At 45.5% G+C, this 144,179-nt stretch overlaps 3 protein-coding genes across 3 annotated transcripts; 2 read left to right on the forward strand and 1 right to left on the reverse strand.

Annotated features, from left to right (window-relative positions):
• Positions 1–3,256: 3,256 nt before the first annotated feature.
• LOC124015289 (high mobility group-T protein-like) lies at positions 3,257–12,959 on the reverse strand. The gene is made up of 5 exons (XM_046330432.1): positions 12,833–12,959; positions 9,744–9,898; positions 9,125–9,270; positions 8,609–8,783; positions 3,257–3,561 (listed from the first exon to the last, which is right to left on the reverse strand). Exons 2-5 carry the CDS (start codon positions 9,888–9,890, stop codon positions 3,418–3,420), a joined length of 612 nt encoding a protein of 203 aa, XP_046186388.1. The 5' UTR covers positions 9,891–9,898; positions 12,833–12,959; the 3' UTR covers positions 3,257–3,417.
• A 4,116-nt stretch (positions 12,960–17,075) lies between these two features.
• Positions 17,076–39,200, forward strand: uspl1 (ubiquitin specific peptidase like 1). Its single transcript, XM_046330555.1, is given in 10 exon segments — positions 17,076–17,217; positions 17,567–17,722; positions 18,554–18,676; positions 20,218–22,204; positions 22,506–22,616; positions 24,509–24,644; positions 31,999–32,124; positions 33,334–33,494; positions 34,507–34,871; positions 34,911–39,200. Coding segments are annotated over 9 exon segments (5,544 nt in total). The 5' UTR covers positions 17,076–17,217; positions 17,567–17,671; the 3' UTR covers positions 37,395–39,200.
• A 5,007-nt stretch (positions 39,201–44,207) lies between these two features.
• On the forward strand, positions 44,208–66,593 carry LOC123995209 (arachidonate 5-lipoxygenase-activating protein-like). Its single transcript, XM_046298637.1, has 5 exons — positions 44,208–44,366; positions 46,384–46,465; positions 64,876–64,946; positions 65,616–65,697; positions 66,367–66,593. Exons 1-5 carry the CDS (start codon positions 44,297–44,299, stop codon positions 66,527–66,529), a joined length of 468 nt encoding a protein of 155 aa, XP_046154593.1. The 5' UTR covers positions 44,208–44,296; the 3' UTR covers positions 66,530–66,593.
• The last annotated feature ends 77,586 nt before the right edge of the window (positions 66,594–144,179 follow it).

Below are 144,179 nucleotides of genomic sequence, written 5' to 3' on the forward strand. Positions count from 1 at the left end.
ATTCCGTGTCATCATCATCGTAACCATTAATGAATATGCATTATAAACTGGAATTGGTTGTCAATAGGAGACTTTTGTTAACGAAGCAGCTGAGATGATTTTCCTGCGACCTCACAGGTGAACACGTTGATTCACCAGTGATTGTCTCCCAAGTACAGAATAACAATTGACAGTTGCTAAATGACTTAAATTTAAATGAGGCACCCCAGGCTAAATGACATAGATTCAACAGACATGGCCAGCTGGTAGACCATTGATTCACCATGCTGGTCATTTATGAACATTTGAACATCTTGGCCATGTTCTGTTATAATCTGGCACAGCCAGAGAGGACTGGCCACCCCACATAGGCTGGCCTACCCGGCACAGTCCCAGAAGAGGACTGGCCACCCCACATAGCCTGGTTCCTCTCTACCCGGCACAGCCAGAAGAGGACTGGCCACCCCACATAGCCTGGTTCCTCTCTACCCGGCACAGCCAGAAGAGGACTGGCCACCCCACATAGCCTGGTTCCTCTCTACCCGGCACAGCCAGAAGAGGACTGGCCACCCCATAGTAGCCTGTTCCTCAGCACCTTGCACAGCCAGAAGAGGACTGGCCACCCCACATAGCCTGGTTCCTTCTCCCGGCACAGCCAGAAGAGGACTGGCCACCCCACTAGCCTGGTTCCTAACGGCACAGCCAGAAGAGGACTGGCCACCCCACTAGCCTGGTTCCTCTCTACCCGGCACAGCCAGAAGAGGACTGGCCACCCCACATAGCCTGGTTCATCATAAACTGCACAGCCAGAAGAGGACTGCCAATAGCCTGGTTCTTTTCTACCCGGCACAGCCAGAAGAGGACTGGCCACCCCACATAGCCTGGTTCCTCTCTACCCGGCACAGCCAGAAGAGGACTGGCCACCCCACATAGCCTGGTTCCTCTCTCCCGGCACAGCCAGAAGAGGACTGGCCACCCCACATAGCCTGGTTCCTCTTACCCGGCACAGCCAGAAGAGGACTGGCCACCCCACATAGCCTGGTTCCCTCAGGCACAGCCAGAAGAGGACTGGCCACCCCACAGACCTGGCCTCTCTACCCGGCACAGCCAGAAGAGGACTGGCCACCCCCATAGCCTGGTTCCTCTCTACCCGGCACAGCCAGAAGAGGACTGGCCACCCCCATGCCTGGTTAATCTCCACCCGGCACAGCCAGAAGAGGACTGGCCACCCCTCATAGCCTGGTTCCTCTCTAGGCACAGCCAGAAGAGGACTAAGCCTGGTTCTCCACCCGGCACAGCCAGAAGAGGACTGGCCACCCCACATAGCCTGGTTCCTCTCTACCCGGCACAGCCAGAAGAGGACTGGCCACCCCACATAGCCTGGTTCCTCTCTACCCGGCACAGCCAGAAGAGGACTGGCCACCCCACATAGCCTGGTTCCTCTCTACCCGGCACAGCCAGAAGAGGACTGGCCACCCCACATAGCCTGGTTCCTCTCTACCCGGCACAGCCAGAAGAGGACTGGCCACCCCACATAGCCTGGTTCCTCTCTACCCAGCACAGCCAGAAGAGGACTTTAGCCTGGTTCCTCCTACCCGGCACAGCCAGAAGAGGACTGGCCACCCCACATAGCCTGGTTCCTCTCTAGGTTTCTTCCTACATTTAACATTTACATTTAAGTCATTTAGCAGACGCTCTTATCCAGAGCGACTTACAAATTGGTGCATTCACCTTATGACATCCTTCGGGTCCTTCTGTAGCTCAGTTGGTAGAGCATGGCGCTTGTAACGCCAGGGTAGTGGGTTCGATCCCCGGGACCACCAATACGTAGAATGTATGCACACATGACTGTAAGTCGCTTTGGATAAAAGCGTCTGTTAAATGGCATATATACATATATATATACATATATACATATATATATACATCCAGTGGAACAGTCACTTTACAATAGTGCATCTAAATCTTAAAGGGGGGGGGGGATACTTATCCTATCCTAGGTATTCCTTAAAGAGGTTTCTGGCCTTTCTAGGGAGTTTTTCCTAGCCACCGTGCTTCTACACCTGCATTGCTTGGTGTTTGGGGTTTTAGGCTGGGTTTCTGTACAGCACTTTGAGATATCAGCTGATGTACGAAGGGCTATATAAATAAAATTTGATTTGATTTTGATATAGCTGCATTGGTTACAACCGTTTCACAATTAAAAACATCTGAATGACACAATCAAAGTCTAGAATAGAGTAAATCCGTAGACTGACATGATCGACTAGATCAGTTTCCCAAACTCGGTTTTGTTTTTTTTGTCCTAGAACTACACCGCTGATCAAGCCTTTGATTATTTTGAATCAGCTGTGTAGTTCTAATAACAAAAGGTGTACCGGGGGGGGGGGGGGGGGTTTGGCCCGGGACAGAGATTATCTGCGTAACCAAGAGATTCTAAACACACAAGAAAGAAACCAGTCTATAAAAAAAAAAAAAAAAAAAGTTTATTGACAGAAGCAATTCAGAATCTCAAAAATTTATTATTAATATTTCCTCTTTTTTTGTTGTTGTTTTTTTGCAATGACAGTGGTATTCAAATAGTCCATTAAAATATCTTTACGATAATACGGCATTTAAAAACAAGAAACCAAACGCACCCTTTGGCCCTTTGGAAACAGAAGAACGACTAAGACCCTACATTACAACTAGGTAATGTGCTGCTGTGCACTGCTAGCTAAGGCAAATAGACCCATCGGTTTCCAATACATTTTTTTAATTGATTTTTTTTTTACAAACCGCTTTAAACTGTAACAAAGGAGGGGGGGGGCGTCCACAAATTGCACCCTATTCCCTATATAGTGATCTACTTTTGACCTGAACCCTATTAGGTCTTTGTCAAAAGTAGTGCACGAAATAAGGAATAGGATTCCATTTTTGGACGCAAAGAGACTGGGACACAGACAGACACAGGTGACACTGTTGTAGTGTTAAAACTATACACAAAAAGAAGAGACAACAACCTGTACAGCTGCAAAACAATAATAATAAAAACAGCGTTTACGCTTTTGGAGGGAGAGAGGAGAGGGGAGGGGGGGGGTTTGAGAGAGGAGAGGGGAGGGGGGGTTTGAGAGAGAGGAGGGGGGTTGAGAGAGGAGGGGGAGGGGGTTTGAGAGGAGGAGGGGGTTTGAGAGAGGAGGAGGGGAGGGGGGTTTGAGGAGGGGGGGGTGTTTTTGAGGGGAGCGGAGGAGGGGGGAGGAGAGGGGGTGTTTTTGAGAGCGGAGGAGGAGGGGGGGGGTTGAGAGAGGAGGGGGGGGGGTGTTTTTGAGAGAGGAGGGGTGTTTTAGTTTTTGTGTAACTTTTTCAAGTAATGTTTTTTCTTTTGTTCTGAGTAAGTGATGTGTGAAGGGTTAAATGCTTTATAAACAAGAAATGATAAGCTCTAACAACAACGCGGATCTACTCGTCATCGTCGTCGTCGTCGTCATCATCGTCGTCGTCGTCGTCATCATCGTCATCGTCGTCGTCGTCCTTGGTTGGGGCAGCGACCTTCACTGGCATGCTGACCGGCACCTTGCCCTTGTTGCGATAGGCAGTGATGTCCTGAGAACGGGGAAGTGGACGAGAGTAGTGGTTCAGTTCATTGCTACAAGCAACCACTTGGACTTGAGGTTCCTCTCTAGGTTTCGTCACCAAATGTGACTCGCAACATGGAAGTAAACATACAACAACTGCATCTGCTAATGACCACTTGGACTATGCATGACTAGTGATAATTGTTAGACTATGCATGACTAGTGATAATAACATGAATTGTTAGACTATGCATGACTGTCACGAATATTACCGAAGGTGACCCCCTTCTTGTTCGGGTGGCGCTCGGCGGTCGTCGTCGCCGGTCTACTAGCTATCGCCGATCCGTTGTTCTGTGTTCGTTTAGTTTTGTCTAATTGGTAGCACCTGTTTCTAGTTTGGTTGTTAGGATAGGTTATATATAGTCTGTTCAGCCCGCTTCTGTTTCGTGCGGGCTTGTTCTCCTGTTTCCTTGTTTGAGTGTATTTTTGTTGGCATTTTGGGTTTCACGCTGTCCGTTTATATTTCTGTTCATTTGTGTTTCCACTTTTGTACATGTTATGTTTCCGGGACATTAAAGCGTGTTGTTTTTCCCACATCCTTTGCTCTCTGCGCCTGACTCCACACCTCTTCACTCATTTACTCTTAACAGAAGCCCGCACCTCACTATGGAGTCAGCAGGAGCAGCGACCACTCCTCTTCCCACTATGGAGGAGCGAGTTCAACATCACACGTCCATCCTCCATCGCCTAGGATCAGCAATGGAACAGATGATGGAGAGGATGGATCGTTGGGAGAGGAATGGTTTCCCTACTCCCCCACCGACCCTCCCACCAGCAACTCTACCATCTCCCCCATCTGGATCCGGTTCCAGCGCTCTGCACATGACGCCTCCGAGGAATTACGATGGAGCAGCGACGGGGTGCCAGGGATTCCTGCTGCAATTAGACCTCTACCTGGCCACCGTTCGGCCGGCCCCCTCGGAGGAGGAGAGAGTAGGGGTCCTCATCACCTGCCTGACCGGTAGAGCCCTGGAGTGGGCTAATGCGGTCTGGAACGGGCCCGACTCGGCGAAGGACAACTACCCGGAGTTCATCCGCCGTTTCAGGGCCGTGTTCGATCACCCTCCAGAGGGTCGAGCGGCGGGTGAGAGATTGTTCCATCTTAGACAGGGGACGAGGAGCGCGCAGGACTTCGCGCTGGAGTTCCGGACCTTGGCTGCGGGAGCAGGGTGGAACGACAGGGCCCTGATAGACCATTACAGGTGTAGCCTGAGAGAGGACGTCCGTAGGGAGCTGGCCTGTCGGGATACTACACTTGGCCTGGATGGACTGATAGACCTGTCGATCCGGTTGGACCATCTGCTAGCTGCTCGTGGACGTTCTGAAAGGGTCCTGTCAGTTCTACCTCCTGATCCTCCTGCGCCTATCCCGATGGAGCTAGGAGGTACCGCGTCAAGGGAGATCGGAGGAGGAAGCTCCTCCTGTACCAGTTGTGGCCGGAGAGGGCACACGTCTGGTCGGTGCTGGAGGAATTCATCTGGGAATCATGAGGGCAGGCAGAACACTCATCGGTCACCCCAGGTGAGTAAGCACCACACTCTCCCAGAGTTTCCTGTTGGTCACATGTTCCTATTAATTTGTTTCCTTAATTAAAGAATGCTCCAGCTATATGTCAATCCTTCGTGGATGAAATACTCAGAGACCTGCACGGACAGGGTGTAGTGGTGTATATTGACGATATTTTGATCTACTCCGCTACACGCACTGCGCATGTATCTCTTGTGCGCAAAGTTCTTAGACGACTGCTGGAGCATGACCTGTATGTGAAGGCGGTGAAATGTGAGTTTTCCAAACAATCAGTTTCCTTCCTGGGTTATCGTATTTCCAGCTCTGGTTTGGTAATGGAGGGTGACCGCGTAATTGGCCGACTCCGACCACGGTAAAGGAGGTGCAGCGGTTCTTGGGATTTGCCAATTACTACCGGAGGTTTATCCGGGGTTTTGGTCAGGTAGCTGCCCCTATTACCTCACTGCTGAAGGGGGGGCCGGTGCGTTTACAGTGGTCAGCAGAGGCGAACGGAGCTTTTCATAAGTTGAAGGCGATGTTTACTAAGGCGCCGGTGTTGGCACATCCGGACCCTTCTTTGGCGTTTATAGTAGAGGTGGACGCATCCGAAGCTGGGGTTGGAGCGGTGCTCTCACAGCGTTCGGGTGTGCCACCGAAGCTCCGCCCCTGTGCCTTTTTTTCGAAGAAACTCGGGCCAGCGGAGCGGAATTATGATGTGGGGGATAGGGAGTTGTTGGCTATGGTTAAGGCCCTGAAGGTGTGGAGACACTGGCTTGAGGGGGCTAAGCACCCTTTCCTTATCTGGACTGACCATCGTAACCTGGAGTATATCCGATCAGCTAGGAGACTGAATCCTCGTCAGGCAAGGTGGTCCATGTTTTTCACCAGATTTCGTTTCACTGTCTCATATAGACCAGGTTCCCTCAACACTAAGGCTGACGCGCTGTCAAGACTCTATGACACTGAGGACAGGTCCATCGATCCTACTCCCATCATTCCGGCAGCTAAGCTGGTGGCACCGGTAGTATGGGATGTGGACGCGGACATCGAGCGGGCGCTAAGGGGGGAACCTGCGCCTCCACAGTGTCCGGAGGGTCGTAGGTACGTGCCGCTGGCTGTCCGTGATCAATTGATTCGATGGGCTCATTGTCTACCCTCGTCGGGTCACCCAGGTATTTATAGGACAGTGAGAGGTCTTGAGAGGAAGTACTGGTGGCCCACTTTGAGGAGGGATGTGCGATTCTATGTTTCCTCCTGTTCAGTGTGCGCCCAGAGTAAGGCTCCTAGACACCTGCCAAGAGGTAAATTACAACCTCTTCCCGTTCCACAACGGCCGTGGACCCATCTTTCGGTGGATTTTCTTACTGACCTCCCCCCCTCTCAGGGTAACACTACTATCCTGGTCGTTGTGGATCGGTTCTCTAAGTCCTGCCGTCTTATCCCATCGCCCGGTCTCCCTACGGCCCTACAGACTGCGGAAGCTCTTTTCACCCATGTCTTCCGGCACTACGGGGTGCCCGAGGATATAGTTTCTGATCGGGGCCCCCAATTTATCTCCCGTGTTTGGAGGGCATTTATGGAACGTCTGGGGGTCTCGGTCAGCCTGACCTCAGGGTATCACCCGGAGAGTAATGGTCAGGTGGAGAGAGTTAACCAGGAGGTGGGTAGGTTTCTGCGGTCGTATTGCCAGGACCGGCCAGGGGAGTGGGCGAGATATATTCCCTGGGCAGAAATAGCCCAGAATTCACTAAGCCACTCCTCTACCAACATGTCACCATTTGAGTGCGTGTTGGGGTACCAGCCGGTCCTGGCACCGTGGCATCAGAGCCAGACTGAGGCTCCTGCGGTGGAGGAGTGGGTACAGCGCTCTAAGGAGACCTGGAGGGCGGTCCAAGAGTCATTACGCCAAGCGAGTATAAGGCAGAAGAAGAGCGCTGACCGTCACCGCAGTGAGGCCTCCGTGTTTTCACCTGGGGACAGGGTCTGGCTCTCGACCCGAAACCTGCCTCTCCGCTTGCCCTGCCAGAAGCTGGGTCCGCAGTGTATAGGGCCATTTAAAGTCCTGAGGAGAATAAATGAGGTTTGTTATCGATTATTACTTCCTTCGTATTATCGTATTAACCCCTCATTTCATGTGTCTCTTCTCAGGCCGGTGGTAGCTGGTCCCATGCAGGAAAATGAGGTACCGGAGGTTCCTCCGCCCCCTCTGGACTTCGAGGGGTCCCCGGCGTACAAGATACGAGCTATTCTGGACTCGAGACGCCGGGTGAGAGGCTTGCAGTACCTCGTTGACTGGGAGGGGTACGATCCGGAGGAGAGGTGCTGGGTTCCGGTGAGGGATATTCTAGACCCATCTATGTTGAGTGAATTCCATCGCCTCCGTCCGGATCGCCCAGCGCCTCGGCCTCCGGGTCGTCCCCGAGGCCGGCGTCGGCGCACTGCGGGAGCTGCACGTCAGGAGGGGGGTACTGTCACAAATATTACCGAAGGTGACTCCCCTTCTTGTTCGGGTGGCGCTCGGCGGTCGTCGTCGCCGGTCTACTAGCTATCGCCGATACGTTGTTCTGTGTTCGTTTAGTTTTGTCTAATTGGTAGCACCTGTTTCTAGTTTGGTTGTTAGGATAAGGTTATATATAGTCTGTTCAGCCCGCTTCTGTTTCGTGCGGGCTTGTTCTCCTGTTTCCTTGTTTGAGTGTATTTTTGTTGGCATTTGGGTTTCACGCTGTCCGTTTATATTTTGTTCATTTGTGTTTCTATTTTGTACATGTTATGTTTCCAGGACATTAAAGCGTGTTGTTTTTCCCACATCCTTTGCTCTCTGCGCCTGACTCCACACCTCTTCACTCATTTACTCGTAAAAATTGTTAGACTATGGATGACTAGTGATAATAACTTGAATTGTTAGACGATGCATGACTAGTGATAATAACTTGAATTGTTGATGCATGACTAGTGTTGAATTGTTTGCATGACTAGTGACATTGTTAACGATGCATGACTAGTGATAATTTTTCATGACCACATGCATGACTAGTGATAATCTTGAATTGTTCGATGCATGACCTTGAATTGTTGACGATGCCACACCTAGTGATAATCTTGAATTGTTAGACGATGCATGACTAGTGATAATCATTTATGCATGACTAGTGATAATAACTTGAATTGTTAGACGATGCATGACTAGTGATAATTGTTAGACTATGCATGACTAGTGATAATAACTTGAATTGTTAGACGATGCATGACTAGTGATAATAACTTGAATTGTTAGACGATGCATGACTAGTGATAATTGTTAGACGATGCATGACTAGTGATAATAACTTGAATTGTTAGACGATGCATGACTAGTGATAATATGACTAGTGATAATCTTGAATTGTTAGACGATGCATGACTAGTGATAATAACTTCAATTGTCAGACTATGCATGACTGAGAGAACATCCCAACTAACAGCGAACAGAGATCTAAATAAACCGATCAAAAGGGGTGATGTTTGTTTACCTTCTCGTACTTCTCCTTCAGCTTCGCAGCCTTCTTCTCATAGGGCACCTTGTCTTCCGCTGTTAGGTTGTTCCACTTCTCTCCCAGCTTCTTGGCCACGTCACCGATAGACAGGCCAGGGGTCTCCCCCTTCACCTGGGGTCGGAAATCAGCGCAGAAGATGAAGAAAGCAGACCTGGAGGGTGAAGAAGAAGAACAGGAGAGAGGAAACAGAAGGGTCACTGGTTTTTTGTTTGGTTGTCAATTAATGAATCAATTAATTAATCAATTAATCGATTGTTTGTTGGGAAACACTGATGATTTATTTGAGCTGCTTTAAATGCAGTACTTGTGTTATTCAAATGTAGCGTTATTGTTCATTATTTTATAGTAGTAATTGTCTCATAACTTACTTAAGGCACGTTTTAACCGATTCAGCCGGACATCCGGAGTTGAATCTCTGCACATTATCAATGAATTATGAGTTTTGGAAAGTGGGGGGGGGGTGATTGTCTTTTACTGTCAGGCAGTACTCACGATGGTCTCTTGGGGGCATTGGGGTCCTTAAACCTCTTCTTCTTCTCTCCCTTTGGAGGAATGTAGCTCCTCATCTCCCTCTCATAACGCACCTTGTCCAGCTTGGCCAGATCCTCAAACTTCCCCTTCTCCTTGGCAGACATGGTCTGAGGGAAGCAGAAGGTGTGATCAGATGTCAACAGAGAGTGTGTGTGTGTGTGTGTGTGTGTGTGTGTGTGTGTGTGTGTGTGTGTGTGTGTGTGTGTGTGTGTGTGTGTGTGTGTGTGTGTGCGCGCGTGCGTGCGTGCGTGTGTGTGTGTGTGTTAGGTGCTACACAGTGGTAGAGGAACAGAACGTAAACAAAGAGGTGGCAGATTAGTATGGAACAACTTAGCTGTGACACAGTTCATTTAGTTCATACAAACTATCTCGTACCAGACAACTATCACGGGATTACGAGTGGTACAGGACAGTGTCCACTAAACGGTTCTGCATCCCAAAATGGCACTACCTTTGGCACACTATTCCAATTTAGTGCACTACTTTCAACCAGGGCCCATAGGGTGCTGATCAAAAAGTAGTGCACTATGTAGGGAACGGGGTGCCAGTCAGTCACAGCTGAGATGTGTTCCATACTTACCTTCCATCTCTCAGAGCACTTCTTGGAGAACTCGGAGAAGTTGACGGAAGCTTCCGGGTGTTTCTTCTTGTGCTCCTCTCGACAGGTCTGGACAAAGTAGGCATAGGAGGACATCTTTCCCCTTGGCTTGGTTGGATCTTTCCCCATCTCAATATCTAAAATGGATGAGAGAGAAGGTGTTAGAAGTTATCAAAATGGCAAATAAAAGTAAAAACAACAAAAACACAAGTCACATTTTATTCAGTATTTTCTGACCCCCCCCTCCCCCTAAAAAACACAAGTCACATTTTATTCAGTATTTTCTGACCCCCTCCCCTAAAAAACACAAGTCACATTTTATTCAGTATTTTCTGACCCCCCTCCCCCTAAAAACACAAGTCACGTTTTATTCAGTATTTTCTGACCACCCCCCTAAAAAACACAAGTCACATTTTATTCAGTATTTTCTGACCCCCCCAAAAAAAAAACAATCACAATCTACTGCCATATAATGCTTTCATGCAGTGATTGGAGATCTTTGTTTTCTGTAATGACCTATCAGATTGTGCGGTATTGGCTACAGGTGGCGGATGATCGAGCTAATAGTTGATTGGTAGACATGTTCTCCCAATCTCAGCCATGGAACTCTGCAGCAGCTCTTCCAACGTGAGTTCAGATATTTTTGTCCCAACTGGTTAATTTGGAAGGTCATCCTGATCTGGTAAGAGTCTGTGTGGTTCCACAAAACCTTCCACTTCTTAATGATTGGCCTTGACTGTACTTAATGTATAGGACATGTTCTTATAACTTACCCCTAGTCTATTATCGATCTACAACTTTATACCTGAACTCGTCTGAAAGCTCTTTGTTCTTCATGATTGAAGCTCTGGTTGAAATTCACGACATGACGGAAGGCCCTCACAGAGACAGGTGTATATTGCATTACAGGTGGAAACCCCCTTTTTCAAGATGTTACAAATATTTGTTGCATCTGAGTTATTAGATTTGCTTTGACAAAAGGGCTGAAAACATATTTAATATTATTTGACAATTTTTTTATTTTGATAATTTATTTTTCTATCATTTGGATTCCCCCTTGCCCTATCAGGCTGGACTCAATAGACTGTTTCCTGCCCTGACTTACTCTTGGCATCAGAACTGTAAACGCAGCTCTGTGCGAATAAACACGTCCGGTGTTCTGTGTGTTTGATAGAAAATAAGTTTGTGGAAACAAACCCTTGTCTGTAGGAACGTTTACGGACTGTCACGCGGAATGTGCCCTTTGCTGAAAACACAGTCGTTACCTTTTCTGGTCAAATCATGCGAAATGTTAAAAAAATAAATAAATAAAAATAGACGCTATTTTCATGCATTTTATACAGTGTTACGTTAGTCACCTCATATTTGTGAGTTGTTTCGTTTTTAATGCAGAATGGCTGTCATTTGATCATTGGAGTTTTAGCTACAGAAAGTTAGAAGTTCTCATTCTACAAGGGGGATAAATCCTTTAAACTTTGTGAAGTTCGGACACATTTGACATTTTTCACTAATTTCACGAACTAAATCGGAAAGAAAATGATAAATACATAAAAATACCAGGTTTCTGATTAATTCGTGTATAATGTTACTAGTGCATTTAGCTAACTCTATAGAAATATATTCCTTAGAAAAAAAAAAAACGAAAAATCTAGGAAAAAAAAAACCTAAAACTACAAAATAAAGTCAAAATATGTTTCAATTTCGATTCAGCAACATTTGAAAAAAAAGATAAAAATGTGGAGAAAAAAAAATCTCGTGAAATTCCCTAATTAATATTGCTGGTATGGCTTCATGTCTGTGTTGTAAGCAAAGCAATGCGTTTCTATCTGTCGAGTGAAGTAGTAATGGCGCATAAGGTTTCTCGTTGAAGGAAAAAGGAGGTCAACAAACGACGCCAATAGTTCTTCTTCCATTTTGTGAGAAAGCCTTCTTCATGAAAGAAAGTGGCCCTGAAATGTCTCCACCCGCATTCCCGATCGCATTTTCAATCGAAAAATATGTTGACAAAGCCCGTCAGCTTGACCATGTTTTTCCCCGGTAGATTCCTATTGCAATAGCCGTGGTGTATAGTGATTACACTGGGTCTGTGCTATGTCTATGTGCGGGCTGTGTAGAGTCCTATGAGCTCGGAATGGCCGCTTGTGTCTTCAATCCACTAACATGGATATTCTCCTTCTCTTTGTGTCAATGCACAGCCATTGCATGCAAGTAGAGGGCAGAGCGACCGCGGGGTACCCACCTCTTTTCAATCTGCGATTTCAACTCTTTCCTTTCCACAGAAAAATACAAAAAGACTGTCGTTGGAATAAGGAGAGATGGGCCTTTCATTTTCATTTTTTATATTTTACAGTTAGACACATGGTTGGTGATAAATCACGGTTTGAAAAAGTTGGAAGTGAACTGCGATTGTATGGCTGGCTCCGCAGTTACTGTCTGCCTTGTTTCCTATGCGAGTACAGTCAGCCATTACAGTAAAGCGCAGATTATTTCTCACCCTATTATGAGGCAATTTGTGGAAGAAAAAATAAAAAATAAACGAACAGTTACAGTTTTCAGAGCAAATTTCTTTCTCTCAATGTTTTCTATATTTTCATTGTCACTCTTCCCATGGTTTCCATCTTCATATGACAGGCATCACAGCCTCGCAATACACTGCAATGGGCACAAGTCTCATGTTTGTGCGCTACCTTTGCTAGCCAGCTGTCCACTGAACATTACTGATTTTTAACTCGGTAAATACACCGCATTTTATAATAACACTGCAACAATTACCTGATATTAATTTATAAAATACATTTTTTTTTTTAAAATGTAGATTAGATTTTAGTTTTCGCCTTTTTTCAACCAGCGGCTAAATACTGTGTGCTTCGCTGGCAATTTTCTTGGTAGTTTTTGACCGGTTTCTTCGAATAAAAAATAAAAAAATCACATTTTTTTTTTTGTTGCAAACCTAACATGGTCAATACATTTCAAAGAAAATGTCTAAATTATCTTGTCATTTTTTTTTCATCCTTTACCCGACACTTCTCATATATATTTTTCTCTCCCTGTATCGTGTGAGATATACTTACCAAAGGCTGCCGCTTGGATCACAAATGCACTGCAATGGCTGTAATGTGGAACAACCAGAACGAATGCGATACGCAGTGTCTTGTCGCTTCTCTAACATCACGCTCTCTCTCTCTCCTCCCTTCCCATTGGCTACCGCCAAGTTTTGTGCCAGTCTGATAGGATATCATTTTTCCATTGTCCTAATATCAGACGATGCGCCATTGGCTACCTTTTGTGAAACGTCACGGGAGTTGTGAAATGGCGCGGTGATACGAACATTTTGTTTGTTGTTGCTGGTGCTGAGCTTCCTGGATGTTTGTAGAGTGGTTTGCCCATAAGCATTGAGTTTCTGTGCGTTGAACACAGTGAAACGCAAATGAATGGGACAACTGCGGAGCGTTTTGGTGAGCCACAGCGTGTTAAAGTGAACGGGAACAAGGTGTTGGTGGGAAGTTCCCACCCCACCGCCAATGATCAATTGCAACCATTGACTATTTACACCATCCTATGTTAATTAACTGTATTAGCAAATTAGGACTTTGTTAATAGAATATATTAGGATGGTGGGTTTTAAATAGGAATAATAGAAAAGTGTTTGAAGGGACCTCTTGGTAGGATGATACAGTATATCATGTAGAAGGAATTTTAGATAATTGTGGCGTTTGTAATGAACCAATGAATGACATGATACAGTATACACCATCAATGCAGATGTATCAATGACAGTGTATCGAGGCAGTATTAAGCAACGAGGTTCTTCTTTTCGAAAGAAGACGGCGTTTATTATGTTATTAGTGATTGTTTAGGAGAAATACAAGATTATTTAACAAATGTTCATTACACGGTATAATCTAATGCACGTTGATAGCAGAGGGAGGGTCTATAATGAGGTTTAATGAAAACCGTAGCCAATATAACTAAAAGTAGACAAGCAATTTTAAGACCATTTATTTTTCTATTCTATCTGTCCTCACTATAGTCCTCATTGCCACAAACGGAACAATCCGCTTTATGTGCGGTCCTCTGGCGATATGGAGCAGTGTTGACGCGCTTTTATCGGCTACAGTTCTGACTCGAACCGTTACTTTATACCGTTATTTTTATGCTTTTGTAACTGTACGTTTTTGTTGGAATGTTTTATTTATATATATATTTTTTTATTTCACCTTTATTTAACCAGGTAGGCTAGGTGAGAACAAGTTCTCATTTGCAACTGCGACCTGGCCAAGATAAAGCATAGCAGTGTGAACAGACAGCAACACAGAGTTACACATGGAGTAAACAATAAACAAGTCAATAACAGTAGAACAAATAAATATTCTATATACATTGTGTGCAAAAGGCACGAGGAGGTAGGCAATAAATAGGCCATAGGAGTGAATGATTACAATTTAGCAGATTATGTAGCTAAAGGCTCAACCTTTTGGATACATGCATTAGGATTACAAGCAAGTGCATCGCTGGAGACCTGCTAGAAAAACGTTGATGTCAACGCGCTGACACGTGGACGTATGTTCCAATTCTCACATGCGCCAGCGCTCCTAGGAATAGGCCCATAAGGTTCCACAGGCCCATAAGGGCGCATTCAATTCACACGTATAAGGTCAATCCGTGCATTGATTGAAGCATAACGTAAAAGTTCAATAAAAACAATTATATGTCATTATGAAATATAATATTATTTAGATTTTGACAAATTTTGACAGATATGATTTGACCTTTGTAGATAGCGCTATATTCCACGCCCTTTATACACCCTTTATATATGTGTATCACAGTGAATGATGGTTTTCTCATTCCTTAGTCCCTCAAGCTCAAATTCATCATCATCATCATCATCATCATCATCATCATCATCATCATCATCATACCAGTAACCTAAGACCTCAGCCCCATTTTGCCATGAGGCTGAGAGAAAGTTGTGCCGTTTTAAAGCTAATTTCTAGTCATTAAAATAATAATAATAATGGTTTATGGGTGATGGTGATAATAATGCTTTCCTTCCACAGTCTGATATTAATTTGCTGTTTTTTTTTAGCAAACCTTTGTCTACAATCAATCAATCAAAGTATCAGTAAGGAATCTTGCTTTATATCCCCCAGGGCCTGTTTGCAGACTATTTTGCGTGCAGTTATGTCAAACATCTCCATTGTCTTGGGAGGTAGGTTTGGTTACCCTCTCCATTGTCTTGGGATGTAGGTTTGGTTACCCTCTCCATTGTCTTGGGATGTAGGTTTGGTTACCCTCTCCATTGTCTTGGGATGTAGGTTTGGTTACCCTCTCCATTGTCTTGGGATGTAGGTTTGGTTACCCTCTCCATTGTCTTGGGATGTAGGTTTGGTTACCCTCTCCATTGTCTTGGGATGTAGGTTTGGTTACCCTCTCCATTGTCTTGGGATGTAGGTTTGGTTACCCTCTCCATTGTCTTGGGAGGTAGGTTTGGTACCCTTAGACATACAGAGCAGTTAAAGGAAGACACTGATTGTGGCATCTATCAGATTTTGCCATAGGAATACATTCTAGCACAGTGCTATAAAAAATAAAGGGGAAGCAATGGATGATACTTAACATTTGAAAAGGGACATGTCACAGTCACATCTTTGAAACAAAGAGAAATTGTCAATGGAGCCGGCCCTCATAGACACTGATCTACGATTAGTGTTGCAATTCCACCTCTCACATTTACGATCAGGATTCAGGGAGCAGAAACAGATCCCAGATCTGTGCCTAAGGGCACCTTTTATCCAGAGCCCCATTTGTCTCTGTCTAGCTATTAAACTGTCATCCGTCCCATGTGGGAGTAGTAGCAGTAGTACCTGCAGCATGATGACAGAAAGTCACACAGCCTGTCCATGAAGCACAAGGAGAGGAAAGGAAAGGAAAGGAAAGGAGAGGAGAGGAGAGGAGAGGAGAGGAGTGGAGAGGAGAGGAGAGGAGAGGAGAGGAGAGGAGAGGAGAGGAGAGGAGAGGAGAGGAGAGGAGAGGAGAGGAGAGGAGAGGAGAGGAGAGGAGAGGAGAGGAGAGGAGAGGAGAGGAGAGGAGAAACAGAGAGGAGAAACAGAGAGGAGAAACAGAGAGGAGAAACAGAGAGGAGGGTGGGGTAGGGAAGAGGAGAGAGGAGGAAAGGACAGGAGGGGAGAGAAGGAGAGGATGAGAAGAGAGGAGGGTGAGGGGAGAGGAGAGGAGAGAAGGGTGGGGTAGGAGAGAGAAGGAGAGGATGAGAAGAGAGGAGAGGAGGGTGAGGGGAGAGTTCATCACCAATGTATCTATGCATTCTAATGAGGCCTCTCTGGGAAAAAAATATGCAAATTAATTTGTCATCAGAATAAAAAAATAGAGGACAGCAGTGGTGCATACAGGAGGGGCTGGAAGAAGGGGTGTCTGAGTGTGTGTGTGTGTGTGTGTGTGTTTATGTGTACGTGCATGTGTGTGTGTTCGGGTGGTGGGGGGGTATGGGGAAAAGGGAAATAGGGAAAGGGGGGAGAGAGGCACCACAGAGGAAACAAGGGGAGAGGTATGGGGGTACAGCCAGGGAAAAGAAGGAAAGGGGTGGGAGGTATAAACGAGAGACAGTAGAAGGGGATGTGGGGGGAGGAGAGACAGGAGCACTGAGCTATAAATGAAGGGGGCATTGTTTTTCAGATAATGGGTACCTCACCGCCCCGCCTTCTCGCCTCAGTACCCCGAAACCCCCCGTACCCCAAAGAATCCCCATACCCCCTCTTCGTTTAATGTTTCTCCTCTTGTAAATTCAAATCAGAAAGCGCCACTTAAAAATGTGGATAACAAAGGATGAAATATTCACATTTTACTCTATTTTACATTAGTCTTGTTTTTATTTATTTTGTTTTTTTACAGTTCCCTCCTGTAGAATAGTAATACAACACCTATTCACATTATGAATAAGCATAATATCTTATATTATCATCAAATGTATTCAATTGATTAGATTTCATTATTATTATTATTATTAAATACAAAGCCCTCATCACACCAGTCAGGTCAGTGGTACTCTAGGTTATATTACCGGCTAGCTAGCAAAACATATCCTTTTTCAGCCTTCACAGTGTCTGTGTGTCGCAGATACCCGAATCTGCTGTTCGTTCTCGATTTGAATCGCATTGTACCAAGTCTAGACAATAAGGTGTAATACGTGTATCTGACCAGTGGGGGGCGCCAGTGTTTTACAACAACGGCTTTGTCTCCTCGTTCGAAAAAGGGAGGAAGGGGGGAAGGTAAACTTTGCTGCACAAAACCGGCGTCAAGCCCTCAACCGGAAACAAGGACGTTTCGACCACGATACAGGGACGCGAATGGGGAAAAGCGACACACCGCCGGCACGAGTTGATGAATTAACGTGATTTACCGTCGTCTCTAAATTGAATAGAGTATGCTCTTTAGCGAGGTAGGTACAAAAATAATAGAGAGGTTTGAGGTCCAGCAGCGTATTCTCGACGTACTCGGTAGCTGGCTAAGGTTAGCTTGCATTGCTAATAAGCTAGCGAATCACCACCACCTTACATTAGCAAGCTAGCTAACGTTGGTATTTTTATATATATTTTTTTTTCGGTGTTACGAATTTCATACGGTATCACAGTAGTAATTGGATCCATGTATAATCATATAAACTGTATTTTTTTTTTTGACGTTATTATTAACAATTGTGGACGTACCAAGCCGTTAGCGTGCGATACAAATGTAATGTCAACGTTTTGCTACGTTAACTTTACCAATGTGCTGTTGTTCCCCTGTAGCCCTTCATGCGGAGGAGGTGAGCCTGGTTGGTCACAGGGATGTGGTAATGTATAGTGACTAGCGCTGGACACAACAACAACAAGGAACAGCAGGATTTGCCTGTGATGAGTTGCGAAGGCACTGGTTTGGGCCCACTTGCAGGGTATTGGGAAAAAGTCAGTCGAACTCATTTTGTCTTCCTCTCCTCTACACCTTTGCTGTCACTTGTGCAAAGCTATTTTGGATTTAAGGATTTATATTGGGTATAATCTCCTTATTGTATCCAAATCGAAATCCAACAAAATAATATACTCAATGGAAATTGGAAATCTTTGCTTTTTAAAAGGCGAAACGTTTGTGTGGATGTTTTCTTGAGGCTTTACATCAATTGATATGCAGTCTGGTACATTGCACATAATGCATGTCCCTGTGAACTCCGACTAAAATCACTGAACTTCATTATGATTGGACTGGACTCTTGTAATATTCGGCTCTGATACTTTGATACTCGCTCTACCAAACTCAATGATCCAGTGTACTATATGACATTGTATTCGATACACTTAAACAGGGGTGGGATACTCCAGTCCTCCAGGGCCTGATTGGTGGTGTTACACTCTTTCTCCATCCCTAGTAAACACAGATGATTAATCACATTGTAATTCTAAACTGAAGATCAGGATTAGGTGATTATTGGAGTCAGGTGTGTTAGCAAGGGGGATGGGGGGGTAAAACTGACACCCAACAGGCCCTCGAGGACTGGAATTACCCACCCCTGCACTAAAGCACTGAATTATATTTAGAAAGATATCCAATGATATTCCATGTTTACTCAATGATACTGTGACACGCAGCGGTGCTCAACTGTTCTCAACTACGCTGTACGATGCTCTGCGACGTGTTACGGTGTGTTGTCTCCTAGGCGACAAAGCTGCCCTCCCTTCTCCTGATATCGATCAGGTTATTAACATGTTCTTTGTTGTCATAATGATTGGTCCCTCCTGCAGATCCAGGAGCGCTCAGCCTCGTTGGAGACCTGTCCGTGGTGTGCTGCTAAAGGGCAGACTCGGGCTCTGCGTTCCTATAGGATCAGCATCCAGGAGGCCATCAGCCTCTGCACTGACCCACAGGTAGGCGACCGCGAACACAATCAGCACGACATCGACAAAAACAGTGGGGTATTTCACAAAGCAAGGCCAATGAGTGAGGATCAAAGACACACGTTTTAATGGTTTGTCTGAAACAAGATGCCCGTTTTAGTAGTTTGTCTGAAACAAGATGCCCGTTTTAGTAGTTTGTCTGAAACAAGATGCCCGTTTTAGTAGTTTGTCTGAAACAAGATGCCCGTTTTAGTAGTTTGTCTGAAACAAGATGCCCGTTTTAGTAGTTTGTCTGAAACAAGATGCCCGTTTTAGTAGTTTGTCTGAAACAAGATGCCCGTTTTAGTAGTTTGTCTGAAACAAGATGCCCGTTTTAGTAGTTTGTCTGAAACAAGATGCCCGTTTTAGTAGTTTCCTGTAAAAACATTGTTTCAGTGTCTGGGTTGGCTTTGCTGTCTTGCGTAGTGGCAGTATTACGAGGGTCTTAAGGCATGGGTGAATTCTGTTACTGTTGGTAGTAAATACAGTCGGACACTTTGCTAACGTGGCCTTTCACTGTCCTCCTGCTAACGTGTCCTTTCACTGTCCTCCTGCTAACGTGGCCTTTCACTGTCCTCCTGCTAACGTGGCCTTTCACTGTCCTCCTGCTAACGTGGCCTTTCACTGTCCTCCTGCTAACGTGGCCTTTCACTGTCCTCCTGCTAACGTGGCCTTTCACTGTCCTCCTGCTAACGTGGCCTTTCACTGTCCTCCTGCTAACGTGGCCTTTCCTCCTGCTAACGTGGCCTTTCACTGTCCTCCTGCTAACGTGGCCTTTCACTGTCCTCCTGCTAACGTGGCCTTTCACTGTCCTCCTGCTAACGTGGCCTTTCACTGTCCTGCTAACGTGGCCTTTCACTGTCCGGCTAACGTGGCCTTTCACTGTCCTCCTGCTAACGTGGCCTTTCACTGTCCTCCTGCTAACGTGGCCTTTCACTGTCCTCCTGCTAACGTGGCCTTTCACTGTCCTCCTGCTAACGTGGCCTTTCACTGTCCTCCTGCTAACGTGGCCTTTCACTGTCCTCCTGCTAACGTGGCCTTTCACTGTCCTCCTGCTAACGTGGCCTTTCACTGTGGCCTTTCACTGTCCTCCTGCTAACGTGGCCTTTCACTGTCCTCCTGCTAACGTGGCCTTTCACTGTCCTCCTGCTAACGTGGCCTTTCACTGTCCTCCTGCTAACGTGGCCTTTCACTGTCCTCCTGCTAACGTGGCCTTTCACTGTCCTGCTAACGTGGCCTTTCACTGTCCGGCTAACGTGTCCTTTCACTGTCCTCCTGCTAACGTGGCCTTTCACTGTCCTCCTGCTAACGTGGCCTTTCACCGTGCTACGTTATAGAGAGTGGATGTTGTCCTTGGCCTCACCTTGACAGAGTGAATACAAATTCTAGGTTGAAGAAGTTGCCCGTTTTATAATCATTTATTTGTTTGTTGCCAGGCCTTAAATAACAATTTTGTTCTTAATTGGCGAGCCTGTTTTTAAATAAACCGAGCCATCTAAATAACCTCTACCCTCTGACCCCTCCCCCCACAGTGCCTGTTTCCCCTGGTCTCCCGGCCTTTGGAAGATGTCCTGGCCAGCCTCGTACCCCCTCTACCCCAAACGCAGACGGGGAGGAAGAGGAAGAGTGGGTTGGAAAACGGAGACTCTGTATCTTCCCCCAAAAGCGCACGATCGGAGGAGGCCGTGTCACAGAATGAGAGTCGCCCAGTCGTGAGGATCCCCAGTTCCGAACTCAACGGGGAAGACGGCTTTCATAAGACGAAGCACACAACACCAGTACAGAAGGAGAGAATCGGCCAATCAGAACCCACAGACATGGAGCTGGTGGATAAAACCCTCAACTATCCACTTCCTGAGAGGGGAGGGGCCAATGGATACCACAAGGATTCTGATTGGCCGATACCAGAGGAAATGGACCAGAATGTCCTAGATGAGGGAGAAGATGGTGTCTTTCTCCCGGAGGAGGTTACACCGACTTTAGACAAGGGGTTGCCTCTCCCAGAGAAGACTGTACCTACGTCACAACTGGCACTGTCTTTTGTAGACGCTGAGCCTGCACCAAAGGAGGTTATCTGTCCCTTAGTCGAGGATGTTTCTGCCCTAGAGAAGATTTTACCTCCTGTACACTTGGCTGTTTCTGCTCCACAGAAAGTTTTGGCTCCACGGGTAACTGTCCCTAATTTACAGGACACAGTCTGTCTCCTAAAGGCTCTACCTGTCCCAGGGGAGGCTGTCTCTCTGTTAGAGGAGGCTTTACCTGTCCCAGGGGAGGCTGTCTCTCTGCTAGAGGAGGCTCTACCTGTCCCAGGGGAGGCTGTCTCTCTGCTAGAGGATGCTCTACCTGTCCCAGGGGAGGCTGTCTCTCTGCTAGGGGAGGCTGTCTCTCTGCTAGAGGAGGCTCTACCTGTCCCAGGGGAGGCTGTCTCTCTGCTAGAGGAGGCTCTACCTGTCCCAGGGGAGGCTGTCTCTCTGCTAGAGGATGCTCTACCTGTCCCAGGGGAGGCTGTCTCTCTGCTAGGGGAGGCTGTCTTTCTGCTAGAGGAGGCTCTACCTGTCTCAGGGGAGGCTGTCTCTCTGCTAGAGGAGGCTCTACCTGTCCCAGGGGAGGCTGTCTCTCTGCTAGAGGAGGCTCTACCTGTCCCAGGGGAGGCTGTCTCTCTGCTAGAGGATGCTCTACCTGTCCCAGGGGAGGCTGTCTCTCTGCTAGAGGAGGCTCTACCTGTCCCAGGGGAGGCTGTCTCTCTGCTAGAGGATGCTCTACCTGTCCCAGGGGAGGCTGTCCTGGTCTTGCAGGAGGCTCTAACTGTCTTAGAAGAGGCTTCACCTGGAATAAAGGAGGGGCTAAGTGTCTTACAGAAAGAGGAGGAAGAATTGGTTCTAATCGCCTTGGAGGAGGAGGAAGAAGTCACTGCACCTGTGGCCTTGGATGCTGTGTCTATACCTGCCATGATTGAGGTTGTCCCTGCTTTAGAGAAAGATGAGGAGGATCTGCCTGTCTTTGACGAGGAAGAGAAGATACAGGATGAAGAGCGCCCCCCGCAGGGGGTCTGTAGACCCTGCAGTGTGGACCTCAGTCAGAGCAAAGTGCATGATGGTCAGGAAGATGACGATCCTATCAGAGCTAGAAGAAGAGCTCAGAAACTAAGCGACGAGGACGAGGAACAGGAAGTAAGCGTCAAAGAGGAAGTGGAAGTCCTGACACCGGCGCCGAAAAAGAGAAGGGGCCGGCCAAGGAAGACTCCTCTTATTAAATACACGCAGGAAGTGTTGCCCGACTTTGACCCGGGACTGATCTCGACGGGGGAGTTGGTCCCAGTTCCCGGACCTCACCTGTTCTGGAAGAATGAGCACAGTCTGGGTTGGCTGGACACCTTGCTGGTAGCGCTGGTCCACTGTCGCACTCTGAGGGACAGACGACCCATCAAGAGGCCCGCTGTAGGTCAACCGGTCTGGGATCTGTGTGAGAGGTACGACCGAGCCTGTAGTCTCAGCACAGCCTACCAACACACTGGCGCAGGTGGGTGGACATGTCTATTTACTAAAGTTGATTTTGTATTGATGTACCTCATTGGCAGCTAAGAGCTGAATATCTATTTGAAATGGGACAGGATGTATTCGTCCACTCTCTTGCTCTTATCCAATACAGATGCCGTCAACAGGATCTCCTGTGTAATCCTCTCTCTTTTCCTATTGGACGGCATTGTCCACTTTCCAGAGAAGAAGAAAACAAGTGTTTTTTGTTGTTGTGTTTTTGTTGGTCCTACATGAATGTTTACTCCTGATGTGAGTCCTTCTCCCCGTCTCTCACCTCTCTCCAGATGGTGTCGTCCGAGTGCCCTCCGCCGTGGCACAGAGGGTCCAGACTGAGATGCAGGCCATTAGGATGGCCATCTTTAAACTGCTGGAGCCTCTGCTGAAATGTAAACTGGGTAAGGATCTGCGTGCATACGTTTTTTAAGAAATGGTTGGTGTCCCATTTACACCAGAGATCTGTATATAATGACAAGATGCTCGTCTCCTTCACTCCTCTGTCCTGTGCACCTTCTCATTTACACCAGAGATCTGTATATAATGACAAGATGCTCGTCTCCTTCACTCCTCTGTCCTGTGCACCTTCTCATTTACACCAGAGATCTGTATATAATGACAGAGATCTGCACCTTCTCATTTACACCAGAGATCTGTATATAATGACAAGATGCACATCTCCGCTCTAACAACGGTAGATGTTCTTGGTTGTTGCTTATTTATAAAACCCTCTTAGGCCTCACTCCCCTCTATCTGAGATATCTACTGCAGCCCTCATCCTCCACATACAACACCCGTTCAGCCAGTCACATTCTGTTAAAGGTCCCCAAAGCACACACATCCCTGGGTCGCTCCTCTTTTCAGTTCTCTGCAGCTAACGACTGGAACGAGCTGCAACGAAACACTCAAACTGGACAGTTTAATCTCCATCTCTTCATTCAAAGACTCAATCATGGACACTCTTACTGACAGTTGTGGTTTCTTTGTGTGATGTATTGTTGTCTCTACCTTCTTGACCTTTGTGCTGTTGACTTTGTCCAATAATGTTTATACAAGGTTTTTGTGTTGCTACCATGTTGTCATGTGCTGCTACCATGTTGTTGTCATGTGTTGCTACCATGTTGTCATGTGTTGCTACCATGTTGTTGTCATGTGTTGCTACCATGTTGTCATGTGTTGCTACCATGTTGTTGTCATGTGTTGCTACCATGTTGTCATGTGTTGCTGCCGTGTTGTTGTCGTGTTGCTGTCGTGTTGCTGCCGTGTTGTTGTCGTGTTGTTGTCATGTGTTGCTGCCGTGTTGTTGTCATGTGTTGCTGCCGTGTTGTTGTCATGTGTTGCTGCCGTGTTGTTGTCATGTGTTGTTGTCATGTGTTGTTGTCATGTGTTGTTGTCATGTGTTGCTACCATGTGTTGCTGCCATGTGTTGCTGCCGTGTTGCTGCCATGTGTTGGTACCATGTTGTGTTGTTGTGTGTGACGTTAACTTCAGTGTGTTGTATTGAGTAGAGGTGTGAAGATCAGGGGTTTGTGTAGCACATGTGCAGAGCCTATAGAAATCGGGAACAGGCAACCTGTAGAGGAGGGCCTGATATCGTTAGTCAAATGTTGGTATCGTGCTACTTGGCCTGATATCGTTAGTCAAATGTTGGTATTGTGACACTTGGCCTGATATCGTTAGTACAATGTTGGTACTGTGACACTTGGCCTGATATCGTTAGTAAAATGTTGGTACCGTGACACTTGGCCTGATATCGTTAGTAAAATGTTGGTACCGTGACACTTGGCCTGATATCGTTCGTAAAATGTTGGTACCGTGACACTTGGCCTGATATCGTTAGTAAAATGTTGGTACCGTGACACTTGGCCTGATATCGTTAGTAAAATGTTGGTACCGTGACACTTGGCCTGATATCGTTAGTAAAATGTTGGTACCGTGACACTTGGCCTGATATCGTTAGTAAAATGTTGGTACCGTGACACTTGGCCTGATATCGTTCGTAAAATGTTGGTACCGTGACACTTGGCCTGATATCGTTCGTAAAATGTTGGTACCGTGACAACCCCACTCTGTTTTTCTTTCAGTTATCGCAGATTTTTTGTTGTTGTCGTGTTTCCCAGAAAATTGTCCCTTTTTTTCTTTTGGTCCCTCAGTCAGCATCCCCCTCCCTCCCCCCCGATCTGAACCTCTTCTAGGAGATACCTCTCAACCATGTCCTACCTTCATGACTAACACACCCTGACCTCACCCTGACCTCACCCTGACCCCTGCTGTGTTGTGTGCTCTCCGGCAGGTCAGAATGAGAGGCTGGTTTTTGTCCTGCCTCTCCTCCTCGGGGCTGACTCCTGGGCCGACCGTCTCTTCCAGCATGAGTATGACTGGCAGTTTCAGTGTAACTCATCAACTTGCCAGCACGCCACCAAAACCAAGTAAGAGCCGTTGATAGGGGACTGTTTTCTGGACCGAGATTAAACCTAAATACTGTACTCGATACCATCTACTGCATCCTTATGTAATACATGTATCACTAGCCACTTTAACTATGCCACTTTGTTTACATACTCATCTCATATGTATATACTGTACTCTATACCATCTACTGCATCTTGTTTACATACCCTACATTACTCATCTCATATGTATATACTGTACTCGATACCATCTACTGCATCTTGCCTATGCTGCTCTGTACCATCACTCATTCATATATCTTTATGTACATATTCTTTATCTCTTTACACTTGTGTCTATAAGGTAGTAGTTTTGGAATTGTTAGCTAGATTACTTGTTGGTTATTACTGCATTGTCAGAACTAGAAGCACAAGCATTTCGCTACACTCACATTAACATCTGCTAACCATGTGTATGTGACCAATAACATCTGCTAACCATGTGTATGTGACAAATAAATTTGATTTGATTTGACCTAGTCTTGGACTAGAGAAGCACTTTCAATGCTGAATATATCAGATGTTATTGGTCACATGGTGAGCAGATGTTAATGGTCACATGGTTAGCAGATGTTAATGGTCACATGGTTAGCAGATGTTATTGGTCACATGGTTAGCAGATGTTATTGGTCACATGGTTAGCAGATGTTAATGGTCACATGGTTAGCAGATGTTAATGGTCACGTGGTTAGCAGATGTTAATGGTCACGTGGTTAGCAGATGTTATTGGTTAGCAGATGTTATTGGTTAGCAGATGTTATTGGTTAGCAGATGTTATTGGTTAGCAGATGTTATTGGTTAGCAGATGTTATTGGTCACATGGTTAGCAGATGTTATTGGTCACATGGTTAGCAGATGTTAATGGTCACGTGGTTAGCAGATGTTAATGGTCACGTGGTTAGCAGATGTTAATGGTCACGTGGTTAGCAGATGTTATTGGTTAGCAGATGTTATTGGTTAGCAGATGTTATTGGTTAGCAGATGTTATGGTTGGTTAGCAGATGTTAATGGTTGGTTAGCAGATGTTATTGGTTAGCAGATGTTATTGGTCACATGGTTAGCAGATGTTAATGGTTAGCAGATGTTATTGGTTAGCAGATGTTATTGGTCACATGGTTAGCAGATGTTAATGGTTAGCAGATGTTAATGGTTAGCAGATGTTAATGGTTAGCAGATGTTAATGGTTAGCAGATGTTAATGGTCACATGGTTAGCAGATGTTAATGGTTAGCACATGTTATTGGTTAGCAGATGTTAATGGTTAGCAGATGTTATTGGTTAGCAGATGTTATTGGTTAGCAGATGTTATTGGTCACGTGGTTAGCAGATGTTAATGGTCACATGGTTAGCAGATGTTAATGGTTAGCAGATGTTAATGGTTAGCAGATGTTAATGGTTAGCAGATGTTATTGGTTAGCAGATGTTATTGGTTAGCAGATGTTATTGGTCACGTGGTTAGCAGATGTTAATGGTCACATGGTTAGCAGATGTTATGGTTGGTTAGCAGATGTTAATGGTCAGCAGATGTTATTGGTCACGTGGTTAGCAGATGTTAATGGTCACATGGTTAGCAGATGTTATTGGTCACATGGTTAGCAGATGTTAATGGTCACGTGGTTAGCAGATGTTAATGGTCACGTGGTTAGCAGATGTTAATGGTCACGTGGTTAGCAGATGTTATTGGTCACGTGGTTAGCAGATGTTAATGGTCACGTGGTTAGCAGATGTTAATGGTCACGTGGTTAGCAGATGTTAATGGTCACGTGGTTAGCAGATGTTAATGGTCACGTGGTTAGCAGATGTTAATGGTCACGTGGTTAGCAGATGTTAATGGTCACGTACACATGGTCAGCAGATGTTAATGGTCACGTGGTTAGCAGATGTTAATGGTCAGTCAGACACTGACCGACTCAACGGGGGGGGGGGGGGGGGGGGGGTGTTAGTGGTGCTGTCAGCTGTTTGTTCACCCTGCAACCACCCAACTATATAGTGAAAACCTGAGGCCCTCACCTGACCCCCAACCCACTAATATAGAAAATACACTGTAGGTTACAGTCTGACGACAGACCACAAATGAAATAGCCTATTTCGTTTCTGATATTTCGGTAGGCTATTACGTTTCTGCTATTTCGGTAGGCTGTTACGTTTCTGCTATTTCGGTAGGCTATTTCGTTTCTGCTATTTCGGTAGGCTATTACGTTTCTGATATTTCGGTAGGCTATTTCGTTTCTGATATTTAGGTAGGCTATTACGTTTCTGATATTTAGGTAGGCTATTACGTTTCTGATATTTAGGTAGGCGATTACGTTTCTGATATTTAGGTAGGCGATTACGTTTCTGATATTTCGGTAGGCGATTACGTTTCTGATATTTCGGTAGGCTGTTACGTTTCTGATATTTCGGTAGGCGATTACGTTTCTGATATTTCGGCAGGCGATTACGTTTCTGATATTTCGGTAGGCGATTACGTTTCTGATATTTCGGTAGGCGATTACGTTTCTGATATTTCGGTAGGCTATGTCGAGAGCTTGGGACTGTACCGTTCTATCTGCGTTTTTGTGAAGATGTATTTATTGACCTGGCCTCCTCCTGGTTTCTACAGTGTATTCAGAAAGTATTCACACCTCTTGACTTTTCCCACATTTTGCGTTAAATCCTTACTCTAAAATTGATTTAATTAAATAAATATCCTAATCAATCTACACACAATACCCTATAATGACAAAGCAAAACATGTTTTTATAAATTTGCAAAAATGTCTAAAAACATATCTCATTTACATAAGTATTCAGACCCTTTACTCAGTACGTTGTTGAAGCATCTTTGGCAGCGATTACAGTCTCAAGTCTTCTTGGGTACACCTGTATTTGGGGAGTTTCTCCCATTCCTCTCTGCAGATCCTCTCAAGCTCTGTCAGGTTGGATGGGGAGCGTCGCTGCACAGCTATTTTCAGGTCCCTCCAGAGATGTTAGATCGGGTTCAAGTCCGGGCTCTGGCTGAGCCACTCAAGGACATTCAGAGACTTGTCCCGAAGCCACTCCTGCGTTGTCTTTGCTGCGTGCTTAAGGTTGTTGTCTTGTTGGAAGGTGAACCTTCGCCCCGGTCTGAGGTCCTGAGCAGGTTTTCATCAAGGCTATCTCTGTATTTTGCTCTGTTCATCTTTCCCTCGATCCTGACTAGTCTCCCAATCCCTGCTGCTGAAAAACATCCCCACAGCATGATGCTGCCACCACCATGCTTCACCGTAGGGATGGTGCCAGGTTTCCTCCAGGCGTGACGCTTGGCATTCAGGACAAAGAGTTCCATCTTGGTTTCATCAGTCCAGAGAATCTCGTTTCTCATGGTCTGAGAGTCCTTTAGGTGCCTTTTGGCAAATCTCCAAGTGGGCTGTCATGTGCCTTTTACTGAGGAGTGGCTTCCGTCTGGTCACTCTACCATAAAGGCCTGATTGGTGGAGTGCTGCAGAGATGGTTGTCCTTCTGGAAGGTTCTCCCATCTCCACAGAGGAACTTTATAGCTCTGTCAGAGTGACCATCGGGTTCTTGGTCAACTCCCTGACCAAGGCCCTTCTCCCCTGATTGCTCAGTTTGGCCGGGCGGCCAGCTCTAGGAAGAGTCTTGGTGGTTCCAAACTTTTTACATTTAAGAATGATGGAGGCGACTGTGTTCTTGTGGACCTTCAATGCTGCAGAAATGTTTTGGTACCCTTCCCCAAATCTCTACTGACAATTTTTGTTTGACCTCATGGCTTGGTTTTTGCTTTGACATGCACTGTTAACTGTGGGATCTTAAATATACAGGTGTGTGCCTTTCTAAATCATGTCCAATTAATTGAATTTACCACAATTGGACTCCAATCAAGTTGTAGAAACATCTCATGGATGATCAATGGAAACAGGATGCACCTGAGCTCAGTTTCGAGTCTAGTCTGAATATTTATGTAAGTAAGTTAAGATATATATATTTTTTTATACATTTGCAAAAAAAAAACATTTAAATACATGTAGATTGATGAGGGAAAACATGTATTTAATAAATTGTAGAATAAGTATTGTTACAAAATGTGGGAAAAGGTCAAGGGGTCTGAATACTTTTCAAATGCACTGTATACTACTCTAAATACCCCAATTCATGTTTAGTTCAAAAGAATAAAAGATTTAAAAAAAAATACACAATTTTAAACCAATATGGGTTTGAAAATTTAAAGACAATTTCAAATCTTCAAAAAAGATGATAGACAGTTGACTCATTGGATACATGCAGCGTCTATTCTGTTATTACACGTTGCCCTAGATGACTAAATCAACCCTTGCTCACCAGAATGTCATTAATCGATAGAATAAATTATTCAATCTAGTTGACATCAAAAGTTTGCTGTCATTTCTAATTCTTTCGTAGAGCCAAGACATTTAGGCACCGGGGAGAAAATGCAACCCCCAAAAAAAAAGACTGGAAAGATGCTCAGTTTGACTGGTTGTAAGGAAATAGAGATAGAGTAAATAGAGAGAACATTTAGGCACCGGGGAGAAAATGCAATTAACCCTCCCCCTCCAAAAAACAGGAAAGATGTTCAGTTTGACTGGTTGTAAGGACATAGAAACTGTAAAAATGACCCAACATGTTTCTGATAAGATTTCAGTTCGTCTTGGTTGCATATTTTATGTTGCTGTTATGATGCTGATAAAGACAGTACCTTTACAGACGGTCCCTAACTGTGGTTGAAATACTATCAGCTGTTATGATGCTGATAAAGACAGTACCTTTACAGACGGTCCCTAACTGTGGTTGAAATAATATCAGCTGTTATGATGCTGATAAAGACAGCACCTTTACAGACGGTCCCTAACTGTGGTTGAAATACTCTCAGCTGTCATGATGCTGATAAAGACAGTACCTTTACAGACGGTCCCTAACTGTGGTTGAAATAATATCAGCTGTTATGATTCTGATAAAGACAGCACTTTTACAGACGGTCCCTAACTGTGGTTGAAATACTCTCAGCTGTCATGATGCTGATAAAGACAGCACCTCTACAGATGGTATTGAAATGCCATTCACAATCTCAAGATGCTGAAAGAAAGAAATTATATTTCTTCTGTTCCTGAGTCGAAATGTCATCTCCATTTGGTGTATCATTTTACTGTAGTAATTAATTCTGCAGGAGTCAATATTAACCACGTCAACAAATCAACGTAGCCGGAATGTAGCCGTAGTGTAGCCGTAGTGTAGCCGTAGTGTAGCGGAATGTAGCCACAACGTAGCCGTAGCGTAGCCGGAATGTAGCCACAACGTAGCCGTAGCGTAGCCGGAATGTAGCCACAACGTAGCCGTAGCGTAGCCGGAATGTAGCCACAACGTAGCCGTAGCGTAGCCGGAATGTAGCCACAACGTAGCCGTAGCGTAGCCGGAATGTAGCCACAACGTAGCCGTAGCGTAGCCGGAATGTAGCCATAACGTAGCCGTAGTGTAGCTGTAGCGTAGCCGTAGTGTAGCCGTAGCGTAGCCGGAGTGTAGCTGTAGCGTAGCCGGAATGTAGCCGTAGCGTAGCCGTAGCGTAGCCGGAATGTAGCCGTAGCGTAGCCGTAGCGTAGCTGGAATGTAGCCGGAATGTAGCCGTAGCGTAGCCGGAATGTAGCCGTAGCGTAGCCATAACGTAGCCGTAGCGTAGCCGGAATGTAGCCGTAGCGTAGCCGGAATGTAGCCGTAGCGTAGCCGGAATGTAGCCGTAGCGTAGCCGGAATGTAGCCGTAGCGTAGCCATAACGTAGCCGTAGCGTAGCCGGAATGTAGCCGTAGCGTAGCCGGAATGTAGCCGTAGCGTCGCCGGGATGTAGCCGTAGCGTAGCCGGGATGTAGCCGTAGCGTCGCCGGAACGTAGCCGTAGCGTCGCCGGAACGTAGCCGTAGCGTCGCCGGAACGTAGCCGTAGCGTCGCCGGCACTGCTATCATCCTCTTTAACCACATCAACAAATCTTTTCCCAAACGTTACTTTTCCTCCCTTCTCTTTATTTTCAACTCTCCATTTTGCAGCTTGTCTCTAACAGAATTAAATGCTGACATTGTCTTTTTTCCCACCATGGATCAACGGTAACCTTTTCTGCCCGTTCCTGATTGGGCGATTGGCGTGTCGGCTATTTGGTGCAGTTAGACCCTAAAGCTTAGATTCACTCACTGACGCCAGATAATGAAAGATAAACCTCAATGTAGCCTCTCGATATAAAAATGCACAATAATTATATTTTAAGGAATTGTTTTCACTTTTCTTTATTATTTATTCAACCCGTCGGCTCTTCATCCACACAGTATTTAATCACCCTGAACCCTCTTCATCCACACAGTATTTAATCACCCTGAACCCTCTTCATCCACACAGTATTTAATCACCCTGAACCCTCTTCATCCACACAGTATTTAATCACCCTGAACCCTCTTCATCCACACAGTATTTAATCACCCTGAACCCTCTTCATCCACACAGTATTTAATCACCCTGAACCCTCTTCATCCACACAGTATTTAATCACCCTGAACCCTCTTCATCCACACAGTATTTAATCACCCTGAACCCTCTTCATCCACACAGTATTTAATCACCCTGAACCCTCTTCATCCACACAGTATTTAATCACCCTGAACCCTCTTCATCCACACAGTATTTAATCACCCTGAACCCTCTTCATCCACACAGTATTTAATCATCCTGAACCCTCTTCATCCACACAGTATTTAATCACCCTGAACCCTCTTCATCCACACAGTATGTAATCACCCTGAACCCTCTTCATCCACACAGTATGTAATCACCCTGAACCCTCTTCATCCACACAGTATGTAATCACCCTGAACCCTCTTCATCCACACAGTATTTAATCACCCTGAACCCTCTTCATCCACACAGTATTTAATCACCCTGAACCCTCTTCATCCACACAGTATTTAATCACCCTGAACCCTCTTCATCCACACAGTATTTAATCACCCTGAACCCTCTTCATCCACACAGTTTAATCACCCTGAACCCTCTTCATCCACACAGTATTTAATCACCCTGAACCCTCTTCATCCACACAGTATTTAATCACCCTGAACCCTCTTCATCCACACAGTATTTAATCACCCTGAACCCTCTTCATCCACACAGTATTTAATCACCCTGAACCCTCTTCATCCACACAGTATTTAATCACCCTGAACCCTCTTCATCCACACAGTATTTAATCACCCTGAACCCTCTTCATCCACACAGTATTTAATCACCCTGAACCCTCTTCACACACACAGGGAGTCATTATTCAGATGAAGAAACACAAACTATGAAATGTGTTTTTCTTTTCAGATGTAACAAGACCCTCACCACTTTCACCAATGTGGTTTCTGATTGGCACCCTCTCAATGCTGCCAACCAATCACGTTGCAGCAAGTGTAATAAGATGAAGCAAGCCAGGATGTTGGTGCTGGAGAGGTGAGGCCGTGACCTTTAACCTTTTCATACCTGGTGTGGATCTCAACCAGGGATTGGGGGTCAATTTCCGTTTTCAATCCAGGAAGTAAATTAAATTAAAATGTATATTTCCAATTTGAAAAGTCCTCATAGAAAAACAATGCGGAACTTTGAATTCAGTGGAGTAGAATTACATTGTCTCTGTTCTCTCTCTGTGTCTATTGTCTCTGGTCAGTGGAGGAGAATTACATTGTCTCTGTTCTCTCTCTGTCTATTGTCTCTGGTCAGTGGAGGAGAATTACATTGTCTCTGTTCTCTCTCTGTGTCTATTGTCTCTGGTCAGTGGAGGAGAATTACATTGTCTCTCTTCTCTCTCTGTCTATTGTCTCTCTTCTCTCTCTGTCTATTGTCTCTCTTCTCTCTCTGTGCCTATTGTCTCTCTTCTCTCTCTGTGTCTATTGTCTCTGGTCAGTCTCTGTGTCTATTGTCTCTCTTCTCTCTCTGTCTATTGTCTCTCTTCTCTCTCTGTCTATTGTCTCTCTTCTCTCTCTGTGTCTATTGTCTCTCTTCTCTCTCTGTGTCTATTGTCTCTGTTCTCTCTCTGTGTCTATTGTCTCTCTTCTCTCTCTGTGTCTATTGTCTCTGTTCTCTCTCTGTGTCTATTGTCTCTCTTCTCTCTCTGTGTCTATTGGCTCTCTTCTCTCTCTGTGTCTATTGGCTCTCTTCTCTCTCTGTGTCTATTGTCTCTCTTCTCTCTCTGTGTCTATTGTCTCTTCTCTCTCTGTGCCTATTGTCTCTGTTCTCTCTGTCTATTGTCTCTCTTCTCTCTCTCTGTCTATTGTCTCTGTTCTCTCTCTCTGTCTATTGTCTCCGCTCTCTGGGCCTATTGTCTCTGTTCTCTCTCTGTCTATTGTCTCTGTTCTCTCTCTCTGTCTATTGTCTCTGTTCTCTCTGTCTATTGTCTCTTCTCTCTCTGTGTCTATTGTCTCTGTTCTCTCTGTCTATTGTCTCTTCTCTCTCTGTCTATTGTCTCTGTTCTCTCTGTCTATTGTCTCTCTTCTCTCTCTGTCTATTGTCTCTCTTCTCTCTCTGTCTATTGTCTCCGCTCTCTGTGCCTATTGTCTCTCTGTTCCTTTACCTATTTATCCAGTTAGTGCACATGGAGGAGGAGAGGAGAAGAGTGTTGTCTCTCCTTCTGTTTCCCAACATTTCCTGTGTCGTTTCTTCCAGGCTGTCTCCTGTGTTTGTGCTACACTTTGCGGAAGGTCTCCCTGACAACGACCTCAGCGCGTACTCCTTCACCTTCCAGCAGCAGAGGTACTCCGTCACCACCGTCCTGCAGTACGACCAGCCGCTCAACCACTTGGTCAGCTGGATACGCATAGCTGACGGTCCGTTTGTATTTAATTTATTACATTTAATTTATTACATTTAATTTATTACATTTAATTTCTGTTTCAACTCAATTCAGGTATAACTTTAACTTGTCCCCTCGGCGATTCCTTACTTATTGTCGTCGTTGTTGTTGTTGTTATTTACTGGTCACTGAGTGAATTTGTGTTATTTTTATTATTTTTTAATATTTTATTTTATATTATTTACTTTCATTGTCAATGGATAGAAATAAATCTAGATTTTTAGAACTGAAAAGTGAGTCCGTCCCATAATGTGTCTCGTTTATAAAGTGCCAATCGGTAGGACTCTTTACGTTGTGTTGGCAGCTCGGGGCGGCAGGTCAGAGTGTTGGACTAGAAACCGGAAGGTTGCGAGTTCAAACCCCCGAGCTGACAAGGTACAAATCTGTCGTTCTGCCCCTGAACAAGGCAGTTAACCCACTGTTCCCAGGCACGTCTAGGAAAAATTGAAAATAAGGAAATATGGTTCGGGTAGAGATTATAACATGACCAAGATGTTCTTGCCTGGTTAAATAAGGCAGAACAGTTGAAACTGGAGCAGCAGCACAGTCAGGTGGATAAATCAAATCCTCCGAGAGAGAGAAAGAAAGAGAGAATATATATTTTTTAACTCTATAAAGGCAGAACATGGACAGGTGGAGCAGCAGTCCTCATGTCAGGAAATAGGGCCCAGGCCTTGAATAATGGTTCTATTTATTTATCACAGGAGAAGTACTCCAGATTCAGCACCTTGCAGCCTGGAGGCTGAGACTGAAGAATGAGGAAGGATATAACTGACTTGCCTGGTTAAATAAAGGTAAAATAAATAAATATATATATTTTTTAACTCTATAAAAGACATGGACAGCGCACCAGAAATACCGTGAATAATCTATTTATTTATCACAAGGATTCAGCACCTTCCTGCTACTGAAGAATGAGAAGGGAGCATGTTACCCATTCCTCTGTGACTAGTAACTGTGTATAAAACCCTTCTCTCTTCCAACAGGAAGTTGGTTAGAGTTGGACGACCTGAAGCATCCTGTCTGTGTCTCGCACACCCAGCTGGCTGTCCCGCCTAGAGAGATCCATGTTGTCTTCTGGGAGTTGGAGACGGACCGACCGGACAGCCCACAGACACCCACACGCTCTTCTCCTCCCGAAAACCTGACGAGCACTTCCTTGATACAGAAAGAACCTCACCTGGCCAAGACCTTTGCCGTTAACGAATCTCTAGACCTTTCTCAGGCGGTGTCTGACGACGTTGTCATGGACGCCACCATAACGTCTGATTACGTAGATAACAATATGGACAATATGGACGCCACCATAACGGCTGATAACATAGATAACAATATGGACAATATGGACAACATGGACACCACCATAACGGCTGATTACATAGATAACAATATGGACAATATGGACACCACCATAACGGCTGATTACATAGATAACAATATGAACAATATGGACAATATGGACAATATGGACACCACATTAACGAATAACGTAGACTCTCCCATCATCGTCGGTTCCACCTCCATGCTTGCTGATGTACCATTCCAGTCCTGGTCTCACGACCTCTCTTCTCACGACCTCGCTCTCCCCCTCCCTCTCAATGACACGGCCGTTGTCGAGGCGCTGACTGTGTCTGACGACATGGACACCACGGTAACAGCCGGCGACCCGTCCATGGGTTCTGCCACGCTGCTCGACACCTTCGAAGGCCTCTCCCACGATGACGTCGTCACCCTGACGCTCGTAGAGGTCAAAATGGACTCTGAGAGCGGACCGTTGCACGACGTCACCCCGGCTCCCAAACAAAATGGAAGAGACGTCTGCTTTCTCTCGGCTCCTAGATCTGAGACCCCACCACTTGCCCATGAAACACCCACTGAATCTGAAACGCCCTCTGAAACAGACGATGAAGACCTCGTCGAAAGGCCAACGTCCCCCGAAATGGCCAGTGAGTTTCTCCCTGACAGCAGTGACGTTCCGTCTGAGACCGACTCTGAAGGACTCACTCCTAGTCCTCCCAGGATCAGGAGAAGCAGCAATAGACCTAAAATGGCGTCCAACGCTCCAGTTGCTGCTGCAGCTAAGGTGGTCACAACACCAACCACACCGATGGCACTTTCTGGAAGCTGTGGTGAAATAATCCTGCCCTCCGTTGTATCTGGTCCCTCTCCCTCTCCCCTGCCCCACCCCAATACCCCCAACCCTCTGCAGAGCATGCCTGGTCTCCCTCCCTCTCCCCCGCCCCACCCCAATACCCCCAACTCTCTGCAGAGCATGCCTGGTCTCCCTCCCTCTCCCCTGCCCCACCCCAATACCCCCAACTCTCTGCAGAGCATGCCTGGTCTCCCTCCCTCTCCCCAGCCCCACCCCAATACCCCCAACTCTCTGCAGAGCATGCCTGGTCTCCCTCCCTCTCCCCTGCCCCACCCCAATACCCCCAACTCTCTGCAGAGCATGCCTGGTCTCCCTCCCTCTCCCCCGCCCCACCCCAATACCCCCAACTCTCTGCAGAGCATGCCTGGTCTCCCTCCCTCTCCCCGCCCCACCCCAATACCCCCAACTCTCTGCAGAGCATGCCTGGTCTCCCTCCCTCTCCCCTGCCCCACCCCAATACCCCCAACTCTCTGCAGAGCATGCCTGGTCTCCCTCCCTCTCCCCTGCCCCACCCCAATACCCCCAACTCTCTGCAGAGCATGCCTGGTCTCCCTCCCTCTCCCCTGCCCCACCCCAATACCCCCAACTCTCTGCATAGCATGCCTGGTCTCCCTCCGCCACCGCACCCCAACTCCCACTGGTCGTACCTGCTCAACCGCCACCCCACCACCACCCCCACTCCCTCCGGCACTCAGAGACAACCCAGTCAGTTGAACCACTCGACACCCAACCGGTTCCAGCAGCTTTCACAGAGCCGACAGACCCCCAAGATGGCTCCCCCAACCCAGACACCAGGCTGAAGAAGCCTCCTCCTCCCCCAACCCAGACACCAGGCTGAAGAAGCCTCCTCCCCCCCCCAAAGCCAGACTCAGTAAGGAGGACAACGAGGCCCTGCCGGTGAAGGCTGCCGAGATGTACGGAGGGTTCAGGAGCAGGAACGTAAATACAAACATAAACAAGACTTCACCTCCAACCCAGCTCCTCTCTCAAAGAATTGACCCTCAAAATGGTGTCTGGAAGACACCAAGTCAGCCTGCCGCCCTCGCCTCGCGAAAACCCCCTATCGATAACACTGCTGCAGCGTATCCTATCATGACCTCACTTCCTTCTTCTCCGGGAGTCACGGAGCTCCATAAAATCTCTTCCTCCAGGAATCAAGGCCCCGGTGGCCAGGTCTCGAAGGTTCCGGCCGGCCTAAGTGAGACAGAAGCCCTCAGGTACAAGCTGCTGAAGAAGCTGAAAGCCAAGAAGAAGAAACTGGAGAAGCTGAATCAGAAGTTGGGTTTCCAGGCGGCTGCAGTAGGACAGGAAGTGACCCACGGACCAGACTGCGCCGACCTTCGCTCCCCCTCTGCTGTTAGCTCCAGTACCTCCGCCTACGACAGCCCCGCCTACGATGAGTTCTTCGCCGACCTTCTGTCGCCCGCGACGACTGCGAGCAATCTATCACCGGACAGCACGGCCTTCCTGGATATACTCGCCACCAATGGGCAAGAAGGGGGAGGGAACTTGGCGTGTGGGGGGAATGCGATTGGTGGAGCCTCACAGGTGATGACCACTGCGACCTTACAACCGGCCAATCACGGTGTAGTAATGCCACTGCCTGGTCTAGATGGGCCAATCATGACCTCTGGTGAGAACTTCCTGGAGGAGTTCATATCGGGGTCGGCCAATCAGCAGATGGAGACGGAAGCACTCAGTGCTTTCGACCTGTTCTTTTAGGCTACGTTAACCACAGGTCTAGGATCTGCTTCGTTAACCACAGGTCTAGGATCTGCTTCGTTAACCACAGGTCTAGGATCTGCTTCGTTAACCACAGGTCTAGGATCTGCTTCGTTAACCACAGGTCTAGGATCTGCTTCGTTAACCACAGGTCTAGGATCTGCTTCGTTAACCACAGGTCTAGGATCTGCTTCGTTAACCACAGGTCTAGGATCTGCTTCGTTAACCACAGGTCTGGGATCTGCTTCGTTAACCGCAGGTCTGGGATCTGCTTCGTTAACCGCAGGTCTGGGATCTGCTTCGTTAACCGCAGGTCTGGGATCTGCTTCGTTAACCGCAGGTCTGGGATCTGCTTCGTTAACCGCAGGTCTGGGATCTGCTTCGTTAACCACAGGTCTGGGATCTGCTTCGTTAACCACAGGTCTGGGATCTGCTTCGTTAACCACAGGTCTGGGATCTGCTTCGTTAACCACAGGTCTGGGATCTGCTTCGTTAACCACAGGTCTGGGATCTGCTTCGTTAACCACAGGTCTGGGATCTGCTTCGTTAACCACAGGTCTGGGATCTGCTTCGTTAACCACAGGTCTGGGATCTGTTTCGTTAACCACAGGTCTGGGATCTGCTTCGTTAACCACAGGTCTGGGATCTGCTTCGTTAACCACAGGTCTGGGATCTGTTTCGTTAACCACAGGTCTGGGATCTGCTTCGTTAACCACAGGTCTGGGATCTGCAATCTGCTTACCAAACCCCTGAGCTTAAACATCAAAGCTTAGCTCAGATCAGTGGAGACATCTCGTTCAATGAAAAATATTCTCATGTCTATATTCTCGTTGACTAGATCACTATATAGGAAGTAAGAGTTGCCAGTGTAGACGTGGACAGTTGCTAGGAGAAACGACATGCCACTACACCTTTCAGTCGTGTGTGTGTGTGTGTGTGTGTGTGTGTGTGTGTGTGTGTGTGTGTGTGTGTGTGTGTGTGTGTGTGTGTGTGTGTGTGTGTGTGTGTGTGTGTGTGTGTGTGTGTGTGTGTGTGTGTGTGTGTGTGTGTGCGCATCAGTGGGTTGTTCTGTTATTGGTAGCATGTGTCACACAGTGGAATCTTAACAGCCATTTAAAATAAACACTCCCATATCATTCATGTGTTTACTACTTTCCAAAAGAATGTTGAATACGGTTTAACGTTGATACTCATTCAAGCTTTGTCCTAAATGCCACCTTATTCCCTATATAGTGCACTATATTTTGACCAGGTCCTCAAGTAAAAAAATATAAAAAATAGACAGATTGAGGCTTTTAAAGGAATGTGAAATATAGAGCTTGTTTCAGGGTAAGGTAAGGTTCTGTAAGGTTAATAGTTGTTTCAGGGTAAGGTTCTGTAAGGTTAATAGTTGTTTCAGGGTAAGGTAAGGTTCTGTAAGGTTAATAGTTGTTTCAGGGTAAGGTAAGGTTCTGTAAGGTTAATAGTTGTTTCAGGGTAAGGTTCTGTAAGGTTAATAGGCGAGTGATCTGATCCTGCTTCGGAATGTTCTGGAGGAATCATGTTTTGCTTTAGTTTGCCTTTTTATTATTTTATTTACATTTTGTCTGAATCTACTTAAAATCCTGAAACTAGGATAAAAAAAGCCTGACAAATAGGATAAAAAAATCTGGGTTCGTGTTTTAGAGGTGGTTGGAACTCTGATCTTGTCCATCGGTTGTTTTTGAATGTAATTTTTGTAATACAAAAAGTGACTGTTGTAAAATGTTGTACAGGATTGAATACTGTATATAATTCTAATAAAATCAAATGTTTTCTTTAAACGGAGGCCTTGTCTGAGGCGGTATCTAATCTTTGAGTCTGCTTGATGTATTTTTACACCCCCTGGACAGGATCATTGATGGTCTAAAGGCCTTTTCCCCTTTTTTTGTATGGTAGCAAGTGGAAAAGAATATACTGTGAATTCTAATAGCCAATCAATCAGGATACAAAATGCTCAGTGTCACATGACATACTGTCAGTCTACAGGAAATCAAGTCTGGTGGGGATTTGTGAGAATCAACGAGCCTGGTTCCATTCTGTTGCCTGATGGCACAAACCGACTGTAGCTTTTTGTAGTTGTGGTCTATATTACTGGGTGATAAAAATTGGTAATTAGTTCAACTACCACTTATTCTGATAATAAAATGAAGTTAAGAGTAGCGTAACTTTAATTTACCAGGTCCGGCTGTTCGACGGTACTATGACGCCACCTAGTGGAGAACATGCGAAAGAGCATATCCATTTTCCCCATGCTCGGCTTTTCACTGATGCTACGAAAATCATTTATCAGTTGGCGGGATCAATGTTTCATTTAATCGTAGGACATATTCTCATAATGTAACAGTCAGTACGAGCTAGACTGATTTATTTAATATCCACTTGACTATCTTGTATTTTTCGCGCAGAATACTCGTCGCCAATTGGAACGTGATGGATGCACGCGCCATTGTAGAAATATCTAAGCAAATGCAACTCCGTGCTAAACCGTCACTACAGACCCAGGTTCGACCCCGGGTTGTAATCACAACCGACCGACTGTGATCGGGAGTTCCATTAGGCGGCGCACAATTGGCCCAGCGTCGTCTGGGTTTAGGGGAGGGTTTGTCCGTAGTAGGCCGTTATTGTAAAATAAGATTTAGTTAACTGACTTGCCTAGTTTAATAAATATAAAATAAATGCTTTCAATATTCAGAAGTAAAAACAATAACAAAACACTCATTCCCATACCGGGAGTCGAACCCGGGCCGCCTGGGTGAAAACCAGGAATCCTAACCGCTAGACCATATGGGATGCTGCTGTAGTTCCTCGATACAGCAGTGTTGTAATGTTTCCAGAAGAGAAAGGGGAGTTGATAGGCCTACCTACCACACACACCAGTCCCTTAAAAGCCGATTTGTGCTTGATCCTACAATGCGAGCAGGGCGCTTTGTATGGAGGGTGTGGAGTAAATTGCGCCTCTGGAGGCTTGCTGAGGCCAAATCAAGCGCTGTACCACATCACCGTGCATCTCCCAAATGTTGTACCAATGCGCAGGTCTCCCCATAGCCAGAGAAGAGAGAGGCCCAACTCGGAGGAAAATCTGTTTCCCTCCAGCAGGTGGCGGTCTTTTCATTGTTTCAGTACACTCACAAATACGTTTTTATATTGAGGCCATGGCTTATTTGCTATGAGGTTTATTTGATCGAATAGAAGTTTCGAAATGCTTAATTAAGTTGTTGCGAGTGTACTGGTATAAGTAGGACACGTGACGTTCCGACAACTTTGAGAGAAAAAAAAATAATATCGCAGTTGTCTCGAGCTTTCATAGTCATGACATGAGGCGAGTAGCATAGCGTCTCTCTCCATTGAATGCAGTATGAATGCCCTGGTCTCTGCAGAGACCACATCACAGTAAATGCTGTACAACCAATACATATGACGGATTGATTATGAATCTACTACGAAATTACTGCAGTAAAAAAAACGGTGTTTTCAGGACATTGTATTATATATATATATATATATATTGGAATGACCAGACTAGATCATAAAGGAACAATTGTCCAGACAGAGGGTTGAGTTACGAATTGACAGTTAATTACCCCAACTTTACACAGGCTACTGTTTGGCCGTTGCCCACGCCGTTGCCCACGCCAAATAAATGGCCAAGCGTGACCTTCTCTTGTGAAGGCCAGATGTAAGTGAGAGAACCATGGCTAAACCTGGTCTTAACTTCCAATGCCCCACCCCCTCCACGCCACTCCGCCAACCACCAGGATGCCCGGCATCAGAATATTCCAGGCATTCCCGTGATTGGCAGATAGCAGGTTGATTGGCATGTCGGACCCCGCAAACACTATATATATATGTATATATATCTTTACCATTAACTCTTCATTGTTTGAAAAGGACCAATAAGTTGGCCAAAGCATTTCACTGTTATTCAACACCAGCTGTTTCTGAAGTCTATGACAAACAGAAATGAGTTCTACTGTACTCTGTCTGTCTGAGTTCTACTGTACTCTGTCTGTCTGAGTTCTACTGTACTCTGTCTGTCTGAGTTCTACTGTACTCTGTCTGAATGAGTTCTACTGTACACTGTCTGTCTGAGTTCTACTGTACTCTGTCTGTCTGAGTTCTACTGTACTCTGTCTGTCTGAGTTCTACTGTACTCTGTCTGAATGAGTTCTACTGTACACTGTCTGAATGAGTTCTACTGTACTCTGTCTGAATGAGTTCTGCTGTACTCTGTCTGTCTGAGTTCTACTGTACTCTGTCTGTCTGAGTTCTACTGTACTCTGTCTGAGTTCTACTGTACTCTGTCTGAGTTCTACTGTACTCTGTCTGAGTTCTACTGTACTCTGTCTGAGTTCTACTGTACTCTGTCTGTCTGAGTTCTACTGTATTCTGTCTGTCTGAGTTCTACTGTACTCTGTCTGTCTGAGTTCTACTGTACTCTGTCTGTCTGAGTTCTACTGTACTCTGTCTGTCTGAGTTCTACTGTACTCTGTCTGAGTTCTACTGTACTCTGTCTGAGTTCTACTGTACTCTGTCTGAGTTCTACTGTACTCTGTCTGTCTGAGTTCTACTGTACTCTGTCTGTCTGAGTTCTACTGTACTCTGTCTGAGTTCTACTGTACTCTGTCTGAGTTCTACTGTACTCTGTCTGAATGAGTTCTACTGTACTCTGTCTGAATGAGTTCTACTGTACTCTGTCTGAATGAGTTCTACTGTACTCTGTCTGAATGAGTTCTACTGTACTCTGTCTGTCTGAGTTCTACTGTACTCTGTCTGTCTGAGTTCTACTGTACTCTGTCTGTCTGAGTTCTACTGTACTCTGTCTGTCTGAGTTCTACTGTACTCTGTCTGTCTGAGTTCTACTGTACTCTGTCTGAGTTCTACTGTACTCTGTCTGAGTTCTACTGTACTCTGTCTGAGTTCTACTGTACTCTGTCTGAGTTCTACTGTACTCTGTCTGAGTTCTACTGTACTCTGTCTGAATGAGTTCTACTGTACTCTGTCTGTCTGAGTTCTACTGTACTCTGTCTGTCTGAGTTCTACTGTACTCTGTCTGTCTGAGTTCTACTGTACTCTGTCTGTCTGAGTTCTACTGTACTCTGTCTGAATGAGTTCTACTGTACTCTGTCTGTCTGAGTTCTACTGTACTCTGTCTGTCTGAGTTCTACTGTACTCTGTCTGTCTGAGTTCTACTGTACTCTGTCTGTCTGAGTTCTACTGTACTCTGTCTGAGTTCTACTGTACTCTGTCTGAGTTCTACTGTACTCTGTCTGTCTGAGTTCTACTGTACTCTGTCTGTCTGAGTTCTACTGTACTCTGTCTGTCTGATTTCTACTGTACTCTGTCTGTCTGATTTCTACTGTACTCTGTCTGAGTTCTACTGTACTCTGTCTGAGTTCTACTGTACTCTGTCTGAGTTCTACTGTACTCTGTCTGAGTTCTACTGTACTCTGTCTGAATGAGTTCTACTGTACTCTGTATGAGTTCTACTGTACTCTGTATGAGTTCTACTGTACTCTGTCTGAGTTCTACTGTACTCTGTCTGAGTTCTACTGTACTCTGTCTGAGTTCTACTGTACTCTGTCTGAATGAGTTCTACTGTACTCTGTCTGTCTGAGTTCTACTGTACTCTGTCTGTCTGAGTTCTACTGTACTCTGTCTGAATGAGTTCTACTGTACTCTGTCTGAATGAGTTCTACTGTACTCTGTCTGAATGAGTTCTACTGTACTCTGTCTGAATGAGTTCTACTGTACTCTGTCTGAATGAGTTCTACTGTACTCTGTCTGAATGAGTTCTACTGTACTCTGTCTGACTGAGTTCTACTGTACTCTGTCTGAATGAGTTCTACTGTACTCTGTCTGAATGAGTTCTACTGTACTCTGTCTGTCTGAGTTCTACTGTACTCTGTCTGTCTGAGTTCTACTGTACTCTGTCTGTCTGAGTTCTACTGTACTCTGTCTGTCTGAGTTCTACTGTACTCTGTCTGTCTGAGTTCTACTGTACTCTGTCTGTCTGAGTTCTACTGTACTCTGTCTGTCTGAGTTCTACTGTACTCTGTCTGAATGAGTTCTACTGTACTCTGTCTGTCTGTGTTCTACTGTACTCTGTCTGAGTTCTACTGTACTCTGTCTGTCTGAGTTCTACTGTACTCTGTCTGAGTTCTACTGTACTCTGTCTGAATGAGTTCTACTGTACTCTGTCTGAATGAGTTCTACTGTACTCTGTCTGAATGAGTTCTACTGTACTCTGTCTGAATGAGTTCTACTGTACTCTGTCTGAGTTCTACTGTACTCTGTCTGAGTTCTACTGTACTCTGTCTGAATGAGTTCTACTGTACTCTGTCTGAGTTCTACTGTACTCTGTCTGTCTGAGTTCTACTGTACTCTGTCTGTCTGAGTTCTACTGTACTCTGTCTGTCTGAGTTCTACTGTACTCTGTCTGAGTTCTACTGTACTCTGTCTGAATGAGTTCTACTGTACTCTGTCTGAGTTCTACTGTACTCTGTCTGTCTGAGTTCTACTGTACTCTGTCTGTCTGAGTTCTACTGTACTCTGCCTGTCTGAGTTCTACTGTACTCTGTCTGACTGCAAACCTTTTCATAGTGGGTGAGGCAAGAATTTCTGAGTGTATTTCCATAAACCAAATAGAAGAAACAAACAGACTGTGTAACAGGAAGTACATGGCAGAGAGAGAGAGAGAGAGAGAGAGAGAGAGAGAGAGAGAGAGAGAGAGAGAGAGAGAGAGAGAGAGAGAGAGAGAGAGAGAGAGAGAGAGAGAGAGAGAGAGATGCTATAACTGTTGTATCCTCGTCCGTCCTTATATTCAAACATCCTGTCCTCCCTCTCGCTCCATCTCTCCCTCCGTCATCTCTCCATTCTGAGTCATGCTGTCCGTAGTGGTAGAACACATCTTCCTCCTGGTCCTCGTCACCCTCATCAGTGTCCTGCAGAATGGTGAGAGAATTAATCAACTTTATATAATTTCAAATATATATATATATTTTTTTATGACAGTTTTTATTGTATTTCAGCTAGGAGGTGCCATTGACATAAATAATATACACTATATATACAAAAGAATGTCGACACCCCTTCAAATTAGTGGATTCGGCTATTTCAGCCACAGCTTTTGCTGACAGGTGTATAAAATTGAGCACACAGCCATGCAATCTCCACAGACAAATATTGGCAGTAGAATGGCCCTTACTGAAGAGCTCAGTGACTTTCAACGTGGCACTGTCATAGGATGCCACCTTTCCAACAAGTTAGTTTGTCAAATTTCTGCCCTGGCCAACTGTGAGTGTTGTTTTTGTGAAGTGGAAACGTCTAGGAGCAACAACGAAAAGGTAGGCCACACAAGCTCACAGAACGGGACCGCAGAATGCTGAAGTGCATAGCATGTTAAATTCATCTGTCCTCGGTTGCAACACTTATCGATCGTCTGTCCTCGGTTGCAACACTTATCAATCGTCTGTCCTCGGTTGCAACACTTATCGATCGTCTGTCCTCGGTTGCAACACTCACTGATCGTCTGTCCTCGGTTGCAACACTTATCGATCGTCTGTCTTCGGTTGCAACACTCATTGATCATCTGTCCTCGGTTGCAACACTCACTGATCATCTGTCCTCGGTTGCAACACTCACTGATCGTCTGTCCTCGGTTGCAACACTCATTGATCGTCTGTCCTCGGTTGCAACACTCACTGATCGTCTGTCCTCGGTTGCAACACTCACTGATCATCTGTCCTCGGTTGCAACACTTATCGATCGTCTGTCCTCGGTTGCAACACTCATTGATCATCTGTCCTCGGTTGCAACACTCACTGATCGTCTGTCCTCGGTTGCAACACTCATTGATCGTCTGTCCTCGGTTGCAACACTCATTGATCGTCTGTCCTCGGTTGCAACACTCATTGATCGTCTGTCCTCGGTTGCAACACTCATTGATCGTCTGTCCTCGGTTGCAACACTCACTTATCGTCTGTCCTCGGTTGCAACACTCACTTATCGTCTGTCCTCGGTTGCAACACTCACTGATCGTCTGTCCTCGGTTGCAACACTCACTGATCGTCTGTCCTCGGTTGCAACACTCATTGATCGTCTGTCCTCAGTTGCAACACTCACTACCGATGGAAACAACATTTGCGCAATAACTGTTCGTCGGGAGCTTCATGAAATGTGTTTCCGTGGCCGAGCAGCCGCACACAAGCCTAAGATCACCATGCGCAGTGCCAAGCTTCAGCTGGAGTGGTGTAAAGCTCAACCCCATTGGACTCTGGAGCAGTGGAAACGTGTTCTATGGGATAATGAATCACGCTTCACCATCTGGCAGTTCGACGGACGAATCTGGGTTTGGCAGATGCCAGGAGAATGCTACCTGCCCCAATGCATTGTGACAACTGTGAATGTTGATGAGGGGGAATGATGTTCTGGGGCTGTTTTTCATGGTTCAGGCCCCTTAGTTCCAGTGAAGGGAAATCTTAACGCTACAATGACATTCTAGACCATTCTGTGCTTCCAATTTGGTGGCAACAGTTTGGGGAAGGCCCTTTCCTGTTTCAGCAGGACACAACTGTGGTGTAGCTGCAGTACCAAAATTATCATCGTTAAATCAACTTTATTTATCAATTACAACATATATTTTATTTGAACCAGTAAGTCTCATTGAGATTAGATACCTTTATAAATATAGACGTGAGGAGGACTTATTGTAAAGTAGCCAGCTACTGTGTGTGATTTAGAATAACAGTCGATAGGAGTGGTGACATGTTCTCCGTCTTTTTATACTGTAAAGTGTATTCATCGTGGAACTTTTCAGATGATGCTTTCAGTTGAATAATATGGCTTGCTGTATATCACTTGATAATCAACGATGTTTCTTTGTTTCTCTGATCGATGATGAAATATACATTTCTGACCGTTGGTGTTTTAATTATTTATTTATTTATTTAATCTGTCGTGTGATTTCCAGCTTTCTTTGCAACGAAGGTAGAGAGGGAGGGTAAAGAGCACCACGCCAACACTTCTGCTTTTGAGAGAGTGTCCTGCGCCAAGTAAGTGACTTTCTATCACATACACCATGCATGCGCACACTTCAACTGTTCAATGTACACAACCTGGTCTGAGATCATTTCGGATTATTCTGTACTTTCAAATCCGAGACACTCCATTTTTAGTATTATATGCACAACGATAGTTTTTCCCTGTGTATTTTCAATATGAACCAAGTCATATCAAAGAGGTCGAGGTCTGCCCGCGCGCACACTCAGCTTTTCATAAACCACCCGCAACCGTAGGAACCGGTCCCGAACCCGACCACAGTCACGCAACGTTATTTTAGGCATATGTGACACAGCTCACTTGCTAGTCATGGTCGCAGGCAATTTGGCACCATTTAGGGCACATTTAGGTTAAATTACCAGAGATTCTCATGTGGCCGATTATATTTGACTATCTGTATTACTGGGCTATGTCAGCCAATAGGCTAGATGTAGTTTGATGTATTCTCTTACGTTTTATGGGCTACCTTTTAGGAGTTGGACGGATTTCAAACAGATACAAGTATGGGTGATCAATATTTATTTCTAGGCAATGTAGTAAACTATAACCTAATCTTATTTAGGAAGTACGTTTCCTTTGAAAGATAACTGTCCCGTGCTTCTCCTTCCATTGATCAACTCTAATTACACGTGCACCTGATCTATTTTTCAAGTTTGATATTGAACCTGTATTTAACTAGGTAAGTCAGTTAAAAAACAAATTCTTATTTACAATGATGGCCTATCGGGGAACAGTTGGTTAACTTATCTACCAGGTATGGACACTGAGATTCAAGCAGCAAGAATGATGACAGTGGACACTTGCATTTTCTCTTGAGCTATGTTCTGCAAATAGGATGTAGCCTACCTTTCAGGACAATTAGCATATAGGATATAGCCAACCTTTCAGGAGGACAATTAGCATATAGGATATAGCCAAATTTTCAGGAGGACAATTAGCATATAGGATATAGCCAACCTTTCAGGAGACAATTAGCATATAGGACATAGCCAACCTTTCAGGACAATTAGCATATAGGATATAGCCAACCTTTCAGGAGACAATTAGCATATAGGATATAGCCAACCTTTCAGGAGGATGATAGCATATAGCCTACATTTTATGAAGACAATTAGCATATAGCCTACCTTAGGAGGACGATTAGCATATAGCCTACCTTTTAGGAGGACGATTAGCATATCGGATATAGCCTGCCTTTTAGAAAGGCGAATAGCATATAGGATATATCCTAACTTAGGAGGACGATTAGCATGCAGGATATGGCCTACCTTTTGGGAGGACGAATAGCATATAGGATGTAGCCTACCTTTTAGGAGGACAATTAGCATATAGGATATATCCTTCCTTAGGAGGACGATTAGCATATAGCTTACCTTTTAGGAGGACGATTAGCTAATTGGATATAGCTTACCTTCTAGGAGGACGATTAGCTAATTGGATATAGCTAACCTTTTAGGAGGACGATTAGCATATAGCCAACCTTTTAGGAGGACGATTAGCTAATTGGATATAGCTAACCTTTTAGGAGGACGATTAGCATATAGCTTACCTTTTAGGAGGACGATTAGCTAATTGGATATAGCCAACCTTTTAGGAGGACGATTAGCATATAGCCTACCTTTTAGGAGGACGATTAGCATATAGCTTACCTTTTAGGAGGACGATTAGCATATAGCTTACCTTTTATTAGGACGATTAGCATATAACTTACCTTTTAGGGGACGATTAGCATATAGCTTACCTTTTAGGAGGACAATTAGCATATAGCTTACCTTTAAGGAGGACGATTAACATATAGGATATAGCCTACCTTTTAGGAGGACGATTAGCATATAGGATATATCCTACCTTAGGAGGACGATTAGCATATAACTTACCTTTTAGGGGACGATTAGCATATAGCTTACCTTTTAGGAGGACAATTAGCATATAGCTTACCTTTTAGGAGGACGATTAGCATGCAGGATAAAGCCTACCTTTTAGGAGGATGATTAGCATATAGGATACAGCTAACCTTATAGGAGGTCGATTAGCATATAGGATATAGCTTACCGTAATCGTAAAATGGGTAATCGATATTGAATGAAAACACTTGCTCACCATGGTAGCCTATCCACTCATTGCACCTTTTTATTTTCAACACAAAAACATGCTGGGTAGTTTGGTTGACCCTACTGCTGGGTTGTTTGGTTGACCCTACTGCTGGGTAGTTTGGTTGACTCTACTGCTGGGTAGTTTGGTTGACTCTACTGCTGGGTAGTTTGGTTGACCCTACTGCTGGGTTGTTTGGTTGACTCTACTGCTGGGTAGTTTGGTTGACCCTACTGCTGGGTTGTTTGGTTGACCCTACTGCTGGGTTGTTTGGTTGACCCTACTGCTGGGTTGTTTGGTTGACTCTACTGCTGGGTAGTTTGGTTGACCCTACTGCTGGGTTGTTTGGTTGACTCTACTGCTGGGTTGTTTGGTTGACCCTACTGCTGGGTTGTTTGGTTGACTCTACTGCTGGGTTGTTTGGTTGACTCTACTGCTGGGTAGTTTGGTTGACCCTACTGCTGGGTTGTTTGGTTGACCCTACTGCTGGGTTGTTTGGTTGACCCTACTGCTGGGTTGTTTGGTTGACTCTACTGCTGGGTAGTTTGGTTGACTCTACTGCTGGGTAGTTTGGTTGACTCTACTGCTGGGTTGTTTGGTTGACCCTACTGCTGGGTTGTTTGGTTGACCCTACTGCTGGGTTGTTTGGTTGACCCTACTGCTGGGTTGTTTGGTTGACTCTACTGCTGGGTTGTTTGGTTGACTCTACTGCTGGGTTGTTTGGTTGACTCTACTGCTGGGTAGTTTGGTTGACCCTACTGCTGGGTAGTTTGGTTGACCCTACTGCTGGGTAGTTTGGTTGACTCTACTGCTGGGTAGTTTGGTTGACTCTACTGCTGGGTAGTTTGGTTGACTCTACTGCTGGGTAGTTTGGTTGACTCTACTGCTGGGTTGTTTGGTTGACTCTACTGCTGGGTAGTTTGGTTGACCCTACTGCTGGGTTGTTTGGTTGACCCTACTGCTGGGTTGTTTGGTTGACCCTACTGCTGGGTTGTTTGGTTGACCCTACTGCTGGGTTGTTTGGTTGACTCTACTGCTGGGTAGTTTGGTTGACTCTACTGCTGGGTAGTTTGGTTGACTCTACTGCTGGGTAGTTTGGTTGACTCTACTGGGTAGTTTGGTTGACTCTACTGCTGGGTAGTTTGGTTGACCCTACTGCTGGGTTGTTTGGTTGACCCTACTGCTGGGTTGTTTGGTTGACCCTACTGCTGGGTTGTTTGGTTGACCCTACTGCTGGGTTGTTTGGTTGACTCTACTGCTGGGTAGTTTGGTTGACCCTACTGCTGGGTTGTTTGGTTGACCCTACTGCTGGGTTGTTTGGTTGACCCTACTGCTGGGTAGTTTGGTTGACTCTACTGCTGGGTAGTTTGGTTGACCCTACTGCTGGGTAGTTTGGTTGACCCTACTGCTGGGTAGTTTGGTTGACTCTACTGCTGGGTAGTTTGGTTGACTCTACAGCTGGGTAGTTTGGTTGACTCTACTGCTGGGTAGTTTGGTTGACTCTACTGCTGGGTAGTTTGGTTGACTCTACTGCTGGGTAGTTTGGTTGACTCTACTGCTGGGTTGTTTGGTTGACTCTACTGCTGGGTAGTTTGGTTGACTCTACTGCTGGGTAGTTTGGTTGACTCTACTGCTGGGTTGTTTGGTTGACTCTACTGCTGGGTAGTTTGGTTGACTCTACTGCTGGGTTGTTTGGTTGACTCTACTGCTGGGTAGTTTGGTTGATTCTACTGCTGGGTAGTTTGGTTGACTCTACTGCTGGGTAGTTTGGTTGACTCTACTGCTGGGTTGTTTGGTTGACTCTACTGGGTTGTTTGGTTGACTCTACTGCTGGGTAGTTTGGTTGACTCTACTGCTGGGTTGTTTGGTTGACTCTACTGGGTTGTTTGGTTGACTCTACTGCTGGGTAGTTTGGTTGACTCTACTGCTGGGTTGTTTGGTTGACTCTACTGCTGGGTAGTTTGGTTGACTCTACTGCTGGGTAGTTTGGTTGACTCTACTGCTGGGTAGTTTGGTTGACTCTACTGCTGGGTAGTTTGGTTGACTCTACTGCTGGGTAGTTTGGTTGACTCTACTGGGTAGTTTGGTTGACTCTACTGCTGGGTTGTTTGGTTGACTCTACTGGGTAGTTTGGTTGACTCTACTGCTGGGTAGTTTGGTTGACTCTACTGGGTAGTTTGGTTGACTCTACTGCTGGGTTGTTTGGTTGACTCTACTGGGTTGTTTGGTTGACTCTACTGGGTTGTTTGGTTGACTCTACTGCTGGGTAGTTTGGTTAACTCTACTGGGTAGTTTGGTTGACTCTATTGCTGGGTAGTTTGGTTGACTCTACTGCTGGGTTGTTTGGTTGACTCTACTACTGGGTTGTTTGGTTGACTCTACTGCTGGGTTGTTTGGTTGACTCTACTGCTGGGTAGTTTGGTTGACTCTACTGCTGGGTAGTTTGGTTGACTCTACTGCTGGGTAGTTTGGTTGACTCTACTGCTGGGTAGTTTGGTTGACTCTACTGCTGGGTAGTTTGGTTGACTCTACTGCTGGGTAGTTTGGTTGAGTCTACTGCTGGGTAGTTTGGTTGACTCTACTGCTGGGTAGTTTGGTTGACTCTACTGCTGGGTAGTTTGGTTGACTCTACTGCTGGGTAGTTTGGTTGACTCTACTGCTGGGTAGTTTGGTTGACTCTACTGCTGGGTAGTTTGGTTGACTCTACTGGGTAGTTTGGTTGACTCTACTGCTGGGTTGTTTGGTTGACTCTACTGCTGGGTTGTTTGGTTGACTCTACTGCTGGGTAGTTTGGTTGACTCTACTGCTGGGTAGTTTGGTTGACTCTACTGCTGGGTTGTTTGGTTGACTCTACTGCTGGGTAGTTTGGTTGACTCTACTGCTGGGTTGTTTGGTTGACTCTACTGCTGGGTAGTTTGGTTGACTCTACTGGGTTGTTTGGTTGACTCTACTGGGTTGTTTGGTTGACTCTACTGGGTTGTTTGGTTGACTCTACTGCTGGGTAGTTTGGTTGACTCTACTGCTGGGTAGTTTGGTTGACTCTACTGGGTAGTTTGGTTGACTCTACTGCTGGGTTGTTTGGTTGACTCTACTGGGTTGTTTGGTTGACTCTACTGCTGGGTAGTTTGGTTGACTCTACTGGGTAGTTTGGTTGACTCTATTGCTGGGTAGTTTGGTTGACTCTACTGCTGGGTTGTTTGGTTGACTCTACTACTGGGTTGTTTGGTTGACTCTACTGCTGGGTAGTTTGGTTGACTCTACTGCTGGGTAGTTTGGTTGACTCTACTGCTGGGTAGTTTGGTTGACTCTACTGCTGGGTAGTTTGGTTGACTCTACTGCTGGGTAGTTTGGTTGACTCTACTGCTGGGTTGTTTGGTTGACTCTACTGCTGGGTTGTTTGGTTGACTCTACTGCTGGGTTGTTTGGTTGACTCTACTGCTGGGTTGTTTGGTTGACTCTACTGCTGGGTTGTTTGGTTGACTCTACTGCTGGGTAGTTTGGTTGACTCTACTACTGGGTTGTTTGGTTGACTCTACTGCTGGGTAGTTTGGTTGACTCTACTGCTGGGTTGTTTGGTTGACTCTACTACTGGGTTGTTTGGTTGACTCTACTGGGTTGTTTGGTTGATCCTACTGCTGGGTTTTTGGTTGACTCTACTGGGTTGTTTGGTTGACTCTACTACTGGGTTGTTTGGTTGACTCTACTGGGTAGTTTGGTTGACTCTACTGTGTAGTTTGGTTGACTCTACTTCTGGGTTGTTTGGTTGACTCTACTGGGTAGTTTGGTTTTATTGGGTTGTTTGGTTGACTCTACTGCTGGGTTGTTTGGTTGACTCTACTGGGTTGTTTGGTTGACTTTGTTGTTGACTCTACTGGGTTGTTTGGTTGTGGGTAGTTTGGTTGACTCTACTGCTGGGTTGTTTGGTTGACTGGGTTGTTTGGTTGACTCTACTGACTGGGTTGTTTGGTTGACTCTACTGCTGGGTTGTTTGGTTGACTCTACTGCTGGGTTGTTTGGTTGACTCTACTGGGTTGTTTGGTTGACTCTACTGCTGGGTTGTTTGGTTGACTCTACTGGGTTGTTTGGTTGACTCTACTGCTGGGTTGTTTGGTTGACTCTACTGGGTTGTTTGGTTGACTCTACTGGGTAGTTTGGTTGACTCTACTGCTGGGTTGTTTGGTTGACTCTTGGGTTGTTTGGTTGACTCTACTGCTGGGTTGTTTGGTTGACTCTACTGGGTTGTTTGGTTGACTCTACTACTGGGTTGTTTGGTTGACTCTACTAGTTTGGTTGACTCTACTGGTTTAGTTTGGTTGACTCTACTGCTGGGTTGTTTGGTTGACTCTACTGGGTTGTTTGGTTGACTCTGCTGGGTTGTTTGGTTGACTCTACTACTGGGTTGTTTGGTTGACTCTACTGGGTAGTTTGGTTGACTCTACTGGGTAGTTTGGTTGACTCTACTGCTGGGTTGTTTGGTTGACTCTACTGGGTTGTTTGGTTGACTCTACTACTGGGTTGTTTGGTTGACTCTACTGGGTAGTTTGGTTGACTCTACTGGGTAGTTTGGTTGACTCTACTTCTGGGTAGTTTGGTTGACTCTACTACTGGGTTGTTTGGTTGACTCTACTGGGTTGTTTGGTTGATCCTACTGCTGGGTTTTTTGGTTGACTCTACTGGGTTGTTTGGTTGACTCTACTACTGGGTTGTTTGGTTGACTCTACTGGGTAGTTTGGTTGACTCTACTGGGTAGTTTGGTTGACTCTACTTCTGGGTTGTTTGGTTGACTCTACTGGGTTGTTTGGTTGCTGGGTAGTTTGCTTGACTCTACTGCTGGGTAGTTTGGTTGACTCTACTGCTGGGTTGTTTGGTTGACTCTACTGCTGGGTAGTTTGGTTGACTCTACTGCTGGGTTGTTTGGTTGACTCTACTGCTGGGTTGTTTGGTTGACTCTACTGCTGGGTTGTTTGGTTGACTCTACTGGGTTGTTTGGTTGACTCTACTGGGTTGTTTGGTTGACTCTACTGGGTTGTTTGGTTGACTCTATTGGGTTGTTTGGTTGACTCTACTGCTGGGTTGTTTGGTTGACTCTACTGGGTTGTTTGGTTGACTCGTTGTTTGGTTGACTCTACTGGGTTGTTTGGTTGACTCTACTGGGTAGTTTGGTTGACTCTACTGCTGGGTTGTTTGGTTGACTCTACTGGGTTGTTTGGTTGACTCTACTACTGGGTTGTTTGGTTGACTCTACTGCTGGGTTGTTTGGTTGACTCTACTGCTGGGTAGTTTGGTTGACTCTACTACTGGGTAGTTTGGTTGACTCTACTGCTGGGTTGTTTGGTTGACTCTACTGGGTTGTTTGGTTGACTCTACTGCTGGGTTGTTTGGTTGACTCTACTGGGTTGTTTGGTTGACTCTACTGGGTAGTTTGGTTGACTCTACTGCTGGGTTGTTTGGTTGACTCTACTGGGTTGTTTGGTTGACACTACTGCTGGGTTGTTTGGTTGACTCTACTGGGTTGTTTGGTTGACTCTACCGCTGGGTAGTTTGCTTGACTCTACTGCTGGGTAGTTTGGTTGACTCTACTGCTGGGTTGTTTGGTTGACTCTACTGCTGGGTTGTTTGGTTGACTCTACTGCTGGGTTGTTTGGTTGACTCTACTGCTGGGTTGTTTGGTTGACTCTACTGCTGGGTTGTTTGGTTGACTCTACTGCTGGGTTGTTTGGTTGACTCTACTGCTGGGTAGTTTGGTTGACTCTACTGGGTAGTTTGGTTGACTCTACTGCTGGGTTGTTTGGTTGACTCTACTGGGTTGTTTGGTTGACTCTACTACTGGGTTGTTTGGTTGACTCTACTGGGTAGTTTGGTTGACTCTACTGGGTAGTTTGGTTGACTCTACTGGGTAGTTTGGTTGACTCTACTGCTGGGTTGTTTGGTTGACTCTACTGGGTTGTTTGGTTGACTCTACTACTGGGTTGTTTGGTTGACTCTACTGCTGGGTTGTTTGGTTGACTCTACTGCTGGGTTGTTTGGTTGACTCTACTACTGGGTAGTTTGGTTGACTCTACTGCTGGGTTGTTTGGTTGACTCTACTGCTGGGTTGTTTGGTTGACTCTACTGGGTTGTTTGGTTGACTCTACTGCTGGGTTGTTTGGTTGACTCTACTGCTGGGTAGTTTGGTTGACTCTACTGCTGGGTAGTTTGGTTGACTCTACTGCTGGGTAGTTTGGTTGACTCTACTGCTGGGTAGTTTGGTTGACTCTACTGCTGGGTAGTTTGGTTGACTCTACTGCTGGGTTGTTTGGTTGACTCTACTGCTGGGTTGTTTGGTTGACTCTACTGCTGGGTTGTTTGGTTGACTCTACTGCTGGGTTGTTTGGTTGACTCTACTGCTGGGTTGTTTGGTTGACTCTACTGCTGGGTAGTTTGGTTGACTCTACTACTGGGTTGTTTGGTTGACTCTACTGCTGGGTAGTTTGGTTGACTCTACTGCTGGGTTGTTTGGTTGACTCTACTACTGGGTTGTTTGGTTGACTCTACTGGGTTGTTTGGTTGATCCTACTGCTGGGTTTTTTGGTTGACTCTACTGGGTTGTTTGGTTGACTCTACTACTGGGTTGTTTGGTTGACTCTACTGGGTAGTTTGGTTGACTCTACTGTGTAGTTTGGTTGACTCTACTTCTGGGTTGTTTGGTTGACTCTACTGGGTAGTTTGGTTGACTCTATTGGGTTGTTTGGTTGACTCTACTGCTGGGTTGTTTGGTTGACTCTACTGGGTTGTTTGGTTGACTCTACTGGGTTGTTTGGTTGACTCTACTGGGTTGTTTGGTTGACTCTACTGGGTTGTTTGGTTGACTCTACTGGGTAGTTTGGTTGACTCTACTGCTGGGTTGTTTGGTTGACTCTACTGGGTTGTTTGGTTGACTCTACTACTGGGTTGTTTGGTTGACTCTACTGCTGGGTTGTTTGGTTGACTCTACTGCTGGGTAGTTTGGTTGACTCTACTACTGGGTAGTTTGGTTGACTCTACTGCTGGGTTGTTTGGTTGACTCTACTGGGTTGTTTGGTTGACTCTACTGCTGGGTTGTTTGGTTGACTCTACTGGGTTGTTTGGTTGACTCTACTGGGTAGTTTGGTTGACTCTACTGCTGGGTTGTTTGGTTGACTCTACTGGGTTGTTTGGTTGACACTACTGCTGGGTTGTTTGGTTGACTCTACTGGGTTGTTTGGTTGACTCTACTACTGGGTTGTTTGGTTGACTCTACTGGGTAGTTTGGTTGACTCTACTGGGTAGTTTGGTTGACTCTACTGGGTAGTTTGGTTGACTCTACTGCTGGGTTGTTTGGTTGACTCTACTGGGTTGTTTGGTTGACTCTACTGCTGGGTTGTTTGGTTGACTCTACTACTGGGTTGTTTGGTTGACTCTACTGGGTAGTTTGGTTGACTCTACTGGGTAGTTTGGTTGACTCTACTGCTGGGTTGTTTGGTTGACTCTACTGGGTTGTTTGGTTGACTCTACTACTGGGTAGTTTGGTTGACTCTACTGGGTAGTTTGGTTGACTCTACTGGGTAGTTTGGTTGACTCTACTTCTGGGTAGTTTGGTTGACTCTACTACTGGGTTGTTTGGTTGACTCTACTGGGTTGTTTGGTTGATCCTACTGCTGGGTTTTTTGGTTGACTCTACTGGGTTGTTTGGTTGACTCTACTACTGGGTTGTTTGGTTGACTCTACTGGGTAGTTTGGTTGACTCTACTGGGTAGTTTGGTTGACTCTACTTCTGGGTTGTTTGGTTGACTCTACTGGGTTGTTTGGTTGACTCTACCGCTGGGTAGTTTGCTTGACTCTACTGCTGGGTAGTTTGGTTGACTCTACTGCTGGGTTGTTTGGTTGACTCTACTGCTGGGTAGTTTGGTTGACTCTACTGCTGGGTTGTTTGGTTGACTCTACTGCTGGGTTGTTTGGTTGACTCTACTGCTGGGTTGTTTGGTTGACTCTACTGGGTTGTTTGGTTGACTCTACTGGGTTGTTTGGTTGACTCTACTGGGTTGTTTGGTTGACTCTATTGGGTTGTTTGGTTGACTCTACTGCTGGGTTGTTTGGTTGACTCTACTGGGTTGTTTGGTTGACTCTACTGGGTTGTTTGGTTGACTCTACTGGGTAGTTTGGTTGACTCTACTGCTGGGTTGTTTGGTTGACTCTACTGGGTTGTTTGGTTGACTCTACTACTGGGTTGTTTGGTTGACTCTACTGCTGGGTTGTTTGGTTGACTCTACTGCTGGGTAGTTTGGTTGACTCTACTACTGGGTAGTTTGGTTGACTCTACTGCTGGGTTGTTTGGTTGACTCTACTGGGTTGTTTGGTTGACTCTACTGCTGGGTTGTTTGGTTGACTCTACTGGGTTGTTTGGTTGACTCTACTGGGTAGTTTGGTTGACTCTACTGCTGGGTTGTTTGGTTGACTCTACTGGGTTGTTTGGTTGACACTACTGCTGGGTTGTTTGGTTGACTCTACTGGGTTGTTTGGTTGACTCTACCGCTGGGTAGTTTGCTTGACTCTACTGCTGGGTAGTTTGGTTGACTCTACTGCTGGGTTGTTTGGTTGACTCTACTGCTGGGTTGTTTGGTTGACTCTACTGCTGGGTTGTTTGGTTGACTCTACTGCTGGGTTGTTTGGTTGACTCTACTGCTGGGTTGTTTGGTTGACTCTACTGCTGGGTTGTTTGGTTGACTCTACTGCTGGGTAGTTTGGTTGACTCTACTGGGTAGTTTGGTTGACTCTACTGCTGGGTTGTTTGGTTGACTCTACTGGGTTGTTTGGTTGACTCTACTACTGGGTTGTTTGGTTGACTCTACTGGGTTGTTTGGTTGACTCTACTGGGTAGTTTGGTTGACTCTACTGGGTAGTTTGGTTGACTCTACTGCTGGGTTGTTTGGTTGACTCTACTGGGTTGTTTGGTTGACTCTCTGGGTTGTTTGGTTACTGGGTTGTTTGGTTGACTCTACTGCTGGGTTGTTTGGTTGACTCTACTGCTGGGTTGTTTGGTTGACTCTACTACTGGGTAGTTTGGTTGACTCTACTGCTGGGTTGTTTGGTTGACTCTACTGCTGGGTTGTTTGGTTGACTCTACTGGGTTGTTTGGTTGACTCTACTGCTGGGTTGTTTGGTTGACTCTACTGGGTTGTTTGGTTGACTCTACTGCTGGGTTGTTTGGTTGACTCTACTGGGTTGTTTGGTTGACACTACTGCTGGGTTGTTTGGTTGACTCTACTGGGTTGTTTGGTTGACTCTACTGGGTTGTTTGGTTGACTCTACTACTGGGTTGTTTGGTTGACTCTACTGGGTAGTTTGGTTGACTCTACTGGGTAGTTTGGTTGACTCTACTGCTGGGTTGTTTGGTTGACTCTACTGCTGGGTTGTTTGGTTGACTCTACTGCTGGGTTGTTTGGTTGACTCTACTACTGGGTTGTTTGGTTGACTCTACTACTGGGTAGTTTGGTTGACTCTACTGGGTAGTTTGGTTGACTCTACTGCTGAGTTGTTTGGTTGACTCTACTGGGTTGTTTGGTTGACTCTACTACTGGGTTGTTTGGTTGACTCTACTGGGTAGTTTGGTTGACTCTACTGGGTAGTTTGGTTGACTCTACTGCTGGGTTGTTTGGTTGACTCTACTGGGTAGTTTGGTTGACTCTACTGCTGGGTTGTTTGGTTGACTCTACTGCTGGGTTGTTTGGTTGACTCTACTACTGGGTTGTTTGGTTGACTCTACTGGGTAGTTTGGTTGACTCTACTGGGTAGTTTGGTTGACTCTACTGCTGGGTTGTTTGGTTGACTCTACTGCTGGGTTGTTTGGTTGACTCTACTGGGTAGTTTGGTTGACTCTACTGCTGGGTTATTGGTGCTGGGTTATGGATGCTGGGTTATTGGTGCTGAGTTACTGGTGCTGGGTTATTGGTGCTGAGTTACTGGTGCTGGGTTATTGGTGCTGGGTTATTGATGCTGGGTTACTGGTGCTGGGTTATCGGTGCTGAGTTACTGGTGCTGGGTTATCGGTGTTGGGTTATTGGTGCTGGGTTATTGATGCTGGGTTACTGGTGCTGGGTTATCGGTGCTGGGTTATCGGTGCTGGGTTATTGGTGCTGGGTTATTGGTGCTGAGTTACTGGTGCTGGGTTACTGGTGCTGGGTTATGGGTGTTGGGTTATCGGTGCTGAGTTACTGGTGCTGGGTTATCGGTGCTGGGTTATCGGTGCTGGGTTATCGGTGCTGAGTTACTGGTGCTGAGTTATCGGTGCTGGGTTATCGGTGCTGGGTTATTGGTGCTGGGTTACTGGTGCTGAGTTACTGGTGCTGGGTTACTGGTGCTGGTTATTGGTGCTGGTTTATCGGTGCTGGGTTATCGATGCTGGGTTATTGATGCTGGATGCTGGTTTATTGATGCTGGGTTACTGAGATAATGACCCAGCAGGTCAGATCAGAAGACTGGAGGCGTAGTTTAGCAGGGGCGTGGCTTTCAGATAGTTATTTTTAACCACCCATGAGAGTAAATGCCATTCCTGTTCATCTGTTCTGTTGCATAGTTATCACGTTAAGGTTGAACGTTTACATTTTTGCAGCTTCAATGAAAGTTACAGAAGTGTACGAGTTCCCTAAATGTAAATCCAATTAATAGGATGCAACAAGGTGGTATACTTTATTATAATAAATAATCTTAATATTATAGAATAATGTGCTTAAGAAATACAGAAAAGTGTAAATGCAGTATGCAAACTTTATATGATGAATAGGGATGACATTTACGCTCATGGGTGGCCATTAAGATCTATCCAACAGGTCCCAGACGTGCTCAATGGGATTGAGATCCGGGCTCTTCGCTGACCATGGCAGAACACTGACATTCCTGTCTTGCAGGGAAATCACGCACAGAACGAGCAGTATGGCTGGTGGCATTGTCATGCTGGAGGGTTCATGTCAGGATGAGCCTGCAGGAAGGGTACCACATGAGGGAGGAGGATGTTTTCCCTGTAACGCACAGCGTTGCGATTGCCTGCAATGACGACAAGCTCAGTCTGATGATGCTGTGACTCACCGCCCCAGACCAGGACGAACCCTCCACCTCCAAATCGATCCCACTCCAGATTACAGGATGTAACGCTCATTCCTTTGACGATAAACGTGAATCCGACCATCACCCCTGGTGAGACAAAACCGCAACTCGTCAGTGAAGAGCACTTTTCGCCAGTCCTGTCTGGGCCAGCGACGGTGGGTTTGTGCCCATAGGCGAGGCGACGTTGTTGCCGGTGATGTCTGGTGAGGATCTGCCTTACAACAGGCCTACAAGCCCTCAGTCCAGCCTCTCTCAGCCTATTGCGGACAGTCTGAGCACTGATGGAGAGATTGTGCGTTCCTGGTGTAACTCGGATAGTTGTTGTTGCCATCCTGTACCTGTCCCGCATGTATGATGTTCGGATGTACCGATCCTGTGCAGTTGTTGTTACACGTGGTCTGCCACTGAGAGGACAATCAGCTGTCTGTCCTGTCTCCCTGTAGCGCTGTCTTAGGCGTCTCACAGTACAGACATTGCAATTTATTGCCCTGGCCACATCTGCATCCACATGCCTCCTTGCAGCATGCCTAAGGCACGTTCACGCAGATGAGCAGGGACCCTGGGCTTCTTTCTTTTGGTGTTATTCAGAGTCAGTAGAAAGGCCTCTTTAGTATACTAAGTTTTCATAACGGTGACCTTAATTGCCTACCGTTTGTAAGCTGTTAGTGTCTTAACGACCGTTCCACAGGTGCATGTTCATTAATTGTTTATGGTTCATTGAACAAGCATGGTGAACAGTGTTATAACCCTTTACAATGAAAATCTGTGAAGTTATTTGGATTTTTTACGAATTATCTTTGAATGACAGGTTCCTGAAAAAGAGCCGTTTTTATTTTTACTAGGTGCACTTGATCTCCCAAACCCAACTATCAGAGGAGAAGTAGTCCGCTTCACTTGAAGCAGCGAATTCTGAGAGTTTTATGAAAAAATGCAACAACTATGTGTTTTTAACACAATAGGTAAAGCTAACGCATACAAAGCATTTCCAAATGATCTGCGGAACAATTTCCAAAGTTCTCTGTCTTCTCTGACTGGGCCGCAATGATCTCTGTCGAGACCCGCAGTACATACCTTCTACAAGGAGGTATCATTGTAGCGATGTGTAATAACTGCTCCCACTAGTCATTATTTCCCTGCTTCTTTACAGCTTATTACATTTACATAAACGCTACTACCCCCATGTACCAAGCTATAACCTGATACTAGACAAGCCTTAACCTGATACTAGACAAGCCTTAACCTGATACTAGACAAGCCTTAACCTGATACTAGACAAGCCTTAACCTGATACTAGACAAGCCGTAACCTGATACTAGACAAGCCGTAACCTGATACTAGACAAGCCGTAACCTGATACTAGACAAGCCGTAACCTGATACTAGACAAGCCGTAACCTGATACTAGACAAGCCTTAACCTGATACTAGACAAGCCTTAACCTGATACTAGACAAGCCTTAACCTGATACTAGACAAGCCTTAACCTGATACTAGACAAGCCGTAACCTGATACTAGACAAGCCGTAACCTGATACTAGACAAGCCGTAATCTGATAAGACAAGCCATAACCTGATAAGACAAGCCGTAACCTGATAAGACAAGCCGTAACCTGATACGAGACAAGCCGTAACCTGATACTAGACAAGCCGTAACCTGATACTAGACAAGCTATAACCTGATACTAGACAAGCCGTAACCTGATAATAGACAAGCTATAACCTGATACTAGACAAGCTGTAACCTGATACTAGACAAGCCGTAACCTGATACTAGACAAGCCGTAACCTGATACTAGACAAGCCGTAACCTGATACTAGACAAGCCTTAACCTGATACTAGACAAGCCGTAACCTGATACTAGACAAGCCTTAACCTGATACTAGACAAGCCGTAACCTGATACTAGACAAGCCGTAACCTGATACTAGACAAGCCTTAACCTGATACTAGACAAGCCGTAACCTGATACTAGACAAGCCGTAACCTGATACTAGACAAGCTATAACCTGATACTAGACAAGCCTTAACCTGATACTAGACAAGCCGTAACCTGATACTAGACAAGCCGTAACCTGATACTAGACAAGCTGTAACCTGATACTAGACAAGCCGTAACCTGATACTAGACAAGCCTTAACCTGATACTAGACAAGCCGTAACCTGATACTAGACAAGTAACCTGTAACCTGATACTAGACAAGCCGTAACCTGATACTAGACAAGCCGTAACCTGATACTAGACAAGCCATAACCTGATACTAGACAAGCCGTAACCTGATACTAGACAAGCCGTAACCTGATACTAGACAAGCCGTAACCTGATACTAGACAAGCCGTAACCTGATACTAGACAAGCCGTAACCTGATACTAGACAAGCCGTAACCTGATACTAGACAAGCCTTAACCTGATACTAGACAAGCCGTAACCTGATACTAGACAAGCCGTAACCTGATACTAGACAAGCCGTAACCTGATACTAGACAAGCCGTAACCTGATACTAGACAAGCCGTAACCTGATACTAGACAAGCTGTAACCTGATACTAGACAAGCCGCAACCTGATACTAGACAAGCCGTAACCTGATAATAGACAAGCCATAATCTGATAAGACAAGCCATAACCTGATAAGACAAGCCATAACCTGATAAGACAAGCCGTAACCTGATACTAGACAAGCCGCAACCTGATACTAGACAAGCCGTAACCTGATAATAGACAAGCCATAACCTGATACTAGACAAGCCGTAACCTGATACTAGACAAGCCGTAACCTGATACTAGACAAGCTGTAACTTGATACTAGACAAGCCGTAACCTGATACTAGACAAGCCATAACCTGATAAGACAAGCCATAACCTGATACGAGACAAGCCGTAACCTGATAAGACAAGCTAAGACAAGTAACCTGATACTAGACAAGCCGTAACCTGATACTAGACAAGCCATAACCTGATAAGACAAGCCATAACCTGATACGAGACAAGAAATAACCTGATAAGACAATCGATAACCTGATAAGACAAGCCGTAACCTGATAAGACAAGCCATAACCTGATAAGACAATCCATAACCTGATACTAGACAAGCCATGACCTGATAACAGACAAGCTATAACCTGACAATAAAGACAACGATTACTGTGTGGAACGAACTGCCCTGGGGCTGTAGGAGAGATGAAGAAACAGAGGGTAAACTCAGAAATGTTGCTTGAGTTTGTTAGTAGGAGGCCATCGTTATTGCACTGATGTACTTCTTGTATTAAGCAAGGAAGCAGTGGACCAACATCCTGTCTCTGCTCTGTGGGGAGGACTCATTTAAGATGGTTTTGTTAGCATCATAAATCATACATATGTGAACACACACACACACACACACACACACACACACACACACACACACACACACACACACACACACACACACACACACACACACACACACACACACACACACACACACACACACACACACACACACACACACACACACACACACACACACACACACACACACACAAAGTACATTAGCACCATGTTGCTTTCAGTGTAAGGGTCTTAGATGTCCCCAGTCTCTGCATCCTTGTCTATTGGGACATGTCCCCAGTCTCTACAGTCTATTGGGACACGTCCCCAGTCTCTACAGCCTATTGGGACACGTCCCCAGTCTCTACAGCCTATTGGGACACATCCCCAGTCTCTGCATCCTATTGGGACACGTCCCCAGTCTCTGCAGTATATTGGGACACGTCCCCAGTCTCTACATCCTATTGGGACACGTTCCCAGTCTCTACAGCCTATTGGGACATGTCCCCAGTCTCTACAGCCTATTGGGACACGTCCCCAGTCTCTACAGCCTATTGGGACATGTCCCCAGTCTCTACAGCCTATTGGGACACGTCCCCAGTCTCTACAGCCTAATGGGACACGTCCCCAGTCTCTACAGCCTATTGGGACACGTCCCCAGTCTCTACAGCCTATTGGGACACGTCCCCAGTCTCTACAGCCTATTGGGACATGTCCCCAGTCTCTACAGCCTATTGGGACACGTCCCCAGTCTCTACAGCCTATTGGGACATGTCCCCAGTCTCTGCATCCTATTGGGACACGTTCCCAGTCTCTACAGCCTATTGGAACACGTCCCCAGTCTCTACAGCCTATTGGGACACGTCCCCAGTCTCTTCAACTTCCCAAGATGCATCAGTAGTGGAACATTCCCTTATGCAGTTGTCCACATTACAGCAAAAAAGTTTCGCAACCGGAAAATGTTTTTGCGACACAAACAAGAGTTTCTTAATGGACAAGTACAGGCAGTCCCTCTTCGTTGGAGGCAGTCCCTCTTCGTTGGAGGCAGTCCCTCTTCGTTGGAGGCAGTCCCTCTTCGTTGGAGGCAGTCCCTCTTCGTTGGAGGCAGTCCCTCTTCGTTGGAGGCAGTCGCTCTTCGTTGGAGGCAGTTTTCATCCGTTAGGTGTCTAGTGAATACAACTGAGTTTGCTGTGTGTCACATAGAAATTATTATTATTATTTATTTATTTTTGGGAGGGGGGGGGCTGTTTTTCTACTACAACACCCGTCCCTCCCTTCACCCCTCCGACCCAGTGAGACGGGAGGGGGGGGGGGTGGTATTCTGTCAGTCCTTGCGTCCAAATTTCATCATTGTTCCACAACACTGCACGTACCACACACCACAGACTAATGTGAAACGGCTCTCTTGTAGTAACAAAAAAGGGCTTCACCCCAGTGCCTCAGTCTGAGGGTTGACTCATGTTATTTTCAGCATCGTTTGTTTTTTACATCAATAACTAAAAAGGGGTGAATCCTGTAACTTCCCCTATTCACTAAGCGAATAGTAAACGTACGTTGTTTAGGATCCGCCCCCTCAGCTGTTACCAGTCCAGTTACTAGAATTGTGGTTTTCTTTTACTTGACTTCTTTATGTGGGGCGGCAGCGTAGCCTAGTGGTTAGAGCGTTGGACTAGTAACCGGAAGGTTGAGAGTTCAAACCCCCGAGCTGACAAGGTACAAATCTGTCGTTAACCCACTGTTCCCAGGCCGTCATTGAAAATAAGAATATGTTCTTAACTGACTTGCCTGGTTAAATAAAGGTAAAATAAAAAAATAAAATTAGGTTTCATTGGGAAGGACAACATCGCTGTGAGAATGATTTCCTAATGTGATTCTCCTGTTTCTATGTGTGTTAACCCCCCACCCACCAAGTCGTAACTGCATGGATTCATACCCTACCTTCCTGGCTGTATTGTGGTGTGCTGGACTGTGTCTCAACCAAGGTAAATGACTAACAAATCAAATCAAATGTATTTATAAAGCCCTTCTTACATCAGCTGATATCTCAAAGTGCTGTACAGAAACCCAGCCTGACACACACACACACAATAGTGGTAACATTGACAGTATGTTTCTCTTTTGTGATCTAGTATGATTCCCTAACTAACTATATTGTGATCTAGTATGATTCCCTAACTAACTCTATTGTGATCTCTTATGATTCCCTAACTAACTCTATTGTGATCTAGTATGATTCCCTAACTAACTCTATTGTGATCTAGTATGATTCCCTAACTAACTCTATTGTGATCTAGTATGATTCCCTAACTAACTCTAGCTGTGATCTAGTATGATTCCCTAACTAACTCTATTGTGATCTAGTATGATTCCCTAACTAACTCTATTGTGATCTGTAACTAATCTATTGTGATCTAGTATGATTCCCTAACTAACTCTGATCTAGTATGATTCCCTAACTAACTCTATTGTGATCTAGTATGATTCCCTAACTAATCTATTGTGATCTAGTATGATTCCCTAACTAACTCTATTGTGATCTAGTATGATTCCCTAACTAACTCTATTGTGATCTAGTATGATTCCCTAACTAACTCTATTGTGATCTAGTATGATTACCTAACTAACTCTAACTGTGATCTTGGTGTGTTCAGCTCCTGCTGCCTTCGCAGGGCTCGTCTACCTGGTGGCCAGACAGAAGTACTTTATTGGGTATATGGGGCAGACATCTCAGAGGTGAGAGTGTGTGTGTGTGTGTGTGTGTGTACCTGTGTATGTGTGTACCTGTGTATGTGTGTACCTGTGTATGTGTGTACCTGTGTGTGTGTGTACCTGTGTGTGTGTACCTGTGTGTGGGTGTGTGTGTGTGTACCTGTGTATGTGTGTACCTGTGTGTGTGTACCTGTGTGTGTGTACCTGTGGTTGTGTGTGTACCTGTGTGTGTGTGTGTGTGTGTGTGTACCTGTGTATGTGTGTGGGTGTGTGTGTGTGTACCTGTGTATGTGTGTACCTGTGTATGTGTGTACCTGTGTGTGTGTGTACCTGTGTATGTGTGTACCTGTGTATGTGTGTACCTGTGTGTGTGTGTACCTGTGTGTGTGTACCTGTGTGTGGGTGTGTGTGTGTGTACCTGTGTATGTGTGTACCTGTGTGTGTGTGTGTACCTGTGTGTGTGTGTGTACCTGTGTATGTGTGTACCTGTGTGTGTGTACCTGTGTGTGTGTGTGTACCTGTGTATGTGTGTACCTGTGTATGTGTGTACCTGTGTGTGTGTGTACCTGTGTGTGTACCTGTGTGTGTGTGTGTGTGTGTGTGCGTGTGCGTGTGCGTGTGCGTGTGCGTGTGCGCGTGCGCGTGCGTGTGTGTGTGTAACTGACTGACTGTATTGTATGTTCTGTCTGACAGCACTCCAGGGTACGTGTTTGGGAAACGTGTCCTGTCCTTCCTGTTCCTGATGTGCATTGTGGGTATCTTCAACCTCCTGCTGGTGCGTTACTTCGGCAATGACTTTAAAGACACCGTGGAGACCATCACCACCGCAGCCTCCGCTCTACTCCTCATTCCCTGAACACGTGTGTCTGTGTGTGTCTGTGTGTGTGTGTGTCTGTGTGTGTGTGTGTGTGTGTGTGTGTGTGTGTGTGTGTGTGTGTGTGTGTGTGTGTGTGTGTGTGTGTGTGTGTGTGTGTGTGTGTGTGTGTGTGTGTGTGTGTGTGTGTGTGTGTGTGTGTGTGTGTGTGTGTCTGTGTGTGTGTCTGTGTGTGTGTCTGTCTGTGTGTGTGAGATGTACTATGGCAGTGACTATAAAGTCTATGTCCAGTTCTTAGTGCCGTGCATCATGGGTAATCAGTATGTGAGATGGTTGATTCAATGTGGTGAAAATGGCCTCTTCTGTGCTCAATAATTTCACATTTTATTTTTTCGAATAAAGAAAAGAAAATACTTTTTTTTTTGAGTCTGGAAATAAAAAACAACAACAATACAAATAACACTACAGAGACTCCAATTTAGTGATGAAAGACAACACATCATCCCACTGAATGTCCTATGGACCGTTCCTACAGTCAGTCTACACCAGGGCCGTCCAACTCGTTCCATGGAGTGTCTGCAGACAACCAGGTGAAGGGAGTTCCTTACTAATTACTGACCTTGATTCATCAATCAGGTACGAGGGAGGAGAGAGAACCCTGAGACACTCGGCACTCTGTGAAATTACTTTAACATATGTGGTCTAAAGTGACTCCTCTAAAGACCATATAGTCAATCAATCATTTAAATGTATTTAAATGTCCCTCTTACATCAGCTGATGTCTCAAAGTGCTGTACAGAAACCCAGCCTAAAACCCCAAACAGCAAGCAATGCAGGTGTAAAAGCACGGTGGCTAGGAAAAACTCCCTAGAAAGGCCAAAACTTAGGTAGAAACCTAGAGAGGAACCAGGCTATGAGGGGTGGCCAGTCCTCTTCTGGCTGTGCCGGGTGGAGATTATAAACCTAGAGAGGAACCAGGCTATGAGGGGTGGCCAGTCCTCTTCTGGCTGTGCTGGGTAGAGAGGAACCAGGCTATGAGGGGTGGCCAGTCCTCTTCTGGCTGTGCTGGGTAGAGAGGAACCAGGCTATGAGGGGTGGCCAGTCCTCTTCTGGCTGTCCCGGGTGGAGAGGAACCAGGCTATGAGGGTTGGCCAGTCCTCTTCTGGCTGTCCCGGGTGGAGAGGAACCAGGCTATGAGGGGTGGCCAGTCCTCTTCTGGCTGTACCGGGTAGAGAGGAACCAGGCCCTGAGGGGTGACCACTCCTCTTCTGGCTGTGCTGGGTGGAGAGGAACCAGGCTATGAGGGGTGGCCAGTCCTCTTCTGGCTGTCCCGGGTGGAGAGGAACCAGGCTCTGAGGGGTGGCCAGTCCTCTTCTGGCTGTGCTGGGTAGAGAGGAACCAGGCTATGAGGGGTGGCCAGTCCTCTTCTGGCTGTGCCGGGTGGAGAAATAACATTTATGTGCATTTACTTCTATACTGAACGAAAATATAAAAGACAACAATTTAAAATAATTTACTGAGTTACTGAGTCATATGAGGAAATCAGTGAATTTAAATGAATTCATTAGGTCCTAATCTATGTATTTCACATGACTGGGAATACAGATATGCATCTGTTGGTCAATGTGCCTCCCAATGGGCAACAGGATCTCATAACGCTATTTTTGTGCATTCAAATTAACCATTGATAAAATACGAATTGTGTTGGTTGTCCGTAGCTTATGCCAGCCCATACCATAATCCCGCCAACCACCATGGGCCCCTCTGTTCGCACAAAACGAAATGGCGCCGGCAGAGAAGGCTGCCTCGCTTCTAGCTCTTAACTTCTTAAAGCAACTTATTGTAATTCTTCCAAAGACACTTCCACAGCATCTGAGTATGAATGCTGATCTAGGATCAGGTCTCCCCCCCCCCCCGCTTTGTCTATATAATCAAATTCATTATGATCTAAAAGGCAAAACTGATCCTAGTTCAGCACTCCTACTCTGAGACACTTTGTGAATTCGGTCGGGCCCATGTCCTAGTGCACTTGTATGCTTTTCCAGTCTGCTGATACAACAGCATCTCCAAGTGGTTGAATGTTGTATATCAGGCAGCAGAGCTCCCAGCATTTAAACCGAGAGGGGTCGCTGTCCCCTGAAACATGGACCAAGATCTATCCACTTCAACTGAGAGGGGTCGCTGTCCCCTGAAACATGGACCAAGATCTATCCACTTCAACTGAGAGGGGTCGCTGTCCCCTGAAACATGGACCAAGATCTATCCACTTCAACTGAGAGGGGTCGCTGTCCCCTGAAACATGGACCAAGATCTATCCACTTCAACTGAGAGGGGTCGCTGTCCCCTGTCCCATGAAACATGGACCAAGATCTATCCACTTCAACTGAGAGGGGTCGCTGTCCCCTGAAACATGGACCAAGATCTATCCACTTCAACTGAGAGGGGTCGCTGTCCCCTGTCCCCTGAAACATGGACCAAGATCTATCCACTTCAACTGAGAGGGGTCGCTGTCCCCTGAAACATGGACCAAGATCTATCCACTTCAACTGAGAGGGGTCGCTGTCCCCTGAAACATGGACCAAGATCTATCCACTTCAACTGAGAGGGGTCGCTGTCCCCTGTCCCATGAAACATGGACCAAGATATATCCACTTCAACTGAGAGGGGTCGCTGTCCCCTGAAACATGGACCAAGATCTATCCACTTCAACTGAGAGGGGTCGCTGTCCCCTGTCCCCTGAAACATGGACCAAGATCTATCCACTTCAACTGAGAGGGGTCGCTGTCCCCTGAAACATGGACCAAGATCTATCCACTTCAACTGAGAGGGGTCGCTGTCCCCTGAAACATGGACCAAGATCTATCCACTTCAACTGAGAGGGGTCGCTGTCCCCTGTCCCCTGAAACATGGACCAAGATCTATCCACTTCAACTGAGAGGGGTCGCTGTCCCCTGAAACATGGACCAAGATCTATCCACTTCAACTGAGAGGGGTCGCTGTCCCCTGTCCCATGAAACATGGACCAAGATATATCCACTTCAACTGAGAGGGGTCGCTGTCCCCTGAAACATGGACCAAGGTCCCGTCTTCTTGCCCCTTAAATATTGTCATTTTTGATGAGGACTCATCGTCTACCATGGTAGGTGATCTACAAGGGTGGGGTTCTTTTTTTACATTAAAACATAAGAAAGTATATATATCTCAATACTCTTATTAGATATATATTATTTTGTAACAGACAAATTACAAACAGACAAACTCATGGTAACTCTGTAGCTCTCACCGGCCACAGAGGAGATAGTCCTGTCCAACCCTCTCTCCATCTCTCATGATCAGAGGGTTACCGGTATCAATGGCCACCACATACCGCTGGGGGAGGGAGAGAGAGAGGGGGGGTATGACAGAGAGAGGAAGGGAGAGAGGAAGAGGGAGAGAGAGCAAGAGAGAGGGGGGATGACAGAGAGGAAGAGGGAGGGAGAGCAAGAGAGAGGGGGGATGACAGAGAGGAAGAGGGAGAGAGAGCAAGAGAGAGGGGGATGACAGGGAGAGGGGGATGACAGAGAGGAAGAGGGAGAGAGAGCAAGAGAGAGGGGGATGACAGAGAGAGGGAGGGAGAGGGGGGGATGACAGAGGGAGGGAGGGAGAGGGGGGGAGAGAGAGGGGTTGAGGAGAGAGTCAGTCACTCTGCACTGTCTGTATTAGTGTTAGTCTGTATTAGTATTAGTCTGTATTAGTATTAGTCTGAATTAGTATTAGTCTAATATTAGTATTAGTCTGTATTAGTATTAGTCTGTATTAGTCTAGTATCAGTATTGGTCTGTATTAGTATTAGTCTGTATTAGTGTTAGTCTGTATTAGTCTAATATTAGTATTAGTCTCAATTAGTATTAGTCTGTATTAGTATTAGTCTGTATTAGTCTAGTATTAGTATTGGTCTGTATTAGTATTAGTCTGTATTAGTATTGTATTAGTATTAGTCTGTATTAGTATTGTATTAGTATTAGTCTGTATTAGTATTAGTCTGTATTAGTGTTAGTCTGTATTAGTATTAGTGTGTATTAGTATTAGTGTGTATTAGTATTAGTCTGTATTAGTATTAGTCTGTATTAGTATTAGTCTGTATTAGTGTTAGTCTGTATTAGTGTTAGTCTGTATTAGTATTAGTCTGTATTAGTGTTAGTCTGTATTAGTATTGTATTAGTATTAGTCTGTATTAGTATTAGTCTGTATTAGTATTAGTCTGTATTAGTATTAGTCTGTATTAGTGTTAGTCTGTATTAGTGTTAGTCTGTATTAGTATTAGTCTGTATTAGTGTTAGTCTGTATTAGTATTAGTGTGTATTAGTATTAGTCTGTATTAGTATTGTATTAGTATTAGTCTGTATTAGTGTTAGTCTGTATTAGTCTAATATTAGTATTAGTCTGAATTAGTATTAGTCTGTATTAGTATTAGTCTGTATTAGTCTAGTATCAGTATTGGTCTGTATTAGTATTAGTCTGTATTAGTATTAGTCTGTATTAGTGTTAGTCTGTATTAGTATTAGTCTGTATTAGTATTAGTGTGTATTAGTATTAGTCTGTATTAGTATTGTATTAGTATTAGTCTGTATTAGTATTAGTCTGTATTAGTGTTAGTCTGTATTAGTATTAGTCTGTATTAGTATTAGTCTGTATTAGTGTTAGTCTGTATTAGTATTAGTCTGTATTAGTGTTAGTCTGTATTAGTCTAGTATCAGTATTGGTCTGTATTAGTATTAGTCTGTATTAGTGTTAGTGTGTATTAGTATTAGTGTGTATTAGTATTAGTCTGTATTAGTATTAGTCTGTATTAGTATTAGTCTGTATTAGTATTAGTCTGTATTAGTGTTAGTCTGTATTAGTGTTAGTCTGTATTAGTGTTAGTCTGTATTAGTGTTAGTCTGTATTAGTATTGTATTAGTATTAGTCTGTATTAGTATTAGTCTGTATTAGTGTTAGTCTGTATTAGTGTTAGTCTGTATTAGTATTAGTCTGTATTAGTGTTAGTCTGTATTAGTATTAATCTATATTAGTATTTGTCTGTATTAGTATTGTATTAGTATTAGTCTATATTAGTATTAGTCTGTATTAGTATTAGTCTGTATTAGTATTAGTCTGTATTAGTATTAGTCTGTATTAGTATTAGTCTGTATTAGTCTAGTATCAGTATTGGTCTGTATTAGTGTTAGTCTGTATTAGTATTAGTCTGTATTAGTATTAGTCTGTATTAGTATTAGTCTGTATTAGTATTAGTCTGTATTAGTGTTAGTCTGTATTAGTGTTAGTCTGTATTAGTATTAGTCTGTATTAGTGTTAGTCTGTATTAGTATTAATCTATATTAGTATTTGTCTGTATTAGTATTGTATTAGTATTAGTCTATATTAGTATTAGTCTGTATTAGTATTAGTCTGTATTAGTGTTAGTCTGTATTAGTCTTGTATTAGTCTGAATTAGTATTAGTATTAGTCTGTATTAGTATTGGTCTGTATCAGTATTGGTCTGTATTAGTATTAGTCTGTATTAGTCTTGTATTAGTCTGAATTAGTATTAGTATTAGTCTGTATTAGTATTGGTCTGTATCAGTATTAGTCTGTATTAGTGTTAGTCTGTATTAGTGTTAGTCTGTATTAGTCTGTATTAGTATTAGTCTGTATTCGTATTAGTCTGTATTAGTATTAGTCTGTATTAGTCTTGTATTAGTCTGAATTAGTATTAGTATTAGTCTGTATTAGTGTTAGTCTGTATTAGTGTTAGTCTGTATTAGTATTAGTCTGTATTAGTCTTGTATTAGTCTGAATTAGTATTAGTATTAGTCTGTATTAGTGTTAGTCTGTATTAGTATTAGTCTGTATTCGTCTGTATTAGTGTTAGTCTGTATTAGTATTAGTCTAGTATCAGTATTGGTCTGTATTAGTATTAGTCTGTATTAGTATTAGTCTGTATTAGTATTAGTCTGTATTAGTGTTAGTCTGTATTAGTATTAGTCTGTATTAGTATTAGTCTAGTATTAGTCTGTATTAGTATTAGTCTGTATTAGTATTAGTCTGTATTAGTATTGTATTAGTATTAGTCTGTATTATTATTAGTCTGTATTAGTATTAGTCTGTATTAGTGTTAGTCTGTATTAGTATTAGTGTGTATTAGTATTAGTCTGTATTAGTGTTAGTCTGTATTAGTATTAGTCTGTATTAGTATTAGTCTGTATTAGTATTAGTCTGTATTAGTATTAGTCTGTATTAGTATTAGTCTGTATTAGTATTAGTCTGTATTAGTATTAGTCTGTATTAGTATTAGTCTAGTATTAGTATTAGTCTGTATTAGTCTGTATTAGTCTGTATTAGTATTAGTCTAGTATCAGTATTAGTCTGTATTAGTCTGTATTATTATTAGTCTGTATTAGTATTAGTCTAGTATCAGTATTAGTCTGTATTAGTCTGGTATTATTATTAGTCTGTATTAGTATTAGTCTAGTATCAGTTTTAGTCTGTATTAGTCTGGTATTATTATTAGTCTGTATTAGTCTGTATTAGTCTAGTATTATTATTAGTCTGTATTAGTCTGTATTAGTCTGGTATTATTATTAGTCTGTATTAGTATTAGTCTAGTATCAGTATTAGTCTAGTATTAGTCTGGTATTATTATTAGTCTGTATTAGTATTAGTCTGTATTAGTATTAGTCTAGTATCAGTATTAGTCTGTATTAGTCTGGTATTATTATTAGTCTGTATTAGTCTGTATTAGTCTAGTATCAGTATTTGTCTGTATTAGTCTGGTATTAGTCTTATTAGTCTGTATTAGTATTTGTCTAGTATTAGTAAATCAAATCAAATGTTATTTGTCACATACACATGGTTAGCAGATGTTATTTGTCACATAGTCAGATGTTATTTGTCACATATTAGCAGATGTTATTTGTCACATAAATGGTTCAGATGTTAAATCAAATGTTATTTGTCACATACACATGGTTAGCAGATGTTATTTTAATGTTAGCAGATGTTATTTGTCACATACACATGGTTAGCAGATGTTAATGTTAGTGTAGTTGAATGCTTGTGCTTCTAGTTCCGACCATGCATGTCACGCCTTGGTCTTAGTATTTTGTGTTTTCTTTATTTATTTGGTCAGGCCAGGGTGTGACATGGGTTATTGTGGTGTGTTTTTTGTCTTGGGGTTTTGTGGGGTGTTTAATTAGTCTATGGCTGCCTGAGGCGGTTCTCAATCAGAGTCAGGTGACTTATCGTTGTCTCTGATTGGGAGCCATATTTAGGCAGCCATATTCTGTGAGTGTTTTCGTGGGTGATTGTTCCTGTCTCTGTGTAGTTGTTTTCACCAGACAGGCTGTATAGGTTTTCACGTTCCGTTTGTTGTTTTATATATTTATATAGTGTTTTCATGTATCGTTCTATTTCATTAAAGAACATGAGTAACCACCACGCAGCATTTTGGTCCGCTTCTCCTTCAACAGACGAACGCCGTTACAGTGCAGTAATATCCAACGAGTAATCTAACCTAACAATTTCGCAAACAAGTGTAATGGATTGTATAAGAATATGTACATAAGGATATATGAATGAGTGATGGTACAGAGCAGCATACAGTAGATGGTATCGAGTACAGTATATACATATGAGATGAGGAATGTAGGGTATGTAAACATTATATAAAGTGGCATTGTTTAAAGTGACTAGTGATACATGTATTACATCAATTTTTCCATTATTAAAGTGGCTGGAGTTGAGTCAGTGTGTTGGCAGCAGTCACTCAATGTTAGTGGTGGCTGTTTAACAGTCTGATGGCCTTGAGATAGAAGCTGTTTTTCAGTCTCTCGGTCCCAGCTTTGATACACATGTACTGACCTCGCCTTCTGGATAATAGCGGGGTGAACAGGCAGTGGCTCGGGTGGTTGTTGTCCTTGATGATCTTTATGGCCTTCCTATGACATCGGGTGGTGTAGGTGTCCTGAAGGGCAGGTAGTTTGCCCCCGGTGATGCGTTGTGCAGACCTCACTACCCTCTGGAGAGCCTTACGGTTGTGGGTGGAGCAGTTGCCGAACCAGGCGGTGATACAGCCCGACAGGATGCTCTCGATTGTGCATCTGTAAAAGTTTGTGAGTGTTTTTGGTGACAAGCCAAATTTCCTCAGCCTCCTGAGGTTGAAGAGGCGCTGCTGCGCCTTCTTCACGACGCTGTCTGTGTGGGTGGACCATTTCAGTTTGTCCGTGATGTGTACACAGAGGAACTTAAAACTTTCCACCTTCTCCACTACTGTCCCATCGATGTGGATAGGGGGCTGCTCCCTCTGCTGTTTCCTGAAGTCCACGATCATCTCCTTTGTTTTGTTGATATTGAGTTTGAGGTTATTTTCCTGACACCACACTCCGAGGGCCCTCACCTCCTCCCTGTAGGCCGTCTCGTCGTTGTTGGTAATCAAGCCTACCACTGTAGTGTCGTCTGCAAACTTGATGATTGAGTTGGAGGCGTGCATGGTCACGCAGTCATGGGTGAACAGGGAGTACAGGAGAGGGCTGAGAACGCACCCTTGTGGGGCCCCAGTGTTGAGGATCAGCGGGGTGAAGATGTTGTTACCTTCCCTCACCACCTGGGGGCGGCCCGTCAGAAAGTCCAGGATACAGTTGCACAGGCCGGGGTCTGAGGACTGGCTTCCATCTAGCCACTACCATAAAGGCCTGATTGGTAGAGTGCTGCAGTGATGGCTGTCCTTCTGGAAGGTTCTCCCATCTCCACAGAGGAACTCTATCTCTGTCAGATTGACCATCGGGTTCTTGGTCACCTCCCTAACCAAGACCCTTCTACCCTGATTACTCAGTTTGACCGGGCGGCCAGCTCGAGGAAGAGTCTTCGTGGTTCCAAACTTCTTCCATTTAAGAATGATGGAGGCCATTGTGTTCTTGTGGACCTTCAACGCTACAGACAGTTTCTGGTAACCCTTCCCCAGATCTGTGCCTCGACACAATCCTGTCTCGGAGCTCTACAGACAATTCCTTCGACCTCATGGCTTGGTATTTGCACTGACATGCACTGTCCACTGTGGGACCTTATATAGACAGGTGTGTACCTTTCCAAATCATGTCCAATCAATTGAATTTACCACAGGTGGACTCGAATCAAGTTGTAGAAACCTCTCAAGGATGATTAATGGAAACAGGTTGCGCCTGAGCTCAATTTTGAGTCTCATAGCAAAGGGTCTGAATACTTATGTCAATGTTTTTTTTAAAATAAATTTGCAGCCCTTTCTGAAAACCTGTTTTCACTTTGTCATTATGGGGTATTGTGTATAGATTACTGAGGATAAAAAAATAAAAAATAAATAATCATTTCAGAATAAGGCTGTAACAAAAACAGTGTGGGAAAAAGTCAAAGGGTCTGAATTATTTATGAAGGCACTGTACTAAATAATATACGTGTAAAATTAGTTGTGATTTAGAATGGACCATTATCGTGTTCCTGTCTAGGGGCAGAGAAAGAAAAAATTCATCTAAGGACTTTTCCTCGTGCTTCATTTTCATGTCAGCCAGGTAGATATACTCAGCCAGGTAGATATACTCATATCTACCTGGGGCTGGCCGTATCCCACAGCCAGGTAGATATACTCAGCCAGGTAGATATACTCAGCCAGGTAGATATACTCAGCCAGGTAGATATACTCATATCTACCTGGGGCTGGCCGTATCCCACAGCCAGGTAGATATACTCAGCCAGGTAGATATACTCAGCCAGGTAGATATACTCAGCCAGGTAGATATACTCAGCCAGGTAGATATACTCAGCCAGAACAGGTGTGGGAAGACTAAATGATGATTAGGGGAATAGGAACAGCTGGGAGCAGTGTAGCGAGAGAGTGATAACCCCCCACTCCACCGGCGCCTCCTGCCATATACTCAGCCAGGTAGATATACTCATATCTACCTGGGGCTGGCCGTATCCCACAGCCAGGTAGGATATACTCCTGCTGTAGAGATATGCAATGAGCTTAATATTAAGAAGGCTTTTCCTCGTGCTTCATTTTCATGTCAGCCAGGTAGATATGCAATGAGCTTAATATTAAGAAGGATGTTCCTCGTGCTTCATTTTCATGTCAGCCAGGTAGATATACTCCTGCTGTAGAGATATGCAATGAGCTTAATATTAAGAAGGCTGTTATATAAATATAGTAGGCCTAGACTATAGAAAGCTGATCCTCCACTTTTTAATAGAGGCCATCGTAACTCTGTTGTCTCGTGCAATTGCATAGTATATATAAATGTTGCGCAACATGAGATCTCATGAAGTCCTTGATTAGATTTTCCATTAGATGTTCTATTGATGTCAGAGTGATTAAAGGGACAATAGAGTGCTGAGTACCAGGCAGTTAGCAAGTTTGGTAGGTTACTAGAAATGAGCAAAACCTAAAAAAGCGCTGCAACTCGACACGTGACCTTGGAACGGGCCAATCACTGACAGCTTGGACCTTAGCGGAATCCATCTGAATGCCTTCAGCGGAACCGAGAAAATCGGAGGAGACATGAAAGAAAAGTAACGGAGGAGACTGAAAGAGCACTTCTCGAATTAACTAATGCCTGAAAAACAGGCGCATTGAGACCAAACGGCAGAACCCGGTACTCAAAATCTGAACGGAGATGACCATCAGCAGCATCAGAGCTTAGAGAAACATAATTACAGTGACAAAACAGTCACATGGAATTTGACTGCCATCACGACTGTGTAGCTCAGTTGGTAGACTGTGTAGCTCAGTTGGTAGAGCATGGCGCTTGTAACGCCAGGGTAGTGGGTTCGATCCCCGGGACCACCCATACGTAGAATGTATGCACGCATGACTGTAAGTCGCTTTGGATAAAAGCGTCTGCTAAATGGCATATATTATTATTATTATTATTACGACTCATGACCGTCGGTGTGGCGGTAATACGGTCACCGTAACACCTCTATCCCTGAGGCAGCAGCGGGCAGTGAGACGGGGGCGGTTCTCCCTGGACGAGGACATTCTACAAACGTTGGACGGGGACGTACGGACATCCCCCGGAATGGGTCCCCTAGCTGCAGAACCAACACCAGTTTTCATATGTGGCCACTCAACAGCCCCGTCACGTTCCACCAACACGTTCCACCGTTCCACGTTGCCCGGAGTAGCAAGGTGGGTTATTAACCCTAGGTTCTGGAGGCTCGGCAGGCCAGGAAGTAACAGGTGGCACGAGACGAAGACTCTGGAACTGTCCAGAGAGGTCGGAAGCGGCCAGGCTCTCCACGGCATGGCCAGGCTCAGCATGGCTCCACGGCATGGTCTGAGCAGCAGACAATTCTCGGTGGATCCTTCTGTCATGCAGGTGAATGCCGAGCATGGCTCCAGAATAAACTTTTGCAAAACAAAAGCATAATATCTAAAGACGAGAAACAGACTGGAGACTTGATCGACGTTCCTGCCCTCAGCCCCTCTGGTTTCGCTACTGTCAGCCTCTCAGCCCCGCCGACGTCCATTCTCCTCTGGCTGACCGTATCCCACTCTGGGGCTGACCGTATCCCACTCTGAGGCTGACCGTATCCCACTCTGGGGCTAGCCGTATCCCACTCTGGGGCTGACCGTATCCCACTCTGGGGCTGGCCGTATCCCACTCTGGGGCTGACCGTATCCCACTCTGGGGCTGGCCGTATCCCACTCTGGGGCTGACTCTATCCCACTCTGGGGCTGGCCGTATCCCACTCTGGGCCTGACCGTATCCCACTCTGGGGCTGGCCGTATCCCACTCTGGGGCTGACCGTATCCCACTCTGGCCGTATCCCACTCTGGGCCTGACCGTATCCCACTCTGGGGCTGGCCGTATCCCACTCTGGGCCTGACCGTATCCCACTCTGAGGCTGACCGTATCCCACTCTGGGGCTGGCCGTATCCCACTCTGGGGCTGACCGTATCCCACTCTGGGGCTGACCGTATCCCACTCTGAGGCTGACCGTATCCCACTCTGGGGCTGGCCGTATCCCACTGTGGGGCTGGCTGGGGGGTGTTGCCTCCCACCCAAGGAGACGGGTCATGGGTCTTGTGTGACAACTGTTGGAAGTGGTTCCACTGTGTGGGGTGGAGTATTAATTTGTATATAATTAAAGTAAGTTTATTTTTATATATTTATGTCACGTTCTGACCATAGTTCTTTTGTGTTTTCTTTGTTTTAGTGTTGGTCAGGATGTGAGCTGAGTGGGCATTCTATGTTGTGTGTCTAGTTTTCCCATTTCTATGTTTGGCCTGATATGGTTCTCAATCAGAGGCAGGTGTTAGTCATTGTATCTGATTGGGAACCATATTTAGCCTGTTTTGTGTTGGGTGGTTGTTTCCTGTCTTCTGTCTTGCTGTCTGTGCACCAGATAGGACTGTTTCGGTTTTTCACATTTGTTGTTTTGGTATTTTGTAGTGTTCACCTTTATGGTCTTTATTAAACATGTTGAACTCTAACCACACTGCACTTTGGTCTTTTTATATAATTAAAGTTAGTTTATTTTTATTTAATTAAATTTTGTTTATTTTTATTTAATTAGATTTTGTTTATTTTTATTTAATTAAATTTTGTTTATTTTTATTTAATTAAATTTTGTTTATTTTTATTTAATTAGATTTTGTTTATTTTTATTTAATTAAATTTTGTTTATTTTTATTTTAATTTAATTTTTAAATTTTTGTTTATTTTTATTTTTATTTAATTAGATTTTGTTTATTTTTATTTAATTACATTGGTTTTTTTATTTAATTAAATTTTGTTTATTTTTATTTAATTAAATTTTGTTTATTTTTATTTAATTACATTTTGTTTATTTTTATTTAATTAAAGTTAGTTTATTTAATGCAAGTTATATTTGTTATTTAATACATATTATACATATTATTTTTCAACCAAAAATACTGTGTGTCTTAATTCTGTGTAAGGATAAGGTCATTGTTGAAGTGTAAATGTTTATTGGAATAAGCAACAGTAAAATGCCCCCAGTACTCTCATTATTGTTGTTGATATAATAACTATTACTAATAATCAAAGATTGCTTTATAAATATAATCAAGGCTTTCAGGAAACAAACACGGGACCTTTTTGCTTGTTATACTGCTTTTATGGTCTTGTCTTTGAGAATAGTGCCCAAATAAATATCCACAGGGTGGCGACATTCTCTAAATAATGAGAATTTTGGTCACTATTCTTCATTGTTGATCACTGGAAAGGACCCTACTATGCCAGCGGACATTTTACAAACAATCAGGTAATGTAGTTAATGCAAACACAAATACACACGTTTTCAGAACCCCTGTTTGCACGTTAATCGTTATTTTACTATTACTTATTATTATTTATGATTTATTTTGTTTTATTGGAAACACATATGGTTTATTCCGTTTGAAAATATTCGTCTTCACCAGTGGTGCCGGTGGAGGGCTGGCAGGCCATCCGAAAGAGACAAAGCAAGGAAATGTGTAAACAATTAGCTTATCACGTTTGGTCAGGGTTTGAGAGGACACAGGGTAAGCCATCCTCACACAAGAGATACGCTCATATTAGCATCTATTTTATATTGAACAAAAAATATAGTCGCAACATGTAAAGTGTTGGGTCTCATGTTCCATGAGCCGAAATAAAAGATCCCGGAAAATTTCTCTCAAAATTTGTGCAAAAAATTTGTTTACATCGCTTTTAGTTATCATTTCTCCTTTGCCAAAACAATCCATCAAGAAACGGATTAAACAGCATGATCATTACACAGGTGCACCTTGTGCAGGGGACAATAAAAGGCCACTCTGAAATGTGAAGTTTTTTGACAACACAATACCACAGATTTTTCACGTTTTGAGGGAGTGTGCAATTGGCTTGCACACTCACTCAAAATTCTGAATGCTGCCCCCTACCCTAGAGAGGTTAAACATTTATTTTTATATTTGAGATTCTTCAAAGTAGCCACCCTTTGCCTTGATGAAAGCTTTGCACACTCTTGAAATTCTCTCAACCAGCTTCATGAGGTAGTGACCTGGAATGCATTTCAATTAACAGTTGTGCCTTCTTAAAAGTTCATTTGTGGAATTTGTTTCCTTCTTAATGTGTTTGAGCCAATCAGTTGTGTTGTGACAAGGTAGAGGTGGTCACTGGTTGAAAACTGTTTTCTGTCCCCCCAAAAAATATATAATTTGTAGATAATTGGCACTCTTTCTGGGACTCACCCAAAAACAGGACCAAGCCTGACCTGCTGAGGAGTGACGGACTCCATCCTAGCTGGAGGGGTGCTCTCATCTTATCTACCAACATAGACAGGGCTCTAACTCCTCTAGCTTCACAATGAAATAGGGTGCAGGCCAGGTAGCAGGCTGTTATCCAGCCTGCCAGCTTAGTGGAGTCTGCCACTAGCACAGTCAGTGTAGTCAGCTCAGCTATCCCCATTGAAACCGTGTCTGTGCCTCGACCTGGGTTGGGCAAAACTAAACATGGCTGTGTTCGCCTTAGCAATCTCCCTAGAATAAAGACCTCCTCCATTCCTGACATTATTGAAAGAGATCATGTTTCTTCACATCTCAAAATAGGGCTACTTAATGATAGATCCCTCACTTCAAAGGCAGTTATAGTCAATCAACTAATCACTGATCAAAGTCCTGATGTGATTGGCCTGACTGAAACATGGCTTAAGCCTGATGAATTTACTGTGTTAAATGAGGCCTCACCTCCTGGTTACACTAGTGACCATATCCCCCGTGCATCCCGCAAAGGCGGAGGTGGAGGTGGAGGTGTTGCTAATATTTACGACAGCAAATGTCAATTTACAACAAACAAAAAAACGATGTGTTCATCTTTTGAGCTTCTCGTCATGAAATCTATGCAGCTCAATCACTTTTTATAGCTACTGTTTACAGGCCTCCTGGGCCATATACAGCGTTCCTCACTGAGTTACCTGAATTCCTATCGGACCTTGTAGTCATAGCAGATAATATTCACATTTTTGGTGATTTTAATATTCACATGGAAAAGTCCACAGACCCACTCCAAAAGGCTTTCGGAGCCATCATCAACTCAGTGGGTTTTGTCCAACATGTCTCTGGACCTACTCACTGTCACAGTCATACTCTGGACCTAGTTTTGTCCCATGGAATAAATGTTGTGGATTTTAATGTTTTTCCTCATAATCCTGGACTATCGAACAACACTTTTATTAGGTTTGCAATCGCAACAAATAATCTGCTCAGACCCCAACCAAGGAGTATCAAAAGTCGTGCTATAAATTCTCAGACAACCCAAAGATTCCTTGTTAATCACCTGAGGTACTCAATTTAACCTTGCGTAATACCCTAGATGCAGTTGTACCCCTAAAAACTAAAAACATGTGTCATAAGAAACTAGATCCCTGGTACTCAGAAAATACCCAAGCAAGCTTCCACACAATTGGAAAGGAAATGGCGCCACACCAAACTGGAAGTCTTCCGACTAGCTTGGAAAGACAGTACCGTGCCATATCGAAAAGCCCTCACTGCTCCTCGATCATCCTATTTCTCCAACTTAATTGAGGAAAATAAGAACAATCTGAAATGTATTTTTGATACTGTCGCAAAGCTAACTAAAAAGCAGCATTCCCCAAGAGAGGATGACTTTCACTTCAGCAGTAATAAATTCATGAACTTCTTCAATGAAAAGATCATGATCATTAGAAAGCAAATTACTGACTCCTCTTTAAATCTGCATATTCTTCCAAAGCTCAGTTGTCCTGAGTCTGCACAACTCTACCAGGAACTGCGATCAAGGTAGACACTCAAGTGTTTTAGTACTATATCTCTTGACACAATGAATAAAATAATCATGGCTTCTAAACCTTCAAGCTGCATACTGGACCCTATTCCAACTAATCTACTGAAAGAGCTGCTTCCTGTGCTTGGCCCTCCTATGTTGAACATAATAAACGGCTCTCTATCCACCGGATGTGTACCAAACTCACTAAAAGTGGCAGTAATAAAGCCTCTCTTGGAAAAGCCAAACCTTGACCCAGAAAATATAAAAAACTATCGGCCTTTATCGAATCTTCCATTCCTCTCAATGTCTTTTGAAAAAGCTGTTGCGCAGCAACTCACTGCCTTCCTGAAGACAAACAATGTATACGCAATGCTTCAGTCTGGTTTCAGACCCCATCATAGCACTGAGACGGCACTTGTGAAGGTGGTAAATGACATTTTAATGGCGTCAGACCGAGGCTCTGCATCTGTCCTCGTGCTCCTAGACATTAGTGCTGCTTTTGATACGGGCCCAAAAATGATGCAGAAAAATTAATCCATGCTTTTGTTACTTCTAGGTTAGACTACTGCAATGCTCTACTTTCCGGCTACCTGGATAAAGCACTAAATAAACTTCAGTTAGTGCTAAATACGGCTGCTAGAATCCTGACTAGAACCAAAAAATGTGATCATATTACTCCAGTGCTAGCCTCTCTACACTGGCTTCCTGTTAAGGCAAGGGCTGATTTCAAGGTTTTACTGCTAACCTACAAAGCATTACATGGGCTTGCTCCTACCTACCTCTCTGATTTGGTCCTGCCGTACATACCTACACGTACACTACGGTCACAAGACGCAGGCCTCCTAATTGTCCCTAGAATTTCTAGGCAAACAGCTGGAGGCAGGGCTATCTCCTATAGAGCTCCATTTTTATGGAATGGTCTGCCTACCCATGTGAGAGACGCAAACCTTGTCTCAACTTTTAAGTCTTTATTGAAGACTCATCTCTTCTCATGAATGGAAGGCCCAGTGTTTATTCTGCTGCAGAGGATAAGTCCATTAGAGTTACCAGCCTCAGAAATTGCAGCCCAAATAAATGCTTTTTAATTTTTTAAATTTTTTATTTAACCTTTATTTAACCAGGTAGGCTAGTTGAGAACAAGTTCTCATTTACAACTGCGACCTGGCCAAGATAAATCATAGCAGTGTGAACAGACAGCAACACAGAGTTACACATGGAGTAAACAATAAACAAGTCAATAACACAGTAGGAAAGAAAATACAGAAAAAGAGAGTCTATATACAATGTGTGCAAAAGGCATGAGGAGGTAGGCGAATAATTACAATTTTGTAGATTAACACTGGAATGATAAATGATCAGATGGTCATGTACAGGTAGAGATATTGGTGTGCAAAAGAGCAGACAAGTAAATAAATAAAAACAGTATGGGGATGAGGTAGGTAACATTGGGTGGGCTATTTACCGATGGACTATGTACAGTTGCAGCGATCGGTTAGCTGCTCAGATTGCTGATGTTTAAAGTTGGTGAGGGAGACAAAAATCTCTGGGCCATATTGAATAAATGGACTATTATGTCTTGGCCCAAACCAGTTTATTTTTTATTTTTTTAAATGGACCTTTATATTGTCCACTGATGTACATAGGAGGCTGAAAATAGCCTTTGTAACATATTAAAACAAAAGAAGACATTAATATTATTTGTAAAAAGTTTTTAATAGCTCCAAATAACAGAAACGTAGCTAGTTGAATTTATTATTTTTCACTGCATTGCACACTGGTGCAGTTGAACGCAGCTGTGTGGTGCATTCAACATGTCTTGTAGTTGAGCCAGCTGAGGATAATGTTGCTCTATAATAATAATAAGGATAAGGATAATAATGCTCTAATGTTGCTGTAACAGGCCTATATGTTTCTAATAATAATAATAATAATATATGCCATTTAGCAGACGCTTTTATCCAAAGCGACTTACAGTCATGTGTGCATACATTCTACGTATGGGTGGTCCCGGGGATAGAACCCACTACCCTGGCGTTACAAGCGCCATGCTCTACCAACTGAGCTACACAGGACCCCCTTTCTCCTTTACCTCGTGTTTTTTTTTTTTTGGTTAGTCATGGTCAAGCTTTTAAAAAAATGTATCACAGCCGGACTGAAACATTTTAGTAGCCGAGCTGTGACATGTGACATGCTTTCCCTCCAGCTGCAAACAGGACACACGAAAGCAGCGTAATTGATGTTGAATTCACAGATGAAAGCGCACCAGGATGTAATTTCATAAATTAGACCATTCAGCTGTTGACTCGTTTACAGTGCCTTCCACATACAGCCTTATTCTAAAATGTATTTGAAAAAAAAATCCTCAGCAATCTACACATTACCCCATAATGACAAAGCAAATAGGTAATGTATTCTCTCTCTCCTCTATGTGGAATAGGTGATGTATTCTCTCTCTCCTCTATGGGGAGTAGGTAATGTATTCTCTCTCTCCTCTATGAGGAGTAGGTAATGTATTCTCTCTCTCCTCTATGGGGAGTAGGTAATGTATTCTCTCCTCTATGTGGAGTAGGTAATGTATTCTCTCCTCTATGTTTAGTAGGTAATGTATTCTCTCCTCTATGTGGAATAGGTAATGTATTCTCTCCTCTATGTGGAGTAGGTAATGTATTCTCTCCTCTATGGGGAGTAGGTAATGTATTCTCTCTCTCCTCTACGTGGAGTAGGTAATATATTCTCTCCTCTATGTGGAATAGGTAATGTATTCTCTCTCTCCTCTATGTGGAGTAGGTAATGTATTCTCTCCTCTATGTGGAATAGGTGATGTATTCTCTCTCTCCTCTATGTGGAGTAGGTAATGTATTCTCTCTCTCCTCTATGTGGACTAGGTAATGTATTCTCTCTCTCCTCTATGTTTAGTAGGTAATGTATTCTCTCCTCTATGTGGAGTAGGTAATGTATTCTCTCCTCTATGTGGAATAGGTAATGTATTCTCTCCTCTATGTGGAGTAGGTAATGTATTATCTCCTCTATGTGGAGTAGGTAATGTATTCTCTCCTCTATGGGGAGTAGGTAATGTATTCTCTCCTCTATGTGGAGTAGGTAATGTATTCTCTCCTCTATGTGGAGTAGGTAATGTATTCTCTCCTCTATGTTTAGTAGGTAATGTATTCTCTCCTCTATGTGGAGTAGGTAATGTATTCTCTCCTCTATGTGGAATAGGTAATGTATTCTCTCCTCTATGTGGAGTAGGTAATGTATTCTCTCCTCTATGGGGAGTAGGTAATGTATTCTCTCCTCTATGTGGAATAGGTAATGTATTCTTTCTCTCCTCTATGTGGAGTAGGTAATGTATTCTCTCCTCTATGTGGAGTAGGTAATGTATTCTCTCTCTCCTCTATGTGGAGTAGGTAATGTATTCTCTCCTCTATGTGGAATAGGTGATGTATTCTCTCTCTCCTCTACGTGGAGTAGGTAATGTATTCTCTCTCTCCTCTATGTGGAGTAGGTAATGTATTCTCTCCTCTATGTGGAGTAGGTAATGTATTCTCTCTCTCCTCTATGTGGAGTAGGTAATGTATTCTCTCCTCTATGTGGAGTAGGTAATGTATTCTCTCCTCTATGTGGAGTAGGTAATGTATTCTCTCCTCTATGTGGAGTAGGTAATGTATTCTCTCTCTCCTCTACGTGGAGTAGGTAATGTATTCTCTCTCTCCTCTACGTGGAGTAGGTAATGTATTCTCTCTCTCCTCTATGTGGAGTAGGTAATGTATTCTCTCTCTCCTCTATGTTTAGTAGGTAATGTATTCTCTCTCTCCTCTATGTGGAGTAGGTAATGTATTCTCTCCTCTATGTGGAGTAGGTAATGTATTCTCTCCTCTATGGGGAGTAGGTAATGTATTCTCTCTCTCCTCTACGTGGAGTAGGTAATGTATTCTCTCCTCTATGTGGAATAGGTAATGTATTCTCTCTCTCCTCTATGTGGAGTAGGTAATGTATTCTCTCCTCTATGTGGAATAGGTAATGTATTCTCTCTCTCCTCTATGTGGAGTAGGTAATGTATTCTCTCTCTCCTCTATGTGGACTAGGTAATGTATTCTCTCTCTCCTCTATGTTTAGTAGGTAATGTATTCTCTCCTCTATGTGGAGTAGGTAATGTATTCTCTCCTCTATGTGGAATAGGTAATGTATTCTCTCCTCTATGTGGAGTAGGTAATGTATTCTCTCCTCTATGTGGAGTAGGTAATGTATTCTCTCCTCTATGTTTAGTAGGTAATGTATTCTCTCCTCTATGTGGAGTAGGTAATGTATTCTCTCCTCTATGTGGAATAGGTAATGTATTCTCTCCTCTATGTGGAGTAGGTAATGTATTCTCTCCTCTATGGGGAGTAGGTAATGTATTCTCTCCTCTATGTGGAATAGGTAATGTATTCTCTCTCTCCTCTATGGGGAGTAGGTAATGTATTCTCTCTCTCCTCTATGTGGAATAGGTGATGTATTCTCTCTCTCCTCTATGGGGAGTAGGTAATGTATTCTCTCTCTCCTCTATGTGGAATAGGTAATGTATTTCTCTCTCCTCTATGTGGAGTAGGTAATGTATTCTCTCCTCTATGTGGAGTAGGTAATGTATTCTCTCCTCTATGTGGAGTAGGTAATGTATTCTCTCTCCTCTCTATGTGGAGTAGGTAATGTATTCTCTCTCTCCTCTATGTGGACTAGGTAATGTATTCTCTCTCTCCTCTATGTGGAATAGGTAATGTATTCTCTCTCTCCTCTACGTGGAGTAGGTAATATATTCTCTCCTCTATGTGGAATAGGTAATGTATTCTCTCTCTCCTCTATGTGGAGTAGGTAATGTATTCTCTCCTCTATGTGGAATAGGTGATGTATTCTCTCTCTCCTCTATGTGGAGTAGGTAATGTATTCTCTCTCTCCTCTATGTGGACTAGGTAATGTATTCTCTCTCTCCTCTATGTTTAGTAGGTAATGTATTCTCTCCTCTATGTGGAGTAGGTAATGTATTCTCTCCTCTATGTGGAATAGGTAATGTATTCTCTCCTCTATGTGGAGTAGGTAATGTATTCTCTCCTCTATGTGGAGTAGGTAATGTATTCTCTCCTCTATGGGGAGTAGGTAATGTATTCTCTCCTCTATGTGGAGTAGGTAATGTATTCTCTCCTCTATGTGGAGTAGGTAATGTATTCTCTCCTCTATGTTTAGTAGGTAATGTATTCTCTCCTCTATGTGGAGTAGGTAATGTATTCTCTCCTCTATGTGGAATAGGTAATGTATTCTCTCCTCTATGTGGAGTAGGTAATGTATTCTCTCCTCTATGGGGAGTAGGTAATGTATTCTCTCCTCTATGTGGAATAGGTAATGTATTCTCTCTCTCCTCTATGTGGAGTAGGTAATGTATTCTCTCCTCTATGTGGAGTAGGTAATGTATTCTCTCTCTCCTCTATGTGGAGTAGGTAATGTATTCTCTCCTCTATGTGGAATAGGTGATGTATTCTCTCTCTCCTCTATGTGGAGTAGGTAATGTATTCTCTCTCTCCTCTATGTGGAGTAGGTAATGTATTCTCTCCTCTATGTGGAGTAGGTAATGTATTCTCTCTCTCCTCTATGTGGAGTAGGTAATGTATTCTCTCTCTCCTCTATGTGGACTAGGTAATGTATTCTCTCTCTCCTCTATGTGGAATAGGTAATGTATTCTCTCTCTCCTCTACGTGGAGTAGGTAATATATTCTCTCCTCTATGTGGAATAGGTAATGTATTCTCTCTCTCCTCTATGTGGAGTAGGTAATGTATAATGTATTCTCTCTCCTCTATGTGGAATAGGTGATGTATTTCTCTCTCTCCTCTATGTGGAGTAGGTAATGTATTCTCTCTCTCCTCTATGTGGACTAGGTAATGTATTCTCTCTCTCCTCTATGTTTAGTAGGTAATGTATTCTCTCCTCTATGTGGAGTAGGTAATGTATTCTCTCCTCTATGTGGAATAGGTAATGTATTCTCTCCTCTATGTGGAGTAGGTAATGTATTCTCTCCTCTATGTGGAGTAGGTAATGTATTCTCTCCTCTATGGGGAGTAGGTAATGTATTCTCTCCTCTATGTGGAGTAGGTAATGTATTCTCTCCTCTATGTGGAGTAGGTAATGTATTCTCTCCTCTGTTTAGTAGGTAATGTATTCTCTCCTCTATGTGGAGTAGGTAATGTATTCTCTCCTCTATGTGGAATAGGTAATGTATTCTCTCCTCTATGTGGAGTAGGTAATGTATTCTCTCCTCTATGGGGAGTAGGTAATGTATTCTCTCCTCTATGGGGAATAGGTAATGTATTCTCTCCTCTATGGGGAATAGGTAATGTATTCTCTCCTCTATGTGGAGTAGGTAATGTATTCTCTCCTCTATGTGGAGTAGGTAATGTATTCTCTCCTCTATGTGGAGTAGGTAATGTATTCTCTCCTCTATGTGGAATAGGTAATGTATTCTCTCCTCTATGGGGTATTCTCTCCTCTAATAGGTAATGTATTCTCTCCTCTATGTGGAGTAGGTAATGTATTCTCTCTCTCCTCTATGTGGAGTAGGTAATGTATTCTCTCTCCTCTAGGTAATGTATTCTCTCCTCTATGTGGAGTAGGTAATGTATTCTCTCCTCTATGTGGAGTAGGTAATGTATCTCTCTCTCTCCTCTATGTGGAGTAGGTAATGTATTCTCTCCTCTATGTGGAGTAGGTAATGTATTCTCTGTCTCCTCCCACTATCTGTATTCTGTCTTTGTTCTTGTTTCCTTATTAGGATGGGTGGGTAATGAGTTGTGAGGGTCCTCTATGCTACATGGGAAACACCTGGGCCAGGTGTCTCCCAGGATAAATGTACTCTCTTCAACATTCATGGAGGAGACTCTCCATGCAGACACCTGTTGTAGATTGTGGTGTGGTTCTTGGTGGCCTTTTGTTTGTGTGCTTTGGCACCTTTCAACACCCTGCATTATCACATTCATGCATGCAAAACACTCACTTACACTACGGACTACTGATTACACACACCACTGGATATTTTAGACAGTCTTCTCACTCACCTACCTGTTGATGAGCGGAAAGAGATGGTTGGTCTGATTCAGAGATTTCCAGGTTTATTTTCTGATACACCTACACGTACAAACTTAATAGAACATGATATTGACATTGGAGGTGCTGACCCCATCTCCTCTATGTGGTTCTATAGAGTTTCTCCAGAGAAACTACGTTGTCTGGATGCTGAGGTCAAGTACATGCTGGAGAGTAAGATAGCAGAGCCTTCTTTCTCCAGTTGGGCTTCTCCCTGTATCTTGGTCAGTAAACCGGATGGAACAAACCGTATTTTTGTAATGTAAACAGTGTCACAAAGCCAGATTCATTTCCTCTTCCTCGGATGGAGGACTGTGTTGATCATGTCGGTGCAGCTAAGTTTGTGAGCAAATTTGACCTGTTAAAAGGCTATTGGCAGGTGCCACTCTATGTAGGCAGGTAAATCTCTGCCTTTATTACACCCTTTGGTCTGTACTCGTATTCGGTTATGAGTTTCGGTCTGCGCAATGCACCTGCCACTTTTCAGCGACTTATGAACAGGGTTGTCGGTCTGACCGGGTGCGCTGTTTATTTGGACGATGTAGTGATCTATGCAGATACTTGGGAAGAACATCTCTCCTCTATTCAAGCCTTGTTTGAACGTCTGGCTGCGGGTCGCCTCACAATCAATCTGGCAAAATGTGAGTTTGCTCAGGCGACCGTTACATACCTTGGAAAAGTGGTTGGGCAGGGTGAATGCGTCCTGTTCGGGCTAAAGTGGTGGCTATTGATGCTTTTCCACCACCAACTACTAAAAAGGAACTGATGCGTTTCTTGGGCATGATTGGTTATTACCGTAGTTTTTGTAATAACTTCTCTACTGTGGTCTCTCCCTTGACAGATATGCTGAAAGCTAAGGCTGTTTACGTTTGGTCTACTCGTTGTCAACACGCTTTTGAAGATTCAAAGAGATTGTATTCTTACCTCAACTCCAGTGCTGGCTGCTCCTCGCATGGATTTGTCATTTACCTTGCAGGTGGATGCTAGTCATGTGGGGGCAGGTAAGTATTTGCTGCAAGCAGATGTGTCTGGGATTGAGAGGCCTGTTAGTTTCTTTTCTAAAAAGTTTAAGGATTATCAGTTGAACTATTCGGTTATTGAAAAGGAAGCGCTAGCACTCATTTGGGCGCTACAACACTTCGAAGTGTATGTCGGGTCGGGGGTAGTACCTATTGTGGTCTCTCACTCTATGTGGACCATAACCCCCTCACTTTTTGAGGTCCATGATGTGTCCAAACCAGAGGATAATGCGATGGTGTTTATTTTTACAATCATTCCATCTCGATGTGAGGCACATCCGGGGGACTGAAAACGTGATTGCTGATGCTCTCTCTCGTGCGCCCTGTTCCTAATGTTTACTATGTGACTGACCATTGTTTCGCATTGTCATGTTCTCTCTGTCCTGTCTGCTCCCTCCTGGTCTTGTTTTCTTTCCTCTTAAATGTTGCTTCCTGTGGAAGGTTGCTGAGGTCTGGGGAGGAGTATTCTCTGGCTGGGGCAAATGTATTCTCTCCTCTATGTGTGAACACGTAAATTCCCTCATCAATTTGGGGCACAGAGGCCTGTGTCAATTTGTGGGGCGCAGAGGCCTGTGTCAATTTGGGAGTAGGGCCTGTGTCAATTTGGGACGTAGGTAAGGCCTGTGTCAATTTGGGAGGTAATGAGGCCTGTGTCAATTTGGGACGTAAGAGGCCTCTGTCAATTTGGGAAGAGGCCTGTGTCAATTGGGAGGTAATGTATTCTCGGCCTGTGTCAATTTGGGTACTATGTGGAATATGCATGAGGCCTGTGTCAGTATTTGGGTAGGTAATGAGGCCTGTGTCAATTTGGGACGCAGAGGCCTGTGTCAATTTCTCCTCTATGTGGAGTAGGTAAGGCCTGTGTCAATTTGGGACGCAGAGGCCTGTGTCAATTTGGGACGCGGGAGGCTGGTATGTTGTTCCGGGGTCCTTGTTGGTCCCGGTTTTATGTGGGGGAATGTACGACCCTCCCTCTCTGTCTGCCGTATTCTGTCTTTGTTCTTGTTTCCTTATTAGGATGCCGGTGGGGGAGTTGTGAGGGTCGTCAGCTCCTCATGGGGAAACACCTGGGCCAGGTGTCTCCCAGGATAAATGTATTCTCTCTTCAACATTCATGGAGGAGACTCTCTCCATGGCAGACACCTGTTGTAGATTGTGGTGTGGTTCTTGGTGGCCTTTTTGTTTGTGTGCTTTGGCACCTTTCAACACCCTGCATTATCACATTCATGCATGCAAAACACTCACTTACACTACGGACTACTGATTACACACACCATTGGATATTTTCCTTAGTTGCTTTAGTTAATAAATATATCTTTTGTTACTCCTTATCTCCACGTTGTCTCCCTTTGTGGAGGGTTTGAGCCGGTTCGTGACAAGTGGGAATTTAGGTAATGTATTCCTCTCTGGCAAGGAAATAGAACTCCCCAGCATGCTGGTAATGTATTCCACCAAGCCACGGATGTGTATTCTCTCCCCTCTATGTGGACAACTGCTCAGTCCACAGACACCACACAAAAATAACAAACATTAACCATGCCCAACATATTCTCAAAAATGAAACACGTAGCTAAACCTATGGGGAAAAAGGCTAGGTAGCTCCGGGTAGCAAGTTCCACTACCCTACCCAAATCTCCCACTCTAGGTTTAGCAGATTACTCACTCCTCTAGACTGTAACGTCCCAACAGAAAGTAGAACAAGAGTTCAGGCTAGGCAGGGCCTATGTGAAACTAGGTAATTATACTCTCTCCAACGCAGCACACAAACCAAACAACAAAGGCAACCAATACTGGGCCGATCACACTCAAACATGTATTCAATATTCAAACTAAACACGTACCTCCACGGTCTCCCAAACCAATAGTTCTATGTGGAGTAAAGATCCCGGATGAGTCCCCACTTGTCACGAACCGGCTCTCCCTAGGTAACAAAGGGAGACAATGTGGAGATAGGAGTAACAAAAGATATATTTATTAACTAAAGCAACTAAGGAAAATATCCAATGGTGTGTGTAATCAGTATCCGTAGTGTAAGTGAGTGTTTTGCATGCATGAATGTGATAATGCAGGGTGTTGAAAGGTGCCAATTCTCACAAACAAAAAGGCCACCAAGAACCACACCACAATCTACAACAGGTGTCTGCATGGAGGTAAGAGTCTCCTCCATGAATGTTGAAGAGGTCTATTTATCCTGGGAGACACCTGGCCCAGGTGTTTCCCATGTAGGTGATGTATTCTCCCTCACAACTCCGCCCACCGGCATCCTAATAAGAAAACAAGAACAAAGACAGAATACGGCAGACAGAGTGGGAGGGTCGTCACATCTCTCTCTCCTCTACGTGGAGTAGGTAATGTATTCTCTCTCTCCTCTACGTGGAGTAGGTAATGTATTCTCTCTCTCCTCTATGTGGAGTAGGTAATGTATTCTCTCTCTCCTCTATGTTTAGTAGGTAATGTATTCTCTCTCTCCTCTATGTGGAGTAGGTAATGTATTCTCTCCTCTATGTGGAGTAGGTAATGTATTCTCTCCTCTATGGGGAGTAGGTAATGTATTCTCTCTCTCCTCTACGTGGAGTAGGTAATGTATTCTCTCCTCTATGTGGAATAGGTAATGTATTCTCTCTCTCCTCTATGTGGAGTAGGTAATGTATTCTCTCCTCTATGTGGAATAGGTGATGTATTCTCTCTCTCCTCTATGTGGAGTAGGTAATGTATTCTCTCTCTCCTCTATGTGGACTAGGTAATGTATTCTCTCTCTCCTCTATGTTTAGTAGGTAATGTATTCTCTCCTCTATGTGGAGTAGGTAATGTATTCTCTCCTCTATGTGGAATAGGTAATGTATTCTCTCCTCTATGTGGAGTAGGTAATGTATTCTCTCCTCTATGTGGAGTAGGTAATGTATTCTCTCCTCTATGTGGAGTAGGTAATGTATTCTCTCCTCTATGTGGAGTAGGTAATGTATTCTCTCCTCTATGGGGAGTAGGTAATGTATTCTCTCCTCTATGTGGAGTAGGTAATGTATTCTCTCCTCTATGTGGAGTAGGTAATGTATTCTCTCCTCTGTTTAGTAGGTAATGTATTCTCTCCTCTATGTGGAGTAGGTAATGTATTCTCTCCTCTATGTGGAATAGGTAATGTATTCTCTCCTCTATGTGGAGTAGGTAATGTATTCTCTCCTCTATGTGGAATAGGTGATGTATTCTCTCTCTCCTCTATGTGGAGTAGGTAATGTATTCTCTCTCTCCTCTATGTTTAGTAGGTAATGTATTCTCTCCTCTATGTGGAGTAGGTAATGTATTCTCTCTCTCCTCTACGTGGAGTAGGTAATGTATTCTCTCTCTCCTCTATGTGGACTAGGTAATGTATTCTCTCTCTCCTCTATGTGGAATAGGTAATGTATTCTCTCCTCTATGTGGAGTAGGTAATGTATTCTCTCCTCTATGTGGAGTAGGTAATGTATTCTCTCTCTCCTCTATGTTTAGTAGGTAATGTATTCTCTCCTCTATGTGGAGTAGGTAATGTATTCTCTCTCTCCTCTACGTGGAGTAGGTAATGTATTCTCTCTCTCCTCTATGTGGAGTAGGTAATGTATTCTCTCTCTCCTCTATGTGGAGTAGGTAATGTATTCTCTCCTCTATGTGGAGTAGGTAATGTATTCTCTCCTCCATGTGGAGTAGGTAATGTATTCTCTATCTCCTCTATGTGGAATAGGTAATGTATTCTCTCCTCTATGTGGAGTAGGTAATGTATTCTCTCTCTCCTCTATGTTTAGTAGGTAATGTATTCTCTATCTCCTCTATGTGGAATAGGTAATGTATTCTCTCCTCTATGTGGAGTAGGTAATGTATTCTCTCTCTCCTCTACGTGGAGTAGGTAATGTATTCTCTCTCTCTACGTGGAGTAGGTAATGTATTCTCTCTCTCCTCTATGTGGAGTAGGTAATGTATTCTCTCCTCTATGTGGAATAGGTGATGTATTCTCTCTCTCCTCTATGTGGAGTAGGTAATGTATTCTCTCTCTCCTCTTGGAGCGAGTGGTCGCATCTGCACTTCGCTCCAACGGGTAGTATAACTTTTTCATTATATTTCATTATATCACAACGGTTTGATTTGTCTTATCTTAGCAATTTCTTCTCAGCTAGCTACATAGCCGTCTTTGTATCAAAGATAATTGCGTAATTATCGTATTTCGCCGTCCTAACGTAGTCTTCACTAGCCAGCTAGCTAACGTCCACTGATTAGCTGCACTGGAGAAACTATTACACTCAACTGAACGACTTGATTAGTTTAGTGTTAGCTAGCTACATAGCTGTCTTTGCTGTCTTCGTATCATCGTATCCAAGATAATTGTGTTGTTTAGGTTTAGAGTGTGTAGTCTTAGAGTGATTATCTTAATTTACCGAGGTTAGCTAGCCAGCTATTTGTCGTCCTTAACGTAGGTGACTCTGCTAGCTAGCCAACGCTAGCCAACGTCTTCTGTATAGAACTCAACTACCCGGTCGCATTCACAGGTAGTATCACATTTTCACTTCATTTCATTACAGTACAACGGTTTAATTTGTTTGATCATAGCTAGCTACTTAGCTAGCTACATAGCCGTCTTTGTATCAAAGATAATTGTGTAGTCTAGAGCGATTTTCTAGGTTCGCTAGCCATCTATTGTCGTTCTTTTAACGCAACGTAACGTAAACAACACTGCTAGCTAGCCTGCTAGCCCCCGAATAGCAACACTGCAGAAACTATTACACTCAACGGAACGACTTGATTAGTGTAGTGTCAACAACGCACCCACTGCCAGCTGGCCTACTTCAGCAGTACTGTATCATTTTAATCATTTTAGTCAATAAGATTCTTGCTACGTAGCTTAACTTTCTGAACATTCGAGACGTGTAGTCCACTTGTCATTCCAATCTCCTTTGCATTAGCGTAGCCTCTTCTGTAGCCTGTCAACTATGTGTCTGTTTATCCCTGTTCTCTCCTCTCTGCACAGACCATACAAACGCTCCTCACCGCGTGGCCGCGGCCACCCTACTCTGGTGGTCCCAGCGCGCACGACCCACGTGGAGTTCCAGGTCTCCGGTAGCCTCTGGAACTGCCAATCTGCGGTCAACAAGGCAGAGTTCATCTCAGCCTATGCCTCCCTCCAGTCCCTCGACTTCTTGGCACTGACGGAAACATGGATCACCACAGACAACACTGCTACTCCTACTGCTCTCTCTTCGTCCGCCCACGTGTTCTCGCACACCCCGAGAGCGTCTGGTCAGCGGGGTGGTGGCACCGGGATCCTCATCTCTCCCAAGTGGTCATTCTCTCTTTCTCCCCTTACCCATCTGTCTATCGCCTCGAATTCCATGCTGTCACAGTTACTAGCCCTTTCAAGCTTAACATCCTTATCATTTATCGCCCTCCAGGTTCCCTCGGAGAGTTCATCAATGAGCTTGATGCCTTGATAAGCTCCTTTCCTGAGGACGGCTCACCTCTCACAGTTCTGGGCGACTTTAACCTCCCCACGTCTACCTTTGACTCTTTCCTCTCTGCCTCCTTCTTTCCACTCCTCTCCTCTTTTGACCTCACCCTCTCACCTTCCCCCCCTACTCACAAGGCAGGCAATACGCTCGACCTCATCTTTACTAGATGCTGTTCTTCCACTAACCTCATTGCAACTCCCCTCCAAGTCTCCGACCACTGCCTTGTATCCTTTTCCCTCTCGCTCTCATCCAACACCTCCCACACTGCCCCTACTCGGATGGTATCGCGCCGTCCCAACCTTCGCTCTCTCTCCCCCGCTACTCTCTCCTCTTCCATCCTATCATCTCTTCCCTCCGCTCAAACCTTCTCCCACCTATCTCCTGATTCTGCCTCCTCAACCCTCCTCTCCTCCCTCTCTGCATCCCTTGACTCTCTATGTCCCCTATCCTCCAGGCCGGCTCGGTCCTCCCCTCCCGCTCCGTGGCTCGATGACTCATTGCGAGCTCACAGAACAGGGCTCCGGGCAGCCGAGCGGAAATGGAGGAAAACTCGCCTCCCTGCGGACCTGGCATCCTTTCACTCCCTCCTCTCTACATTTTCCTCCTCTGTCTCTGCTGCTAAAGCCACTTTCTACCACGCTAAATTCCAAGCATCTGCCTCTAACCCTAGGAAGCTCTTTGCCACCTTCTCCTCCCTCCTGAATCCTCCGCCCCCTCCCTCCCCCTCCTCCCTCTCTGCAGATGACTTCGTCAACCATTTTGAAAAGAAGGTCGACGACATCCGATCCTCGTTTGCTAAGTCAAACGACACCGCTGGTTCTGCTCACACTGCCCTACCCTGTGCTCTGACCTCTTTCTCCCTCTCTCTCCAGATGAAATCTCGCGTCTTGTGACGGCCGGCCGCCCAACAACCTGCCCGCTTGACCCTATCCCCTCCTCTCTTCTCCAGACCATTTCCGGAGACCTTCTCCCTTACCTCACCTCGCTCATCAACTCATCCCTGACCGCTGGCTACGTCCCTTCCGTCTTCAAGAGAGCGAGAGTTGCACCCCTTCTGAAAAAACCTACACTCGATCCCTCCGATGTCAACAATTACAGACCAGTATCCCTTCTTTCTTTTCTCTCCAAAACTCTTGAACGTGCCGTCCTTGGCCAGCTCTCCCGCTATCTCTCTCTGAATGACCTTCTTGATCCAAATCAGTCAGGTTTCAAGACTAGTCATTCAACTGAGACTGCTCTCCTCTGTATCACGGAGGCGCTCCGCACTGCTAAAGCTAACTCTCTCTCCTCTGCTCTCATCCTTCTAGATCTATCGGCTGCCTTCGATACTGTGAACCATCAGATCCTCCTCTCCACCCTCTCCGAGTTGGGCATCTCCGGCGCGGCCCACGCTTGGATTGCGTCCTACCTGACAGGTCGCTCCTACCAGGTGGCGTGGCGAGAATCTGTCTCCTCACCACGCGCTCTCACCACTGGTGTCCCCCAGGGCTCTGTTCTTGGCCCTCTCCTATTCTCGCTATACACCAAGTCACTTGGCTCTGTCATAACCTCACATGGTCTCTCTTATCATTGCTATGCAGACGACACACAATTAATCTTCTCCTTTCCCCCTTCTGATGACCAGGTGGCGAATCGCATCTCTGCATGTCTGGCAGACATATCAGTGTGGATGACGGATCACCACCTCAAGCTGAACCTCGGCAAGACGGAGCTGCTCTTCCTCCCGGGGAAGGACTGCCCGTTCCATGATCTCGCCATCACGGTTGACAACTCCATTGTGTCCTCCTCCCAGAGCGCCAAGAACCTTGGCGTGATCCTGGACAACACCCTGTCGTTCTCAACTAACATTAAGGCGGTGGCCCGTTCCTGTAGGTTCATGCTCTACAACATCCGCAGAGTACGACCCTGCCTCACACAGGAAGCGGCGCAGGTCCTAATCCAGGCACTTGTCATCTCCCGTCTGGATTACTGCAACTCGCTGTTGGCTGGGCTCCCTGCCTGTGCCATTAAACCCCTTCAACTCATCCAGAACGCCGCAGCCCGTCTGGTGTTCAACCTTCCCAAGTTCTCTCACGTCACCCCGCTCCTCCGTTCTCTCCACTGGCTTCCAGTTGAAGCTCGCATCCGCTACAAGACCATGGTGCTTGCCTACGGAGCTGTGAGGGGAACGGCACCTCAGTACCTCCAGGCTCTGATCAGGCCCTACACCCAAACAAGGGCACTGCGTTCATCCACCTCTGGCCTGCTCGCCTCCCTACCACTGAGGAAGTACAGCTCCCGCTCAGCCCAGTCAAAACTGTTCGCTGCCCTGGCCCCCCAATGGTGGAACAAACTCCCTCACGACGCCAGGACAGCGGAGTCAATCACCACCTTCCGGAGACACCTGAAACCCCACCTCTTTAAGGAATACCTAGGATAGGTTAAGTAATCCCTCTCACCCCACCCCCCCTAAGTTTTAGATGCACTATTGTTAAGTGACTGTCCCACTGGATGTCATAAGGTGAATGCACCAATTTGTAAGTCGCTCTGGATAAGAGCGTCTGCTAAATGACTTAAATGTAATGTAATGAGTAGGTAATGTATTCTCTCTCTCCTCTATGTTTAGTAGGTAATGTATTCTCTATCTCCTCTATGTGGAATAGGTAATGTATTCTCTCCTCTATGTTTAGTAGGTAATGTATTCTCTATCTCCTCTATGTGGAATAGGTAATGTATTCTCTCTCTCCTCTAAGTGGAGTAGGTAATGTATTCTCTCTCTCCTCTATGTTTAGTAGGTAATGTATTCTCTATCTCCTCTATGTGGAATAGGTATATCTAAATATTAATATAAATATAAGTCTCTAAATATAAATATAAATAGAAGTCTCTAAATATAAATATAAATATAAATATAAATATAAATATAAATATGAATATAAATAGAAGTCTCTAAATATAAATATAAATATAAGTCTCTAAATATAAATATAAATATAAGTCTCTAAATATTAATATAAATATAAGTCTCTAAATATAAATAAATATAGTCTCTAAATATAAATATAAATATAAGTCTCTAAATATGAATATAAATATAAGTCTCTAAATATAAATATAAATATAAATATAAGTCTCTAAATATAAATATAAATATAAGTCTCTAAATATAAATATGAATATAAATATAAGTCTCTAAATATAAATATAAATATAAGTCTCTAAATATTAATATAAATATAAATATAAGTCTCTAAATATAAATATTAATATAAATATAAGTCTCTAAATATAAATATAAATATAAGTCTCTAAATATAAATATAAATATAAGTCTCTAAATATAAATATAAATATAAGTCTCTAAATATGAATATAAATATAAGTCTCTAAATATTAATATAAATATAAGTCTCTAAATATAAATATGAATATAAATATAAGTCTCTAAATATAAATATAAATATAAGTCTCTAAATATAAATATGAATATAAATATAAGTCTCTAAATATTAATATAAATATAAGGCATATAAATATAAATATAAATATAAATATAAGTCTCTAAATATAAATATAAATATAAGTCTCTAAATATTAATATAAATATAAGTCTCTAAATATAAATATAAATATAAATATAAGTCTCTAAATATAAATATGAATATAAATATAATATAAATATAAATATAAATATAAATATAAGTCTCTAAATATAAATATAAGTCTATAAATATAAATATAAATATAAATATAAATATAAGTCTCTAAATATAAATATAAATATAAGTCTCTAAATATAAATATAAATATAAATATAAATATAAATATAAATATAAGTCTCTAAATATGAATATAAATATAAATATAAATATAAGTCTATAAATATAAATATAAGTCACTAAATATAAATATAAATATAAGTCTCTAAATATAAATATAAATATAAGTCTCTAAATATAAATATAAATATAAGTCTCTAAATATAAAATATAAATATAAGTCTCTAAATATAAATATAAATATAAATATAAATCTCTAAATATAAATATAAGTCTATAAATATAAATATAATATAAATATAAATATAAATATAAGTCTCTAAATATTAATATAAATATAAATATAAGTCTCTAAATATAAATATAAATATAAATATAAATATAAATATAAATATAAGTCTCTAAATATTAATATAAATATAAATATAAATATAAATATAAGTCTCTAATATATATAAATATAAATATAAATATAAGTCTCTAAATATTAATATAAATATAAATATAAATATAAATATAAATATATAATATAAATATAAGTCTCTAAATATAAATATAATATAAATATAAATATAAGTCTCTAAATATAAATATAAATATAAGTCTCTAAATATAAATATAAATATAAATATAAGTCTCTAAATATAAATATAAATATAAATATAAGTCTCTAAATATAAATATAAATATAAGTCTCTAAATATGAATATAAATATAAGTCTCTAAATATAAATATAAATATAAATAAGTCTCTAAATATAAATATAAATATAAGTCTCTAAATATAAATATAAATATAAATATAAGTCTCTAAATATAAATATGAATATAAATATAAGTCTCTAAATATAAATATAAATATAAGTCTCTAAATATAAATATAAATATAAGTCTCTAAATATTAATATAAATATAAATATAAATAAATATAAATATAAGTCTCTAAATATAAATATAAATATAAATATAAGTCTCTAAATATGAATATAAATATAAATATAAATATAAGTCTCTAAATATAAATATAAATATAAATATAAGTCTCTAAAATATAAATATAAATATAAGTCTCTAAATATAAATATAAATATAAGTCTCTAAATATAAATATAAATATAAGTCTCTAAATATAAATATAAATATAAGTCTCTAAATATAAATATAATATAAATATAAGTCTCTAAATATAAATATAAATATAAGTCTCTAAATATAAATATTAATATAAATATAAGTCTCTAAATATAAATATAAATATAAATATAAATATAAATATAAATATAAATATAAATATAAGTCTCTAAATATGAATATAAATATAAGTCTCTAAATATAAATATAAATATAAGTCTCTAAATATGAATATAAATATAGTCTCTAAATATAAATATAAATATAAGTCTCTAAATATAAATATAAATATAAGTCTCTAAATATGAATATAAATATAAATATAAGTCTCTAAATATGAATATAAATATATGTCTCTAAATATTAATATAAATATAAGTCTCTAAATATTAATATAAATATAAGTCTCTAAATATAAATATTAATATAAATATAAGTCTCTAAATATAAATATTAATATAAATATAAGTCTCTAAATATAAATATTAATATAAATATAAGTCTCTAAATATAAATATTAATATAAATATAAGTCTCTAAATATTAATATAAATATAAGTCTCTAAATATTAATATAAATATAAATATAAGTCTCTAAATATAAATATAAATATAAGTCTCTAAATATAAATATAAATATAAATAAGTCTCTAAATATAAATATAAATATAAGTCTCTAAATATAAATATAAATATAAGTCTCTAAATATAAATATAAATATAAGTCTATAAATATAAATATAAATATAAGTCTCTAAATATAAATATAAATATAAGTCTCTAAATATAAATATAAATATAAGTCTCTAAATATAAATATAAGTCTCTAAATATAAATATAAATATAAGTCTCTAAATATAAATATAAATATAAGTCTCTAAATATAAATATAAATATAAGTCTCTAAATATAAATATTAATATAAATATAAGTCTCTAAATATAAATATTAATATAAATATAAGTCTCTAAATATAAATATAAATATAAATATAATATAAATATAAATATAAATATAAATATAAGTCTCTAAATATAAATATAATATAAATATAAGTCTCTAAATATAAATATTAATATAAATATAAGTCTCTAAATATTAATATAAATATAAGTCTCTAAATATGAATATAAATATAAATATAAATATAAATATAAATATAAGTCTCTAAATATAAATATAAATATAAATATAAATATAAATATAAATATAAGTCTCTAAATATAAATATAAGTCTATAAATATTAATATAAATATAAGTCTCTAAATAAATATTAATATAAATATAAGTCTCTATAAATATAAATATAAATATAAGTCTCTAAATATTAATATAAATATAAGTCTCTAAATATTAATATTAATATAAATATAAGTCTATAAATATAAATATAAATATAAGTCTATAAATATTAATATAAATATAAGTCTATAAATATTAATATAAATATAAGTCTCTAAATATTAATATAAATATAAGTCTATAAATATTAATATAAATATAAGTCTATAAATATTAATATAAATATAAGTCTATAAATATTAATCTAAATGTAAGTCTCTAAATATGCTATTCTATTAATATCTCTGTCTCTAATTGGTGGTGTTGCAACCTTTAGAACGAATTGAATTGTTCCAATATTCACATGGTTACAGTCCACCGCTGTAACGTGAGCAGTGTGTGTATGTGTGTGTGTGTGTGTGTGTTTGTGTGTGTGTGTGTCACGTTGCGAGTGTTAACCGTTTTCCTTCGGGTCCCTCTCCTTGCCCCAACCTGCCGTGAACCATGGACCCTCTGAACACAACGACAACAATCACCCTCGAAGCATCGTTATCTATCGCTCCACAAAAGCCTCAGCTACCGGGCCCGTAGAGAAACAACCACTTCTGCGTCTCAGAACAGGCGACGTCCCCAGTCGAATACTACTAGTGCACCATTAACTAGCTAGTCATTTTCACATTGGCTACATTAAGGACGACCTCCCACTGCCAAGGTTGTCTGTCGCTGCCCACATCCCGTTACCCCGACCACATTAATGTTCAGCTATTTCTTGACCCGCAGATCGGACAACACTGAGTCAGAACAGGTGTTTCTAGAAGAGTGTGTTTGTTCTCCTGGTTTTAGAGTAAAGAGTGGTGCAACAGTAAGTGTTTTTAACAACCCGAGGCCAGTGGATCTTAGTGCTGTTCTGCCCCATGTTTCATAGAACTAAAAAAGTCTACCTGAAATGGTTCCTTTCTTCTCTATAAAGGAGAAAATGTGGACAGGCTGGATAAGATCGTTCTACACGTTTCAACAAGCCTGTTTAAAGCTCAGGGATCCAGAGAGGAACGAGTCCCTTAGGAAATATGCAATCCAACAATGATACTGGATTATACCGTGTTGTGTGTGTGTGTGTGCGTGTGCGTGTGCGTGCGCGTGCGTGTGCGTGTGGGCGTGTGCGTGTGCGTGTGCGTGTGCGTGTGCGTGTGCGTGTGCGTGTGCGTGTGCGTGTGCGTGTGCGTGTGTGTGTGTGTGTGTGTGTGTGTGTGTGTGGATTACCTGTCTCCGTAAGGGAAGCACTGTTTAGAATCCTCTCCATTTGTTCTCCATCCTCTAACGTCTGTGTCTCCACTGAGAGAATAAATACACCTATCTGATCTGCACAGCAGGGAATCTACACCTATCTGATCTGCACAGCAGGGAATCTACATCTATCTGATCTGCACAGCAGGGAATCTACACCTATCTGATCTGCACAGCAGGGAATCTACATCTATCTGATCTGCACAGCAGGGAATCTACACCTATCTGATCTGCACAGCAGGGAATCTACATCTATCTGATCTGCACAGCAGGGAATCTACATCTATCTGATCTGCACAGCAGGGAATCTACATCTATCTGATCTGCACAGCAGGGAATCTACATCTATCTGATCTGCACAGCAGGGAATCTACATCTATCTGATCTGCACAGCAGGGAATCTACATCGTTTAGACTGATTCGTTGAGACAGATTTGTTGAGACCGATTCGTTTAGACTGATTCGTTTAAACCGATTCGTTTAAACCGATTCGTTTAGACCGATTCGTTTAGACTGATTCGTTGAGACTGATTCGTTTAGACTGATTCGTTTAGACTGATTCGTTTAGACTGATTCGTTTAGACTGATTCGTTTAGACTGATTCGTTTAGACTGATTCGTTGAGACTGATTCGTTGAGACTGATTCGTTTAGACTGATTCGTTGAGACTGATTCGTTTAGAGACTGATTAGACTGATTCGTTGAGACTGATTAGACTGATTCGTTTTGAGACTGATTCGTTTGAGACTGATTCGTTTAGACTGATTCGTTTCGTTTAGACTGACTGATTCGTTTAGACTGATTCGTTTAGACTGATTTTGAGAGATTCGTTTAGACTGATTCGTTTAGACTGATTCGTTTAGACTGATTCGTTTAGACTGATTCGTTGAGACTGATTCGTTGAGACTGATTCGTTTAGACTGATTCGTTGAGACTGATTCGTTGAGACTGATTCGTTTAGACTGATTCGTTGAGACTGATTCGTTTAGACCGATTCGTTGAGACTGATTCGTTGAGACTGATTCGTTTAGACTGATTCGTTGAGACTGATTCGTTGAGACTGATTCGTTGAGACTGATTCGTTGAGACCGATTCGTTTAGACTGATTCGTTTAGACTGATTCGTTGAGACCGATTCGTTTAGACCGATTCGTTGAGACCGATTCGTTGAGACTGATTCGTTGAGACTGATTCATTGAGACTGATTCGTTTAGACTGATTCGTTTAGACAGGATTAGAGCCCATATATAACCGTTCTTTACAGTTGATTTATTAGTATGTCATACCCAGAGGTTTACCAGATCAGGCAAAACTCTGGGCCCTAGGAACACCCCCCTCTGAAACCTGTGGTGGCTCCTCTAAAATCACTACACAAAAAAACAAACATGAAACATTTTTTTGTATGATCCATTATCTTAAAGGTTTTACGTAGTTTGACTGAAGTTTCTCAAAATGTTTAGAACATAAAAAGTATTACATTGTGTGTCAGACAATTCGAGATCGTTTATTTTTGTTTTTTTTAATGGTGGCTGAGAATGGACTTTGTTGTTTTCAGTGGCTCAGTGCAGCCGAGCAGGTGACAGCTACCGTGACACTTTTAGAATGTAGCAGGTATTTTTCAGGTAAAATCTCATTAAAACAAGTGTTGAGCTCAACGAGGCAATTCTGTTCACTCTGCCCTGTTCTCTAGACACATTTCTGCCCTGTTCAGTGTGAGTGTGTGAGTGTGAGTGTTGTGTACGTCTTCCGGACGCAGCTCTCCAGACCTGATAATATTAAACAACAGTATTGTGTCTGGAAAAATGTCTCTTTCTCTATTCTATCGACCTCCAACCAGCATCATTAAGACACACTCTGCTGGGAGTTGCTCACTGTTATGCTGTCGTTCTGTATATATTATTTGGGGATGTTCCGTGTGTAGGCCTTATGAAGCTTAATGAAGGGGTTACGAAGGCTTCATTAGGTCTTCTTTAGATAAACTGTGTTTGATCTGGACCGGTTTATATTATTTTTTATTTTTTTTAACTTGTGTATCCCCACCCCCTATTTGTATCGAAACAAACCCCCACTGTGCTTATTTACAAAAACAATTCAATGTAATTATCCCCTTTGGTGCACTCAAAAGCACTACAGCAACACAAGAATGGTTTCTCTCCGGAGCCGAAACTACATTCCTCTCTCTGACTTGGATGTGTTTTTATCTCATTAAAACCAAGACATTAGTTCCTTTCAACCCTGGGCTCTAGCTGGTTTGTTAAAAAAGGAATGTTGGGGGATAATTATGCAAATGTCTGCCATTATAACGGACCTGAGCAGCTTGATGAGCGTTCTGGAACCTTGGATGAGAATTCTAAATGTTCTAAGTGGTAAATTTGACTTGTCATGGTAAGTGGTGTCTTTGGACTGCAAAGGGGGGGGGGGGGGGCTGTTGAGGACTTAGAGAGAGGTTCATATTCCCGGGGGGGATTTTTATAGTACAAGGCCAATAGAGATTCACTTTATTTTAGCGTTAACTGTGAAGTTAAATCTTCCATGTACCTCAGTCTAACTTTAATTTTAGTCTTAATCTCTTATCGACAGCAGTGTACGATCGATGTGATAGCGAGTGACACACCTGGAAGTGACACTATAAAATGTTTCAGCCAGTATCAAAATGGATTAAATGTGTATATTGTTTCTCCCTCACCCATCTACACACAATACCGCAATAAAAACTTGTTTTTAAAAAACATTTTTGCAAATGTAGTGAAAATGAAAAACAAAAAGAAATCTAATTTTACTTAAGTATCCTCTCCCTCTTCCACTCTCCTTTCCCCTCATCTCAAACACCTCTTCCTCTGCTTCCTCCTCTCCCTCTTCCACTCTCCTTTCCCCTCATCTCAAACACCTCTTCCTCTGCTTCCTCCTCTCCCTCTTCCACTCTCCTTTCCCCTCATCTCAAACACCTCTTCCTCTGCTTCCTCCTCTCCCTCTTCCACTCTCCTTTCCCCTCGCTCCTCATCTCAAACACCTCTTCCTCTGCTTCCTCCTCTCCCTCTTCCACTCTCCTTTCCCCTCGCTCCTCATCTCAAACACCTCTTCCTCTGCTTCCTCCTCTCCCTCTTCCACTCTCCTTTCCCCTCGCTCCTCATCTCAAACACCTCTTCCTCTGCTTCCTCCTCTCCCTCTTCCACTCTCCTTTCCCCTCATCTCAAACACCTCTTCGTCTGCTTCCTCCTCTCCCTCTTCCACTCTCCTTTCCCTCTTCCACTCTCCTTTCCCCTCGCTCCTCATCTCAAACACCTCTTCCTCTGCTTCCTCCTCTCCCTCTTCCACTCTCCTTTCCCCTCATCTCAAACACCTCTTCCTCTGCTTCCTCCTCTCCCTCTTCCACTCTCCTTTCCCCTCATCTCAAACACCTCTTCCTCTGCTTCCTCCTCTCCCTCTTCCACTCTCCTTTCCCCTCATCTCAAACACCTCTTCCTCTGCTTCCTCCTCTCCCTCTTCCACTCTCCTTTCCCTCATCCAAACACCTCTTCCTCTGCTTCCTCCTCTCCCTCTTCCACTCTCCTTTCCCCTCATCTCAAACACCTCTTCCTCTGCTTCCTCCTCTCCCTCTTCCACTCTCCTTTCCCCTCGCTCCTCATCTCAAACACCTCTTCCTCTGCTTCCTCCTCTCCCTCTTCCACTCTCCTTTCCCCTCGCTCCTCATCTCAAACACCTCTTCCTCTGCTTCCTCCTCTCCCTCTTCCACTCTCCTTTCCCCTCGCTCCTCATCTCAAACACCTCTTCCTCTGCTTCCTCCTCTCCCTCTTCCACTCTCCTTTCCCCTCGCTCCTCATCTCAAACACCTCTTCCTCTGCTTCCTCCTCTCCCTCTTCCACTCTCCTTTCCCCTCATCTCAAACACCTCTTCCTCTGCTTCCTCTCCCTCTTCCACTCTCCTTTCCCCTCATCTCCCTCTTCCACTCTCCTTTCCCTCTCTTTCCCCTCCTCATCTCAAACACCTCTTCCTCTGCTTCCTCCTCTCCCTCTTCCACTCTCCTTTTCCCCTCATCTCAAACACCTCTTCCTCTGCTTCCTCCTCTCCCTCTTCCACTCTCCTTTCCCCCCCTCATCTCAAACACCTCTTCCTCTGCTTCCTCCTCTCCCTCTCCACTCTCCTTTCCCCTCGCTCCTCATCTCAAACACCTCTTCCTCTGCTTCCTCCTCTCCCTCTTCCACTCTCCTTTCCCCTCATCTCAAACACCTCTTCCTCTGCTTCCTCCTCTCCCTCTTCCTCTGCTTCCTCTCCTCTCCTTTCCCCCTCCTCATCTCAAACACCTCTTCCTCTGCTTCCTCCTCTCCCTCTTCCACTCTCCTTTCCCCTCATCTCAAACACCTCTTCCTCTGCTTCCTCCTCTCCCTCTTCCACTCTCCTTTCCCCTCATCTCAAACACCTCTTCCTCTGCTTCCTCCTCTCCCTCTTCCACTCTCCTTTCCCTCATCTCAAACACCTCTTCCTCTGCTTCCTCCTCTCCCTCTTCCACTCTCCTTTCCTCTCATCTCAAACACCTCTTCCTCTGCTTCCTCCTCTCCCTCTTCCACTCTCCTTTCCTCTCATCTCAAACACCTCTTCCTCTGCTTCCTCCTCTCCCTCTTCCACTCTCCTTTCCTCTCATCTCAAACACCTCTTCCTCTGCTTCCTCCTCTCCCTCTTCCACTCTCCTTTCCTCTCATCTCAAACACCTCTTCCTCTGCTTCCTCCTCTCCCTCTTCCACTCTCCTTTCCTCTCATCTCAAACACCTCTTCCTCTGCTTCCTCCTCTCCCTCTTCCACTCTCCTTTCCCTCTCATCTCAAACACCTCTTCCTCTGCTTCCTCCTCTCCCTCTTCCACTCTCCTTTCCCTCTCATCTCAAACACCTCTTCCTCTGCTTCCTCCTCTCCCTCTTCCACTCTCCTTTCCTCTCATCTCAAACACCTCTTCCTCTGCTTCCTCCTCTCCCTCTTCCACTCTCCTTTCCTCTCATCTCAAACACCTCTTCCTCTGCTTTCCTCTCCCTCTTCCACTCCTTTTCCCCTTCCTCCTCATCTCAAACACTCTCTTCCTCTGCTTCCTCCTCTCCCTCTTCCACTCTCCTTTCCCCTCGCTCCTCATCTCAAACACCTCTTCCTCTGCTTCCTCCTCTCCCTCTTCCACTCTCCTCTCCCTCTTCCACTCTCCTTTCCCCTTTCCCCTCATCTCAAACACCTCTTCCTCTGCTTCCTCCTCTCCCTCTTCCACTCTCCTTTCCCCTCGCTCCTCATCTCAAACACCTCTTCCTCTGCTTCCTCCTCTCCCTCTTCCACTCTCCTTTCCCCTCGCTCCTCATCTCAAACACCTCTTCCTCTGCTTCCTCCTCTCCCTCTTCCACTCCCCTTTCCCCTTTCCCCTCATCTCAAACACCTCTTCCTCTGCTTCCTCCTCTCCCTCTTCCACTCTCCTCTCCCTCTTCCACTCCCCTTTCCCCTTTCCCCTCATCTCAAACACCTCTTCCTCTGCTTCCTCCTCTCCCTCTTCCACTCCCCTTTCCCCTTTCCCTCTCATCTCAAACACCTCTTCCTCTGCTTCCTCCTCTCCCTCTTCCACTCTCCTTTCCTCTCATCTCAAACACCTCTTCCTCTGCTTCCTCCTCTCCCTCTTCCACTCTCCTTTCCTCTCATCTCAAACACCTCTTCCTCTGCTTCCTCCTCTCCCTCTTCCACTCTCCTTTCCTCTCATCTCAAACACCTCTTCCTCTGCTTCCTCCTCTCCCTCTTCCACTCTCCTTTCCCTCTCATCTCAAACACCCCTTCCTCTGCTTCCTCCTCTCCCTCTTCCACTCTCCTTTCCTCTCATCTCAAACACCTCTTCCTCTGCTTCCTCCTCTCCCTCTTCCACTCTCCTTTCCTCTCATCTCAAACACCTCTTCCTCTGCTTCCTCCTCTCCCTCTTCCACTCTCCTCTCCCTCTTCCACTCTCCTTTCCTCTCATCTCAAACACCTCTTCCTCTGCTTCCTCCTCTCCCTCTTCCACTCCCCTTTCCCCTTTCCCCTCATCTCAAACACCTCTTCCTCTGCTTCCTCCTCTCCCTCTTCCACTCCCCTTTCCCCTTTCCCCTCATCTCAAACACCTCTTCCTCTGCTTCCTCCTCTCCCTCTTCCACTCCCCTTTCCCCTTTCCTCTCATCTCAAACACCTCTTCCTCTGCTTCCTCCTCTCCCTCTTCCACTCTCCCTTCCCTCAGACTAACAGAGAGAGAGAGGGGGGGAGGAGCAACAACAGACTAACAGAGGTAGAGAGAGAGAGGGGGAGGAGCAACAACAGATGAACAGAGAGAGAGAGAGAGAGGGGGAGGAGCAACAACAGACTAACAGAGAGAGAGAGGGGGAGGAGCAGCAACAGACGAACAGAGAGAGAGAGAGAGAGGGGGAGGAGCAACAACAGACTAACAGAGAGAGAGGGGGAAGGAGCAACAACAGACTAACAGAGGTAGAGAGAGAGAGGGGAGGAGCAACAACAGACGAACAGAGAGAGAGAGAGAGAGGGGGAGGAGCAACAACAGACTAACAGAGAGAGAGAGGGGGAGGAGCAACAACAGACGAACAGAGAGAGAGAGAGAGAGGGGGAGGAGCAACAACAGACTAACAGAGAGAGAGGGGGAGGAGCAACAACAGACTAACAGAGGTAGAGAGAGAGAGGGGGAGGAGCAACAACAGACTAACAGAGAGAGAGAGGGGAGGAGCAACAACAGACTAACAGAGAGAGAGAGGGGGAGGAGCAACAACAGACTAACAGAGGGAGAGAGAGGGGGAGGAGCAACAACAGACTAACAGAGAGAGAGAGGGGGGAGGAGCAACAACAGAATAACAGAGAGAGAGAGAGAGGGGGAAGAGCAACAACAGACTAACAGAGGAGAGAGAGAGGGGGAGGAGCAACAACAGATGAACAGAGAGAGAGAGAGAGGGGGAGGAGCAAAAACAGACTAACAGAGGTAGAGAGAGAGGGGGAGGAGCATCATCAGACTAACAGAGGAGAGAGAGAGGGGGAGGAGCAACAACAGACTAACAGATGTAGAGAGAGAGAGGGGGAGGAGCATCATCAGACTAACAGAGAGAGAGAGGGGGAGGAGCAACAACAGACTAACAGAGGTAGAGAGAGAGAGGGGGAGGCGCAACAACAGACTAACAGATGTAGAGAGAGAGAGGGGAGGAGCATCATCAGACTAACAGAGAGAGAGAGAGGGGGAGGAGCAACAACAGATGAACAGAGAGAGAGAGAGAGAGGGGAGGAGCAACAACAGACTAACAGAGAGAGAGAGGGGAGGAGCAACAACAGACTAACAGAGAGAGAGAGGGGGAGGAGCAACAACAGACTAACAGAGAGAGAGGGGGAGGAGCATCATCAGACTAACAGAGAGAGAGAGAGAGGGGAGGAGCAACAACAGACTAACAGAGAGAGAGAAGGGGAGGAGCAACAACAGACTAACAGAGAGAGAGGGGGAGGAGCATCATCAGACTAACAGAGAGAGAGAGGGGGGAGCAACAACAGACTAACAGAGGTAGAGAGAGAGGGGGAGGAGCAACAACAGACTAACAGAGAGAGAGGGGGATGAGCAGCAACAGACGAACAGAGAGAGAGAGAGAGGGGGAGGAGCAACAACAGACTAACAGAGGTAGAGAGAGAGAGGGGAGGAGCATCATCAGACTAACAGAGAGAGAGAGAGAGGGGGAGGAGCAACAACAGACTAACAGAGGTAGAGAGAGAGGGGGAGGAGCAACAACAGACTAACAGAGAGAGAGAGAGAGGGGGAAGCGCAACAACAGACTAACAGAGAGAGAGGGGGAGGAGCAACAACAGACTAACAGAGAGAGAGAGAGAGAGGGGAGGAGCAACAACAGACGAACAGAGAGAGAGAGAGAGGGGGAGGAGCAACAACAGACGAACAGAGAGAGAGAGAGGGGGAGGAGCAACAACAGACGAACAGAGAGAGAGAGAGAGGGGGAGGCACAACAACAGACTAACAGAGAGAGAGAGAGAGGGGGGAGGAGCAACAACAGACTAACAGAGAGAGAGAGAGAGAGGGGAGGAGCAACAACAGACGGACAGAGAGAGAGGGGGAGGAGCAACAACAGACTAACAGAGAGAGAGAGGGGAGGAGCAACAACAGACTAACAGAGAGAGAGAGAGGGGGGGAAAGAGCAACAACAGACTAACAGAGGTAGAGAGAGAGAGGGGAGGAGCATCATCAGACTAACAGAGAGAGAGAGAGAGGGGGAGGAGCAACAACAGACTAACAGAGGTAGAGAGAGAGGGGGAGGAGCAACAACAGACTAACAGAGAGAGAGGGGGGAGGAGCAACAACAGACTAACAGAGGTAGAGAGAGAGAGGGGGAGGAGCAACAACAGACTAACAGAGAGAGAGAGAGAGAGAGAGAGAGAGAGGGGGAGGAGCAACAACAGACTAACAGAGAGAGAGAGAGGGGGAGGAGCAACAACAAACGAACAGAGAGAGAGAGAGAGAGGGGAGGCGCAACAACAGACTAACAGAGAGAGAGGGGGGAGGAGCAACAACAGACTAACAGAGAGAGAGAGAGGGGGAGGAGCAACAACAGACAACAGAGGTAGAGAGAGAGAGGGGAGGAGCAACAACAGATGAACAGAGAGAGAGAGAGAAAGAGAGGGGAAGAGCAACAACAGACTAACAGAGAGAGAGAGGGGGAGGAGCAACAACAGACGAACAGAGAGAGAGAGAGAGAGAGGGGAGGCGCAACAACAGACTAACAGAGAGAGAGGGGGAGGAGCAACAACAGACTAACAGAGAGAGAGAGAGGGGAGGAGCAACAACAGACAACAGAGGTAGAGAGAGAGAGGGGGAGGAGCAACAACAGATGAACAGAGAGAGAGAGAGAAAGAGAGGGGAAGAGCAACAACAGACTAACAGAGAGAGAGAGGGGAGGAGCAACAACAGACGAACAGAGAGAGAGAGAGAGAGAGAGGGGAGGAGCATCAACAGACTAACAGAGGGAGAGAGAGGGGAGGAGCAACAACAGACTAACAGAGGGAGAGAGAGAGAGGGGAGGAGCAACAACAGACAACAGAGTGAGAGAGAGGGGAGGAGCAACAACAGAATAACAGAGGTAGAGAGAGAGAGGGGGAGGAGCAACAACAGACTAACAGAGAGAGAGAGGGGAGGAGCAACAACAGACTAACAGAGGGAGAGAGAGAGAGGGGAGGAGCAACAACAGACTAACAGAGGAGAGAGAGAGAGGGGGAGGAGCAACAACAGACAAACAGAGGTAGAGAGTGAGGGGAGGAGCAACAACAGACTAACAGAGGTAGAGAGAGAGGGGAGGAGCAACAACAGACTAACAGAGAGAGAGAGAGAGGGGAGGAGCAACAACAGACTAACAGATGTAGAGAGAGAGAGGGGAGGAGCAACAACAGACTAACAGTGATAGAGAGAGAGAGGGGATGAGCAGCAACAGACTAACAGAGAGAGAGAGAGAGAGGGGAGGAGCAACAACAGACTAACAGAGGTCGAGGGGGAGGGGCAACATCAGACTAACAGAGGTAGAGACAGAGGGGGAGGAGCAACAACAGACTAACAGAGAGAGAGGGGGAGGAGCAACAACAGACTAACAGAGGGGAGGGGGAGGAGCAACATCAGACTAACAAAGGCAGAGGGGGAGGAGCAACATCAGACCAACAGAGGCAGAGGAGGAGGGGGGAGCAACATCAGACTAACAAAGGTAGGGGGAGGGGGAGGAGCAACAACAGACCAACAGAGTCAGAGGGGGAGGAGCAACAACAGACTAACAGAGGCAGAGGGGGAGGGGGAGGAGCAACATCAGACTAACAGAGGCTGAGGGGGAGGGGGAGGAGCAACATCAGGCTAACAGAGGTAGAGAGAGAGGGGAGGAGCAACCCCTGAGAGACCAGATTGATGAAGCCGTCAGAGACCAGATTGATGAAGCCCTGAGAGACCAGATTGATGAAGCCCTCAGAGACCAGATACATGAAGGCCTCAGAGACCTGATTGATGAATCCCTCAGAGACCAGATTGATGAAGCCCTGAGAGACCAGATTGATGAAGCCCTGAGAGACTAGATTGATGAAGCCCTGAGAGACCAGATTGATGAAGCCCTGAGAGACCAGATTGATGAAGCCCTGAGAGACCAGATTGATGAAGCCCTGAGAGACTAGATTGATGAAGTCCTGGGAGACCAGATTGATGAAGCCCTCAGAGACCAGATTGATGAAGCCCTGAGAGACCAGATTGATGAAGCCCTCAGAGACCAGATTGATGAAGCCCTGAGAGACCAGATTGATGAAGCCCTGAGAGACAGATTGATGAAGTCCTGGGAGACCAGATTGATGAAGCCCTCAGAGACCAGATTGATGAAGCCCTGAGAGACCAGATTGATGAAGCCCTCAGAGACCAGATTGATGAAGCCCTGAGAGACCAGATTGATGAAGCCCTTAGAGACCAGATTGATGAAGCCCTCAGAGACCAGATTGATGAAGCCCTCAGAGACCAGATTGATGAAGCCGTCAGAGACCAGATTGATGAAGCCCTGAGAGATCAGATCGATGAAGCCCTGCTGGATGGTTCTCCCATCTAAACACAGAATCTCTGGAGCTCTGTAAGAGCGACCATCGGGTTCTTGGTCACCTCCCTGACTAAAGCTCTTCTCCCCTGATTGCTTAGTTTGGCTGTTTGGGCGGCCAGCTCTAGGAAGAGTTTTTTTGGTTCCAAACGTCTTCTATTAAAGAATGATGAAGGCCACTGTGTTCTTGGGGACCATCAATGCTGCAGACATTTTTTGGTACCCTTCCCTAGGTCTGTGCCACGACACAATCTTGTCTCGGAGCTCTACGGACATGTGTAGAATAATGAGAAAAATGTTGCACCCTGATCTGTTTCACCTGTCTTTGTGATTGTCTCCACCCTCCTCCAGGTGTCACCTGTTATCCTCTGTAGTCCCCTGGGTATTTATTCCTGTGTTCCCTGAGAGGGGGAGGAGCAACAACAGACTAACAGTTTCCCCCATTATCCCTTGGGTATTTATCCCTGTGTTCTCTGTTTGTCTGTTGCCAGTTCGTCTTGTCATGTCAAGTAGCGTGTTTTTCTGTGCTCTTGTTTATCCCTGTTCTCTGTTTTTGCTCCCGGTTTTGACCTGTGTAATGATCACGGCTGTTTAATCAGCTTGTTGATATGCCACACCTGTCAGGTGGATGGATTATCTTGGCAAAGGAGAAATGCTCACTAACAGTGATGTAAACAAATTTGTGCAAAACATTTGAGAGAAATAAGCTTTTTGTGTGTGTATATGGAACATTTCTGGGATCTTTTATTTCAGCTCACGAGGACCACTTTACATGTTTGTTCAGCGTGAATTAACTTCCTGAATTGACCATGATGTCAACTACAAAGTTTCTCAACTAGTCATGGCTAATTTCAGTGAGCAAATTATCTTAAATTGATGATCACAGCTGTTAATAAGGTTTATTATCTCACAATGACTATAATCGGTATTCTAATTACACAAGAGTCGGATAAATATCGGATGAGTCGTATCATTAAACAAAGATTAAAAATCAGATGATTCTAAATAACCACAGACACTTTATTGATGTGTCCTATTGCTATAACGATTGTTGTCATGACAACGATCTGTGTTATTAATTATTACCATAATGTCATCAATAACCAGTAGTATGTAACAGTAGAATAAAATGTGACTCAAATATTTTCCCCTTCATTTCATTATCTCTCTCTCTGTCTCTCTCTCTCTGTCTCTCTCTCTCTCTCTGTCTCTCTCTCTCTCTCTCTCTCTCTCTCTCTCTCTCTCTCTCTCTCTCTCTCTCTCTCTCTCTCTCTCTCTCTCTCTCTCTCTCTCTCTCTCTCTCTCTCTCTCTCTCTCTGTCTCTCTCTCTCTCTCTCTCTCTCTCCCAGTCTCTCTCTCTCTCTCTCTCTCTCTTTCTCTGTCTCTCTGTCTCTCTCTCTCTCCCAGTCTCTCTCTCTGTCTGTCTGTCTGTCTGTCTGTCTGTCTGTCTGTCTGTCTGTCTGTCTGTCTCTCTCTCTCTCTCTCTCTCTCTCTCTCTCTCTCTCTCTCTCTCTCTCTCTGTCTCTGTCTCTGTCTCTCTCTCTCTCTCTCTCTCTCTCTCTCTCTCTCTCTCTCTCTCTCTCTCTCTCTCTCTCTGTCTCTCTCTCTCTGTCTCTCTCTCTCTGTCTCTCTCTCTCTCTCTCTCTCTGTCTCTCTCTCTCTGTCTGTCTCTCTCTCTGTCTCTCTCTCTCTGTCTCTCTCTCTCTCTGTCTCTCTCTCTCTCTCTCTCTCTCTCTCTCTCTCTCTCTCTCTTTCTCTGTCTCTCTCTCTCTCTCTTTCTCTCTCTCTCTCTCTGTCTCTCTCTCTCTCTCTCTCTCTCTCTCTCTCTCTCTCTCTCTCTCTCTCTCTCTCTCTCTCTCTCTCTCTCTCTCTCTCTCTCTCTCTCTCTCTCTCTCTCTCTCTCTCTCTCTCTCTCTCTCTCTCTCTCTCTCTCTCTGTCTCTCTCTGTCTCTCTCTCTCTCTCTCTCTCTCTCTCTCTCTCTCTCTCCATCTCTCATTTCCCATTTAAAATGTCCTAACTACAGATAAACTCTGCTGGTGTCATAGAAGAAAAACTAGATCTGGTTCTGTTCAACTTCTCAGACAGTCCTATTTAGTCCACATTGTTATTCCTGAAGCATACGCTTTCACAGCAAGATGATAACAGAGCTGACAAAGCTCCGTCTGTTTCTCTGCTAATCTATCTCCCTGGTCGCCGCCAAGTACAGCATCAACTGTCTAAACGAGCTGATTGGTAGATTTCATCTTTGCTTTGTTTTTTTTGCCGTCATCTCCCATCCGTCTTCCATTCCAGTCTCAAACGCTATTCCATATTTAGAGCATTACTATTGACCGGAGCCCTGTAGAAAATATTTCTACTCTCTTTTTCCTCTCATCCTCCTCTCTCTCTCTTTGTCTCTCTTTGTCTCTCTCTCTCTCTCTCTCTCTCTCTCTCTCTCTCTCTCTCTCTCTCTCTCTCTCTCTCTCTCTCTCTCTCTTTCTCTCTGTCTCTCTTTCTCTGTCTCTCTCTCTGTCTCTCTCTCTCTCTCTGTCTCTCTCTCTCTCTCTCTCTCTCTCTCTCTCTCTCTCTCTCTGTCTCTCTCAAAACCCAACACAAAACAGGCTACCAGTGTAAATTTATAAGGTTCAAGTACCAAAGTGTAGAAGGAATCAGATGAACAGACTAAACAAAACAAGAAAAGTGAAAACCTAAACAGTCCTATGTGGTGCAAACACAGAGACAGGAACAATCACCCACAAAACCCAACACAAAACAGGCTACCTAAATATGGTTCCCAATCAGAGACAATGACCAACACCTGCCTCTGATTGAGAACCATATCAGGTGATGGAACGAACGTGACAGAACCCCCCCCGGGGTCTCCGGACGCACAACCTAAACCTATAGGGGAGGGTCTGGGTGGGCATCTGTCCGCGGTGGCGGCTCTGGCGCTGGACGTGGACCCCACTCCATAATTGTCTTAGTCCACCTCCTTAGCGTCCCTTGAGTGGCGACCCTCGCCGCTAACCTTGGCCTAGGAAACCTAACAACGGGCCCCACTGGACTGAGGTAGCTCAGGACTGAGGGGAAGCTCGGGACTGAGGGGAAGCTCGGGACTGAGGGGAAGCTCGGGAGTGAGAGGAAGCTCGGGAGTGAGAGGAAGCTCGGGAGTGAGAGGAAGCTCGGGAGTGAGAGGAAGCTCGGGAGTGAGAGGAAGCTCGGGAGTGAGAGGAAGCTCGGGAATGAGAGGAAGCTCGGGAGTGAGAGGAAGCTCGGGAGTGAGAGGAAGCTCGGGAGTGAGAGGAAGCTCGGGAGTGAGAGGAAGCTCGGGAGTGAGAGGAAGCTCGGGAGTGAGAGGAAGCTCGGGAGTGAGAGGAAGCTCGGGAGTGAGAGGAAGCTCGGGAGTGAGAGGAAGCTCAGGCAGGTTGATGGATCTACCAGATCCTGACCGACTGGCAGTTCTGGCGGATCCTGGCTGACTGGTGGATCCTGACCGACTGGCAGTTCTGGCGGATCCTGGCCGACTGGTGGATCCGGACCGACTGGCAGATCCTGGCCGACTGGCAGTTCTGGCGGATCCTGGCTGACTGGCAGTTCTGGCGGATCCTGGCTGACCGAGTTCTGGCGGATCCTGGCTGATCCTGGCCGTCTGGTGGATCCTGGCTGACTGGTAGTTCTGGCGAATCCTGGCTGACTGGCGGATCCTGGCAGACTGGCGGATCCTGGCACACTGGCAGATCCTGGCACACTGGCAGATCCTGGCACACTGGCGAATCCTGGCTGACTGGCGAATCCTGGCAGACTGGCGGATCCTGGCAGACTGGCGGATCCTGGCACACTGGCAGATCCTGGCTGAATGGTGGATCTAACTGATCCTGGCAGACTGGCGGATCCTGGCCGACTGGCAGTTCTGGCAGATCCTGGCAGACTGGTGGATCCTGGCTGACTGGCAGTTCTGGCAGATCCTGGCTGACTGGCAGTTCTGGCGGATCCTGGCTGACTGGCAGATCCTGGCCGACTGGCGGATCCTGGCTGACTGGCGGATCCTGGCTGACTGGCGGATCCTGGCACACTGGCGGATCCTGGCTGAATGGTGGATCTAACTGATCCTAGCTGACCGGCGGCACTGGCGGAGCTGGGCAGACTGGTAGCTCAGACGGCGCTGGGCAGACTGGAGAAAAAGGCTCTGGCAGCGCTGGACTGAGGAGCACTGGTGCCTCTGGAATGAGGGGCTCTGGCGCCTCTGGCATGAGGGGTGGTAGCTCTGACAGGCGGGAGACTCTGGCTGCGCTGGACAGGCGTGACGCACTGTAGGCCTGATGCGTGGTGCTGGCACTAGTGGTACCGGGCCACGCACCTCCGGGTGAGTGCAAGGAACAGGACACACCGGGTTGTGAAGGTGTACTGGAGACCTGGTGTGTATAGCCGGCATCAAATCCCCCGGAACTCCAACACACGTTTCAGGCTGAGTACGTGGAACTGACACGGGTGACATCGGACAGCTAACACGCTCCTCAGGGCGAATGCCGTGCATACTATGCCAAACCAACAGCTTTCTTTCTACTCTGTCCAATACATCCTCCACACTCTCAGACTCAGCACTCTGCTTCGCCGACAGCTCCAATTCCATCCATGGCTCCTTACTGTAAACAGGGAGAGTTGGCTCAGGTCTGACTCCTGACTCAATACATTTTTGGGGGTGCCTCTCGGGCTCTGCCGTGCTAGCTCCTCATAATGCCGCCTCTCTGCTTTCGCTGCCTCCAGCTCGGCTTTGGGGCGGCAATATTCCCCTGGCTCTGCCCAGGGTCCTTTTCCGTCAAGGATCTCCTCCCAAGTCCATTTATCCAAATAGTGCAGCCTCTCCCACTGCTGCTGCTGCTGCCTCTGTTGCTCCTCCTGCTGCTGCCTTTGCTGCTGCTGTTGCTCCTGCTGCACCTGTCACTTCTCCTGCTGCTGCTGCTGCTGCTGCCTCTGTTTACCACGCCGCTTGGCCTTGGTTGGTGGGTGATTCTGTAATGGTTTTCTTTTGGTGAAAGAGAGGCGGACCAAAATGCAGCGTGGTGGTTATTCATGTTTTTAATAAAGACGACTACACATGAACAGACTAAACAAAACAAGAAAAGTGAAAACCTAAACAGTCCTATGTGGTGCAAACACAGAGACAGGAACAATCACCCACAAAACCCAACACAAAACAGGCTACCTAAATATGGTTCCCAATCAGAGACAATGACTAACACCTGCCTCTGATTGAGAACCATATCAGGCCAAACATAGAAATAGACAAACCAGACACACAGCATAGAATGCCCACCCAGCTCACGTCCTGACCAACACTAAAACAAGGAAAACACATACGAACGATGGACAAAACCTGACAATATTTAGGGTTTTTCTCTGTGGACTATGTGTTATTTAACCTGAACTGGGGACTATGTAACTGGGGGACTGAACTGGGGACTATGTATTATTTAACCTGAACTGGGGGTATTATTTAACCTGAACTGGGGACTATGTATTTTCCTGTGAACTGGGGACTATGTGTTATTTTAACTGGGGACTATGTATTATTTCCTGTGAACTGGGGACTATGTATTATTTAACCTGAACTGGGGACTGAACTGGGGACTATGTATTATTTAACCTGAACTGGGGACTATGTATTATTCCCTGAACTGGGGACTATGTATTATTTAACCTGAACTGGGGACTATGTATTATTTGAACTGGGGACTATGTATTATTTAACTGGGGACTATGTATTATTTAACCTGAACTGGGGACTATGTATTATTTAACCTGAACTGGGGACTATGTATTATTTAACCTGAACTGGGGACTATGTATTATTCCCTGTGAACTGGGGACTATGTATTATTTAACGTGAACTGGGGACTATGTATTATTTCCTGTGAACTGGGGACTATGTATTATTTCCTGTGAACTGGGGACTATGTATTATTTAACCTGAACTGGGGACTATGTATTATTTAACCTGAACTGGGGACTATGTATTATTTAACCTGAACTGGGGACTATGTATTATTTCCTGTGAACTGGGGACTATGTATTATTTAACCTGAACTGGGGACTATGTATTATTCCCTGTGAACTGGGGTCTATGTATTATTTAACCTGAACTGGGGACTATGTATTATTTAACCTGAACTGGGGACTATGTATTATTTAACCTGAACTGGGGACTATGTATTATTTAACCTGAACTGGGGACTATGTATTATTTAACCTGAACTGGGGACTATGTATTATTTATAACCTGAACTGGGGACTATGTATTATTTAACCTGAACTGGGGACTATGTATTATTTCCTGTGAACTGGGGACTATGTATTATTTCCTGTGAACTGGGGACTATGTATTATTTAACCTGAACTGGGGACTATGTATTATTTAACCTGAACTGGGGACTATGTATTATTTAACCTGAACTGGGGACTATGTATTATTTAACCTGAACTGGGGACTATGTATTATTTCCTGTGAACTGGGGACTATGTATTATTTCCTGTGAACTGGGGACTATGTATTATTTAACCTGAACCTGTGAACTGGGGACTATGTATTATTTAACCTGAACTGGGGACTATGAACTGGGGACTATGTGTTATTTAACCTGAACTGGGGACTATGTATTATTTCCTGTGAACTGGGGGGGAACTGGGGACTATGTATTATTCCCTGTGAACCTGTGAACTGGGGACTATGTATTATTTGAACCTATGTATTATTTCCTGTGAACTGGGGACTATGTATTATTTCCTGTGAACTGGGGACTATGTATTATTTCCCTGTGAACTGGGGACTATGTATTATTCCCTGTGAACTGGGGACTATGTATTATTTCCTGTGAACTGGGGACTATGTATTATTTCCTGTGAACTGGGGACTATGTATTATTTCCTGTGAACTGGGGACTATGTGTTATTTAACCTGAACTGGGGACTATGTATTATTCCCTGTGAACTGGGGACTATGTGTTATTCCCTGTGAACTGGGGACTATGTATTATTTAACCTGAACTGGGGACTATGTATTATTTAACCTGAACTGGGGACTATGTATTATTTCCTGTGAACTGGGGACTATGTGTTATTTAACCTGAACTGGGGACTATGTATTATTCCCTGTGAACTGGGGACTATGTGTTATTTAACCTGAACTGGGGACTATGTATTATTCCCTGTGAACTGGGGGGACTGAACTGGGGTATTATTTCCTGTGAACTGGGGACTATGTTATTTAACCTGAACTGGGGACTTCCCTGTGAACTGGGGGGACTGGGGACTATTATTTAACCTGAACTGGGGACTATGTGTTATTTAACCTGAACTGGGGACTATGTATTACTGAACTGGGGACTATAACCCCTAGACTACTGATATAACCCCTAGACTACTGATATAACCCCTAGACTACTGACATAACCCCTAGACTACTGATATAACCCCTAGACTACTGATATAACCCCTAGACTACTGATATAACCCCTAGACTACTGATATAACCCCTAGACTACTGACATAACCCCTCACACTACTGATATAACCCCTAGACTACTGATATAACCCCTAGACTACTGATATAACCCCTAGACTACTGATATAACCCCTAGACTACTGATATAACCCCTAGACTACTGATATAACCCCTAGACTACTGATATAACCCCTAGACTACTGATATAACCCCTAGACTACTGATATAACCCCTAGACTACATGACATAACCCCTAGACTACTGACATAACCCCTAGACTACTGACATAACCCCTCACACTAGACTACTGACATAACCCCTCACACTAGACTACTGACATAACCCCTAGACTACTGATATAACCCCTAGACTACTGATATAACCCCTAGACTACTGATATAACCCCTAGACTACTGACATAACCCCTAGACTACTGATATAACCCCTCACACTAGACTACTGATATAACCCCTAGACTACTGATATAACCCCTAGACTACTGATATAACCCCTAGACTACTGATATAACCCCTAGACTACTGATATAACCCCTAGACTACTGATATAACCCCTAGACTACTGATATAACCCCTAGACTACTGATATAACCCCTAGACTACGGATATAACCCCTGGACTACTGATATAACCCCTAGACTACTGATATAACCCCTAGACTACTGACATAACCCCTAGACTACTGACATAACCCCTAGACTACTGATATAACCCCTAGACTACTGATATAACCCCTAGACTACTGATATAACCCCTCACACTAGACTACTGATATAACCCCTAGACTACTGATATAACCCCTAGACTACTGATATAACCCCTAGACTACTGATATAACCCCTAGACTACTGATATAACCCCTAGACTACTGATATAACCCCTAGACTACGGATATAACCCCTGGACTACTGATATAACCCCTAGACTACTGATATAACCCCTAGACTACTGACATAACCCCTAGACTACTGATATAACCCCTAGACTACTGATATAATATAATAATAATAATAATAATAATAATATATGCCATTTAGCAGACGCTTTTATCCAAAGCGACTTACAGTCATGTGTGCATACATTCTACGTATGGGTGGTCCCGGGGATCGAACCCACTACCCTGGCGTTACAAGCGCCATGCTCTACCAACTGAGCTACAGAACCCCTAGACTACTGATATAACCCCTAGACTACTGACATAACCCCTAGACTACTGATATAACCCCTAGACTACTGATATAACCCCTCACACTAGAGAGAAGATGATAACATGCACTGTTTTTTTGGATATTGATTAGCGATTATCAAATCAATTCTAAAATATGTGTGTAGTTTTGTACTGACACCATGTTCAGATGATATGTTTGCAATGTGGTGATCTACAGGCTGAGAGTGTCACGCCCTGATCTGTTTTCACCTGTGTTTGTGATTGTCTCCACCCCCTCCAGGTGTCCCCCATCTTCCCCATTGTATTTATACCTGTGTTCTGTGTCTGTCTGGTGCCAGTTCGTCTTGTTTGTTCAAGCCAACCAGCCTGTTTGTCTCAGCGCCTGATCCCCCCCCCAAGTCTCTCTTTTTCTTGCCCTCCTGGTTTTGACCCTGTCTTGTCTCTGAGCCTGCCTAACCACTCTGCCTGCCCCTGACCCTGAGCCTGCCTGACCACTCTGCCTGCCCCTGACCCTGAGCCTGCCTGACCACTCTGCCTGCCCCTGACCCTGAGCCTGCCTGACCACTCTGCCTGCCCCTGACCCTGAGCCTGCCTGACCACTCTGCCTGACCCTGACTCTGAGCCTGCCTTACCACTCTGCCTGCCCCTGACCCTGAGCCTGCCTGACCACTCTGCCTGTCCCTGACCCTGAGCCTGCCTGACCACTCTGCCTGACCACTCTGCCTGCCCCTGACTCTGAGCCTGCCTTACCACTCTGCCTGACCCTGACTCTGAGCCTGCCTTACCACTCTGCCTGACCCTGACTCTGAGCCTGCCTTACCACTCTGCCTGCCCCTGACCCTGAGCCTGCCTGACCACTCTGCCTGCCCCTGACCCTGAGCCTGCCTTACCACTCTGCCTGCCCCTGACTCTGAGCCTGCCTGACCACTCTGCCTGCCCCTGACCCTGAGCCTGCCTGACCACTCTGCCTGACCCTGATCCTGCCTGACCACTCTGCCCCTGACTCTGAGCCTGCCTTACCACTCTGCCTGCCCCTGACTCTGAGCCTGCCTTACCACTCTGCCTGCTCCTGACCCTGAGCCTGCCTGACCACTCTGCCTGCCCCTGACCCTGAGCCTGCCTGACCACTCTGCCTGCCCCTGACCCTGAGTCTGCCTGACCACTCTGCCTGACCCTGAGCCTGCCTTACCACTCTGCCTTCCCCTGACCCTGAGTCTGCCTGACCACTCCGCCTGACCCTGAGCCTGCCTGACCACTCTGCCCCTGACCCTGAGCCTGCTGTCCTGTACCTTTGGGATTATTAAACTATTGGTTATCTGACATGATCTGCATCTGGGTCTTACATTCATATCTGATAAAGACACAACTTCATGAAGTTGACCCTGGGGGCTTTGAATAGTGTGAAAAGACGACAACAACAAATTTGGTGAGAAATCACAACAATGGGAATTTGGATTTGGATGGAGAATTTTCAATTAGGCCTCAAGCATGACTTAATCAGCAATTATTCTACTGGTATTTCATCTGTTACGCATAATATCGGCGTGTTAATATTATCTTCTGATTACAATTATTATATCTCATCTTTTAACAAAATGCAATCTAATAGCTTCCAACATAAAAAAAAATGAGAGTTGTTTCAGTGAAAGTGTTGTTGTGGATTCTGGATGCCATCTGGTTCCTCTCTAGGTTTCTTCCTTTGAGGAGAGTCATCTTTCTTTACATTCCTGCCATTGGAGAACGACTGAAACATCTTGCAGTGTTTTGATGTGCGTCTGTTGGAAGTATTTTAAATGATAAAGGACCAATCATCAGTAGTTCTGGGTCTACCCTCCCTGATAAAGGACCAATCATCAGTAGTTCTGGGTCTACCCTCCCTGATAAAGGACCAATCATCAGTAGTTCTGGGTCTACCCTCCCTGATAAAGGACCAATCATCAGTAGTTCTGGGTCTACCCTCCCTGATAAAGGACCAATCATCAGTAGTTCTGGGTCTACCCTCCCTGATAAAGGACCAATCATCAGCAGTTCTGGGTCTACCCTCCCTGATAAAGGACCAATCATCAGTAGTCTAAGCGTCAGTACAGAGACAAAGTGGAATCTCAATTCAATGGCTCAGACACAAGAGGCATGTGGCAGGGTCTACAGTCAATCATGGACTACAAGAATAATAATAATAATATATGCCATTTAGCAGACGCTTTTATCCAAAGCGACTTACAGTCATGTGTGCATACATTCTACGTATGGGTGGTCCCGGGGATCGAACCCACTACCCTGGCGTTACAAGCGCCATGCTCTACCAACTGAGCTACAGAACCCCAGCCCAGTCACGGACCAGGATGTCTTGCCCCCAGGCAGACTAAATAACTTTTTTGCCCGCTTTGAGGACAATACAGTGCCACTGACACGGCCTTCAACGAAAACATGCGGTCTCTCCTTCACTGCAGCCGAGGTGAGTAAGACATTTAAACGTGTTAACCCTCGCAAGGCTGCAGGCCCAGACGGCATCCCCAGCCGCGCCCTCAGAGCATGCGCAGACCAGCTGGCCGGTGTGTTTACGGACATATTCAATCAATCCCTATACCAGTCTGCTGTTCCCACATGCTTCAAGAGGGCCACCATTGTTCCTGTTCCCACGAAAGCTAAGGTAACTGAGCTAAACGACTACCGCCCCGTAGCACTCACTTCCGTCATCATGAAGTGCTTTGAGAGACTAGTCAAGGACCATATCACCTCCACCCTACCTGACACCCTAGACCCACTCCAATTTGCTTACCGCCCAAATAGGTCCACAGACGATGCAATCTCAACCACACTGCACACTGCCCTAACCCACCTGGACAAGAGGAATACCTATGTGAGAATGCTGTTCATCGACTACAGCTCGGCATTCAACACCATAGTACCCTCCAAGCTCGTCATCAAGCTTGAGACCCTGGGTCTCGACCCCGCCCTGTGCAACTGGGTACTGGACTTCCTGACGGGCCGCCCCCAGGTGGTGAGGGTAGGCAACAACATCTCCTCCCCGCTGATCCTCAACACGGGGGCCCCACAAGGGTGCGTTCTGAGCCCTCTCCTGTACTCCCTGTTCACCCACGACTGCGTGGCCACGCACGCCTCCAACTCAATCATCAAGTTTGCGGACGACACAACAGTGGTAGGCTTGATTACCAAGAACGACGAGACGGCCTACAGGGAGGAGGTGAGGGCCCTTGGAGTGTGGTGTCAGGAAAATAACCTCACACTCAACGTCAACAAAACTAAGGAGATGATTGTGGACTTCAGGAAACAGCAGAGGGAACACCCCCCTATCCACATCGATGGAACAGTAGTGGAGAGGGTAGCAAGTTTTAAGTTCCTCGGCATACACATCACAGACAAACTGAATTGGTCCACTCACACTGACTGCGTCGTGAAGAAGGCACAGCAGCGCCTCTTCAACCTCAGGAGGCTGAAGAAATTCGGCTTGTCACCAAAAGCACTCACAAACTTCTACAGATGCACAATCGAGAGCATCCTGGCGGGCTGTATCACCGCCTGGTACGGCAACTGCTCCGCCCTCAACCGTAATGCTCTCCAGAGGGTAGTGTGGAATGCACAACGCATCACCGGGGGCAAACTACCTGCCCTCCAGGACACCTACACCACCCGATGTTACAGGAAGGCCATAAAGATCATCAAGGACATCAACCACCCGAACCACTGCCTGTTCACCCCGCTATCATCCAGAAGGCGAGGTCAATACAGGTGCATCAAAGCTGGTACCGAGAGACTGAAAAACAGCTTCTATCTCAAGGCCATCAGACTGTTAAACAGCCACCACTAACATTGAGTGGCTGCTGCCAACACACTGTCATTGACACTGACCCAACTCCAGCCATTTTAATAATGGGAATTGATGGGAAATGATGTAAATATATCACTAGCCACTTTAAACAATGCTACCTTATATAATGTTACTTACCCTACATTATTCATCTCATATGCATATGTATATACTGTACTCTACATCATCGACTGCATCCTTATGTAACACATGTATCACTAGCCACTTTAACTATGCCACTTTGTTTACTTTGTCTACACACTCATCTCATATGTATATACTGTACTCGATACCATCTACTGTATGCTGCTCTGTACCATCACTCATTCATATATCCTTATGTACATATTCTTTATCCCCTTACACTGTGTATAAGACAGTAGTTTTGGAATTGTTAGTTAGATTACTTGTTGGTTATCACTACATTGTCGGAACTAGAAGCACAAGCATTTCGCTACACTCGCATTAACATCTGCTAACCATGTGTATGTGACAAATAAAATTTGATTTGATTAGTTCTGGGTCTACCCTCCCTGATAAAGGACCAATCATCAGTAGTTCTGGGTCTACCCTCCCTGATAAAGGACCAATCATCAGTAGTTCTGGGTCTACCCTCCCTGATAAAGGACCAATCATCAGTAGTTCTGGGTCTACCCTCCCTGATAAAGGACCAATCATCAGTAGTTCTGGGTCTACCCTCCCTGATAAAGGACCAATCATCAGTAGTTCTGGGTCTACCCTCCCTGATAAAGGACCAATCATCAGTAGTTCTGGGTCTACCCTCCTGATAAAGGACCAATCATCAGTAGTTCTGGGTCTACCCTCCCTGATAAAGGACCAATCATCAGTAGTTCTGGGTCTACCCTCCCTGATAAAGGACCAATCATCAGTAGTTCTGGGTCTATCCTCCCTGATAAAGGACCAATCATCAGTAGTTCTGGGTCTACCCTCCCTGATAAAGGACCAATCATCAGTAGTTCTGGGTCTACCCTCCCTGATAAAGGACCAATCATCAGTAGTTCTGGGTCTACCCTCCTGATAAAGGACCAATCATCAGTAGTTCTGGGTCTACCCTCCCTGATAAAGGACCAATCATCAGTAGTTCTGGGTCTACCCTCCCTGATAAAGGACCAATCATCAGTAGTTCTGGGTCTACCTTCCCTGATAAAGGACCAATCATCAGTAGTGGGATAGAGGTGTGAATGAGAATAAGAGTTGGTGCTGTTGTTGTTTTAACCAGTCAATTGCAGTGTGTGTGTGTGTGTGTGTGTGTGTGTGTGTGTGTGTGTGTGTGTGTGTGTGTGTGTGTGTGTGTGTGTGTGTGTGTGTGTGTGTGTGTGTGTGTGTGTGTGTGTGTGTGTGTCTGTGTGTGTGTGTGTGTCTGTGTGTGTCTGTGTGTGTCTGTGTGTGTGTGTGTGTGTGTGTGTGTGTGTGTGTGTGTGTGTGTGTAGTGGTTGTGTGTGTAAACACATTCTGAAACACATATGTAAATGTGTTTGAATGAAATTGTGTGTGGACTTGCTTTTCAATATGTAAATGTTGTGTAATATTGATGTATGTAAGGACTCTGAAACATATATGTAAATGATGTTGAATGAATATTGATGTGTGTAAGGACTCTACGTTGTTCAATATGTAAATGATGTTGAATGAATATTGATGTATGTAAGGACTCTACGTTGTTCAATATGTAAATGATGTTGAATGAATATTGATGTATGTAAGGACTCTACGTTGTTCAATATGTAAATGATGTTGAATGAATATTGATGTATGTAAGGACTCTACGTTGTTCAATATGTAAATGATGTTGAATGAATATTGATGTATGTAAGGACTCTACGTTGTTCAATATGTAAATGATGTTGAATGAATATTTCTTTTTCTCTCTCTCTCTGAGGACCTGAGCCCTAGGACCATGCCTCAGAACTACCTGGCATGATGACTCCTTGCTGTCCCCAGTCCACCTGGCCGTGCTGCTGCTCCAGTTTCAACTGTTCTGCCTGTGGCTATGGAACCCTGACCTGTTCACCGGACGTGCTACCTGTCCCAGATCTGCTGTTTTCAACTCTCTAGAGACAGCAGGAGCGGTAGAGATACTCTGAATGATCGGCTATGAAAAGCCAACTGACATTTACTCCTGAGGTGCTGACCTGTTGCACCCTCTACATCCACTGTGATTTTTATTATTTGACCCTGCTGGTCATCCATGAACATCTTGGCCATTTTCTGTTATAATCTCCACCCGGCACAGCCAGAAGAGGACTGGCCACACCTCACAGCCTGGTTCCTCTCTAGGTTTCTTCCTAGGTTTTGGCCTTTCTAGGGAGTTTTTCCTAGCCACCGTGCTTCTACACCTGCATTGCTTGCTGTTTGTGGTTTTAGGCTGGGTTTCTGTACAGCACTTTGAGATATCAGCTGATGTAAGAAGGGCTTTATAAATACATTTGATTTGATTTAATTAGAATTTTGACGTAAGGATTCTACTTTGTTTAATATGTAAATTATGTTGAGTGAATATTGATGTATGTCAGGATTCCATTTTTTTGGGGGGGGTTAGCTGTGTCGCAAGGTGTTGTGGGATAGCGTCCTCGGCGAAGGATACATGGGTGCCCAAATGAAAGCACATTAGAAGGCAGTATTTTTCCACATTTTGACGTCCTGCCCTGAAATACAGCACCCTTGTGGATGAGGACATAGTGCAGAGCTGCTTATTGTCGTTTTGAGACACTATGTCTCGTTGATCTTCACTCTTGTCTTTACTTGAAGATCTGCTAACTCTGAGGGGGATGCCTCTCTCTCTTCTCCCCGTCAGGCTCCTGGACGTTTTGTTCAGTCCATCTGCTCTGTCTTTCAGTTATTCTTTGTGTTCTGACCCGAGACCTCTATCTCTCTCTGCCACTCTACTGTCCTTCCTTAAAGTTAAAGTAAAAAGTCTATTGTTCGCTTTCTTCTTGTTCTTGCAGTGAACACCTGTCTCTCTCTCTTCTCCTGTCTCTCTCTCTCCATGTCTCTCTCTCTCCTCCTCCTCTCTCCACCTGTCTCTCTCTCTTCTCATCCTCCTCCTCTCTCCACCTGTCTCTCTCTCTTCTCCTCCTCCTCTCTCCACCTGTCTCTCTCTCTTCTCCTCCTCCTCTCCACCTGTCTCTCTCTCTCTCCTCTCTCTCCACCTGTCTCTCTCTCTTCTCTCTCCACTCTCTCCACCTGTCTCTCTCTCACCTCTCTCCTCCTCTCTCCACCTGTCTCTCTCTCCACCTTCTCTCTCCTCCACCCTCTCTCTCTCTGTCTCTCTCTCTCCACCTGTCTCTCTCTCTCCTTCTCTCTCCTCCTCTCTCCACCTGTCTCTCTCTCTCTCTCTCTCCTGTCTCCTCTCTCCACCTGTCTCTCTCTCTTCTCCTCTCCTCTCTCCACCTGTCTCTCTCTCTCCCTCTCTCCACCTGTCTCTCTCTCTCCTCTCTCCACCTGTCTCTCTCTCTCCACCTGTCTCTCTCTCTTCTCCTCCTCTCTCCACCTGTCTCTCTCTCTTCTCCTCCTCCTCCTCTCCACCTGTCTCTCTCTCTCTCTCCACCTGTCTCCACCTGTCTATCTCTCTTCTCCTCCTCCTCTCTCCACCTGTCTCTCTCTTCTCCTCCTCCTCTCTCCACCTGTCCTGTCTCTCTCCACCTGTCTCTCTCTCTTCTCCTCCTCCTCTCTCCACCTGTCTCTCTCTCTCTCTCTCTCCTCCTCTCTCTCTCCACCTCCTCCCTCTCTCCACCTGTCTCTCTCTCTTCTCTCCTCTCTCCACCTGTCTCTCTCTCTTCCTCCTCCTCTCTCCACCTGTCTCTCTCTCTTCTCCTCCTCCTCTCCACCTCTCTCCACCTGTCTCCTCTCTCCACCTGTCTCTCTCTCTTCTCCTCCTCCTCTCTCCACCTGTCTCTCTCTCTTCTCCTCCTCCTCTCTCCACCTGTCTCTCTCTCTTCTCCTCCTCCTCTCTCCACCTGTCTCTCTCTCTTCTCCTCCTCCTCTCTCCACCTGTCTCTCTCTCTTCTCCTCCTCCTCTCTCCACCTGTCTCTCTCTCTTCTGTCTCTCTCCACCTGTCTCTCTCTTCTCCTCCTCCTCTCTCCACCTGTCTCTCTCTCTTCTCCTCCTCCCTCTCTCCACCTGTCTCTCTCTCTTCTCCTCCTCCTCTCTCCACCTGTCTCTCTCTCTTCTCCTCCTCCTCTCTCCACCTGTCTCTCTCTCTTCTCCTCCTCCTCTCTCCACCTGTCTCTCTCTCTTCTCCTCCTCCCTCTCTCCACCTGTCTCTCTCTCTTCTCCTCCTCCTCTCTCCACCTGTCTCTCTCTCTTCTCCTCCTCTCTCTCCACCTGTCTCTCTCTCTTCTCCTCCTCCTCTCTCCACCTGTCTCTCTCTCTTCTCCTCCTCCTCCTCTCTCCACCTGTCTCTCTCTCTTCTCCTCCTCCCTCTCTCCACCTGTCTCTCTCTCTTCTCCTCCTCCTCTCTCCACCTGTCTCTTTCTCTCCTCCTCTCTCCACCTGTCTCTCTCTCTTCTCCTCCTCCTCTCTCCACCTGTCTCTCTCTCTCCTCTCTCCCTCCTCCTCCTCTCTCCACCTGTCTCTCTCTTCTCCTCCTCCTCTCCACCTGTCTCTCCTCTCTCCACCTGTCTCTCTCTCTCTCCTCCTCCCTCTCTCCACCTGTCTCTCTCTCTTCTCCTCCTCCCTCTCTCCACCTGTCTCTCTGTCTCTCTCTCCCCCTCCTCCTCTCTCCACCTGTCTCTCTCTCTTCTCCTCCTCCCTCTCTCCACCTGTCTCTCTCTCTTCCCCTCCCTCTCCACCTGTCTCTCTCCACCTGTCTCTCTCTCTTCTCTCCTCCTCTCTCTCCACCTGTCTCTCTCTCTCTTCCCTCCTCCCTCTCTCCACCTGTCTCTCTCTCTCTCCTCCCTCTCTCTCCACCTGTCTCTCTCTCTTCCCTCCTCCCTCTCTCCACCTGTCTCTCCTCTTCTCCCTCCTCTCTCTCTCCACCTGTCTCTCTCTCTTCCCCCTCCTCCCTCTCTCCACCTGTCTCTCTCTCTTCCCCTCCTCTCTCTCCACCTCTCTCTCCCCCTCCCTCTCTCCACCTGTCTCTCTCTCTCTCTTCTCCTCCCTCTCTCCACCTGTCTCTCTCTCTTCCTCCTCCTCTCTCCACCTGTCTCTCCTCCTCTCCTCTCTCCACCTGTCTCTCTCTCTTCTCCTCTCCCTCTCTCCACCTGTCTCTCTCTCTTCTCCTCCTCCCTCTCTCCACCTGTCTCTCTCTTCTCCCTCCTCCTCTCTCCACCTGTCTCTCTCTCTTCTCCTCCCTCTCTCCACCTGTCTCTCTCTCTTCTCCTCCTCTCTCTCCACCTGTCTCTCTCTCTTCTCTCTCCTCCTCTCTCCACCTGTCTCTCTCTCTTCCCTCCTCCCTCTCTCCACCTGTCTCTCTCTCTTCTCCTCCTCCTCTCTCTGTCTCTCTCTCTCTTCTCCTCCTCCCTCTCTCCACCTGTCTCTCTCTCTCTTCCCCTCCTCCCTCTCTCCACCTGTCTCTCTCTCTTCCTCCTCCCTCTCTCCACCTGTCTCTCTCTCTCTCTCCCTCCTCCCTCTCTCCACCTGTCTCTCTCTCTCCTCTCCTCTCTCCACCTCTCTCCACCTCCCTCTCTCTCTCTCTCTCTTCCTCCTCCCTCTCTCCACCTCTCTCTCTCCTCCTCTCTCCACCTCTCTTCTCCACCTCCCTCTCTCACCTGTCTCTCTCCTCCTCCTCCCTCTCTCCACCTGTCTCTCTCTGTCTCTCCTCTTCTCCTCCTCTCTCCACCTGTCTCTCTCTCTTCTCCTCCTCCCTCTCTCCACCTGTCTCTCTCTCTCTCCTCCTCTCTCCACCTGTCTCTCTCTCTTCCTCCCCTCTCTCCACCTGTCTCTCTCTCTCTCCTCCTCCTCTCTCCACCTGTCTCTCTCTCTCCACCTCTCTCCACCTGTCTCTCTCTCTTCTCCTCCTCTCTCTCCACCTGTCTCTCTCTCTCCTCCTCCTCCACCTGTCTCTCTCCACCTGTCTCTCTCTCTTCTCCTCCTCCTCTCTCCACCTGTCTCTCTCTCTCTCTCTCCTCCTCCCTCTCTCCACCTGTCTCTCTCTCTCCTCCTCTCTCCACCTGTCTCTCTCTCTTCTCCCTCCTCCCTCTCTCCACCTGTCTCTCTCTTCTCCTCCTCTCTCCACCTGTCTCTCTCTCTTCTCCTCCTCTCTCTCCACCTGTCTCTCTCTCTTCTCCTCCTCTCTCCACCTGTCTCTCTCTCTTCTCCTCCTCCTCTCTCCACCTGTCTCTCTCTCTCCACTCCTCCCTCTCTCCACCTGTCTCTCTCTCTTCTCCCTCCTCCTCCACCTGTCTCCTTCTCCTCCTCTCTCCACCTGTCTCTCTCTCTTCCCCTCCTCCCTCCTCCACCTGTCTCTCTCTCTTCTCTCCACCTCTCTCCACCTCTCTCTCTTTCCTCCTCCCTCTCTCCACCTGTCTCTCTCTCTCTCTCCTCCCTCTCTCCACCTGTCTCTCTCTCCACCTGTCTCTCTGTCTCTCTCTCTTCTCCTCCTCCCTCTCTCCACCTGTCTCTCTCTCTCTTCTCCTCCTCTTCTCTCTCCACCTGTCTCTCTCTCTTCTCCTCCTCCCTCTCTCCACCTGTCTCTCTCTCTCTCTCCACCCTCCTTCCTCTCTCCACCTGTCTCTCTCTTCTCCTCCTCCCTCTCTCCACCTGTCTCTCTCTCTCCCCTCCTCCCTCTCTCCACCTGTCTCTCTCTCTTCTCCTCCTCCCCTCTCTCCACCTGTCTCTCTCTCTTCTCCTCCTCCCTCTCCACCTGTCTCTCTCTCTTCTCCTCCTCCCTCTCTCCACCTGTCTCCTCCTCTCTCCACCTCTCTCTCTCCTCCTCCCTCTCTCCACCTGTCTCTCTCTCTTCCACCTGTCCCTCCTCCCTCTCTCCACCTGTCTCTCTCTCTTCCCCTCCTCCCTCTCTCCACCTGTCTCTCTCTCTCTCCACCTCCCTCTCTCCACCTGTCTCTCTCTTCCTCCTCCCTCTCTCCACCTGTCTCTCTCTCTTCCCCTCCTCCCTCTCTCCACCTGTCTCTCTCTCTTCCCCTCCTCCCCCCTCTCTCCACCTGTCTCTCTCTCTTCTCCTCCTCCCTCTCTCCACCTGTCTCTCTCTCTTCTCCTCCTCCCTCTCTCCACCTGTCTCTCCACCTGTCTCTCTCTCTCCCTCCTCCACCTCCTCCCTCTCTCCACCTGTCTCTCTCTCTCTCCTCCTCCTCTCTCTCCACCTGTCTCTCTCTCCTCCTCCTCCCTCTCTCTCCACCTGTCTCTCTCTCTTCTCCTCCTCCTCTCTCCACCTGTCTCTCTCTCCACCTGTCTCTCCTTCTCCTCCTCCTCTCTCCACCTGTCTCTCTCTCTTCTCCTCCTCCCTCTCTCCACCTGTCTCTCTCTCTTCTCCCTCCCTCTCTCCACCTCTCTCTCTCTCTCTCTCCTCCTCCTCTCCTCCTCTCCACCTGTCTCTCTCTCTTCACCCTCCTCCCTCTCTCCACCTGTCTCTCTCTCTTCTCTCTTCTCCTCCCTCTCTCCACCTGTCTCTCTCTCTTCTCTTCTCCTCCTCCTCTCTCCACCTGTCTCTCTCTCTTCTCCTCCTCCCTCTCTCCACCTGTCTCTCTCTCTCTCTCCTCCTCCCTCTCTCCACCTGTCTCTCTCTCTCCCTCCTCCCTCTCTCCACCTCTCTCCTCCTCTCTGTCTCTCTCCTCCTCCCTCTCTCCACCTGTCTCTCTCTCTCTCCCTCTCTCCTCTCCCTCTCTCCACCTGTCTCTCTCTCTTCCTCCTCCCTCTCTCCACCTGTCTCTCTCTCTCTTCCCCTCCTCCCTCTCTCCACCTGTCTCTCTCTCTTCTCCTCCTCCCCTCTCTCCACCTGTCTCTCTCTCTCTTCTCCTCCTCCACCTGTCTCTCTCTCTCTCCACCTGTCTCTCTGTCTCTCTCTCTTCTCCTCCTCCTCTCTCCACCTGTCTCTCTCTCTTCCACCTGTCTCCTCTCTCCCTCTCTCCACCTGTCTCTCTCTCTTTCCCTCCTCCCTCTCTCCACCTGTCTCTCTCTCTTCTCCTCCTCCTCCCTCTCTCCACCTGTCTCTCTCTCTTCTCCTCCTCCTCTCTCCACCTGTCTCTCTCTCTTCCCCTCCTCCCTCTCTCCACCTGTCTCTCTCTCTTCTCCTCCTCTCTTCTCTCTCCACCTGTCTCTCTCTCTTCTCCTCCTCCCTCTCTCCACCTGTCTCTCTCTCTTCTCCTCCTCCCCTCTCTCCACCTGTCTCTCTCTCTTCTCCTCCTCCTCTCTCCACCTGTCTCTCTCTCTTCTCCTCCTCCCTCTCTCCACCTGTCTCTCTCTCTTCTCCTCCTCCCTCTCTCCACCTGTCTCTCTCTCTTCTCCTCCTCCTCTCTCCACCTGTCTCTCTCTCTTCTCCTCCTCCCTCTCTCCACCTGTCTCTCTCTCTTCCCCTCTCTCCCTCTCTCCACCTGTCTCTCTCTCTTCTCCTCCCTCTCTCCACCTGTCTCTCTCTCTTCTCCTCCTCCCTCTCTCCACCTGTCTCTCTCTCTCTCTCCTCTCTCTCTCCACCTGTCTCTCTCTCTTCTCCTCCTCCCTCTCTCCACCTGTCTCTCTCTCTTCTCCCTCCTCCCTCTCTCCACCTGTCTCTCTCTCTTCTCCTCCTCCCTCTCTCCACCTGTCTCTCTCTCTTCTCCTCCTCCCTCTCTCCACCTGTCTCTCTCTCTCTCTCTTCTCTCCTCCTCCCTCTCTCCACCTGTCTCTCTCTCTTCCCCTCTTCTCCCTCCTCCTCTCTCCACCTGTCTCTCTCTCTTCTCCTCCTCCTCTCTCCACCTGTCTCTCTCTCTTCTCCTCCCTCTCTCCACCTGTCTCTCTCTCTTCCTCCTCCCTCTCTCCACCTGTCTCTCTCTCTTCTCCTCCTCCCTCTCTCCACCTGTCTCTCTCTCTCTCCACCTGTCTCTCTCTCTTCCCTCCTCTCTCCACCTGTCTCTCTCTCTTCCCCTCCTCCCTCTCTCCACCTGTCTCTCTCTCTTCCCTCCTCCCTCTCTCCACCTGTCTCTCTCTCTTCTCCTCCTCCCTCTCTCCACCTGTCTCTCTCTCTTCCCTCCTCCCTCTCTCCACCTGTCTCTCTCTCTCTTCCCCTCCTCCCTCTCTCCACCTGTCTCTCTCCACCTGTCTTCTCCTCCCCTCTCTCCACCTGTCTCTCTCTCTTCTCCCTCCTCCTCTCTCCACCTGTCTCTCTCTCTTCTCCTCCTCCTCTCTCCACCTGTCTCTCTCTCTCCTCTCTCCACCTGTCTCCCTCTCTCCACCTCTCTCTCTCTCTCTCTCTCTCCTCCTCCCTCTCTCCACCTGTCTCTCTCTCTTCTCCTCCCCCTCCACCTCTCCACCTGTCTCTCTCTCTTCTCCCTCCCTCCCTCTCTCCACCTGTCTCTCTCTCTTCTCCTCCTCCTCTCTCCACCTGTCTCTTCTCTCTCTCTCCTCCTCCTCTCTCTCCTCCCTCTCTCCACCTCTCTCTCTCTTCTCCTCCTCCTCTCTCCACCTGTCTCTCTCTCTCTCTCCTCCTCCTCCTCTCTCCACCTGTCTCTCTCTCTTCCCCTCCTCCCTCTCTCCACCTGTCTCTCTCTCTTCTCCTCTCTCTCTCCACCTGTCTCTCTCTTCCCTCCTCCCTCTCTCCACCTGTCTCTCTCTCTTCCCCTCCTCCCTCTCTCCACCTGTCCTCCTCTCTCCACCTGTCTCTCTCTCCTCCTCCTCCTCTCTCCACCTGTCTCTCTCTCTTCTCCTCCTCCCTCTCTCCACCTGTCTCTCTCTCTTCTCCTCCTCCTCTCTCCACCTGTCTCTCTCTCTCTCTCCTCCCCTCTCTCCACCTGTCTCTCTCTCTCTCTCTCTTCCTCCCTCTCTCCACCTGTCTCTCTCTCTTCCCCTCCTCCTCTCTCCACCTGTCTCTCTCTCTTCTCCTCCTCCTCTCTCCACCTGTCTCTCTCTCTTCCCCTCCTCCTCTCTCCACCTGTCTCTCTCTCTTCTCCTCCTCCTCTCTCCACCTGTCTCTCTCTCTTCTCCTCCTCCTCTCTCCACCTGTCTCTCTCTCTTCTCCTCCTCCCTCCTCTCTCCACCTGTCTCTCTCTCTTCCCCTTCTCCCTCTCTCCACCTGTCTCTCTCTCTTCCCCTCCTCCCTCTCTCCACCTGTCTCTCTCTTCTCCTCCTCCTCTCTCCACCTGTCTCTCTCTCTTCCCCCTCCTCCTCTCTCTCCACCTGTCTCTCTCTCTCTCCCCTCCTCCTCTCTCCACCTGTCTCTCTCTCTTCTCCTCCTCCCTCTCTCCACCTGTCTCTCTCTCTTCCTCTCCTCCTCTCTCCACCCTCTCTCCACCTGTCTCTCTCTCTCCTCCTCCTCTCTCCACCTGTCTCTCTCTCTTCTCCTCCTCCCTCTCTCCACCTGTCTCTCTCTCTTCTCCTCTCTCTCTCCACCTGTCTCTCTCTTCTCCTCCTCTCCACCTGTCTCTCTCTCTTCTCCTCCTCCTCTCTCCACCTGTCTCTCTCTCTTCTCCTCCTCCTCTCTCCACCTGTCTCTCTCTCTTCTCTCCTCCCTCTCTCTCTCTCCTCCTCCTCTCTCCACCTGTCTCTCTTCTTCTCCCCCTCCTCCACCTCTCTCCTTCCTGTCTCCTCTCTCTCCACCTGTCTCTTCTCTTCCTCCTCCTCTCTCCACCTGTCTCTCTCTCTTCTCCTCCTCCTCTCTCCACCTGTCTCTCTCTCTTTCCTCCTCCCTCTCTCCACCTGTCTCTCTCTCTTCCTCCTCTCTCCTCTGTCTCCACCTGTCTCTCTCTCTTCTCTTCCCTCCTCCTCTCTCCACCTGTCTCTCTCTCCTCTCTCTCCACCCTTCTCTCTCCACCTGTCTCTCTCTCTTCTCCTCCTCCTCTCTCCACCTGTCTCCACCTGTCTCTCTTCTTCCCTCCTCCTCCTCTCTCCACCTGTCTCTCTCTCTTCTCCTCCTCCCTCTCTCTCTCTCTCTTCCTCCTCCCTCTCTCCACCTGTCTCTCTCAGGCCTCCTCCCTCTCTCCACCTGTCTCTCTCTCTTCTAGTCTCTCCTCCTCCTCTCTCCACCTGTCTCTCTCTCTTCCCAGGTCTCTCTCCACCTGTCTCTCTCTCTTCTCCTCCTCCTCTCTCCACCTGTCTCTCTTCTCCTCCTCCCTCTCTCCACCTGTCTCTCTCTCTTCTCCTCCTCCTCTCTCCACCTGTCTCTCTCTCTTCTCCTCCTCTCTCCACCTGTCTCTCTCTCTCTCCTCCTCTCTCCACCTGTCTCTCTCTCTCCACCTCCCCTCTCTCCACCTGTCTCTCTCTCTTCTCTCCTCCCTCTCTCCACCTGTCTCTCTCTCTTCTCCTCCTCCTCTCTCCACCTGTCTCTCTCTCTTCTCCCTCCTCCCTCTCTCCACCTGTCTCTCTCTCTGTCTCTCTCTCCTCCTCTCTCCACCTGTCTCTCTCTCTTTCCTCCTCCCTCTCTCCACCTGTCTCTCTCTCTTCCTCCTCCCTCTCTCCACCTGTCTCTCTCTCTCTCTCCTCCTCCTCTCTCCACCTGTCTCTCTCTCCTCCACCTGTCTCTCTCTCTCCTCCTCCTCTCTCCACCTGTCTCTCTCTCTTCCCCTCCTCCCTCTCTCCACCTGTCTCTCTCTCCCCTCCTCCCTCTCTCCACCTGTCTCTCTCTTCCTCCTCCTCCTCTCTCCACCTGTCTCTCTCTCTTCTGATTCCTCTCTCCACCTGTCTCTCTCTCTTCTCCTCCTCCTCTCTCCACCTGTCTCTCTCTCTTCTCTTCCCCTCCTCTCTCCACCTGTCTCTCTCTCTTCTCCTCCTCCCTCTCTCCACCTGTCTCTCTCTCTTCTCCTCCTCTCTGAAGTGTCTTCTCTTCTCCTCCTCCTCTCTCCACCTGTCTCTCTCTCTTCTCCTCCTCCCTCTCTCCACCTGTCTCTCTCTCTTCTCCTCCTCCCTCTCTCCACCTGTCTCTCTCTCTTCTCCTCCTCTCTCCACCTGTCTCTCTCTCTTTTCTCCTCCTCCTCTCTCCACCTGTCTCTCTCTTTCTCCTCCTCTCTCTCCACCTGTCTCTCTCTCTTCTCCTCCTCCCTCTCTCCACCTGTCTCTCTCTCTTCTCCTCCTCCTCTCTCCACCTCTCTCTCTTCTCCTCCTCCTCTCTCCACCTCTCTCTCTCTTCTCCTCCTCCTCTCTCTCTCTCTCCACCTGTCTCTCTCTCTTCTCCTCCTCCTCTCTCCACCTGTCTCTCTCTGTTTCTCTCCTCCCTCTCTCCACCTGTCTCTCTCTCTTCTCCTCCTCCTCTCTCCACCTGTCTCTCTCTCTTCTCCTCCTCCTCTCTCCACCTGTCTCTCCACCTGTCTCTCTCTCTTCTCCTCCTCCTCTCTCCACCTGTCTCTTCTCTGCTCCCTCTCGCTCCACCTGTCTCTCTCTCTCCTCCTCCTCCTCTCTCCACCTGTCTCTCTCTCTTCTCCTCCCCCTCTCTCCACCTGTCTCTCTCTCTTCCCCTCCTCCCTCTATCCACCTGTCTCTCTCTCTTCTCCTCCCCCTCTCTCCACCTGTCTCTCTCTTCCCCTCCTCCCTCTCTCCACCTGTCTCTCTCTCTTCTCCTCCTCCCTCTCTCCACCTGTCTCTCTCTCTTCTCCTCCTCCTCTCTCCACCTGTCTCTCTCTCTTCCTCCCTCTCTCCACCTGTCTCTCTCTTCTCCTCCTCCCTCTCTCCACCTGTCTCTCTCTCTTCTCCTCCCCTCTCTCCACCTGTCTCTCTCTTCTCCTCCCTCTCTCCACCTGTCTCTCTCTCTTCTCCTCCTCCTCTCTCCACCTGTCTCTCTCTTCCCCTCCTCCTCTCTCCACCTGTCCCCCTCTCTCCACCTGTCTTCTCCTCCCCTCCCTCTCTCCACCTGTCTCTCTCTCTTCTCTCTCTCTCCACCTGTCTCTCTCTCCTCCCCTCCTCTCTCCACCTGTCTCTCTCTCTTTTCCTCCTCCCTCTCTCCACCTGTCTCTTTCCTCCTCCTCCCTCTCTCCACCTGGATCCCTCTCTCCACCTGTCTCTCTCCCCCTCCTCCCTCTCTCCACCTGTCTCTCTCTCTTCCCCTCTCTCTCTCCACCTGTTCTCTTCCTCCCCCTCTCTCCACCTGTCCCTCTCTTTCTTCTCCTCATTCCTCCTCTCTCCACCTGTCTCTCTCTCTTCTCCTCCCCCTCTCTCCACCTGTCTCTCTCTCTTCTCCTCCTCCCTCTCTCCACCTGTCTCTCTCTCTTCTCCTCCTCCCTCTCTCCACCTGTCTCTCTCTTCTTTCCTCCTCCACTCTGTCTCTCTCTCTTCCCTCCTCCCTCTCTCCACCTGTCTCTCTCTCTTCCCTCCTCCTCTCTCCACCTGTCTCTCTCTCTTCTCCTCCTCCTCTCTCCACCTGTCTCTCTCCTCTTCCCCTCCTCTCTCCACCTGTCTCTCTCTCTTCTCCTCTCTCTCTCCACCTGTCTCTCTCTTCCTCCCTCTCTCTCCACCTGTCTCTCTCTCTTCCCCTCCTCCCTCTCTCCACCTGTCTCTCTCTCTCCTCCTCCTTCCTCTCTCCACCTGTCTCTCTCTCTTCCCTCCTCCCCTCTCTCCACCTGTCTCTCTCCACCTGTCTCTCTCACCTGAGAGACAGGTCCTCCTCTCTCCACCTGTCTCCACCTGTCTCTCTCTCTTCTCCTCCTCCTCTCTCCACCTGTCTCTCTCTCTTCTCCTTCCTCTCTCCACCTGTCCTCTCTCTCTGTCTCTCTCTCTTCTCTCCCCCTCTCTCCACCTGTCTCTCTCTCCTCCTTCTCTCTCCACCTGTCTCTCTCTCTTCTCCTCCTCCTCTCTCCACCTGTCTCTCTCTCTGTTTCTCTCTCTTCCTCCTCTCCACCTGTCTCTCTCTCTTCTCTCCCCCTCTCTCCACCTGTCTCTCTCTTCTTCCTTCCTCTCTCCACCTGTCTCTCTCTCTTCTCCTCCTCCCTCTCTCCACCTGTTTTGGTCTCTCTCTCTTCTCCACCTGTCTCTCTCTCTCTCCTCCCCCTCTCTCCACCTTCTCTCTTCCTCCTCCCTCTCTCCACCTGTCTCTCTCTCTCCTCCTCCCCCTCTCTCCACCTGTCTCTCTCTTCCCCTCCTCCCTCTCTCCACCTGTCTCTCCTTCTCTCCCTCTCTCCACCTGTCTCTCTCTCTTCCCCCTCCTCCTCTCTCCACCTGTCTCTCTCTTCTCATCCCCCCTCTCTCCACCTGTCTCTCTCTCTTCCCCTCCTCCCTCTCTCCACCTGTCTCTCTCTCTTCTTCTCTCTCCACCTGTCTCTCTCTCTTCCCCTCCTCCCCTCTCTCCACCTGTCTCTCTCTCTTCTCCTCCCTCTCTCCACCTGTCTCTCTCTCTTCTCCTCTTCCCTCTCTCCACCTGTCTCTCTCTTCTCTTCCTCCACCTGTCTCTCTCTTCATCCCCTCTCTCCACCTGTCTCTCTCTCTTCCTCCTCCTCTCTCCACCTGATCCCCCTCTCTCCACCTGTCTCTCTCTCTTCCCCTCCTCCCTCTCTCCACCTGTCTCTCTCTCTTCTTCCCCCTCTCTCCACCTGTCTCTCTCTCTTCCCCTCCCCTCTCTCCACCTGTCTCTCTCTCTTCTCCTCCCTCTCTCTGTCTCCACCTCCCCTCCTCCCTCTCTCCACCTGTCTCTCTCTCTTCTCCTCTCTCTCCACCTGTCTCTCTCTCTTCCCCTCCTCCCTCCTCCACCTGTCTCTCTCTCACCTGGATCTTCTCCTCCTCCTCCTCTCTCTCCACCTGTCTCTCTCTCTTCTCCTCCTCCCTCTCTCCACCTGTCTCTCTCTCTTCTCCTCTCCTTCTCCACCTCTCTCTCCTCTCCCCTCTCTCCACCTGTCTCTCTCTCTCTCTCCTCCTCCACCTGTCTCTCTCCAAGAGTCTCTCTCTGTCTCTTCCCCTTCCCCTCTCTCCACCTGTCTCTCTCCCCCTTCTCCCTCTTCTCCCTCTCTCCACCTGTCTCTCTCTCCACCTGTCTCTCTTCCCTCCTCCTTCTCTCTCCACCTGGATCCCCTCCTTCTCCCTCCTCCTTCTCTCTCCACTCCACCTGTATCTTCTCCTCCTCCTTCTCTCTCCACCTGTCTCTTCTTCCCTCCTCACTCTCTCTACACCTGTCTCCTCTCTCCTCCTGGTCTGTAGAGCTGTCTCCATCAACCTCTCACTCTCTCCCTCCCTTTCTCTCCTTCCCTCCCACCTGTCTCTCCCCTTCCTCCTCTCTCTCCCTCCCTCCCCATAGTTCTCAGGCCTCGTGTTCTCAGGCCTCGTAGTTCTCAGGTCTTCTATTTTGTTGTGTATCTCCCTCCTCTCCTCTCTCCTTCCCTCCGAGGTTACGGTCCTCTCTCTCCACCTGTCTCTCTCTCTTCCCCTCCTCCTCCTCACCTGTCTCTTTCTCTTCTCCTCTCTCCTCCACCTGTCTCTCTCTCTTCCCCTCCTCCTTCTCTTAGAATCCTGACTGCTGTGTTCCAGCCTAGTTGACTGCTGTGACTAGCTAGTTGACTGCTGTGTTCTCTTCCCTCCTAGTTCTTCCTAGTTGACTGCCTGTGTTCTCAGGCCTCTGACTGCTGTGACTAGCCAGGAGTTGACTGCTCGGTGACCTAGCCTAGTGGAACTGTCACTGTTGCTGTCACTGATTATAATTTGACTGCTCTTCCCCTAGCTTTCCTAGTCCTTCTGCTGTGTTCCCTCTAGCTGACTCTTATCTAGGTTCTAGTTGACTGCTGTGACAGCCTCTAGTTGACTGCCTGTCTCTCTCAGGCCCTAGTTGACTGTCTGTGACTAGTCTCTAGTTGACTGCTCTCTCTCTAGATCGTTCTAGTTCCTGCTGACCAGCTGTTGACTCTGTCTAGCTAACTGACTGCTTGACTAGCCTAGTTGACTGCTGTGACCAGCTAGTTGACTGCCCTCTGATGACTAGCTAGTTGACCCTATTTCTCCCTAGTTGACTTCTGTGATCCTAGTTAGTTGACTGCTGTGACTAGCTAGTTGACTGCTGTGTTCCTAGCCTAGTTGACTGCTGTGACTAGCTAGTTGACTGCTGTGACTAGTAGTTGACTGCTGTGACTAGCCTAGTTGACTGCTGTCTAGCCTAGTTGACTGCTGTGACTAGCTAGTTGACTGCTGTGACTAGAGTTGATTTCATGACTTCCTAGTTGACTGCTGTGACTAGCTAGTTGACTGCTGTGACTAGCCTAGTTGACTGCTGAATGACTAGCCTAGTTGACTGCTGTGACTAGCTATTTGACTAGTTACTGTTGACTAGCCTCAGTTGACTGCTGTGACTAGCTAGTTGACTGCTGTGACTAGCTAGTTTGACTGCTGTGACTAGTTATTTGATTGCTATGACTAGCTAGTTGACTTCTGTGACTAGTTAGTTGACTGCTGTAACTAGCTAGTTGACTGCTGTGACTAGCTAGTTGACTGCTGTGCCTAGCAAAAACGTACCTGTTTTAAAAGTTAGATCATCTAACCCTTTAAATCTTTAAATGTGTTCTTACACTATGTTTCTGAACATTCTCAGCTGCTGGGAAACATCCATGGCAGGCCGACGACATAACTTTTAAATGATAATAAGCACGAGCACCACTACCTTTACTACCAATGAACCTACACCGCAGCACACACACCAGTCTTTACTATGACAACTAGGGGAGCCATGTCAATCAACCTACACCGCAGCACACACACCAGTCTTTACTATGACAACCAAATGGCTTCTGTTTGATCACACACACATCCGATTTTTAACTTGCTGTTAGATCAGTCAGTGATCCAAAACAGTTTTGAAAAACAACTGATTTAAGCATTAAGGCCTGCAGCGCTTTAGTTCTCACGTGTCTTCTGGAGTTTCGGTTCTTTGTAGTTTGTTTCGTGAGAATATGTTTGGGTTCCAGGCTGTATCACATCCGGGGTGTGATTGGGAGTCCCACAGGGCGGCACACAATTGGCCCAGGATCGTCCCAAATTTCTTATTTACAATGACGGCCTACCGGGGAACAGCGGGTTAACTGCCTTGTTCAAGGGGCAAAACGACAGATTGTTTTACCAGGCCTAGTCGGAGAGCCGGAATCGCACCTGTGAGGCTCAGTAGTTCTCTCCTCACTGTAGAGAGGGCTTATGGTTGACTGAAGGGAAGATGGAGGTCAGGTTTAAAACACAATGACTCTCATATGTATATACCGTACTCTATACCATCTACTGCATCTTGTTTACATACCCTACATTACTAATCTCATATGTATATACTGTACTCTATACCATCTACTGCATCTTGTTTACATACCCTACATTACTCATCTCATATGTATATACTGTACTCTATACCATCTACTGCATCTTGCCTATGGCGTTCGGCCATCGCTCATCCATATATTTATATGTAAATATTATTGTTCATTCCTTTACACCTGTGTGTGTAAGGTAGTTGTTGCTAAATTGTTAGATTACTTGTTAGATATTACTGCACGGTCGGAACTAGAAGCACAAGCATTAGAATCTGCTAACCATGTGACTGTGACCAATAACATCTGATTTTTACCCAATAGAAATGTATCATTCCAACAACTTGAACTAATGTGTGAACTAATTCCAGCAGGAGATTAAGTTGAGGAGATATATTGGAGTGCTGCACCCCTGCAGCAGTTTAGGGGTTACCTGCCTTGCTCAAGGACACAAGGTGACCTGCCTTGCTCAAGGACACAAGGTGACCTGCCT

Source organism: Oncorhynchus gorbuscha, linkage group LG02 (genome assembly GCF_021184085.1).
Source record: "Oncorhynchus gorbuscha isolate QuinsamMale2020 ecotype Even-year linkage group LG02, OgorEven_v1.0, whole genome shotgun sequence".
Taxonomy (NCBI): domain Eukaryota; kingdom Metazoa; phylum Chordata; class Actinopteri; order Salmoniformes; family Salmonidae; genus Oncorhynchus; species Oncorhynchus gorbuscha.

What these genes read in the sequence shown, in the direction of transcription:
- LOC124015289 (XM_046330432.1), bottom strand. Translation starts at nt 9,890, where the DNA reads ATGGGGAAAGATCCAACCAAGCCAAGGGGAAAGATGTCCTCCTATGCC. An exon ending in AGTGCTCTGAGAGATGGAAG is followed by an intron (nt 9,271 to 9,743) that starts GTAAGTATGGAA and finishes TGCTTCCCTCAG; the next exon opens with ACCATGTCTGCCAAGGAGAA. An exon ending in TGAAGGAGAAGTACGAGAAG is followed by an intron (nt 3,562 to 8,608) that starts GTAAACAAACAT and finishes CCCCGTTCTCAG; the next exon opens with GACATCACTGCCTATCGCAA.
- LOC123995209 (XM_046298637.1), top strand. Translation starts at nt 44,297, where the DNA reads ATGCTGTCCGTAGTGGTAGAACACATCTTCCTCCTGGTCCTCGTCACC. An exon ending in CATCAGTGTCCTGCAGAATG is followed by an intron (nt 44,367 to 46,383) that starts GTGAGAGAATTA and finishes TGTGATTTCCAG; the next exon opens with CTTTCTTTGCAACGAAGGTA. An exon ending in ATGGGGCAGACATCTCAGAG is followed by an intron (nt 65,698 to 66,366) that starts GTGAGAGTGTGT and finishes TCTGTCTGACAG; the next exon opens with CACTCCAGGGTACGTGTTTG.